This window comes from Battus philenor, unplaced genomic scaffold (genome assembly GCF_028537555.1).
Source record: "Battus philenor isolate CCGP_79_NKW_IND1 unplaced genomic scaffold, ilBatPhil1.0.hap1 SCAF_14, whole genome shotgun sequence".
Classification (NCBI taxonomy): domain Eukaryota; kingdom Metazoa; phylum Arthropoda; class Insecta; order Lepidoptera; family Papilionidae; genus Battus; species Battus philenor.
This window is the reverse complement of record NW_027181676.1, coordinates 9,526,576-9,670,754: the sequence shown is the minus strand read 5'-3', so window position 1 is coordinate 9,670,754 and position 144,179 is coordinate 9,526,576. Positions and strand designations below refer to the sequence as shown.

Below are 144,179 nucleotides of genomic sequence, written 5' to 3'. Positions count from 1 at the left end.
GCTATATTAGGATTATATTTCAAGTGTATGTAATATTGATTGATACGTCGCCATTGCTCGAAATACATGGTGATGAACAGAGCGCCCGACGCTTCAGACCCGGCGACGACTCTAATCTCTTTTGAAACCAACTTGGACCTGAAAACATTTTGTATAAATATTAGCTAAACGAAAGAAATAATTGTAAAAGGAACAGAAAAATTGAATAATGTAAAAATATCACCTTTGTAAAATGCCTAGTACAATTTCTGAGACTTAAAGAGTTTAAGAATAATATTATAAATTAAACTTTTAGTTTAAACTGCGTTCTATAGTTTTGAAATAAAAAAAAATATTCGCATTTTTCACCAGTTATTACTTAAAAAAAAAACACTATCTAACAAAATCCTATTATAGAAATGTTATATAGATCATCTCACAATTTAATTCATTTTTAGATAATTATAATATAGTTATAACATTTAAACTGACAATGGGATATAAGAAGATTAAATATTATTAAAATTATTTAATTAATAGTACATTGTTTTTATATAGCCAAGAGAAACATTTACGTCATTGAATTGTAAATGACAACATTAATAACAGAAATAGTTGTTTTTACACAAAAGCTAAACAAAAGTACGGACACCGGATATATTTATATTTATATTTATATTACATATAAATAGATGCGACACTTTGAAGGTTTTATATCTTCAACTACTGATCGAATTATTTCAATATTCGGAACAACGTAATTATTAGAATCATTTTATACAATTTTAAACTTCGTAAAGTTCAAACATGGAAAGTATTTACTAACTAGCATCCGAAATAATTACTGAAAGTACTTGTTGCCAAATATTCACCAATTTTTAACAAAATTTTTAAGAGACTTAAAATAAAATTGTTAAATTTTTATATTAAATTTCAACACACATTCAGCACATATTTTGTATTATTATTTACATGTATTCCATAAATATAATGTTTGTACTTTTTTTGTGTGTTAAATATTACTTATAAAATAAAGGCTTCAAACAAAATATAATTTTGACTAATATATATACATTTCAGTCATCATTTTATTTATATGGCACTGATGGACTTTTACACCAATATTTTTCCAACTTACTCTTTTTATTTACTTCTCCTCTTTTATCTTTCACAGATTCTTTTAATAAGTTCCTTTTTTCATCCATCACATTTTCTCAAATTCTATGACATACTTTCCTTGCATCGCCTTCCATACTTCTACACATTTCACTGATGCACATAAATTATTTCAAATTAAATTCTATTACTAATTGAACACCTTATAATTAAATTTAAAATCTAAGATTTCATTTCCTTATTTCTATAACACAATTTTATTATCAGTATCATTCTCTTCATGACCTTTTTTGTTAAGTTTTTGCGTACAACCTCCATTATCCTCATCCTTCAAGGAGGCTAAACTACTTACAGTCACCGTTACGAACACGAGCATAGTTAGCACTTTTTAACAGCACTAATCACGTAGCATATTTTACAAGTTAAACTTCGAGGAGGCAATTTTTAGAACTGGACTGAATGCTTTTATTTATGATATTATGAAAAGAGAGGAATACTCACTTAGAGTCTATAACACAGTGAGCAGCTGTGAGTACGAATTTTAAAGTAATTAGAGATCCGCCACAAAACGATTCCCAGTGTATACCGACGTAATGAGGTTTTCTTAACGCAACCTAATAAAACAAAACATAAATAATAAGCAATGGCATTCATTTTTTATTGAAACAACCTTCCCTCGCTCCAAACACCATGTCGCTAAGTTTTACACATTTCTAAGTAAAGTTACCTGTCGAGATGTTACAAGTGAATGCGTTTCACTGATTACTTAAGGTAACAATGTACTCTTACTGTATAACCATGTACTTAGAAATGGTATTACAGAGGAATGCTATATACGCATGATAATATAACAAACAATTATATTACTTCGTTTAAAACAATGTAATCGTAGCCTCGATTTGTTAACACTCGCTGCCTACTTTTTGCCTCTGTCGTAATAACGAATGAATTGATAGACGTATTTTAAATAGTATAAGCGAGTATTATGCATTGGCAAAGCAAGCGTTAACAAACCTGAAAAATCGTAATGACATACAAAAATTATGATTTCTATTTAAAACATTATTACCAAGTAAGTCACGTGTTGAAAAAAATAACTATTATTAAAGATAAGCACATACTTCCCTCTGAGAGAAATGCTTCTGGAGATAAAACTAACTTTATAAGAAATTGAATGTCTTTTGTCATTATCATCGTTATTTTATCCGAAGAATGTCCACTACGTATAGTGCTCTCCTATGAATTTCTAATAAGACCGGAATGCATCGTTGACCTTCGTTGACCTGTATAGGCATATATATATAACATATGGTAACCAAAATAAAAAATCTCGGAATTATTACCTGATATGGTACCAAAGTGTTACTCGCCGCTTTACCTCCAACAATTTTTAGCGAGCAGTAATCATCGATAATCTCATTTTGACGATTTTCCTGCAGCAATTCCTAAAACAGATTTTTTATTAATTCTTATTTGTATCGCTAGTGTTTTTTTTCACAAAATTTTTTCCGCTTTTACTAAACGCAGAGCTGGGAGAGGCCTGGGTTGCCTAGGTTGCCGCTCTTTGTCGCCTTTCTTCTCCCAGCTGCGAGGCACTACAGCGTTTTATAATTATTTACAATTTTTCTTACACAATTTTCTTTTATGGATAAAAACAGCTAAAATTTATACATATTTACTATACAATTTGCAAGTTTTACTCAATTATACATTATTTTATTTCAAGTCGCTGCCCAAGCGCTATACACCGTTAAATGCCTCGAAGTTTAAGACAATGCGCCGGGTCAACTCATCAAAAGATTTTGCTGTAGATTTTTTCTTAAGACGGTCCGGTAAGTTGAACGGAATAGTATAAACTTAGTGCGTGTACTAAGTTGTATCATTCATTATAATTTCAGCCCTATGGCGTCCGCTGCTGACATAAGCGTTTTAAAAGCATCGTTTGGAAAGAGTCTGCAACCAACGCCAACTGCCAAACTTCGCAAGGTCGTCTATCAACCTTTTGGATGAACGCTGCACTTGCTGGTTCGTGGTCTCTACTCCAGCGGCCATCTGGTCTGCACGCCATGTGGCTTGCATACATAAATATCATCCAGAACTACCTAAAGGTCCAATCCATCTTTGTCTGTATGAAAACGTGACAAGCGATGAAATAGCTCTTTTAAAGTTGTTATTGATATGTTATGCTTACAAAACGTACAGTAAAGTAATAAATAAATAAGTTTAGTCCTGTAATTTCTTTATTTACTAGGCCATTCAAAATAGATAAGAGTAATGTTCCAATATTTCTATTCAGAAGAAGTTACTTTGGAGTTTACGATTAAACCTAAACGACAAGCTAATTTATAATATGAATGCTATAAAAAGTTTTAGTTTTGTTCATACGACGTTTGATAAATTGAGGAGTTTTTAAATAAAGAAATTATATTAATTTGAGAACGTGATATTCTGAACTTAAATTGTCTTTTTCAGCTTAAACATTTAGAATAAATTACCCTGGTATTAACAAATTATTTTACTCCTTTGATACTATGAAATCGCTGTACCGCGTCTTTAGTATGTGCGCGGCGAGAGAGGGGGGAGATTACCGGCCTCTACATTCTATTAGTCCGATACACACGAACCTCATGCTTTTTTTTCCCCGCCCCAAATCTGTTGACCTTTCCTAAGACGCGGTACAGCAGTTTCGGTAGCAACATACAAAAGCACAAAGTGCACGAAAGCGAAACGCAAATTATAAACTAATAAACATACAGAGCCACATTTACAACAATGACTCGATATCATCTCTTAGATACTCACAATAAAATTGAAAGTTTCATCAACAGACGAAACTTTTGCTTTTGGCTCAATTTTGCACAAACAAAAAGAGCATGCAATAATATACAGAAATATGTAAAAAAAATTTTTATTCATTAACATATTTTGAAATCACATATCTTATGTACACTATCATGTTTTGAATTCACTTTGGGTATTTAGTTTTAATTTCTATGTTAATACATCTAAACATATGTTTACACTATGAAATTGTCAAGTGCTAGTTTATATAAAAGTCATAAAGTGATAGATTATTGTTTCATTAAATTATAGATTAAATATTTGTTATAATTCTCGATTATAAGTTTAATTTACTTAGAAGCAAGGTAGCAAGAATTTTAAGTTAGGATAGGTCTTAGTCTAAGTTTTTTTATCGTTAACTATTGTATGAGATGACTTAAATAATAAATGATATTTAATTTTTTAAAGAGACGTACGACGACCTTTTTTAATAATATTTAACGAAAACTCCTTATTTCTTCTAGTCTTATTAGTGATAATTACAAATATTTCTGTGAAATTAAAATACTTTTTAAACATATTTTCCATTTCATATCATAAAAAAATCACAAGGCAACAAATCTGAACTCCTTAGTGCCCACTCAATGTCACCCCTTTTCGATATGATTTCTCGGAAAAGTTTTTCGTAAGACCTCCAAGCTGGTATTAGATGAGTGACCAGTAGTCCCTTTCTGCTGGAACAATGTCATGGAGTTGTATTCGTTGAGCTGTTGAAGCGTTCGTTGCTAAAGGTTATTTAAAAAACAAATGTGTATTAGGTCATAGCTCTGCCCTTCCTCGTCCTATTTTTTGGGACTTTATTATTTTATTTACTTTTATATATAATATAAAAACACATTACATTATAAAATCAAAATTACAGTTATAATGTAATTGTGCCAGCGTGGGTTCTATTGCTCCCCACACTAAGCAAGGGCTGTACCGCAGGGGAAGTAGCAGTGACATTCACGGATTAGATTGCACGGTAACATACAAAATAAGATTCATGAATGATAAAAAATAAAAAAGTAAAATAACACTTACACGAAGAGACAATAAATATTTAATTCTGGGTGGAAAATAAGGAAACAAACCCAACTATTATTTTATCGCTTTAAAAGTGTTTTCAGTCTATTGTGTTATAGAGATAATAACTACTTGATAATTTTAAATTATTTTCTAATGTGTACGTATATATTTCAAACTGAGTTCATAACCCAAGGTGGGCTAACTGCAAAAAAGTTATTCATTCTTACTACTGCCGATAGCAATAGTAAACTTTGCCTGATTTGTATAAAGAAAAATTAGTTGTAAACACTATAAAGAGTTGAATGTATCGTTCTTTTTTTCAATTAAAGTATAGTAAAACTGATCCGAAAATCAATGGTTTCAGAAATCATAAGTAACTTTATGATAATAAAGTAAAAAAAATGCCTTTTCAAAATTCGGAATACCACATATTAAAAATAAATATTTTTTTACTATCCGTTCTTGCAGATTTCATACTATATTATATTGTATAAATAATTTTAAACTAAACTTTTATAAGTTAAAATAAATCTTTTGCTATCGATATTAATGTTTCTAAATAGGAGTCGGCGGTGAACGGTCTTCCTATTTTCCTTTATGGCTTTAATCTGCTTTTTAATCCGCTGAATAAACCAGTTAAGGGTTGTACTTCCTCTCATTAAATGAATGTAATCCATCGGTCGACTAGATCAGAGCTTGTTTATACATGCAAATGGATTATGACGGAAATAATCCATCCGGGATTAAATTATTGTACAGCAAATCCAACAACTATAAGGCTTCAAGAGTGTAGTATATGCGACAATGTAAAAGTGCGTGAATTAGTTGTACATTATATAAATGTTTGCATAAACAGTTAAAATTATGTTTTAAGGCTCTCGTGATTCCCTTGTCACAGGTGTTGATGATGAAAAATATTTAGATAAGAATATAAGTGTGCCATTTCCGAAACATAGTTTAAATCGATCTGTATTGAATAAAACATATTCTGACCGGACTAATATTCTATTACATAATTTTGGAATTTGTAATTATTTATTTAGTGTAATACGGATCGGCAAGCGTAGCGGAAAACTTCCATTGACACGTTTGAAGTAAGGCTTTGTTGATATGGTCAGAAAAACAGGTCTTATTGGAGGCTTACGTTCTCCAAGGGACGTTTTACAGCTAAAACGTTGATGCTGATGATTTAGAATGAATTTACTTATACATTTCCGAAAGCAGTGCCATACTATTTCTGAATCCGGTATTATAGTGAACTTGAAAGTGCTGATCAGCTCTTAATGTATGCAAGGGACAGAGAGAAGTAGATAAAGAGCAAGCCGTCTGTTGTCAAATTTCTCGTTTCTTTTATCAAACATTTCGTACCATAATACAAAACTGGAATCAGCAACCCGCCAGCCAAGCGTGGCGATTATATATTCGCATAGAAATCTTTGCCTGCCTTACAATGAGCGTGTATGGGCTGAAACAGCAATTTACTGATAGAGCAGAGAATAAAAAAGGTTTTATACACAAATATTTTTATTTTTATTAAAACGGAAAATACAGGCACTTAAATATAAAGCATGACGTCCAACTGCTAGATCAATATGTCAAATATAGTTAAGAAAAATTAAAATTTGAACCAATTATTACTAATTTAAATTTATTTGGATGTTTTCATGTTTAAAAATCTTTTAAGAGTGTTTTTCATTTTTTCCATTTTAGGCAATTCTAAGTCTAAAAGTAATAAATCAGATAGAATCAATGAAGAGTTTGTTCCTCGTGTTGTCAATGGGTGGCCGGCGAAACTCGGCGACGTTCCCTATCAGGTATAGAGGATAGCTGTAAATTTTACTTTCGATTTCAACAGAGTTTTTATTTATTTATTTATTATTATTTAACCTCGCTTATAACTGTTTACACTTATTGAAGAACATATAACATAATTAGGCGATATACATTCTGTCGCGACACAATCTCTCGTAATCAAAAGAATATTGATTAAAACTAATAATAAATAGAACTATGAAATTCATAACACTAATGTAATTTATTTTAAAATAAAAAATGAAAGCCAAATATAAAGGGAAAAGTAAAATTGTTAAATATTTAAGAGTTTATTTTATCTCAGGTCGCATTCAAGGCTCTAACTTCACATGTTTTTTCACGTTATGTGACGTTTTGTGGAGGCACTATAATTGCACCAGCTAAGATCCTCTCAGCCGCTCATTGCTTCGTTGAAGACCGAAGCGCGTGTGTAAGGTTTTTCACGAATACAGGGTAAGATTTTGTGTAATTTAAACATTATTTTAAAGACAAAAATATTCCGAATATTTAAATGAACAGCCTTGTCTGTAGCCAAGGGCTACAAACCAATATGTTTTGTGACTAGATCGAGAATTTTTTTATGATTCGAAATTCTAAATATCTTTTGAAAAGTCGACATTTACACGCACATTTATGAAAAATTATAAAATATATAAAATAACGTAATTACGTGTAACAGTCATAGCGTTAAATTGTTCGCGTTCGAGTGGCGACGTTGGATGCTATTTTATCTTTGGCGTTAACTGAGGTGACAACCAACAGTGAAATCTACAAAGATTTACTTTATACTTATAACTAATATTACTCATATCATACTAACTTCGCGAAGTAAATGAATGCCCTTCCGTTCTTAGCTGATATCTACTCGGCAAAAGAAATCTTTCCCTTATGGGTATGTATTATGGTTCCAAAGAAAACGTTTTGAATCAAAAAATAAGTGGATAGGTATATTGTATATATCACGTAAATATGAGATTATTCGATACAAAAACACTTTTGATAAAAGACGTTGTTTGTATTTTCAGGCGTGTACGTCATAAAGAGTTGCTTCATAAATACGCGGTTGCTGGTACACTTCGCAATCAGGGAGTGAAACCTTTCAGCGACTCTACTGACGAGGGTCAGTGGAGACAATTGAGAGACGTTTTCTATCCAAAAGTTTTCAAGTTTCCAATAGAGGATATTGCGGTTGTGGTACGTAGTTATTTTATTTGAAATTACTTTAATAATAATATTTATTGTACGTAAAATAGTAAATAAAACATACATTATTTTTTACTGTCTCGGGTCGTGTATTAACGATGCATCAAAAACGATGTAAAACTTTGTATTAACAATAATATAAATAACATCCTTTTGGATGTTATGGTTAGTAAAATTATTTAAATTATTTCTTTCTTAGCACTGTATAATAGATTTCTAGCGTTATTTTTTTCCAAAAAAAGAAACAGGTTAAATAAAGGGAAGTCGGTTACAAATACCGACAATGAGTCCTTACGCCGGAGTCCAGTAGTAAAAAAACGTACGTGTAAAATGCAAAATTTATTGATTACCAATAAACATGCTTGAATACCAATTAACTTTATGATAATGGCTTGATCGATGTAGTAACAAAAGCGGTTCTTACGAATTTTTTATCGCTCATTCTATTTTTTAGTATTTTTAGTTTATTTTGAACAGAATTGTACTAATAGTAAATTTTAAAGTAACGTGCATGACTATTTCTTCCACGATCTACGCGAATTAAGAATTTGGCAGTTTCTCAGTTCTGTGAAATAAATAAGTAACCATCCGAGCCAAGGTTCTTGCATTAACCTTTAAGCACAGATACTGTAAAGAGTTCTAGGGAAACGTTTGTGTTTCTATCAATATTAATTGTATCTGAAATGTTATTGTTAATTGAACAAATTTTACACGTTGTAATCGTAATGTCGTAGTAAAAAATCACCTTCCTTGCTACTATGTCATGTTACGGGGTGTAGTCTTCCAATTAATTATCATGTCTTTCATGACTGTTCTTCTGTGACTGAAATTATATAACTGCAATATTGACCCATTTCACATTTATTATGATTCAGAAGGAGCTTTGTTTTTTGTTATAAGATCTCTTAGAAACATGTTTTATGATAGAACTATGTGCTACGACAGAATATACACTCAAAAGTTATTGGCCAATGGCAAATTCCATTAAGAAATAGACATTATATTTTAGAGTGAATAACTTATTCGTTTAATATATTTGTAGCCCATAGTGCATATAATAAAGTGTCATAAATAAAATTAATATAATTCATGGTAAAAGACATTAGCAATGAATATTTTTTGATTTAATTAAAAAAAAGATTTTTTTTAAATTAATTTCGTTAATTCTTCATTGTGTCTAGTGTTTGATATGGAAATTGTCAGACAGGGATTTTATTTAGTCTGTGATTTTATGGGTGAAAAAAATACTGTTTTTATTCAATTGTTTTTTTCACAAACCTTCTTCGCACCTAAAGCACGCAATAAAAAAAAGTAACCAAATCCGCTTAGGAACACATTTTTGTTTGTCTAACATTATTTTCGTTATACATCGTTTGTCATCAGATGACCAAGACACCGTTCCATTACACTGCCTATGTGAACTACTTGCCGTACGCAAGGCGGTTCGCCGACTACGCAGGATCGTGTCTCGTTTCTGGTTACGGCCGGATAACTAGCACTGGAACGGTAAAAACCTAATCACTTACTAAAATATTTTAACAAATTAATTTATTAGGTAACCAATCTTTTTTTCTGATACAAAATGTACACAATTCCAAAACACTGATTGGAGACAAAATCAAAGTTTTTACGTGTGTGTATTATAATAAAGCACGTATATTTTCAGTAAAAACTTGATTTAAAATAAATTTACGTTATAGGATATCATGTTATTATTAACCTATTACAAGAATAGTTCGTATTATCAACGAAGACATTGGTAACTTCGCGGACCTTTTTGTTCCGCGAAAGCCCGCAGTGCTAATAATAACAACATTAATAAGCCGGTAGATGCGGCGTGTGTGGCCTATAAAGTCGATGGTTGCACGGCCAGACCGATCATCGCGGGAGGCCTATGCCTTACAATAGGCGTAAATCGGCTGACATGAATGATATTAATGACAAAATAGCATCAACCGAAACAACGAAGCCTGAAACGCTATTTTATGCCAGGTGATCGTCGAGCTTTAGTCTGGCAAAATTAAAAATATACTTTCTTATTATAGAATAGTTAATAAGACATATATAATCTTAATTATATCATTTGTAAATAGGAATACTCTGCAATTGTTTAATGGAGTAGTTTAAATAACGGTCTTGCCTACAGATGACCATTTTTAAGGAAATAGTCCACGTAATTTGTACTATTTCCAGGCAAAATCTGATCGGTTACTGTTAGCTCACCTTGTAATAGTTCCTGTTCGTCCATGCAGTATTCAACACCGAAGAAATATGAAACATTTTGTCTGTACGTCTAGTAGAGTTACTGATGTTGGAAAGGTAAGTGATATTTATCGTATATATAATTTAATATAAACACCACAGCAATTGATACCTATTGCAAGCTGAAGCAAACATTTTGAAAGAATCAAATAAGACCTAACGATTATTCAGGAGAGTTTATTGTATTAAATTAATATTCAAACATTACATAAGTTTTTATTCAAGAAAGTTGTCAAATATTGTCAATATTCATTCTATTCCCCTCCTTTTTGACAATTTATGTTATATTAAAATATTTTTACGCTTTATGCTGACCTCTTCCAAGCGGTCCTATTGGAAATCTACAGGAAAGCCTTAAGTCCAATAGTGGACGAACTGCTGCAAACAACACCTAAAAACAAAGGATCCATTTTGTCGTAAATAGGGAAAAGTATAGCATTCGATTGTTATTCCATCCAAGCTTTAGAATTTGGCAGCCTTCCAACCTAGTGGAACAATGTGACGTCTCAAACAGAGGCTCCCAAAGAGACCTGTGAATATGTTAAGGTTATGTAACTAACGCCGCCTATGTTTAATGCATAGAAAGTGTGCATACGAGAACGAGAGAAAAAGATAGTTGCCAATTTGCCATCATAAATTATTTCTTATTTCAAGCTATCCCGGCCAACAAAAACTAAAACAGTGTGCAGACAAACTATTTAATATTTGGCTAGTACCAACTTATATCTTAGCTCTACTCTAAGCTATGTTGAAATTTTAAGCCCAATCATATTAAATGTATTTCAGCAGCACGCGGAACGGTATAAAAGTATTTAAATAGACTAAATTAAAAAACAACTATAACAATGTAACTGTTCCCTTTTGTTTAACAGCATGGTTTCAGGCATGTTTGAAAAAAATTATTAAGGTTTTGTTTATAACATTGCATAATTTACAGGGAGATTCTGGAGGTCCTCTAGTTTGCAAAGGCACCGGTGAACCGCATGAGTCGAGCCGTGGTATTTTAGTAGGAATCGTCAGCGGCCATCGGTATGGTGTCGGATCCTTTTTCACAAGAGTATCGTCCTATCACGGATACATAGAGAGTAACAAATCAAATTGCATTAACAATAAATTATTATTTGTTTACCTAATTATAATGCATGGATTCTTACCATTTTGATTTGGTTTTATTTTCTTTTGCGTAAGACAACAATCCTTTATATGTAAGTAATAAAACAAACATGAATGTAATGTGAATTTTATTAATAATAAATATTTTTAATATCACAAGGGCGTTCAATATGGTCATTGATTGTATATTTGAACACAAATTAATTACTTGTCTACCAGCGGGCGTTTCCTCATGACCATCATTTCATCCTGGGGACGTACAAAGCTGAACAAAGAGATCCATTCCCCATATGTTTTCAACAGAACCCATTGAAAGCAGCTTGTACCCAGGTCGTCTGTCTACAATGTAAGTCGATGTCTTACGATGCGCTTGCCGGTTCTGGTATCCACTCCTGAACCTTACATCCAAGAAATCATCAATTCTGCGCGCTATGTGGGTTCGAAGTGCGACTTTAATATGCACATCCAATGGGCAAGTTCGTAAAATTTTTTTCGCCTTCGGATCTCGTCATTGGTAATAAGATAAAAATATTTATTTATATATTTATTACAAAACCTTTAAAAATCTTGTTATTCTTGATTACGTAATACTTAGTTACAACGAAAAATAATAGTAACAATAAATCTATGTTATTTTAAGTTTTTTCTCACTTTAATTGTGAATGGTCAAGTGTTTGTCAAATAATCTTGAAGTTATATTAGTTTCATAGGTTTTCTGTTTTATGCACGTATGATCTAGATCTTTATTATAAAAATCTGCTGATTTATAACAAACAATCGCCATTGTCCCTATTCTTATTGCATTTATAATTTATGTTAACCGACTGCTATTATCGGATATTGGAAATAATTTATGCTTATACTTAGCTTATTACGCATCGCTTATTCAAGGACGGACAAGTTATATTAGTTAATAGTTATCGATAATAAAAATAGTGAATTTTACTTAATAATAACAATGATAATATAAGTAACCTTTATTAGATACGAAAACATTCACGAGAATGTGCTACAATTGTAAAAGACTAGCAAAATATTAATAATCAAAAAGTTAAAATATGGCATGATAAGTGTATGTCAGTGTAGTGGTCTTAAGACGAGAATTCAGCAAAATAATGTTTAAATGTAAATGTCTCCCAATGAAAGAAATGTTAAATAATATTAATTTCTGCAGGTATGTTGTCTACCAAAAACTAGGCTGATAACACAATATCAGAATCATAACAAGATCAAACACTTACTGTTTACTTCAGAATTAATTGAATTTATTTTTTATGTTTCTCAGTTAAGACAATAACTGATAAGTTTTAATAGCTAGGTTCTAAGGAGGACTATTTTTTTATCTATTTTAGACAATATTATTATGATATTATAAATCCGACATAATCCACAAGGTGGAGAGAGAACCGATGCGGGCCGCTTCCAACCAGTCCTGTTAGAAATCAGCGGACGATGTCCAACACTGGGTCTCCTAGGGTTGAAATGATGATGATGTGTTATGGTGGTGTTTACAAAGGATAGTAAATAGCAAAGCTATAAAGAAAATTAAATAATTTAAAAAAACATTAGGTATGAAACATACTATAAAACTATACAAAGTTGGAGATATGAAAACAATTCGTTAATATTTGAATCGAACAGCCCAAGCAAACACGACTATAAGTTTTAGGCACCGATGCTTCTAGAATTTGCTAGATACAATCGTAACATGGTTTCAGTAAAATGAAGCACTTATCACACATCCAACTAGTTCTTGCCAATGAGACGAGGTGACATCCTATTGCCTCCCAGGAGCCTAGATATACCCAGTAGACTTCTTTTTTTAGGGTTATTTAGTCATGACTATAAACCAAGTTAGCTACGTCAAATGAAAGAAAAAATCAGCAAAATGATGCCGTCGATCACACGGTCTCTTTGCCGACGATTATTTGAAAATTTTCTCACTCGTTTAAAAGAGCGCAAAAAGCGAAATGGAAACATAATAAATTCTAGCAAATAATCTTTCTTGTAAATAAACACATATTAAAATACGTTTTTGTTAATTTTTTTTTAAATGTGAACTAAGTCAGGGCTCACTTATATAACGGCGATTTTTGCCGTTTTTCTAAATTAATAGTTGTCATTATTATTAATTCTCACGTAAATATAGACTAGATAGACTAGCTCGTGGTTGTTTGTTTATTTAACACAGGTGGAAATTTATAGGAAAGGCATATATTAAGGCCTAGGTGAGGACGTCTGCGGATGACGATGATGATACTATGCCTAGACGAAATGCTTATTTTATTAGATGCATCTGTTTAATATTATCAAAACATGACAGTGAATATTGTACAGTTATGTGATTAATTTCGAAATTACTCACTTATAATTCCTAATGTACTAGATCTGACTTGACGCAGACGCCTTCGATGCAACCACGCACGCAGTCAACCTGCCACTCCCAAGTCAAGGGTAACCATTTGCTTGAGAACAAAATTAGGGACACGCTTTGGTTAAGTATTATAGGATAAAGCTTCAAGTATTTCCGAGAAACAGTGCGTGGCAAAAGAATTTTGAGATAGATAATTATCTATAATAGAAACCTACAGTTTATAGCAGCTGTTGGTAGCAAGAAAGCAATAGTAAACATGGTTGTGATACTTTTAAATAAGCCTGATTGAAAAATAATGTATTTTGATGTTAACAATAAAATGTATGTTTGTTTTTGTTACTTAAGTAACTAATCGGTCGTCTATTTGTTCGTCTGAAATACATTTTTCTATAAAAGTTGAGAAAAGTCATTTAAATGCGTTGTATATGATGATGATGATATTTTTAAAGCCACGTAGTACTTCATGATAAACTCTGCCTGAATAAAATTATGAATAAATGAAAAAATGTCCCACATTGATTTATTCGTATTTTATCATTTATAGTGATTACTTGTGTAGACCATAAGAAGAATGCCAGAATACCTAAATTTGTTAGGCACTAGAATAAAATTTTGAAATTCTCGATAATCGAGTTCAAGTTAAAGCTAAAATAGAATATGTGGAAAACAGATTTTAAACTCTTGTCTAAAAAAAACTTTTCAATTTTGTGTCTATGATTGCATATATACAATTGATCTTTATCAAGATTTATATTACGAAACATCGTTTAAATTGTTGATATTTGTACCCGAGAATATTGTAAATATCCTGTCGCAAGCAAAACGGAATACAAACTTCCTATGTTTAGATAATACAAATATTACATGAACTAAAAAAATTTAATTCACAAAGTGTTTATTATTGCAAGAATTTTATCTTGTATTAAATAAATGAATGGTCTTACGAGATAATATAACTTTCACTTTAAATTTTAATTATAATGAAAATAATACAGGATGTTATTAAATGGGGGTAGAATAATTATAAATCACTAAAATGATCGCATTATAAAAAGAAAATCCTAGTATAAGGGAGACGTATTAATGCGTGTATAATTTCGTTAACGGTTTAAATTCTCCCAATCGTACTAATCCGGGGAATGAAAACAACATTTGAAGTAGTAATTATTTTTAAAACATATTTCAATATAAAAAAGTTGTAATTATAACGTAGTTCCTATTGTTATATAATGTACTTTTCGATAAATGTTATTTTTACACAAAATGTAATAAGGTCTCAAATTAAAAACGAAGAAATTGACCTTATTTGCGAAGTAAAATAAAACGAGATATAAGGTAACAATTTATAGGACTGTCTTGTAGTTTAGGATAAAACTGGTTATCCTGTTCACATTACTGCGAGTGTACAGGCGGCGGACGCACTTGGTACGCAACCGGCAAGAATGAAGCACGCATTCACGCTCGGAGTTATAACACGTGAGTACTTCCATACTTTCATATTGTTACGATGTAAACAAAAACGCTATGTTTACCAGGTGCAATGGACCGTTGTATACGGCCTATATTTCGTTGTGATATTTTCATTAGTAAATACATTACTAACGGAACGTTGAATTTACATAACATTTGTAAGTTTTTTTAAAAAAAAACATTATTTGACGAATATTAAAAAAATTACGTAATTTTCATCTTTTCTCGGTATAAACCTGGTCTGTGAACATGTAATTCCATTTTATAAATTACGGCCTACATTTTGATGAAATATTATTATTAATAATAACATTATGTTACTATTGGAATGATGAATTTATATGACAGTTGTTGATTTTTTAAAAACATTTGTGAAGGAATATAGAAAAATTTTAATTTTCATCACTACTGATAGTAATTCCCATATTTAAACTAAGAAATATATTATGGTTTACTAAAATGTATAATACTGTTTACAGTATTTGTCTTACCTAATAAACAAAATATAAATTAAGTTTGTTTGAATTTACAAAAATGATTGATTTTATTTAGTTATAAATAGACATCAGACAATATTTTACCGTGATTTAAAGGTTGAGTTTATTTTTAATATGTGTCTATAATCAATGACAGGAATTTATAGTTTACATTGCCAGTGACACATTTTAATAAAAAAAATCCAAAAGGTTATTTGAGGTAAAATTTTAAAATAGGACCATATTTTTTTAAAAAAAAAAAGAAATCGTGTTAAATAATAATTAATAATTTCGAATATATTTGAAACTTAACAAAATTATGGAAAACTTTTACACTGCACTGGCCATTTTTATTAATGATGACCTATTATAGATACCGTATTACACGAATTTTTTATTAACTTTTAATTTTTAGCAAAAAGTTTAGTATAATTATTGTAGAGCTATTACTTCTACTACTACTCACTTCTACGGTTTTAAAAAAATAGTCAATCGTTTCATAGTTAATTTGAGGTTCAACAATAAATTTCAAGCGCTTTTTGGGTAAATGTTATGACTTGACATTTGTGTATATTATGTTAATATGATTTTTAACAGTAAATCAATAAATTTATGAGCGATTTTTTTCTGTGACCAATTTCCTTATTTGGGAAGGATAAACTTTTTAATATCCCTTTATTTATGAAGATATATTACTATTAATATTTTTAATTAATAATTAATGAATTGAATGTAATTTTATAAATATTGTCTTGTCTTAATGGTCTTGTTTCCGCAACGCTGCGATATTGTTTTAGAAATATCACGAAATATTACTATTATTAGACCAAGAACACATTACAAGTATTTTTCAGTTTAATGTTCGAAATCTTTAATTTTAATTTCATTACTGCAATAAAATGTTATACATATCAAGTAAATATTTAAAAGAATTAGTTAAATTTAGGTAAAATTTCTTTATCTGGTGAAAACTAGTTGTTTTAATTTAACCAGACGTAAAGTTGAATAATGACAATCGAATTTTAATTAAGAATGAAGTAATTTTTTTTAATAATAATACGTAGGCTCTTTTAATAACAATATATATGAATTACATTAGTTTCAGCTTCTACATGTGACGTTATTTATCTGACAAGTTTAATTTACTAAAAAAGAACTGATGAATTAGTTCTACTTACCTCGCAGAGATTTTCTTGAAAAACATGACTATCGTTTCAGCCAATAGGCACCTACTGGAAGGCATAGACCTCCTATAAAGATCTCTGTGTGGTTGGTTATCTCAGTTTAGGTTTATGACACGCAGAGAACGCTGCTGCCCATCCTCTGGAAACTTATTTGTGAACAGATGCAATCTCATATAATTAATGCACAAAGTGGTAATTATATAAATTGGTTTCCCGGAAATTGAACCTGCTGCCTAAAATTGCAAGTCTCAGTCCTTTATCGCTGGGCTACCACCAATAGAATTACAGTCATTTAAAAATTGTTTTTAACTTTTTAGTTTTCATCTCTATTTTTCCTTTTTTTTGACTTAACTGTTTAACACAAAACTTTCAAATTTTACTTAATTTTCAGCATTGTCTCACACTATACACCAGTCCAAAATGTTATTTCTACCTAATTCAGTTCCGTATGTCTAGTCTATTACAGCGTTTTGTTTACCACTAAGTTTTATAGTAATTTGATTTTAAGCGAATAAAGAATTATTAATAATATAATATGTAGCTTTTTGCTACACGTATTCTACTGTCCGTTCGTAATACTGGTTGGTCACAATATCGTTAAATGTATTGATGTAACTTTTTAAAGCTGCGTACATTTTATTCTAAGAACCATGACTGACGATACGATTGTACAAGTGACTCGAATGTCGTAGTCGAGAATGGAATGTGAAACGTGTGTCATTTACGACGGTACTAAACGGCATGCTGTATGGAATGTACACTATTTGTACATAGACGCTACTTTTTTGATTATACCCTTCTGACAACGAAGCTTAAATTTTCAAATAATTCAGAGTTCTAAATTTAAAGCATATTCATGTTAATGAACTCTTGAACAGCTTATGAGACAAAATACATTATTAAATAATACACAAAAATAAAAAATTGCATTCTATTAATCTTAAAAAGCATTAAACAATAATTGCCCGTGTCCCTTTAATTTGTAGTATACGTTTGATCAATGAAACTAAATATAACATCTCTGTCACCGACCGAGGGACTTGACCTTACGAGAGAGACCAATCGCAAAACACAGACCTTGAAAACAGGTTTCTTTTCCGCTGCAAGATGCGACCGAGTAAAAGAAACAAATCGTACTTTACATGTAGCACAAAAGAGGTACTGTTATTCCTGTATTAAATAACTGTTTTTATTCCTAAACCGGGATAAAACGAATAAGTCATTTATTTTATTTCAAACGCTACGTTCATCAGGAACATCTAAAATAAGACATAGGTTTCTGTATGGGTTTCGGTATGGACATTTACAATAGCACCGTTTGAACATTTTAACTTAAATACATTTTTTATACAGTTACCGAACATCACATTACACGCATTTCATACTATCATATTATACATTCGTCCACGGCTGGACAGTTTGCCCAATGTCTTTTATCATATAGAAAATTACTTTTTGCTTTTCCCATCTACGAAAATAATAATGATGCACATTAATAACTATTAACACAGTACTTAAAACACTAACTTCTGATGGCTTACAATCAGTATTATTGTAAACGTATGACAAAAGCCATCCCCAACAGACGATGTACGTATGTATGAGATGATGACTATTTGACAATTAAAAATAAACGCTGTAGTATCTACAGTAAAATTGTACAGCGTGATAAGTTGTACCGTAATCATATATTCTACTAGTACAGTTTACATAATATTGGCCATTAATGATTTCAGTGTTACAACTATGCGGAGCAGAAATTTTGGATGCTTTACCGGAGTGGTATGCTGTAAATCTTATAAATGATGCTAGTTACCAACCAAAACCAATCACAGAGATATTTACCACTCCAGCTGCTTTCACGTCTACAACTTCTAAGTCAACTGCTTCGACAGAAGTAAAAGACACTTCTGAGACAGAAGTGGCGTTAACGACAGCAACTAATGCGGCGCAAACACCAGTGAAAGATGTATCAACAACTGCAAATGATGCTACCCAAAGAGTTGTGCCATTACAACAAATTACTTCCATATCGTCGAGACCCCTAGAAGGAAGAGAACAAAGACAAGTGGTTCAGCCTCCCGAACAACAAATACAAGTATTACTTGCACAACCGCCTCAAAGTCAACTAGGTTCCGAAATTCAACAATTTGGAAACGGTCAAATTCCTCGAATTCAACCATCTCGGCAAATTCAACAGTCTTCTCAGATACAAATTTCTCCTCAAACTCAACTATCTTCACAGGAACAACAATCTCCTCGGATTCAACCGTCTCAAAATACTCAACAGCCTCTACAGACTCAAACATCTCCACAGATTACATCATCTCTACAGAATAGACCGTTTCCTCCAATACAATCATCACCACGGAATCAAACATATCCACAAATTCCACCATCCCTTCAGAATAGGCCATTTCCTCAAATAGAATCATCTCCACAGAATCAAACATCTCCTCAGATTGCACCATCTTTTCAGAATAGACCGTCTCCTCAGTTTCAATCGTCTCTTCAAATGCAACCATTCCCACAAATATTATCCACGCCGCCACGACAGAATCAGCAACAGACAACAGGGTCACCTAATTATTTTCTTATATACCAACAAGCACCGCTATCCGTGCAACAATTTCCAGAATCTGCTTCCCAATTAAGACCAAGCTCCCAAGCACCATTTCAAATAATAACCCAAGAACCTACAACAAAAAGAACAACTCAAGAGGTTACTTCACCTACAACTGTAACTCAACCAACAGTAATTATAAAAGAAATAAAAACCAATTTACCAAATTTTCAAACATCGACAAATCAGAAAATTCCTACTTTATCCTTTACCAAACTAATACCTTGGACCCGCGAGGAACCGCGGTTTGTTACTTCTCCACCTATACTGTTTGGTGGATCATGGCAAGACCCAAGTACTACTCCAGGTGATATATTCTCTAGTCCACCAATCAGCTCGACGATCTCCCCCAACATAATTATAAGTCCAAATACTAATGATACAGGAATAAATGCGAGACCTAATATAATTACATCAAGACATCCAACCCAAGAGGCAAATAAAATTCCATCGCTAACAATACGAGTGTCAGCTCCTAGAGGTTCTATTACAAATATAAATATAAATCCATCAACTACAACTAATAAGCCATCTACACGCAGACCGCAACGCAGAAAAGGGAATAATTATAATGTTTGTGTGGAATCTTGCAAAGGAAAAAGAGAGCCGATATGTGGAGCCCCACTTGCAGTTCTTCCGATCGATCCGAATAAACTAAAAGGTTTTCCTTCGATTTGTCACTTGGCGTGTCATAACTCCTTCAGAAAAAATCGTAAGTATAATATCACTTTTATAATTTACAACACATATTTTCATTGTCCTTGACATGTGGCAAAAATTATATATATATATATATATATATATATATAAACTTTTACGAAAAAATAATATCCGGAATAATGGGAAGTGAGTAGTAAATGCCTTAATGGGATGAGTGTATCAAAATTATGGAAAACACTACTGAAATATAAGTTAATAATAGATGCTTTTTCATGAAAGTTAAATAAAGTTTGTATTGTTAATTAATTAACTTATGGTAACTATATTATATTATGCGCTATGTATAAATGAAGAGTCATTGTAATCTGTTATATTATATATACTGATATATATCGTATTAATATTTTTAATCAATGTATACATAACTTCGATATAAAGTTCGAGAAATAGAGCGTATTTAATAAATGATCTCTATATATAAATAATATCTATTTCAGAGCCTTATGAAAAGATAATGGATGGTCGTTGCAGCAAACTACGCACGCGCATACGTACTTTCGACAAAAATAAGCTTAAAAGGGAAGAACTCAACAAGACACAATACACTGTACTCAGTAATAGCCAAGATACTGTTGTTCAAATAATACCAAATGAAAGGAGCGGTTGATGCCGGTTTTCATAGTTTCAAGAAATACAATTGCTCTTTGACGTTATTGTAAGACAATTATCATCCTATATATTAAACAATATTTCATTGTTTAGGATTAGGTGATAGTATAAGTTTTTTAATCAGTTCATGTAGTAAGTAATGTGTGTAAATATGGAGCGGCATTTTAATGCAACCATTAAAAGGATACAATGTAAAACTTAATTTTTTAGCTGTGGCTGTCAGTGTAGAATTATCAAAGCCTGTTTGTTACGTGTACATAATATGAAATCGGATAAAAACCAGTCCTTGAATAACCACTTTGTAAATATACACTGTGGTGATTAATTAACACTGCTTTTCAATGAATATTACCTTATGGATTTAGACCTGCCATTAAATTCTAGTTATCAGCTTAGATTAAGATAGAATCTTATTTATAGCCGTATCACATGGATTAAGTTTATTTTTATTAGCTTCTTTTATGATAAATCAGCAAATTAGCAAAGTAAACTAATATAAGTGTAATCCTACCCTATATCAATATACACATTTTCAAATTTTGAATCTAAAAAAATATTTAATATTTTTATTTATTTCTGGTAAATGAGTTTTTTAATTAAAGCCTTATTATAATGTAACCTCGCATTATTATGAATTATGATAAATTTTTACTTGAGACATATTTGAACATATTCCATGGCAAACCCAGGTCAAAAAATTAGCTTTTATTTTGTGAAATTAAATAACGCAGTCGTCATAAAATATTAATGAATAAGATATATGGTTAAAAATTTTAAGAAATGGATCAGCACAAAAACAATTACATTCATCGCATGTATACAAATATTTAGTTGAATTTTTGAACTTATGATATGACGATTATTATTTATGCATTGATTCAAATTATTATCTATCATCAGGATAACAGAGACTATTTATGTGCGCCATGAGAATAATGCCAGAAGAGCCTTAGTTGCTAGAAATTACGATCGGATTGAACTTGTTGACACCCTTTAGCTTAAACAAGGTTTAACGCGACCCGATTTGCGAAGATGTACTGTGAAGCAATGATGTACTGTGCTTTTCTAGTCCGATGTTTACTGCATTCGACATTGGAAGTAATCATATTTACTTAATTTAATAGAGTTAAAACATTTTAGGAGATCTAATTTCAAAAGTTTGTTTTTTTGGGAAGATCCATGTTTGAGGTATAATTTTCGTAGAGACAGAGCAAAGAAGGTGCGTTACAACCTCATTTTTCCTTTTGATACCTCGGATTGAGTTTGCTTCATTTGGACTAAATTTCAATAGTTCGTAATGAAATATAACTTTTATTAATCTAATGTGTTCCCACCCCTTCTCTATACCCCTTGATCGATAGACAACGTAAATATTTTTAAAATTTGCGAATAGCACGTCCGACTTACTTAACTGGTTAATGTGAACACGGCTTTCTTATTTACTATGATTTAATTGGTCAGGTAATCTGAGTGACAAAGATAGTTCACTGCGTCTAAAATAGTCTGCCTCTAAACTTATTGATATAAATGTATAAAATCTCAAGTGAGTTTTCGTTTTGTAATTGGATATAAATTTTATGTACTTATTAAATTTTAAGAAACTATTCCGTCCATACATTATATTTTATACTCCGTTTCTAGTAATAAATTGCTATCTTATTACATTGTAACTGATCTATGTAAATAAAGAACATATTTGATAAGTTTTTACTTTCAGTTTTCTATTTTATTTATTTGGTCTTAGTCTCATTCACCACCATTTAAGCAGTAGAACGTCCACAGGTGAACATTAATATTCTCCATAGATTTCCAAAATGATCAGGTAGGATCTGGAAGTGGTTTGCATCCAGTATCAAAAAGGTCGTCTATCCACCTTGTGGCTGAATGTCCCACGACGCGCTTTCTAGTTTTGGTTCCCGAATCTCAAAGTCCTAGATACCAGATGGTAAACAGATGTTCAGCATGCTTTCTGGCCTGCCCACTACCACCTCGACTTGTTAATCTGCTGGGCTGTCAGTTTAATTTTGTTCGACTTCTCAATCCTGATTCCATTATAACCAAAATTAATTGCACGGAACAGGTTAAGCAGCGGAACGTAACACTAGCATCGCAAAGCTGTTTTTTTTTTATTTAATTTTTTTTCTATGTTGGCATTTACATCACCGGGTTTGTCGAAAAGTATAAGATTTAAATTAGAAATCATGTCAGTATTAAATAAGTCAATTAAAATATTATGCCATAAAGCGACAAATTTCGTCAAATAGAATTATTAGATATTACAGATTTACTTAACTTTTTAAAATACTCAAGGATATCGTAGGTAAAAATAAGTTAGACATAGCATTAGAATATTTTATTAACCCAAAATAGTTACGTCCCATTTTATTTTTACTCAAAAATCATAAGAATTTAATTACATTAAAAAGTTAACAATTTTGTACAAATAATAGATCTATTTTTAATATAAAAAATGTTCACAATGATTTTCGTATTTCATTTGGTATTCAAATTGAAATACAGTATTTCCTCTTACTTTCTTACCGTGTTTATTGAATTAAATATTAATGTCAGAGTGAAATCTAATTTACTTCATTAACAAATACTCGGCGACATCACAACATCTAAATTTCATTATTTTAAATGTTGCTATTTCAAAACAGAAAACTGAATGAAACTCGATTGTCATAGATTGAACATAAATTTTTAAAAATAATTTTTTTAATGTTGCTAATTGTGATTTAAAAAACAATATGATACTTGAAACTTGTAGATAATTTCTAAAACATATTGTTGTAATGACTTCTTACTATTTAAAATAAGGATTTTTCGCATAGGAGCCCAATTATTTTAAATGTGTTTGTGTCGTGACGTAATACAATACACGCGTGTCAAAATAGTTATAGAAGTTAATAAATATTGTTTCATTCTAAGTCAATCAGACATCTCATCTAGAATCGCTGCTGGAAGTTGGCCTGCTGTTGTGTGTTGCCGCCTTGTTGTTGTGTGAACATCATCTGCTGTTGTTGGTGGAACTCTTGTTGTCCTCCGCCAGTAGCGTTGTTACCTTGATTTGGACCTAAGCGTTAAAATATTTCATTCAAACCTTCATATTTTAAAATAAATTATTAGCTATGTAGACACACGACTTGTGTTTTTTTTACTTGACTTGTACGGCACTAGGAAATATAGTCCCTTTGTTTTTGATTCATACATTACCGATATCCTTTGTGATTGCCGTTTTTTTTTAGTTGCAGTAATCGCTATAGCTATACTACAAAATATACTATATGTGATATATATATATATATATATATATATGTATATATATATACATATATATATATACATATATATATATATACATATATATATATATACATATATATATATACATATATATATATATATATATATATATATATCACAAGATTTAACGAAAAAAAAATAGCGTTAATTTATGAGACACATATACTGCACTCTGTGCAGATGTATTAATCACTGTTACCACAAATCTTAATTTTTCTAATTTTATCTCCCCATCCTAGAACTGAAATACTGAAAAGCTACCTGTTTTAAAAGAAAAGTAGTTTGTCAAAAAGCAATTTTTTGACGAACTACTTACATAATAAAGTTTTTGGCTACATATTCAAAACATTTACTATATTTATCTTTAACAGGCCATGTTAAAAATATTCCATATAAGTAAGCAAGTGACATCAAATGATAAAACGTGGTTTTTATTTATTTATTTTATTAGGTTAACCACAATCTACTTTATCATTGTCCCTGATTTCTACTTGACGATGATATATGGAACATCATGTAGGTAAAAAACAAATACAAAAAAACTTTATGAAACTATGAGCTTGTGTCTAGATGCGTATGTAATGTGAGTGTAGAAAACAATTCTTAATATACTCAGACGAAAAGAGTGTCAGATCTGGAATACCTAAAAATCTGGAAGCTACAGTGCTTAAAAAACATTGGACTTGCGTAATATTTTGGGTCAAGCATCAGAGCATAAGAAAAAATCTGGTTTAAAATAGACAATACTTGACAACCGTCAAAAATATTAACGAAATTGCTATTTCTATTTATAGTAATAAGATATTACTTCTTTTATATTTCTTACATAATTATAAAAGCTATGTACTTATAAATACTGTTTCTTTTAAATTATAAATAAAGGACATTACCGGCCATCCGCATCCTCTTAGCGTTGTTCGCTCCATGATCATGACTATTAGCCTGCACTTGATTTTGTTGGGTCTGGAATAAAAAACAAATTTGTACTTAAAAATTTCTATCGTGTCGTAAAGCTTAATGTTTTTCTTAATTGAATTGATAAATTTATAAAGCAATAGGACGTAATTCCTCATCTTCATTTTCAACCGATAGACGCCGACTGCAAGGCGTCGCCTCCCCTGTGGCCGCGATGCCCGCTTCCAACGACTTCTTGCAGCCTTGACTAAGTCCATCTATTGGGTACCTACTCACATCAGCTCATGGTCGCCACTTGATAAACTTTCGACCTCAACGGCCTTCGGTTACAAGAACGATGTGCCCTGCCCACTGCCACTTCGACGAACAGTTTTTCGATCTACATCGACGACCTTGGTTATTCTGCGGATCTATCCATTTTAGATTCGATCTCACATCGAAACTCCAAGCATAGCTCTTTTAAGTCCATTGCTTTTAAGTGACTTTGAGCCTTCTTATAAGGCCCACCGTAAGCGATCACATCTAGGATCCGTAAATTATTACTGTCAAAACACACTGACCAAAGTCTTAGACATTGTGCATCGTCTTCGGTCATCGTGCTTAGAGATTTAAAAATGGAAATTGAACTATTCAAAATTATTATTTTGTGTAGACATTGATAAAAATGTATCTTACAAAAAAAATAGCCATCAAATTAAGCGAAATCGGATTATCAGTAAATCAATAATTTAATAATCATTAACTAAAATTAATGCTGTAAATTAAAATAAAAAAATTAATATTTCTGGATTTAATAAAAATAAAATGTTACTTGAGCGCTTTTTAAAAGTAAAACTCCATGAGAAAGCACGTTAATATTTATTTGCAGTTTTTTAAGATCACTACAATCACCTGTCCCTTTCAATCGTTTACAAACGAGCGTTTGAGATAGCGTCATATTAACTTTGCCCAGTGGCATATTATAGTTATGATGTCATCATAGCCCGAGCACTATAGTACAAGCGCTGTACTGTTCGGCAGAAAATCATCACACCTACCTAAAGGTATCTCAAATACTCCTCCAGCTTGTTCATAAAAGTCTATATTATAATAATTCTATCATATATTACTCACATTAGGTTGCTGTTGCTGCTGATTTTGGCGAGCTTTCGAATCGCTCTTGTCTTCCTGATCGTCGTCCGTCAAAAACTCCCGTTTAGGATAAGGAATGGGACAACCGGCAAAGACATCCTTTAAAGAAAAATATAAAAAAAACTTGCCTTTAAAGAAAAAGATAAGACGCAAAAAATGTATGTATTTAGCAGAGACGGAGTACCATACGTTATACCCCGTATGTTTCAACTGATATTTTCTTAGAAACAGTGAAAAAATATATTATATGAAATTAGAACGGTTAAATATACATTGCTGTAATGTTACTCTCTGAGTGACTCGGAGAGTAATAAAGAGGGCTATGCTGGGGGTTTCGGTCTATTCGAAGAATTGCTCATCTGATTGTGGCAGTGGGCGGAGCACATCGCTCGTGCAACCGATGGCCATTGGGGTTGAAAAGTTCTCGAGCGACAACCATGGCGTGGGTAGGTCCCTCACCAGGTGGACTAACGACATAGGTAGAGTCGAGGAATGTCGCTGGATGCAGGCAATACCGATCATCGAGGCGATTTTTGTGGGAGGCCTACGCCTTGCTGTGGATGTTTATCGAATGAAAAGAAGATATTGCTACTGAAACCGTTGTTAAAAGACTTAGTAAAGCGCGGCCAGATGTACATAGATAACATCGATATATCCTAGTCAATTACGTCGATATATCCTAGTATTCGTCAATATCTATAAGTACAAGCTATTTAATAAAAAGTGATGATAGATCTTTACCAACAAAATTTTATATTGGCTAACAAAAAACTAAAACTTTTAATTCAAATACCGTGGTTTCAAATTCCAAATCTAAATATATTTCTAACTTAAGTTACATTAAAATAATTAATTGAAGTTAAGATACAGGGATCAGGCCTAGGGGGCGCCAGGGTTTCATTGCACACGGGCGCTACACGTGCTAGATCCGCCCTTGGCAATTGTTATGTATTCAAGAGGCAATATATCACAGTCCTCCGATTTATTTTTTCATGTAAACATTTACACCTTATATGCAATTTTGTTAAATTATCTTCTTAAGTCTTTTGTGTAGTGTAGATAAAGCCTGTTATTTCATTTTTTTACTTATTATTTATATGTAATGGAATTTTCTGACTTGTACTTATACATTTACTTTAATATTAATTTAATTGATTTATATTTTTTAAACTATTCTTTATGTTAATCAAAGAGCCTATGCCTTAGTGAAAAGATTTTAGTAAAGTGAACAAATTTCTACAAACAAAATATTAGCTAATATTTCACTCACTTGTGTGGGCAAAGGGTCTTCTGTAAAATAAGGGTCCTGCATTGCCTGTTCTGAAGTGATTCTTCTGTTAGGATCCATTAAAAGTAATCTCTGAAGAAGACTGAAAGCTTTACTGTCCGGTTTGATTTTATGCCTGTCCATATATTTACTTAAGGAACAATTCTGGTAACTGAAAAATATTACAGCATAAATTAATATACATAGACACACAAACAATGTAAACTAAAACTAAATGTAAACATCTCTGCCGAATAGCTACACTATAAAAAGAATAGCAGATGAAATATAATCTAATAGTCATATTATTTATTAAGTGCATAATAATAATACATTTATTATTAATTTACAATGAACATTACTAATAAATATTACAGATGTTAATGTGATAATATATATCAGGCGCTAAGACTATTTACAAAGAATTATGTATTAAGTCATGAAGTAAAATGATATAAAATAAATCTTCTTTTAACACAACTACTAGAGATGGCTCTAGCAAAAAGTTTTTTTTTTTGGAGCTCAAACGCCCGGTCAGTCAATAGCCGCCCATACTATCTGGCAGCCTACCAATCAGTAAAAAAAAATCAAAGTAGTAATTTCAAATCATACTTTGATTTGGAATTACTGCTTTATTATATGAAGAGAGTTCATAACCACCACAATTATGAAAAACTAACAATAAACTCAGTGAGGTTTGTAATTTTTTTGAGTTAAATTTATTATATCCATTGAGATTCCCAGATCCTTCGACTTTATTTACTCTAAAGATGTCTGTGCCTTCACCAACCAAAGCTCCATTCAGTTTAGAATACAAAGCTATTTACGCACATTACTTGGCAAAATGGCGTGTATTCAGTAGTGAATCTCCTATGCTAAGGTCCTATATGATATGGCAAAAGTAAGTACCCTTAAATATCTCAGCAGCCTATTTTGAACAAAGTGACTACCAGTGAAACAAAATGTCAAATTAATAAATAAATTTGTGATACAATATTTAAATAAATGAACCAAAAAATATAGTAAACATAACATTCAGTGCATTTAAAAAAAATTAGTTTAGTGAGTATAAAACACACAAATTGTCTTCTCGTTCTGATATTACTTACAGTTATTATATATGTGCTTAGTTTAGTGATGTTTTCACTAATAATTCTTTATCTAATGAAAACGTAACTTATAATGAGATTCTCTCACTATTGTCACTGGTAAAAAATATACAAAATGTACTTACTTTGATCTTTTAAAATCCTTTACTAAAGTGGCATGTTCAGGCATTTTTCTAATGTCTTCCCAATCTTTTTCTTGTGGGAATCCCATAACATTAAATATCCTATCTAATTGATCATGGTGATATGGGTTGCTTGTTTTAATATCTTCTTGACGACAATGAAAGATAGGTTCTGATGTCAGAAGTTCCGCAAATATGCATCCTATTGCCCAAATATCTAAAAAAATTGTCATGTCTTGAGATCACTTAGGTAGTTACTTTAATTATTACTAGAATGTTTTACAATATTCTATGTATTTATTTTTAAAATTATTAATAGCTTCCTAAGATTTTAATTCACAGGTAATGAAGCCTTCAATGATTTTCAACATTAAATCAAAATTCATCAATATTGTACATAGCACTTTGATTTTTTGCCTATAGAGAGATGCTTTGTTATTTTAAAAATATAAATATTAAAATTGTTACCCTATTTATTATTACTTCCCTAGCCAGAATACTATATATTTGACCTTTTATCAGAAAAAAAATCGAAAAATGAGTTCTTGACTTTATTATAAAGTATAATTAATGATTATTTTGTATTTGATTTATTCCACAGAAGAGATTATGGTTTGAAAATTTTAGTAAGAAGTAGACCATATACTGTTGATATGTATTATGGTCTTTTATCAAGTTATTTATCTATAAAATTGTATTACAACACTTTTACCATAAAAGCCTAGTATAAGAATTTGATAAACATAATTTACCAATTGCTTTCGTATAATGTCTGGCACCAAGCAACAACTCTGGTGCTCTGTACCAAAATGTCACAACAACTGGATCTAAATCAGCGAGGGGTTTCAAAGGTGCATTAAATAATCTTGCAAAACCCATATCAGCAATTTTTACCCGACCTCTTTCAGGACCTTCACCCATAACTAGAATATTAGCAGGTTTCTGAAATTTCGCAATACACTTTATTGAGAAATAGTTTGTTAAAGAACAATACACAAAACACACTTTGCTTAAGCATTATTTATGAAAAATATTTTTATTATATTTAGATTGAACACTTAAAAAAACATGAGTAATTACCTAATAAGGAAATAAAGGTATTATCTATTATCTGCCTTTGAAGATTTGCTTTCTGGCAACCTAAAACATCTTTAGTTTTGTTTATTTGCAACTATGCTATCCAATATAATTACACACATTACATTTAATGCATATTTAAATGTTTTAATGTTTATTTATGACACAATAATAAGATTTTAAAATTTGAACAGCTAGATTACATGTTTTTTTCATGAAGTTTCAGTGGTGTTATGAAATACCTCTCATTTAATCACATTTAATAACACCACTGTTTTCCCCTTGAGCCTGCTAGCACTTCCATGGAGGTTTCAGTCCTATTGAGAAAGCTCTAGTGGAAGCACTGTGTCAAATAATTTTAATTAATAATAGTTTTTACTTATTAAAATTATCCTACACAGCCCAGTATATGTACAAATTTAATCTTATGCTTATACATTTTATAAATGTTAATTCTTACCAAATCTCTGTGGAGAACCCAGTTTGAATGTAAGTAATGGATTCCATCCAAAATTTGATAAAGTAAACTTTTCACCATTCCTTTTGGCACCATCACTGATTTCTTATTTGCTTTGGCTGCTCTATGAAATTTAATTATATGCCACAAATCATGTTCGGCATAATCAAATAACAGCCATACTTTACGGTCAGTATGAGAAAGGAAAACCCTGATAAGGTTAATTACATTAGAATGCTTCAATTCTCTAAGCAGCTGTAAAGTTAAGAACATTATAAAATTCAGAAAAATTAAGCTATTTACAAATAAATATACAATAATACACTTTAGTAATCAGCATTGAAGTCTGTGAAACTAACCGCAAAAATTACACTATACATAATATATGTTTAGATAATTGATTGGTAATTGCCTGGCAGGACTGTTTACAGTCTTGTATATTTGAACTATGAGCAACTGCAAGAATATGAAACAGACAATGTTATTGCCTATTAAAAATGAACAACGAACATTTTTGTCTAGTTTCTAACAATGATCTGCTTGTATTCTTTTTGATTATTCTTTCATTCTTCTAGCTGCAATTGCTACTGTGACAGGTATTACTTTTCAATTACATTTTCATATTATTTTCAAGGTATTTTCAGCAAATTAATTTACTACAAAAAACAATAACTAAAGGTTCATGTAAAAAAAATTACTTTAATTTGGCTCGTAATTAAAACTTGGTTGTCAAATGTCCACCGTAATAGCAAATACATAATGCATTTTCCTTGCTAACAACTAAACAATTTAGAGTCTAATAATATTAGGAACTTGAATCACGATAATACTGCTACATGCCAGGATAAATCTTAAATTAAAATGCTGCTTGTAATCAAAAGATATATTAACTTAAACAGATCAAGGGGAATAAGATTGCAAGACTGAGGGGGAGAAATAATAATTAATAAAAGTATAAGACAAGGTGATCTCTTATTGCCAAACCTCATAGCAGCATTATCATTAACCTTGAATATAAATTAGAGAAAATGGAATAGTAAAATAAAAAGATATTCGTAAAATATAGTTATTCCAGTCAACTTGGATTTGCTGAGGATGTAGTAATCTTCACAGATACTCAATAAACTGCGGAAATGGCCAGTTCACTTAGGAAAAATACTACAAAATAAGCCTAGAGTGAAACACTAATAACAAATAAAGAGAGATGTATCCTATTAATAGGAAAAATCATTGACTTTGTCACTAACAAATTGTCTCCTAAAGGTATACTTTAACAGAATCCTTAATCTAGATTAAAAAGGAAGATGTGTAACAATATGAGGAAAAAGTTTAGATTACACAAAATATTTTTACTACCTACAAAGATTATAAATATATGGCAGCTTGTTATCAACCAGTTTGTTATTTACTTAACTAAGTACTTATTCTTAATCATTGTCTGTAAGCTTTATTAATTATCAAATAAATATGTAAGGATAGACTCAATTAACAAAACAAACACTAGAAATTTAGCAAATATAATTGTTCAAATTATGTTATTAGTTTGTTTATAGGATAATAGGGTTTGTGTAATTTCCGATTATTGAAACATTGCCGTGCATGTTTCAATTATCCTTTCCTATTTTATTTTATAATTTGTATTCTGAATAAATTTATGTTCCGTATTAAACTATTACTTTTATTTTTTTTCCAAAGTTTGTGCTTTACACAAAATTCAATTTATTAAGAATAATGAAATTCTTTTCTAAATTTTAATTGGATACTCTGTTCAAAGTCTTTCACAGGTGTACAAATTTATGTTACTATAACACAATCTATCTAAAAATTCTAATAGCTAAGAGATGGAATTAGTATAATAACTTACTGCAATTTCCCGGCAAGCTGACATGGACAGTCCCGTCCCCTCTATCTGCTTTAAAGCATAATCTTTCGTGTCGGAACCGTCTTTTCGTCGAGCCTTATAAACATGACCATAGGTTCCTCTACCAACTTTACATCCCTCAAAATCGAAGAGATCTTCGACTTTAGAACGTTCATTCTGCGTTTTAATTTTAAAATCATAGTCCATCATCACAGGTGCCATAGTTTTATTATTTTGAAAATTATCGCCCATTTTAGTAATGTATATCTGAGTTTAATCTTAAACACTAAATTAAATGTAATATCGATAAACAGATACTTCTTTAGTGCTTATATGATATACATGGTATTTATAGGTATTTAAAAACAAAACAAAAATCGTTAAGTTTACGTTTAGTCAACAAAATCTAACAAACGTTATCAACCATTTGACATTTTGACAATGACTGATTTTTATAACCGCATATAAGTACGTATCTTATGCATATTACTCATAGCATACATCATAAAAAGAAATTACACTGAAAGGAAACTTTTATATTATGTTGTTTGTGATACTATTGTTAGCATTTATTTGACATGAAGTGCATTATTATACTTATTTTACATATAGTACGACAAATTTAATCCTTCTTTAAAAAATTAGAAAATGAACTGCAATGCAGTAGAAGGACAATAAATAATAATGTGTATATGTAATGTATGTAACAGCAATGTTTATAACTAATGACAATAAAGGCTTACGACATAATACTTAAATAGAGTAAAATTCACTTACTTAATTCAAAGAGTAATATGGTTAGGTTTTATATTGCTGACCCATGATTATTAACATCTTAGCTTGCTTACTTAATTGATACCGGAATCAATTAATTCATATAAACTATTTCACGAAACTTCGAAAAACTGACTTTTTTAAAATAAAATTAATTGTTTTCATTCAGCAAAAGAAAGTTGTCTATTGGCCATTAAATGATAAGAGTATTGTCTGTGCACTGGAGTTATTGATCAAGTGTTATTACAGTATGTCGTCGCTTCGTTATTATGTTGGTGCTTATCGTTATGGAATAAAATTCAGAGACGGGATAAAACAAATGTGTGTTAATTTGTGAATTTTTATATCGACTGTTGATGAATACAAATAATAACAATGGAAGATTTTTCAAGCGATAAGCAAAGCAGTTACGATCATGTGGTACAGACATTGGTTCAGACCTTTGGTGAAGTGATGAGTGAAGATGTAATAAGCACAATTGTTGAAAATTTTGACGGAGATTGTAAGTATTAGAATATGAAAACAAAGGTTTTCTATAGATTCGATAATAAATTTTAAAACTGAGATATGTTATGTATGTATGATATGTATTGTTTTGGTGAGTTATTGCGCGCCATTTTTGTATGGACTTGGAAATTGGGTATTGATCGTACCTTGTTGCGCTGTTTGAGTTGCGTCGATTGAGCCTTGCATTATATATTGTCACATCCTATTATGTGCCATATTTTGGGGACAATGGAAATCTTTTTACTGCTTAAATGGATCATTTAGTCACAAAATTAAAACTACAAAATTAATTGCGAAGTAAAATTAGTTTTTAAAAATTGAGAATATACTACAGTATTATTTTGAATTTCATAATTATTTTTTAATATTTTTTTATTTATCCAAGTGGGTGTGTCATTTGAAAAACATATTTTTATTGACACAGATGAAATGTTTAAATACTTCAAAAAGAATGGTAAACAGAAATTATAATTTTCATGCTTACAATTATTAGATCTATTTGGAAATTTCAGGTATGTATTTAAGATAAATGACGCTAAATATCTTTTAGTAGTTTGCACATCAATCTAATAAATATTTATTAGTATATTATTCTGAAACTCATTACCTCATTGTTAAACTTATAACTAATCTAACAATCTAATTATTACTAATAACACATCATTAATAAATTTGTAGCTATTTAATAATAGCATTTTGCTTGGAAGACCATTGTAAATTTTAACCCCATGTTATTGATTGCATTATATTGCGATAAATTTTTGTCCTGTCATGTTGCACAGTCCTTTTTTAACTGACAGTGTCTCACATATTCCTATATTGATCCCTCTCAGGAATTTCAACAGCCTTTCATAGTGAAAAGTGGATTTGTGAGAAGCACATAGATTCCTTAAAGAATGGTTTTAATTTTTTTAAAATTTTGTGTGCTCTTATATTGTATAATCCATAATAATGAACATGTCGCCTTTTTGGATCTTCTAGAATGTATACATAAAATAGTTTTTGCATCTTGGCTACTAAAAATGGTCTAAAAATTGTTTAATCATTACAGTATTTTGACAGCATGTTTTAACTCCAAATAACTTGATCTTGCTCTAACCATTGTAAAATTTGAAAGCTTGGAGTTAATAATAACAAATCATGTTCTAATGTACAAAAATCCTGTATGTAATTTTAAAAAAAAAACTACATACAGGAGATTATGCTGATAAAAATGCTGATTGCAATTTTTTTATTTTGTAATGTATTATTGCATTGTTATGGTACTATTTACATTGAATGGAACGATATGCTGTACTTATAAACATGTGGTCTTACAACTTTGACAATCTTTAAGGACATGTGATAGTGCATATCACATGTCCTCAATGCTAAAACATACTTAAATTTTTTAATTTAAAATGAATTAATGAAAGAACACAATATTTCTGTGAGTTTAGAAGGCAATATGAATCTTGAAATATTGAAAAGATTAATTAAGTTAGGAGATGGCATAAACAATAGTAAAATTGCTATTGTTTATGCCATCTCCTTTTCAAATTATGATTGATAATTTTAAATAATGCTTGGCTTATGGTTTATATTTTCTCAATATAACCTACTGTTCTTTGCCTGCTTTGCAAACTTAATGAACTCTCCCCCCTAACCTTACTTGCAGATGGAATTTTGTCAATTCCATTTTCAGATGCCATACTCAAAAAATCTCTGAAGCTTATAGTTCTAGATATCATAGTAGATATCTCATATACATAAATATAGATTTTAAACCTTTTGCTCAGTGTTACATACACATTTAGTGACAAGATAAATAAAAGGCAATTTTCCCCTAAAAAGGTAATGCTATTTATGGCTTGAAAGTCAAAATTTAATTTTAATGAGAGACTTTCGGTATATACACTATGTAAATCAAGTAAAAGTAAAAATATGAGATATTTAATTAATATTATTTAGTGTTATGGAGTGTTATGATCCTGTTGAATAATATAAGATTATTTATTATACAATTTTTTTTTGACAGTGGATGAATCTGCAAATGCCATTATGAATATGACAAGTGATAACCAAAAAGAGTCGCAATTAAATAATACAGATAATTGTGAAATTAACTCTTGGGATAATAAAAGCAGCAATAACAATAATTTAAGTGTTACAGACAACTGTGAAAATTCATGGAATCATATATCAAAACAGACTCAAAATACAAGAAAAAATAATTATCCACAAGAAAATAAACAACGTAGTAGATCTAATCCATCTCAAATACCAGGAGGAACTATCAATCATTCTTCCACAAGTTATTCAAAAGTATCCCAAAAAAAGATGAAATCTAGATCATTGAGTAGGGTTAATATACCAGAAACAGACTTAAAATTCTGGACAAACCAAATGAAAAAAATAATAATGCACCATAACAAAGGTAGTCGAATATTAATCCTAATGAGAGGTGCTCCTGGAAGTGGAAAAACATATTTAGCAAAACAAATTTTAGAAGTCACTATTGGTAGTTTGATGGCTTACAATACACATATTTTTTCAGCAGATGACTACTTTACCGTAAATGGATATTATTGTTTTGATAAGTCAAGGCTTTCAGAAGCTCATGCAACAACTCAGAAAAAGTCTTCAGCAGCAATGGAAAAAGGAGTAAGTCCTATAATAATAGACAATACTAATATTGAATTATGGGAAATGGAGCCATATTTAAGAGAAGGAGCGAAATTCGGTTATTTAATAGAAATTGTAGAACCTAACACTTCATGGGCTAAAAAGCCAAATCAACTTTGGAGGAAAAATGTACACAGTGTTCCTATACAGTCAATTAAACGAATGCTTGAAAACTATGATAAATGTGTCAATTCACAGTTCTTGCTACATTATTATAGAATAACTTATCCAAATAATATGATTCCTCCTGTTAGAAGAAATATTCCTATTCCGCCTGCACTACTAGAAAACCATAGCATTGTAGCTATCACAAATGTTACAGAAACAGATGAGACACACCAACAAAAAGATAATGATATACCTTTAGACAAAAATTTGTCATGTGAAAATCAGAATGTTATAGCACATGCTTCTGTTCAAACTGCTGTATCCACAGTGAATAATGAAACAAAACCAGATGTTATAAATGACACGGAAAATGAAAATAATAAAGAATATGTACCAGAACAGTTCACGGAAATAGAAAAGCAACTAGAAGAATTTGCCAAGGTTGAAGCTGAATGGGAGAATGGGGAAAATTGGGAAGATAATTCCCTCGAAGCTGCAACCGTTGTTGAAGAAAAAACTATTGATACAAACTCTCCAGTAAATTCCAAACCACAAAGGAAATCCAAAAATTTAGTTATAATTGAAACAAAATCAGAAACAGAAAATTTGTTAATGGAATGTCAAGATTGGACAAAGATTGCTATGTATATGCCACCTTGGGACAGTGACATTAAAGCTGAAGTCGAAACGCCGTTAACTGTGGTGGAAAAAGTGAATAGTAGCACTTGTGTGGAAATTGGTGATACAGATATTTGCAATACAAAAAAAGTTCATAAAGTTATATCCGCTGTTCCAAGAGATATTAATTTGCACTATATGCCCCCTCTTCATGAGGAAAAAGTTCCTGAAAAGCGAATGCTGGACAAAAGTAGTATGACAAATGAACATGTCCTTATGGAAACCCAAAGATGTAAACATGAAGAAAAGCATTTTAAAACTTTTAGACGTTTGTTTAAAAATCTGCCAAAGTCTGATTTGCGAGATGTGTTTGACAGTTGTTGTGGAGATGTTAATTGGGCAGTGAGTATTGTGCTTGATGGCGTGGCTAATAATGAGTTATCTACTTTAGAGATAGAAGACCCATCGGATACCGAAGAGGAAAATCAAGATAAAGAGGAGATTTCTGATCAATGCGATTGTTTAGCAGCTTACAATATCATTCCCGACGTCAATATCGTACAAAGTCCTAAAGTTGATGAAATAACAGAAATCACAGTAAACAGTTTAGCCCCTACACCTAAAAAAATGAAGAAAGAATCAGTTATCTCTGAATCTTCTATTAATTTGAAGAGGCAAATAGAACAAAATGTTGTAATATCAGATGATCATTATTCAGAAAATGTCTTAAAATTTAGAAAACAACGGCGTGGCGAACAGCCTATTCAAACTGTGAACTCTGATAATCAAGTATTAGAAGATGTATTGCCAAGGTCTTCTAAAGACGACGACATTGAAATTAATATGATCATTAACACTGACTTTGTAAATGAGGAGAACAGTGACGAGGCTGATAGCTGTGTAGACTATATTGAAAAAACAGTTAACATTGACTTAGGAAGTCATTTTGTGACTCAACTAGATGAGTATTTTGGGAGAAATAACATGATTTATCCTGGAAATGTCAAACCAATCATTAATATTCCAATTTCTTTGTTAAATGAAATAAACGCTCTTTGGATGGAATCTTTAATGGATCAATTAGAGGATCATTCAAAGCAGACAAAAATAATGATGAAACAAGATGAGGAAATTGCTAGGTTAGTCAAGTTTTTGTTATGGTTTTCGTTTTATTTATAAGACTTGAAACATTTTTTTATTTTTTAGGCAATTAGCTTTGAAGGAATTAGAACTAGCCGAAGCAGGAAAAGAACCAGAAATACCCGATTTTAAGGAGATAATGGACATGGAGTTTGCATTGTCATTATATCAAAAAGATATAGCTGAATGGCGTAACAATGAACCTAACGATTTAGCAGCTAAGCTTAGTCGTGAAAAGTTGTATGATTTGTTCCCAAAAATTTCTCAAGATGTTTTGAGCGAACTACTAATGGCTCATGATAATAATTTTATGACTACTGTAGAGGTATATAAAATTCTATTTCATGCATGTTGATAAATTTATTTATCAATCTATAAATGTTACTTTGCATGACTATAATATTGTTCCATATTAATTTAAGTATTATTTGAAATGAAGAATAAAATTTTTTATGGATGCATTTAACAATTTGTTTATATATTAGCATAACATTGTTTCAGTAAACGTAATTTGGAATTTTTAAACCAATAATCAATATAAATTTAAACTTTGTAGGGACTCTTGATGTCAACGGGACAATCGGAGATATTGGAAAAGGAAAATGGCCTCAACAATTTTATTATGACAAAAGAAATGGAACGTCAAGAGAAACTACTTGAAGAACAGAAAAAAGTAAAAATTTTGATTTTAAACCATCAGTTACATATACTTTATAATACTTCGGGCCTAAGTTAACACACAACAAGTGTATTGCCCTTGATTACATGCATTTTTATATTAGTGAAACATACATACATTCAACAATAAAAACTTTTTTCAGGCTCTATCTGAGGTTGAATGGCCATTGCTGCCGAAAGTTAAAGTAGATATGAAAGAGGTTGAACAGTATCGCAGAGAAGCTGATATGCACATTGCTAAGAGAAATTTGTGAGTATTTTTCAATGATTGTGTAATTTTACTATTCCACATTAAAAAAAATAGGAATCCTGTGCAGTAATCTGAGTTAAAATGAGTTTATTATTTATTTATTTGTTACTCTAAGTATTGGCACAATAAACTGATTTCCGAAACTATGTGACACTGTGCACATTTTGCGTCTGAGTTAGATATAATTTAGCCAATCTAACTCTTCGAGGCACTCCAGTTAACTGAGGGGTTGCCCAGTCGGACGCTATAACTGGAAGACGTAGGTTAGCGGCATTTTCCGCCACATCCAGGCATACCCCGTACAGTTGACTGTCTGTAACACCTTAAGTAAACAGATTATTGTCAAAAAGACCATGACTAGTTTAGACCCCTGTTATTAGATGCAGTCAGGACATCTGGAGCTGGGTTTTTATGAGAGCTTAACATAGGCATTGCCTTCTTAGCATGACAGTATCTCATAATTTATACATAAAACTGCTACTATATTATATACATTACTGGTGCTAAAAGGATGACAACATACAAAAGCGCATGACATGTGTAAACGTATTGTGTTTTTATTCCTATTTATTAATTTTCCTGTATCCTTATAGAATTTATCAAAAGGCTCGCGAATGTGTCACCCGGGGAATGACACATGTTGCGACATACTATTCAGAGGTCGCTGCAATGCACACACGAGGATTTGAAAAAGCTTGCTGTTTAGCTGCAGCATCGCTTATCCAGGTTGGTTTGGGTCTTAAAGATATTTATTTATAAAACATGATTGTGTAGTTAAACGTGTCAAGGACATGTTTTTTTCTTAATGCATCACGAAATGGTTTAACCGGATTCGAAATATACATCTCACGCTTTTATGTTAATATATGCTTTAATATATATCCTGTTATAGTAATGAAATGAAATCGTTACCGCCAAACATTATAATAACTGGTTTTAACACATACAAATCTTTTTTTAATTTGTTTAGATTACAATATTTGAACACGTTATTAAAATTTTTAGACTAGACTATTCATTTACTATTTGTATGTTTCGTATGTATTTTTTATCAGTTTTTAATTATAGGAACACAAATTTCAGGCTTCAGGTGGCTAAAAGCCTCCAACACTATATGGGTATGATATTAGTAATGTATTAGTGGTCTCAGTACGAAAATAACATTAGTTAGTTAAAATATACAGAGATTTCTTTAAAGGCTAAAAAATATATTCTGATCATGTTTTATACTTTTCTTAGATCTATATTGTCTGTAGTAGAAGAAAAAAAATAGTTTAAAAAATTGATGATCAATAAGTCGTGTTAAAATTTACGATGATGTAAAAATAAATTTTGTCTATATCAGGCCCGAATTAGACTTACATTGGAATTTATTTTTATGCCTGTATTTGGTTTTATACCTTATAAGAGCTATAGAATGAAAAGGTGAATTTTTAATTTCACATCCCCTCAACCACCCTTTTGTGAGGAAGTTCGTAAAATTCCTTCTTAGCTGATTTCCCCTCGGCGAAATGATATTTCTACCATAATTTTTTAAATCTCAAAACTTTATATTTTCAGAGATATCGTAATAAATAAGACATAGGTGGATATTTTATAAATAAGTTGAAAAAGTGTTTTCTATCTCATATTATTATTGTAGATTACAAGGTCCTTGACAAGGATTGGCTTATGCAAGAAAAAATGTTTGGAATTACGTTACAATACTATCAAATCAGTAATGTTATCAAATTTGATTGATAAAGACTATTTGATAAAACGAAAGATATAAAAACTACTGATGTTTTGTTATGAAACATATACTATGAACTTTAATGTATATTTATAATGTTAAATTGAAAACATTTACAGGTTAGAAACTTCTACAGGTTATTATTCAATTATTTAATTCCTGCAATATGTCTATACTGTATTCGCCAGAATTAATATATATAGCTCTATTGACTGCACTTTTGTAATTGAGTGAAAGCGACAAATAATTGATTTTAGTGATCAGTAGGAGGGTTATGTAAAGATGCGTTTATATAGGCTTTTTTTCAAAACCTGCACTTAAAATTTATGTTATAGGCATCTAGAAAATAAGCATTATGTAATGATTTGCACGATAGACATATCATTGTCTTCTGTTTCATTTTTTCCTACAAACTAAGTCTAAGTTTAAAATACGCCAAGTTATAAATAAGAACAATCAAAATAAGAGCAAGAGAATACGAGGGCATTGTGTAAACGAGAAACGCCTCCTTAATTCGGTTCGACGAATACAGCAGTGTAAGCGTAAAGGTATAGGCGTTACGCATTGTTTCCTCGAATCGAGGGTTTCGCATGTCGAGTATAATTCCCATTACGACTTTATAGTACTTGACATTTGATATGGCACATAGAACAGTTCAATCCGAATATGTTTTTCCGAAGTGCCAAAACAAGTGTTGTATTCTATATTTAATAGAAATTATAGATTTGAGTTTTCATTAACTGTTTTATTATTTTAAGGTGTTTATTTTTAATTTTCCAGGTGCACTCTGAGAACAGCCCAGATAACGCAACAATAGATTTACACTTTTTACGTGTAAGAGAAGCTAGAGAAAGCGTAGATTTGTTCCTTGATGCCCATATAAAAAAGTTGCAGGAAATCCAACAAACGAGCAATGTTAGGCATCAGACTTTGTACTTTATAACTGGACGCGGTCTACATAGCGGTGGAGTGGCCAGGATTAAACCGGCCGTGAAGCAAAGGTTAAGAGAGAGAGGCATTGAGTAAGTATTGCAACAGTTAAAAATAGTGACAAAAATTAAAGCTAGCTTTCTAATTAAACATAATTATTCCCCTTCATATAATAATTTTGAACCATTAGAATAATTAATTTTCTTTCGACTAAATAAATAAGAACACTTTACGTTCGCTTGCTGACATTACACTAACGCTATTTTTTATTTTGGCGCTTTGTTTCTTTACAGCTTTAAAGAGAGCAACCCTGGCCTGCTCACTGCTAAAATCAATGCTGGTACTAAAATGACGCATCAAGTAGTATAGCATGAGATTGCTATGAGGAGAAATAACGCGCAGTTAGCTCCGACAAACGTTAACGTGATTTCCACGTACATAAATGGGACTTGTTACTATACTTACATACCATCACCTGTACCATCACCTGTACCAACACCTGTACCAACGCCTGTACCAACGCCTGTACCAACACCGCCTTTACCTTCACCTCTTCCAACACCTCCAACACTTTTACCTATACCTGTATCAATGCCTGTGCCAACAGCTGTACCAATGCCTATACCAACACCTGTACCAACTCCTATGCCAATAATTGTTCCAATGGCATCTGTTCGTGTAGAATATGTGTATTATAATAACTTTCAATACTTTTACTTATCGTGCTGGACGATCACGCGATAAATCTTCGCTATTCTATATATATTCTATTTAGTTTTTATATACTTGTATTTGTAAAGATATTGATCTATATTAAAATGTAATTTTGGCTTATGGCGAGTAAAACTGAGCTGCAGTGCTTCTTCAAGATAGACTATTGAGGATGGATATAAGTAACTTATGCATATTTACTATACACCAGTTTTAAGTATTAAGAGGTGTATGTTTTATTTTTTACATTTTTCCAAAACAATTTATAAGCCTATGTAACAGTACTCAAGAGGTTTGATGGAATGAAGTTTTGAATGGTCGTTATTCGACTATTTTTAGTTTTATAAAATTGGAGAATTAAAAATAAATTAAAAGAGAAGTGATAAATTGTCGAATTTACGTGCGAATGCGCACAATTTTCGGTTAAATTTTTTCTGTAAGGAAAAGAAAAAAGAAGACTTGGTCTTTACAGTATAGGATCAATTGAATTGCGATCAAACTCTCTATGTATCAAATTGGTTTATTCACGAGGGGTTTTTGATGAAATTACCTAATTTATCATATTTTGGTAGTGTTAGCAGTAAAATAATTATATAACTTGAATAAATTAATATATAAGTATAATTAATTTTGGTATATAAATCTGTGGCATATAAACGAAATCTTAAAAATGTATCAGTTTGTAAAATTCTAAATTGTAATCTAATATTTGGGCTGCGTATTACGACCATGAGGCGTACAAGGGAATGCGCAGGATGCAGGCCTCTTCCAAATAATCCTTTTGGTAATATAGATGGGTATATTATGCGGCAGTGAGAGTTCTTCGGCTGAAATGATTTACCTGGTATGCCGTAGAATGTCCAAAACAAATGGTTTTATTCTTTTCAGCCGCCCGCTGCAATGCATACGCCTCCCTCAATGATCATCCACCTAGATCCACCACATCCAGCCTAGTGGGGGACTATCCACGCCGTGTCTATTGGCTTAACTGTCACCGTTTACACGAGCAATCTGCCCCGCCCAATGTCACTATAAACGAGCAATTCTTCGATCTACGTTGGTGACCTTGTTTCTTCCACGGATCTCATTTCCGATTCGATCTAGCAGTAAATCTCTGAGCATAGCTCTTTCCATTGCTCTCCGAGCCACCAAAACTAATGGATTTAGTAAAATTTAAAGCAGTTTAAACTATTTTGATATATAAGGACTTTGATCGTAACTCGATGAACGTGAGACTGAATTGCATAGGTACTTTATATTGTACATTACATTTTTATAATCTTAAAAGTATACAAAAAGCGTTGAAGCGCATAAAAAAACTTGTTAACCCTTATATTGTGTATAAGCTTTAAGCGGTAGTGATAGGAATCTGTGCCTATCATATTTCTTTTGACAATTGTTATTATTGATTTGTTTTATGTTAGATATCTTGCCCAAGTTTAGTTTTATACAGTTTGCTCAAATTATGTGTTTGTCTTGTATTTAATATGTTGAAAATTTGTCAATTATCATATCATTTTGTAGATTAGTAATTGGATCATTTATGTTATAATTTTTACATAATTACAGGATAACTCCGACAATAATTGTCATAGTTGCGTTTATATATTTCATTAGATAAATAGTGATTTATTTATGATTTTAACAAAATTTCGTATACAAAACATTGTTGACTATTTTTCTGATTAAACATGATTTATACTGCAGTTTATGTTACAACAAAGTTGAACACAATATTTTTAAAAATTTAATATTTGAAGTAAAATGTGCTAAAATATTTAGTTAATTTAAATATTGAATATACCAAACGAAATCAAAATTGTTTGAATATCAGGTTAAACTGTATTGTAAATATTAAATAGATCATCGTTGACAATATTTTCTATTCCGAAACTGTTAAGCAGAAATGTCTATATTATTAAAATAACCTAAATTTTCGATTTATTTGTAAGTTAACCACTGTACATAGAGATGTTTTCGAATTTAACATATCGTAACACGTGGTCGTTTTACGTCCGATTTAATGAAGTTAGTTTATATGTCTTTTAAACATTTGCATTTTATTAGCGGTACTAAAGTTATGTTCTTTATCTAAATTTTTGTATTTCGTTATGTATTTTATTTACAAAATGTTATCGCTGTAATATTGCTTATATAAATTTAAGCACTAGGGAAATGAAAGTATTAAGTATTTGGTAACAAATTCAATTATTGGATATCATGTTTGGTTATGGGAATTTACTTGATAAGACATTATTGCTGAGTTGAATATTGTTCCACTCGTAACTGACTTTGTGAATGACGGCCTCTGACGCATTTAATGCAATTAATCACAAGTACAAGACTACAATACTCAATTTGTCCCATAATTAATGAAAATGAAAAAAGAAAATACGCTAATATATATTTGTGGCGTAGTGTTGCTTAAAGGGGTATGATGCTAATGTGATGGCTTAATAGTTATAAACATTACGAAAAGGATATATTTACTATTAAACATAACGAATTCGTCGTAGACAAGCCTGAATAGATCAAAGCCAATTCGGTTAATCCTTTGACAAGCACGTTTGGGTGCAGAAAATATAATATACGGCACCCAAATACTGAATCAATTTCGTTCTCAGGCGTAGCTTTGCACGCTGGTTAGTTTATATAGTAGTTTATAATATAATGAAAAGTAGTTTTAGCTTTAGTTACGAATTTGTAGTGACAGTAGTAAATGTGCCACAATAGTAATTAGTTATATGTAGTGCTAAATGTTAGAAACATTTTGGACCTGACACAGCCTTCGTTTGATCTTGTTCGTATATATATATATATATATATATATATATATATATATATATATATATATATATATATATATATATATATATATATATATATATATATATATATATAGTAAATAGATATAGAGAGAGAGGGAGAGAGAATTTTTTGGATTGGAGTACCACTGCTGCTCTAATGGCATTCGCAGATTCCTTGGGTACGAGATGGCAGGGCGTAGAGGGCACTCGGCGTAAGACCTCTTTTATGGTAGAGAAGCTTGAAGGCTCCCTGATCAACCTCGGTTCGGGCGGCTGCTTATTGCTATTTCATCAGTTGGAAGGCTGCCAAGCTGTTAGATCGCTTCGGCGCACGCTCCATTAAGTGATTCCGCTAAGCAGCTGTCAGTTGTCGATAATATCCACTTAGCGTTCCGACAAGGGCGCCGAGAGTGCTCGCAACGCCAAATCTGTTTTCTGAAGTGCATTGAATAATGTGAATGTGGACTTAGCTTTGCCAGGTTTAAAATGTTGTTTATGTAAAAGTTACCAAAATGTAAAATGTATGTATGTATGTAAAAGTTTAATTTTATTATAATGTTTTTTTTTTATGTTGTTGTCGTTTAGATCTTGTAGACCATGTAAAGATATAGTTTTTGTACATACAAACAAAAGTTGAGCACGAACCATTTAAAGGGTACAGTACAAATAGAAACTGAAATTTATTTTAGCAAGAAAAATATACTTTGTGAAGTACATAGCAGTAATGTTGGCAGTTTTGCATCATTCTATCGAATAAAAACAGTTGTTCAAATCTAACTATATCTTCTGGACTTTAATATTTACATTTTTATATTACAACCAAGAAATTATTTTTGTATAAAATTTCTGAACTGTACTGTTGAAATATAAAGTACAATAATTTTTATCTTTCTCTTTTCTCGCCATTTTACAATTAACGTATAATAATTCATATACACGTATTTATAATATATGTCGTATTTTCGATGTTAGAAGTGTTTGTGGCAGTAGATGTAGAAACTATTTACCATTAGTATAAAGCAAAATTAAATTTAGAACAATCAAAAATAAATAAAACGAATATTTTTGTGAATTTAGTATGTATCAGTTTAATTTCTTAGTCTATGTTTTGGGAGAGATTGACTTAAAAGAGAGCTTAAAATCGTTAGTTTTTAGTCCTTTAATAATTTCTAAAATTTATTTAATATTTTTTGAATTTCGGAACTTAGTGTTAAGGCTACTAAACTTTGAGTGTTTTATTGATGTCGATGTTTATGATAGTATAGTCAGTAGTAATAATAGGTGTTGTAATTGCCCTAACCCTTGTGATAACCCTAAAGCGATGTGTGTGGAGTTAACATTTAATATTTATTATGATTCAGTTGACAGCACTTGTGGCAATGGTTTAGCAGTAATATATGTTTAAATCAGAATTCTTTTAACCACTTCTTTAATGCATCATAACATTAATTTACCAGCTTAGTAGTGACCTTGAATTCGAGTTTATTAATTTTTATTTGACATACTAACTTATTATAAAAAGATTATTATTAGGTATTTTTCCTAATTGTGTACTTTAATGTGTAATTTAGTTGTTTCTCTTTGAAATTCACGGTAGCGGTAATACATTTTTTTTTAATTTCCAACCATAGACAAAGATCTTAGAGCAATACAGATCAAAATATGTCGCGTTTTTAAATGGTTCATTAAATGCTTGATATTAGTTACAAAAATCAAAATTAATTTTTAAAATATAAAGCCTTATATTTCCTTTTCGCTTTTCCGTCCAGAGAAGAGTTTAATTATTTAATTATATAAATACCTTCATTAAATAGTTGATAAGATCTGCCATAAATAAATTGATATCAGATTTAAGTACATTTGTTGAATTAAAAAGACATTTCATTAGGAGTCGTCCCGGAAAAGGAATATATTTAAAAGCAACGCACCGTAACTATATCTGCTGGTGGTATTGCAAGTTTTATTTATATGAAATTAAAAATTGAGCGTTACAGACTTTTTAATATTAGATAAGGTCAAATATGTGCTCACAGTTCATATCATAAAACAACATAATATACATAATAACTTTAACATTATTCCGTCTATAAAGTTTTAATTAGGATTGATCGAAATTAAAAAAAAAACTATAAAAGTATGCTTATTAACAATATGGAAATCATTGTCAGTACAACATTTATGTTCAATATTTTGTATTTTGACTAATTGCTCTGATTCTATTTCAGGCGCAATCACTCGTTTTTACATATATTACTTACATATTTTTGTATTTCAAGATGTAAAAATAACTAACAATTCGGTTAAATGGAAAGGTAAAATAGTAACGCCAAACACATATTTTTTAAAATTTATTTATACTAAATTACGGCTTACTAATCTTCACATTTTATTCTCAATTTACAGACTGCAGAGTGCATATACGAAAATAAATTTTGATGTTTTTTATTTAATTCTGATAGTTCTCTTAAATTCAAATTAACATCGAGCCTAATTTCGATTTTAGGCAGTATGTGCGGGTACTTTGTAAACTAAAAAGAACTTCTTTGTTTTGAGAATGATACGCTTATTGTTTCAATTTCTGAAAAGAGCTACACTATAGTTCTTGAAATATTTAAAGCTTGCGATTTTGCTGGCGAGTAAAACCTTTAATGCGATTGTTTTGATTATTGATATAGAAAGATGACTAACTATTTAACATTACAAAATAATTCGATTACTCTATAGATTAGGCTTAGGTTTATGTACATGACATGGCTTTCTAGCTATAGACAATCTGAGAATTATAACTCGAACTTTATTTTCATTTAACTAACTTTTAATTGGGTAGTAAGTAACTTTCAATCTAGTTTATTCACACATATGTAGTGCTTTGCATGAATGTATTCTTCCAAAGATTACATTGTTATGTATGCGTGTTTTTATTATTTGCTTTAATTAGCCTGGAACCAATAAATTAATTCGTAAAAATGCTTCCACGTTATAGACAATATGATTGAAAAGTTAGAACCGAAAGAAAGCGCTGCTTCTAGAATAAGAACTTAATACATGGCTTAATATGATAGTTTAAAGAGATTTAACAAAACCTGCCTTTAATAATATTTAATATTACCTCATGTGAAACGAGTTTATATATTCGTCTTGTCGATGTTGAAAAATTACGTACAATCTTGTTTATAAAACACAAAGTAAACGCTCAAAAATTGTTATTGCATATTTGCTATACAGCTATTTTGGGTGTTATTTAATGTTTTATTACAATTAAGTTAAGATATTGTTAAGTTATAAGATGATTTCAAAACATAAACGTTAAGTGTTCATCTATATAAATGGACTATCTAGAGTTTTAACTTAGGTTGCGGTATAATTTGTCCTATATAAAACAAAGGACATGGTGCTTAGTAGTGTGTGTTATTTTTTGGAAATTTTATTTGTACATAGTCTAAATAGAACTATATGTTTCTATTTCTCGCCGTAATCACTTGAAGAATTTAGGTTATAAGTGAAATGATAGTCTTCTATGTTTATATACGCATTACGAAGTTCAACCAGCCAGTATTATGTTGAAACGGGTCAAATGTATTCATATTTTTGTTTTCGTTTTATTTTTTCAGATATTTTCCAAAAGTAATGTAAAATAATATAGTATCTTCAATGTACATTACTTTTGTATCTATTAAAAATTGTAATGTACACCGAACACAGGGTTACAACTTTAATTTTATCCTCTTATACAATTTACAAATGTAGGTGTAATATTGGTGTTTAGTGTAAAAGTAGAGTCAATTTGATGTCAAATAAAATCTAAATGTATTACGGATTTTTATAATGCACTATCCCCTTGTAATATAGACAAATAAAAGTCAAAGATTCATATAAAAGGTAAGTATATTTGTTATGTTGGAGTATTTTGACGAACTATGATTTCATTAAACGTATGGTAGAACTTATTCAAAAATGGTCAAAAATAAATCACGTAAAGATAATAAAAAAGGCATTTTCCAAATTATGGATTATTACAAAATTAATTAGTCGCTGTCTGTTGTAATTGCCTTACGCATTCCAAAAGAAAGAAATTAGTAACGTAACATTTTTCAGTGTTCTACGGGGATATACATACAGGGTAATCAGAAATTTGGGTAAAAGCCATAAAGCTATAGATTCACCCTTTTAAAGCTTTTCCACCAATAATCGATCACCTGGTTTAAATTCAAATGCCTGGTATTTATTTGTGCATTGATATTTAAAAGAGTAACAAGAATTTTAAAAGTAAAAGTGAAATTAGTAATAATTTTAGTGTAAACTGAAGAAGGTTGCGACCTGGGGAATCATTTTGCTCATATGAAACTTATTGTAATTGACAGTATTGCATAACGAATAGCTGTGTTCAATTTTTTAGAAGTTGTTCATTTTAACGTATCAAGAAAATCGAAAGAATTATCGGTATATATATTAAGAAAGCTATGTAGTCCGCTGTACCTTAGTTTCAAAAGAAAGATACTAGTTTGATATTGGCTGCGCTTATTGCCTTGATATCGAGTCGACGATATGCAAATACTGCTTTGGCGTATTTTAATCTATATATTTTGTCAACCTAGTTAAATAAAGATTGTGATCATATTTACTTCGATGAAATTCCGCTTCTGATTCCGATCCGAAAATCACTATGAAATAGCTGCTTATGACTGCTGTTTTGCTTGTGAAAAGGACCGGAGACCAATTAATACCATGTATGTAGACGTGTAAGAACCAAGGGTATCAGTTGTAAGGGAACAGGAGTTTATGTCGCTTGGACCAAAACAATGTATTAAGAAGATTAATGTTTTTAATTAAAAAGGTGAGCAGGTTCATAAAGGCCACAGTGCAGGAAATAGCAGACTTATGAAGTACTTTCACTTCTGCCATGCACTTGTTTACGATGTATTTCAGGTTAATTTCGACATTACACGATTGGACTAAAAGTATAGCAGTGGTTCAAGGACGGTTAAATTAATAACGCTGAGTAAAAGATAAATGTGGTATTATAAAGGCAGTCCCAGAAATTACAGTACCTTTGAAAGAACGACAAGCAGTTACTAAAGTATATTGTTCCAAGCAAGGTGGTTCTTCCAAATCAATTTCATCCCTTTCAAAGTACTCTCCGTCCGATAAAATGCACTTTTTTCAACACTATTTCCAGTCTTGAAAAAGTCGGAATTTTTTTTTACGGGTATAGCATTCAATATCTTCAATTCGGTTTTTATCTCCTTAATCGTGTCAAAACGGCGTCCCCGCTTTGGCTTTTTGTGTCTGTTGAACAGTCAAAAGTCGCATGAAGCCAAAAAAGGCGAATACGGTGGTTGCGGAACAATGAGTCGAGTTTTTTAATGCTTTTTTTTTTCAAAAGAATGAGTAATATTACACACGACACAAAACGTCCTTCAAAATAGTTTGGGCTGAGCGAAATGATATTCCAACTTTTGACAAATTGACGCTTGGCAGTGTTATAAAATGTGATAGACAGCCTATCAACCTAAGATACAATTATCTGCCTTCCTAATGCCCGGGAGTTACAAATGACAATCTCTCCTTTTTGATATACAGTACACAGTAGTAGCCAGCGGAATTGCGAGTTGAAGGGGCAGAACTGTAGAATTGATGGGCACTGGAGGCTTAAGGTCCTGGAGTGGAAACCACGAACTGGCAAACGCAGTGTAAGATGTGAACTTATAAGACGGACAAACGACTTTGTTGAGGTCGTCGAAAGACCCTGGATGTAGATGCTGGAAAACTTATGCCCAATAGTGAACGTCCTATGGCTGAAGTAATGACGATGATAATTCTTCTAACAAGTGATAATGAATGGAAGATTACTATATCTAACAAAAATAATAGACAATTAGCTTAACTTTTAACGAAAAATGTCATTTTGTTTTAAAATAGAGCAGAAAAAAGAAAACTTAATATTTTCAGTTAAAACTTCAAGCCACAGGTAATAAAAATTAGAATAAGCAAGATAGAATATTTATATACAAAACTAGATAATAAGCAACCAAATATAAATCGAAGATTAAAAAAAATTCGAATCGATATTAAAATTTGAATTATTTTTTACCGATTCGTGACTTTGATTTAAAGATTGATAGTTCTGCGTTTTATTATTCAATTATCCAACACTGAACTCTGTTGATACACGACTTTTTTAACCGTAATAATATAATCGGCCTATAAACTTTTACTTTTTTAGTGCCAATAAACCTTACCTGAAATTTCATAATGCATTATGACTTCGAGGGAAAGTTGATCTGCTGAAGGTGTCATGTACTTTAGTTTGCGACTTAAGACTATATTGTTTTGTTGCAGATTATTCAACAGCTGGTACTGTAAACTAACTGGTTCCAGTAACTGTAAAACATCATATGATTTGATTATTACGTACGTAGTTATCGGACTCCGCCTGATTGTTAAGGATACATTAATTAAATTTGCAAGTTATTCTCTTCCACCTCTGTCTTAAATAATTCAATTATTTTTACTAATAAAAGTTAAGCTAAAATGTTTTTCGTCTCTTGATTGTCTTCATATTTTGACATTCTAAGTAAAATAATTTGTAGAATAATTATTTATTTTTTACTTGTTGCATAAAAAGAAAAAAAAAAACAAAATTTATTTTACATGTTAAATAAAAAAAATATCATTTCAATTAACATACCAAATTATATATTGATGGTTGATCTGTATTTATATTTTTACAACTATGTTCGGCCAAAAAAAGCTGTCAAAAAGTATAATAACGTATTTGAAAACGGCTACTCTTCAGTATTGTAGTCATTTTAATGTTAATGGCATCAAGTTATCACAAACATTAAGACAGTCTAAGCAATATTTGACTAGCACCCAACATAGGTAGATAAATAGCTTTGGGGAGATTCTTCAAATCATTAAATGTGATCAAAATTAATACAATATTTATCTTTAGACAAAAAAACAAAACACAAATCTTTAGACAAAAAATAGAAAAAACCTTAAAAAGTAATCTTTATTTTTGGAACGTGTATTATTCATAGATTATGTTATATAAAGCTGTTACTTTAATATTAAAAGATTTTTAATATGAAGGAAAAGTCGACACTAAGAAACAAGTATTATGAACAACTAGAAACCAGTTACTTGTAGAGTTGGCTTCCTGATTTTAATTTGTTTATGCATGAAGAATAATTTGGAAGGTTTAAATTTACCTACATTAAAAGAACATTCCTATAAAACAACCTATTTATATAACTTCCTGAGAAATGTGTTTAATATTTTGACAAGCCATGAATTAGTATAAATTATAACTAAATGTTTTGATATTATTTAAACGTCATATTAATGTCATAAACAACTTTTTAATATTACTAAAAAAATATTCGCCAATGTTGACATTTCCGAGTAACATAGAGATAGTGTAACATGTTAATCTAATCATCTTTTAAAATATTTGACTGTTTTAATCAAACATTGTAACCACGTCCACTCTTTTTATAATATGGAGTATTAGCATGGGTTTAAGTTTAATATCATCTACGTAATTCTTAAAAATAATGCTGATCAGTTTTTCGAACCATTTCTAAAAATGTAATAATTTTAAATTTAATTAAATATTGTTATAATTCTGTTTCCATTGTTCGGACAGTTTGAATATGCCATAGATATAGTCAATGCATCGTTTTTGTTACACATATATTCTTCCAAGAACATTTTGTAAAAATCACAGAAGTGTAAATATATGTACATCGATGTCCAGCAGAATTTTCAGTTGACTTGCGTAGGCCTCGGGTTTGCTTCCCGGAATACAATTTTGTGTAACTCACACTGTGAATTAATTATGTAGAATTACTACTGCTCACAAAGATGTTTCTAGAGGATGGGCAGCAGCGTCCCTTGCATACTATAACACAATACTGCGATCGCCAATTTACCTACCAAGCGTGGCGATAATGGTATCCCCCCATAGATATCTTTTGGGGTATCTTATGTCTTGCAGAAGCTGCCTAAGGGCTGAAACGAGTACGAGTTTATCTATGTCCGAATGTCCCTTGTGGTTTTCGTCATAACTTAAATTCAAATAAAGATTCATACTAAGAAAAAAATAATAATAGTCTTTAAGCGCTAACTGTAGTAAACCTAACAATTCAGAGAAAAAACAATGTTTTGGGTGTCATTTTACATTATATGGCAGAGCGCCAAATATTTTAGATACAACTGACAAGAAAGAGAATTTGTTGCGTGATGTAATAGGTAACCGCATAACAGTTATCTTACTGTGAATGATTAATTGATCATTTTGAACGAGAAGTACTATTTACAAAAGCTACATTGTCAAAATAGATAAGATAATTTATTAATTATATTAATACAGATAGACTTCGCATATAAAAGTTTTTTTTTTTACCTAAGCCGTGTATTGCTGTAAATTGTGACAGATTTAATGTATGCTAGTCACGATCGCAGTATCTCCTAATTTGTACAAAGCTTTTACAATGACCTGTGTAAATACTTATTAGGATGTGCTCCTTAACAATATAGATGTTGAAACGTTTCAAAACTTTTTATTAATAATCCAAATTGTCACCCGTACGTTCTTGTTTGAAAGAAACCAGTAAATCTCTGAGCAGTTGAGAAGTATCTTATAATAGCTTATGTAGACAAACACACCTGTATATTTAGTGTAATTATCGCCTTTTTGTTTTTGATTCGTTACAAGGATAAGGACAAAATGTAACATACAGGATATAACATTCTTTATAAGATGAACACCTTGCCCGCCATATACTTTTTGAGTATACAAGGCGTATTTAACATCATGTCAAGCATAAAACGTCCACTACGGGACATAGGTGTCGCCTATAGATTTTTAATAAGATCAGTAGGAAGCCTGTATCTTGCGCCTTTCGAAGAGTTCAACAAACGTTGCGCTTTTTGATCTATGGTCTTCACTCCAAAATCTTATCTAGTAAAAACTTTTACCATAGTTCGTAGAAATATTTTCATTTCTTTACTATATTCTTTGGTAACATTTAGTGTTTCTCTTTTTTGCGATATTATCATAAGAATATTATATTCTAAGGGAATAAATGATGTGTTCGTCCTTTTTTCTTACAAAAGGATACTTTCGTACAATTTAATATATGTGTTATCAAAAAAGTTGCGAAACCTTTAAATTTATAGCAAAAAAGTAAGAGACCTTTTTACATTTTTGCCACGTTGTGTTTTGCTCTTGGTTTTTTACTTACAATTATTCCAAAGCTTACAATTACGAGGTTTTTACTTTAATATAATGTTATTTACAAACGTTCCTTATTTATAGATTATGTATACGACTGTCTAGATATCTAAAATAATATTTTTCATTGCAAACTAGGACATACGAGTACAAATAGAAATATTAATAATATAGTAACATATATTTTTTTGCTGAGACTTCGAAGAACAAGGGTTTTAGTTTGAATGTTATTAGTATCGAAAGGCCCTTTTTTTACTTGCTGTTACCGTCAAGTAAGATATAAGTAACAATAACATACATTATTTTTGATATCATTTTAAATCATCTAAAAGAAAAAAGAAAGTTAAAAGAAGTCATATAAATTATGAAAAGTATTGGAAATAACACGTTACCCTAAAATACACCAGCTCTCATATATAATGTAGAGAATGTATTTTTTATGTTGATATTTCTAGAAATATATTTGTATATCTATGTATGCATATGAATCGAGTTTCTTTATCAAAATTAAAAAAAAAACAAGTTTTAAAAACTTAAGATAACTACCGTCAGAAGGGTACGTATAAACGTTTAATGAAGTAATAATTTGATTACACGAACGAATGAAGTGTTTCAAAGAAATGACCGCAAAAATTTGCATTCAAAAACGTCCAATTTTTTTTTTATAGCAACCTTGATATTACTGAATAAACTGTTCGTCCGTACATGTAATAAAATACCAATGTAAAACCGCAGATTGGTGCGGACATTTTTTTATTATATTATCCTTTGTATTGTATAAAGTTCCTGACGATATTTACATATAGTCCAACAAAACTGGTATGCCATGAAATACTTCTGTTTAGGAACATTGTTCTAAGCCCACGCTTGCGAAAGTACCCGACATTCATTTTGTATACTCTATCAAGGCACCGGTTCTTAATATTTATTATATGTTGCAGCAGTTTAAATATCAGATTTAGATTGACTAACAATAACATATTGATATTTATGATCGCCAGTATCTTATTATATCATTTCAATTTTATTTATTTTTACTTTCTTACACATTAAAGTTAAAAGCTGTTACGTGAAAATCTGTAAACCTTTTTTAAAATATAATGTAAGTCACTTTATATTAAATTAGAATATTCGATGACAATGTTTCAAAAGAAAAAAATACACGCATCTCCAACCAAGGATTATTTATTGCTGTTTACAGCAGGTTTATTTAAACCCAAAAAATAAAATTTATTTCGATGTATGAATGTACATAGATTTTTTTTGAAAAATCTATGTACAGATTTTTTTTAATTATCCATCTTTCTCAATAAATATTATAAGCCATGGCTACATGGTGTCATAAATATTTTATTTTTACATCCAAATCAGGAACGAAACGAACCAAAAAGTTTGAAAAAGTGGCAGTAATTAACATTTAATTGATTTGTACAAAGGTTTGTGGCCAAAATGTGTAAGGTCTTTTTATAATGTTACTTATATTCTAGGCAACGTATAAATATTTATCACTTGTTACAGAAATATACAAGTAGACTTATATAACGCGCTAAAAATTTATTTTTATCTTTTAAAAATTATTGGTTTTTAATCAAAATAATAAATTTTTCAGTACATTTACTTTCCCAAATGATTTATCAAGATAGTAATTATTGCCACATACACAAATAATGACGATTCATATAAAAATTCTGTATAGACAATCTCTGTATTTGTTCCTGCGTCATATAATGTTCCGATACTGCACTATTAAAATCACTCCACTTAATTCTAATCGAATTCCTATAAATAATATGTTTTCATAACTAGAATTTCTACAAAGATACGTTAAAGATTTCTTTTTAGTTATTATTAATAACTATAAAACAGTTTAAAAAACCATATGGATTCTTTTTGGATCAACACTGACATTTTAAGTGCTAAATTCTGTACTAAAGGAATAAAACTTTAACCGGCCAGTCTCAAGGTCCACGTGCACGACGGTAACTTCACGTAATAACAAACGGAACAATATTGAATCGAAAGGCTATCACTGACTCACGGGTGTGGGCTCTGTACTAAAGCTCACTTACCTTGACAATGAAAGTAAAGTGGTCAGCGCACTCGGCAGCTGTATAAAAACCAGAGCACTCGTCGTCAAATTATTCAGTTACCACCATAAACAACATCAACATGTTCGCTAAGGTGCGTTCAGCTAAATAGATTTATTACTAATTAAAAATAAATATATATATATTTTTTACTTTTGGACACCGTTATTTTAATGTTATTGTTTAACACTTACTTCGAATACTGTGATACCCAAAGATAATCATTTTTTTACAATAAAAATTACTTTATAAAACCACACAGATATCTGAGATTATAACTTTTGTTAATATTATTTTTTAGGTTGTAGTAGCATTGTGTGCTATAAGCGCGGTTCGCGCTAGCGGACTGTTGGGTGTTGCTCCAGCGGTGTATAGCGGCCACGCAATTGCCGCCCCCGCCGTAGTCAGCAGGACCATCGTTCCTGGGGTCTCATCAGTGTCCTCTTACTCCACTCAAACTGCGCACGCAGCGCCTATCGCCTCTTACGCAGCTGCCCCTGCAATTCACACCTCTTATGCAGCGGCTCCGGCTCTCGCCACCACTTACGCTGCGGCGCCCGCTGTCGTGAGCAGGACCATCACTCCCGCCGTTTCTTCCGTGTCATCCTACTCCACTCAAACCGCACATGGATCTCCCATCGCTACTTATGCCGCTGCTCCTGCTATCTCCACCACATATGCTGCAGCACCCGCTGTAGTTACCAAAACCATCACCCCTGCAGTTTCTTCTGTGTCGTCATATTCTACTCAAACCGCACATGGATCTCCCATCGCGACTTATGCTGCCGCTCCTGCTATCGCCACCACATACGCCGCGGCACCTGCTGTAGTGAGCAAGACCATCACTCCCGCCGTTTCCTCTGTGTCGTCATACTCCACTCAAACCTCACACGGATCTCCCATTGCTGCATACGCAGCGGCTCCGGCAATCGCTTCCACCTACGCTGCAGCTCCGGCTATCGCGACTACTTACGCTGCCGCACCCGCTGTCGTTAGCAGGACCATCACTCCCGCCGTTTCATCCGTGTCGTCGTACTCTACTCACACCTCTCACGGTTCACCCATCGCTACATACGCTGCGGCTCCCGCCATCGCTGCTCCAGCTGTAGCTGCATATGCATCCCGTGCATACGCCGCCCCTGCCTTTGCATCGTATGCTGCGCGTACTGTAGCCGCGCCAGCTTTGGCTGCGTATGCCACCCGCACCTATGCCGCACCCGCGGTTGCTGCCTACGCTGCCCCCGCTGTGGCATCGTACTCCACCCGTACCATCGCCGCGCCAGCAGTTTCGGCTTATGCGACTCGTGCCTACGCCGCACCCGCTGTGGCTGCTTATACGACCCGCACCTACGGCGCACCCGCTGTGGCTGCCTACGGCGCACCCGCTGTAGCATCTTACTCAACCCGAACCATCGCCGCTCCAGCATACTCCTATGCTGCACCCGCTGTAGCATCGTACTCAACCCGAACCATCGCCGCTCCAGCATACTCTTATGCTGCGGCTGCCCCTGTCCTCCGTTCCTCTATCGCGTACTCTGCAGCTCCCGCCGTCTCTCACATCTCATACAGTGGTCATGGTGCTAACTATGGTTGGTAAACTGAATCTGTCTTGTAAACTGTAAATAAACAAAACAAAATAAACAATATTACGTATTAAAATATAAACTCTTTCATTTCATTCCTTTATTAACATGGATACATGATTATGACAGAGAGCGTAAGTAGAACGTGTAAAAAAGATGTAAGAGCGAAGTAACAGAATACAAAAGGCGATATTTTCTCAAAAGCCAGACAGGGTTTTTACAGTTATCTCTAACCATACCTTATATCTTATGGCACTTCTTAATTCGCAATGCTATCATGATTTAAATTATACAGCAGGCCATCCGGCTCTTTACTATGTCTAATAAGCGGTGATAAACTTATAGCAAAGTCAGAAAATCACGAGCTTTTAGACTATTTATAAAAAGAAACACGAACGTGCTAATGACGCTAAAATTAATCGTACGACAAATATTTTTTGGCGATCTTTATTGATCAGAATTTATGTAGAGTTGTAGACTGAATAATTGTACACGTTTATAGGAACTAAGCTACTGACTAAAGATACTCTAGGAATTTCAGTCTATGTTCCAATTTATTCCATTATTTCTCGATATATTTAATTTGACCAATCATCTAAAATGTTTTTAAAAATTATCGACTTACGAGTGAATTGTCAATTTTATTGTTCACCTTGATTACAAAGAAATTAAAAAATGAAACCAGTTGGTTTTTGTCCTTTGATTGCGTTTATAGATGATTTATTTATATATCTAGATGCTCTAAAATTTCTTTATTTTTGAAAGATAGTACTCATTCAAACATAAAGACTGTGCTTCGTCGTATAAGACAAAATGGTTAATTGAACTAAAAGATTTTTTGTTACAAACATTTTCGTCTATATTAATTGTTCTATTTTAGTGAAAATTTTAATTACTGTTTTAATGTGGTTTTTATTATTAATTTAAAGTAATAGTTATGAAATTATGTGTGTTTTAAATTCGAAAGTAAACGTTGTATAATTTATACACTACAAACCAAATATAGTTATTTACAATTAATCAAGGTGATCCAAAATTGGCCAATCGACGAGAACATTGCAGTTACTAATAATCCTTTTAAGAGTACTTATTCGCAAAGTCAAATAAACGTTCTAGAATCTTCTAGATAATTCTTAACGTTGTACTTTAAACAAAAATCTAAGCAAATTGGCTGAAAAAAGATATATTGACATTTGAAATATCACAGATATATCCATAGACGTTTACTAAAACAATTATTTTCACCATCATTTTAAATGATGTCCACCGTCGGACTTAGGTTTACCCCATAGATTTTCAATACGACCGATTGAAAGCGGCCTGCAACCTGCTTCACGGGATAAAAGGGTCGTCGGTACATCTTAACCCCGTGGTCTTCTTTTCAGAACCTCAAAGTCTCTGCGTTCATCTATTCTAGATCTAAAAATATTATATTCTAAAAAGAAACACGTCATTTGAAAACAATTTGTAAATTTTTAAATACTTTCATATAAACATTTTATGTATCATCATAAAAATGAACATTCTGGTGAACTTATTACTGGCAATAACAATAAACATTGAAGATGAATTTTTTACATGTGCTACAAAGATATGAAAAAAAATGTAATCCTTAAAAATTGTATATAAATATAATAATGACTATTAAAAAAAATTCTACATATTTTTCGACGATTAGAACTATGGTTTTGGATTCAGCTTTAGTAGCGTTACTATATTTATGAAGATGATGATGATGATGAAGTAGTTTTAATCTGGGTCACATCACGCTGCCCTCGCTAAAGGGCCTATTGCAGCCTTATGATACTATGCAGAAGCATTAATGGAATTTTTTTCACCACTTCTTCTCTTAATGCCTTTTCAAGTAATAGTAACGTCAGCTTTAAAGTTTCTTCAGCTATCCATTACAGTGCTATTGAAACTGCTGAACCTAAATTTAAGTATGTGCGCGGCGAGAGGGGAAGCTATCAACCGCTCTGTTTCGTCAACTCGCTGTAAACGCTTGCGGCGGTGACACTTATGTTCTTTTTTACTCTGTTCCATCTCAGCGGGTATAGAGTATATTTTTAGTTTATTTTTGTCCTCCTAGGGACATATCGATCTCTATGTATTATTTTTGGCACCGATTATAAATAGTAGCTATATTATAAAAATTATACGAAGCGGGCTTTTGCAGGTCACATATCACGCAGAACGAATGACCGGTGGTGCCTTAAGATTCTGAAGTAGACAACACGAACCGGCAAGCGTAGCGTAAAAGATCCACCCACAGTGTAGACCTTATTGAGGTCGTCAGCTAACGCTCGATGCAGAGCCCTTTCAACTGGTCCTTTTAGGAATCTCTGGACGCTTCTGGACTTCTAACAATGGACACTACGGCTACAATAACTATGATGAACATCTACAAGTAATCAAGACCTGAAATGAAAGTCACTGCCCTTAATTACTAAGTTACTAATAGTTTGTAAAAATATCGCTTAGGTGTGAATGAGTTACATGCACACCCACATAATTATTACTTTCTTGCCATGGCATTATTAAAAAAACAGCGTGTTTCCGTGGTTCTAAAGAATATTGACGCGTTCTTCTTTATACAATAAACATAATATTCTCATATATAATATATTAGGTTATTCAGAGTTTCGCTATCTCTTATCATATCATAGAAACTGGAATAATTTACTTTTGAATATAGTATGATTAACTCATAATTGATTAAAGTAATTTACTTTCATTTAACAAGCTAAAATATTACACAAATTCAGAATAAGACCTTTTCGATCTCGTTTTGACCCTCTTCGTTCAATATTCGTTGACAATGAAAGTAAAATGGACATAGTGTAAAAGTATAAAAACCGGAGTGTTCTTTGCGAAGTTATTCAGTTGCCCCAAGTTCAAGCAACTTCAACATGTTTGCAAAGGTATGTTTACTGCAGTTTTAATTAAAATGTATAAATAATCCTATTGAAATTCACACAGATAAATTATTTGTGGATTTGATTTAAGTTACTGATAAGATTTAATATTTTTTACGATTGTTATAAAAATGATATATAATATTTTTTTCTTGTCTATTAATCAGGTTATCATCACTGTATGCGCAATGAGCGCAGTTCGCGCTAGCGGACTCTTGGGTGTTGCTCCAGCCGTGTATAGCGGCCACGCAATCGCCCCTGCAGTCTCATCCGTGTCTTCTTACTCCACACAAACTGCGCATGCAGCGCCTATCGCTTCTTACGCGGCTGCACCTGCAATCACCACCTCGTATGCCGCGGCTCCTGCTATCGCCACCACTTACGCTGCGGCGCCCGCGGTCGTCGGCAGGACCATCACTCCCGCCGTCTCTTCCGTGTCATCGTACTCCACTCATACTTCACACGCATCCCCGATTTCAACATACGCTGCGGCTCCTGCTATCGCTACCTCATACGCCGCGGCTCCTGTTATCGCCTCTACTTACGCCGCAGCGCCCGCTGTTGTAAGTAGGACCATCACACCTGCAGTTTCTTCCGTGTCGTCGTACTCCACTCAAACCTCACACGGATCTCCCATCGCTGCATATGCTGCGGCTCCCGCAATCGCCGCACCTGCAGTGGCTGCATACGCGTCCCGCGCATACGTCGCTCCCGCAGTGGCGTCTTATGCTACCCGCACTATCGCAGCTCCCGCTGTAAGTGCGTATGCGACCCGTGCTTACTCCGCGCCTGCGATTGCTGCGTACACCGCCCCTGCAGTGGCATCTTACTCCACCCGCACTATCGCCGCGCCCGCTGTTGCTGCATATGCGACCCGTGCTTACGCAGCACCCGCTGTGGCTGCTTACGCAACTCACACCTACGCCGCGCCCGCTGTGGCGTCATATGCGACCCGGACTTATGCTGCACCTGCTGTGACTGCCTACGCCGCTCCCGCTGTGGCATCTTATGCAGCTCGTACCATCGCCGCCCCAGCATACTCCTACGCTGCGGCTGCCCCGGTCCTCCGTTCCTCTATCGCGTACTCTGCGGCACCCGCTGTCTCCCACATCTCTTACAGCGGACATGGTGTTAACTACGGTTGGTAAACTGAATCGATGCATATATACTGTAAATAGTGAAATTGAAAAATAAATAAATGGTAATTAATTGAACTATTGGTTTAATTGTTTTCCAATTTTAAATGACATTTTCTAATGAATTATGAATAGTTTGTATTTTTAATATCACTTATTACGCTTCTCGAGGCATAAGTTTTAAATACTTTGTGATAGACATAAATATAAAACAAGCTAAAATCAGAACATGATGTAATGGCACGCAGTTTACCTTGATTTATAAGTATTAAAAATAAGAGAGAACAATCGATTTAGGTGAGAGGTAATAATAAACAAGTAAAAAATTAAATATTTTAAACGTTTAAATCGTAATGCAGAGATTATTTGATTTACTATCACTTCTACATGTGTATTGACGTCGAAATCCTTAGGATCTTTTGTTAAAGCCATAAGTGTAGAAACCTGGATACTTGGGCTACTTAACGAACTAATTCAAGGATACTATACAAGACCGGAGCATTTCTTTTGCTTGGCTAAACTCAGTTGTCAGGAACATATAAGTAAATTGAGTTATGTATGCTAGACCGCTAAGTTTATACAACACAAAACTTCGAACCTTAGGTGTTGAGTCGATGGATTATGCTTACAATCGCAGCAAATTCGAGCCGGGATGTAGCAAGGGTCGGGTTTAGGTCAAACAATGTTCCACGTACTTCTGTGTCCTATTTGCAAACAACTCCTCCCTCTGCCTATGGAGAATAAAACCGAAATAAGCTATCGCCTAAAACGTTTATATAAACATACATATATACGTTTATATATGAACATATGCATGGGTTAGAAACGTAGTTTACTTTACAAGAATAAGCAATTTATTTATTTAATGTTGTATTATTGTATGTATTCGTCACATATACTTTATTCAAGAATGTCGTTGGCAGCTGTATAAGTTGTTAACTGTGTTACAGTTGTCAACGCTTCTCTTTTAATAGCGACATAATTAAATGATACGTTCGAATGTATTATATAAATATCGAAAAATTAAAACTAGTTAAAAATTGTTTCGCCGCATTTGCAATTAATATTTATTTATATTGTTCAGAACAGATTATAGGCATAAATAGCACATGACTGAAACATATGCACTGGAAACTTTCACAAGATAATGTGTCATTTTACATCAGTCTTTTTCATCAAGTGCATCGTCTCACTGGTAGTGTAAAGAGTTGGTGTCTTATTAAAAGACGTTTGTAACACTTTATCAATTTATTTAACACACGAACAAATTTTTATTAGCGCTTGAGTGCGAGCAAAAAGACGTGCATTCGTCGTAGGACTCTGGGGCGCAATGTGCTCTGCGACCGAGTGAAAGCGGGCAATAGAACAAAGGCGCAAAAGAAATAAAAGAAACAAAAGTAACAAAAGGTCTGCGCCTACGTCACCGGTGCGTGCATGTACCCGCTGCACTAATTCGGCACACTAAGTTCGCCCGTCGGCTACGCGCGCCCACAAAATCTTACACCTATTATTCATTCAGACATCACATCAGTATATATACGACTCCCACAAGTGGATCTAGCCGCTACTTATAAACAATTCTAGTTAAGGAACCTCTTGCGTCAGAAAAGCGAGATAAATACTCGATCTCTCGGATGATGAAAGAACTATTCTCTTCATTATCATTCCATCTGTAGGGCATCCTATGTTGGACATAGGCTACAGCAGACGTGTGTTTAGTGCGCTACGTGGTCTGCCTACTATCACTTCAACTTGCAATAACAATATCAGAAACGACTAGAACAGCTTCGTAGCCAGATCTCAATTCCGTTCACGACGGCGGAATGATGAGAATTTCTATAGCTGGCATAACTATTATTCCAGTAAGCGATAGCGCTGGGGTTTTCTTTATTAATAAAGATTTTTAATAGATATTTGTTTTATATTTTATCGTGCGTTTTAACGTTTGAATGCTTTTAAACCTGAGGTGACAAATGAGTAGTAAATTAACGTGGTAACCCCTTTTGTGAATTGGCGTTTTACTTGTGAATAAATTCATTTTAACCAAATTTATCACAGAAATTAAAATTGCATTTATTTAATGAAAGCTCAACATTTTTTATTTACACAAAACTGTGTTGTATTGTTTTGAGTGTTTTCAAAGAATAAAGATGTTTATTCCGACCTTTCCATATTAATTAGATTTGAATCTCATTTACAAATATTCTTATAAGACGATTTTTTATACAGGGTGATTGGTTAAAGGTGTATGTAAATACTCGTAAGTTTAGTAAGCTAGTGAATGTATAGAAAATTTGTTAGCAAAGTTGTACAGCTTTTACAACTATTTCTAATCATCATGTAGTGATTACATTTAAAATATCAAATGTTTCTATTGGAATGTGACAGGTTAAAAACTTCCGGCAGTATATTTTCTGCAGGGAGAGATACTTAAGAATAATTCATTTTAAAAGGTAGTTAAGTGAATTTTGAAAACGTTTTTTCTTACTTTATTATCAATACATAATTTATCATTTGTGAGACCATTAATTTTGGATATGTTGTAATATTAATAAACACATTCTCCCTATTAAAGCTTTTAGACATGTTTCCAATTACCGTGTATACATAAAACACTGACTTAAATGACACACCCAAAAAATAAACCGAAAGCAAACTGTTCTGTATTTGATTTAATTGGTCTAATCGTTTGCTTTATGAATTGAGCAATTATTTGACATGGGTAGCATCTGTCGCGACCTGATTCTGGTGCTCCGGGCCAATCCCTTCCGTTTCCTACCAATCGTTCCTTTGTTGTCGATCAAAGAATACTTAGCAATTATAAGCATGATTCGAACTTGCTTCCAATATTCACAGAAACTTTAAAACTTATTGACCTAGATAGTAAGTAAATAATTCTCATTAAATTATTCAGACACAAAATTGTATTTATAATAATTTCGAAGTTACAAGATACATTATTTATATAGCGCGTTGATCGGGAAATTAAGAGAAGATAATAGACAATCTTAAAGAATATTCCAACTATTTCAGGACAGAACGGAAATTACAAATCACCTTCGTCACATTGATGAATAGTTTTAAGAAATATTTCGTGGTTACGTTTAATGTTTATAAATTTGTCTCGAACAATTGGAATTTAGACTTTATTTTATTTTATATATTAATTTACCATTATTTATCAAATATTAAAATAAATTTTAAGAAATCTCTTTGTTAAAAGATCTTAAGAAGGTGTCTTTTAAAAACCGGTTGATAAATTTGTAATTAAATTTGATATTAATCATAGTTTACTTTGGCAGAAATGACGTCAATAAGTGAATATGTGCACTACATCGTCTTGAATATTTTTATACTGTTAATTGTATATTTCAAATATGATAACACGATATTTAAAAGATGGTTAAAATCAGTGTAAAATTTACAGTACAAAAGCTACACAAAAATCAATAGTTATAGAAATAATAAATAATTTAGTAAGAAAAAAGCATTTTCTAAATTCGGATTACTATGTATTAAAATGGTTGTTGTTTACTGTCCCTGCAGACATTATACTACCTGAAATTATTAAGGTTTGTCGTATTTTGATAGAAAAATTAATTATTATGTATTTTAGCATGATTAATTCTCTGGCTTTTAATTTAATTTCCTGCTTTTTTAAAGCTCTGATGCATTTTGCTGTCAAATGACCTAAACATTCACCGCTTTGAAGCTGTTACGCCCTAAACAATCACCCTGTATATAAGTCAACTAATAATAATAAGTTTTATATGCTTACTTTTATTGTACATGATGAAATATAACCAAAAATTTTCGTAGCATACTACGTAGTATCTGTAGGTTACGTTGAAAGTTGCCTATTTCTAAAATTCTAGTCACGGGTGTGGCGCGTGGCCTGGATTGAGTCTATTTGTCAGATTTTGTTATTCAAGTCCGAGCATGTATATGTAACGTCTGAGTTGTATTCCAAACATTTTTTATGACATTTACTTTGACACATTAAATTATTACAAACCGTCTTTATACGTGGTCATAGATTTTTAAGTGTAAAGTTTTTAAGTGTGAAAGTATAGGCCAAAACTCGGTGTATTCAGAAATAATAAATAACGTAATAATAATATACCATGAAAACACGTTTTCAATATTCGGATTACTAAATAATCAAATTAATTATTATTCGCTATCTGTTACTATACACTTTGCACTGCTAAAAGTTATTGGCATATCGCATTTCTCAAAAAAATTAAAAACATATATTTCAAAATGATGACTTTATTTAGGGTGAGTGGACGTAGGTGTAAATGTTTTAAAGCTTTTTGCTGATAAATTAACTGTACATTCACCACTTCAAAGCTCTTACATATGTACCCAATTAACCTGTGAATGCGTTTTGTAATTGTCGTAATGTTTCAGTTATTCGAATATATATTACATTAAGAAGTTAACTATATCTTGACTTTAAGCCAAAGAATGTATTTAGAAAGTAACAAAGCAATAAATATCTTATTGAAGTCAATTATCTTTAATAATGATTTCACAATCACCCACGTTTAACCTTTCTTAATTCACATAGCTTTACTAAAACATTACTTCACTTTAATAGAGTGAGCTTGCCGGCAAATTTTCCCTTATCACTCAATTACCTAGTACATATACATTTATATAAAACACTGCACCAAAACAATAACATAAAACTTGTGAATTTAAACAGTAATCTATTTGATAGAACGAATTATATTTACCAATATAATACACATATCACCATAATTAATAAATAGTAATATTTAGTCTAATTTTCACAGTTGACCACGAGGTATATGATTATGACGTAAGAAAACTTGTGTAAAATGTTACCTCTGCATGGTACCATAATACCACATTGCGATCGCAAACTTGAGTGCCAAGCGTGGCGTTAATGATATATTCTCCCAAATTATCTTTGGAGGCGGCCCATGCCTTGATCAAAAAAATGGAAGTATTTATTATTGTATTTTATACATTTGTTTTTCATAGGTTTATCGAGACAATATTTGTAGAAAAACTTTTATAAAGCATTATTTTAAATTTATAGCTATTTTTATCTCTTTCAAATGTTACAAAAGATAGTAATTCTTTATTAGTATGTGCTTAAATTATTTAATCGTTAATTGCTTTTATTAAATTGTTTTATTTTTAAATAAAAAAAAACAGTAAAAATATGATGGGTTCAGTTAATAATAATTGTTAGTTATTTTTTGTTTTATTTTTTTCAAAGTTGAATTATGTCTCGCAACTGAAATGTGTAAATTTTTATAAAGTCTGAAAACTAGTAATCCTATAACACCATCCAAAATAAATCTTTATGAAGAATTCAAGAATTCAGACCGTGTTGAAACCAGAAAATGAGAATAACATTCTCGTGGGCTCATATTTATAGGCAGTCGTGTTGGCAAGTAGTTTTAACCCTTTCACTGCTGTGCAAATTTAAAACGTAACATTGAGTACTTTTACCATTTTTAGACGAAAGTTTGGTTGCCCGAATTTGACAAATCGGACATTGTACCGAAAAATTTACTAACTAATATTAACACTAACGTAGAGATACTAAGTTATAATATTCAATTGTTAAAGAACGATTTACATTTACACTAGTTACTATTACTTACATGACATGTTTTTATTTTTATTTTTTAAAATAACTGTTATACAAGCTTAGATCGCGTTAAGCTAACTAGCACGTAGATTATTTTAAATATACTATCACTTCCTGTGTGATTTGACGTATTCTTTTGCCCCCAACTTTGCACTTGGTCATAAGTTTCTCTAGGTTATCGGCCTGGTAAAATATTCAAAATACTCAAACTTTTCATTTCATACTTTGTATACGTAAGCTAATGATTTCTCAAAAAGTCCCTATCCGCAGAAATGAGGGGAATGAATTTATCACTGGATTAAGAAGATTGTATCTCTGTATCCCGAAGCATGAATACTGTCGATTCTGAATCAGTTAAAATTTTGCACGTCTAATTACCATTTGGTAAAAAAAAACTATGAGATATCTATAGTTAGCAAAGAATGGGTTAAGTAACTAATTTGCAATTTGTTTACAGGCTGCAGTTGCAGTCGGCGCCCTTTCAAAAAATATTTTAGGTCGTAACATGTATGATGCAATAATATACCAGAATTAAGCTGTACAAGTGAAATAGTTATTGCGATTGGTTTGGAGTCAAGGTCTTTCGATATACGAATTATTTTAGCGATCAAATCACTTATTTAGAAATCTATTTTTGCTTTTTTTCTACTAAGTTTTTGAGCGTATTCAGTGCGCTTAGAGATTAGATCCTCGCTAAATCAGTCGAATATCGATTACGCATACGAGTAATGTCGTTTAGTGGCATGTAACCGATGGTTGAGATGAACAACTTTAACTATAAGTCGCATGTTGCGATGTTTCTTTCAGTGTTTATTATTTTTATGATACAAAGATCTCATCAGCTCATCGTGAGAAAAGCCTTTGCCATGCAGTGGATGTTTACACGACGACCATTATGATATATATTAGAGGGACCGGAAAGTAATATCGCTTTGTTAGGTTAAATTCACACAACTACATTTTATCACGTTTTTATTTCTAATCAAAAATATATTTACCTTCGTTATCAACAATCTTTTGCCATTTTGCCATATAGTATACAAGTTTTCAAAGCCGGAGAGATAAAAATCAAATCGGTTTTTCAGTCAAATGTGTCGACTAAAACGACATTACTTTTCGGTACCCCTAATAAATATAAAAACAGAAATTATTACAATAACTAAAAAGGAAAACTATTCCTAGTAGAAGTGTTTAAAAAATGGCATCAAAAGTATGTAGCTTATGTTTAATCGTCTTATTAATCCAATAATAAAAAAACCTTAATTAAATAATAAAAAATATCCGTCAATCTAAATTCAACACTTTCAAGTTATCAACTGTAACCAGTTGGAATATGAAACATAGTATTTTATGATGTTTAGGTCAGTAATTTCTGGTATTAAACATCAAACAAAATTGGTCTCGTTAGCGCTTAACAGATATTTGCCAGTTTATTACATAATATAATTAATAACTTCATTAGGAACTATGACTTTTAATATTTTTAATATTCACGTACGACTATATTTCTTAATAGAACATGTCAAATAAAGGGCTTGGATATGTTGAACAATTATTTCAAATTTCACTCAAAATATATGACCGTACTTGTTACATTTAATGACAAAAAACCGCATTTGATACATATCTTTTATAGCCAAAAGCCAAATAATATAATTACCATTTAATGGAAAAATTAAAAAATACTTTTTTAAGGCAATGAACAAGATGTTAAGAATTTTTTATAGATTCACTCTGATATTGGCAGGGACTATCGTTTGTCAAAAATTGAAAGGCTTTAATCTTTTTGTAATTTTATTTCATGTCATAAAAATACATGTTAACTAATGATCGTAGGATGGGTAATTAAAATCAAGAATATTGTTTTTAACAAATTTGCAAGGATCGTGCAACATGCGTTCCACTGAAAGATATGTCTTTTATTAATTATTATAAACAGAAATCCAGTTCGACGGGCTTTATTTCTAAAACAAGTGTGCTTTACTTCTATTTGAATTAATTCATATAATATATGAGCCTATGAGCACGTAATCCATGTATAGAAGTGGGCTATAGCTGCTTGACATTTGTTAATTCGGACATATAAACTGGGTGGAGAGTCACCATGACATTGTTACAGTTGGAAATGCAGGAGCAGTGTCCTGTATAGTAGTAGCGAAAATAATCTCTCTATTAGTGCATTAAAAACCATTTTGCAATCTCGCAATGTGGTGCAGTGTATTGCACAAAATTACATCGAGGATTCGATACCAGTTTACTGGCGTTGTATAAAAGTGATTGCAATTGCTCAGGTAGTCACTCTGATATCGAGACACATAGACTAAACATGTATACCAAGGTGCGAATTTTACCATTAGTGAATAATTGTAGTATATATTGTGAAGTTTTTTAACAAGTGTTTAATTTGCAGATTATAGTGGTCCTTTGCGTCGCAGGCATCGCGACAGCAGGAAACCTCCTGCATGGAGCTGCTCCTGTCTCGGTTGCTTATGGAGCTGCACCTGCTTTGGCTACGTACGCCGCGGCACCATCGGTGTCATTCCAATCGATTGCGACCCACGCTGCTCCTGCGTACGCGACTTATGCTGCTGCGCCAGTAGTAGCAAAGGCAGTTGCCGCTCCAGCGATTGCTTACTCAGCCGCTCCATCAGTTTCCTATCAAACTGTCGCGGCTCCCGTTGCCCGCCTATCTTACGCGGCTGCTGCTCCCGTCGTCTCTGCAGGCTATGCAGCTGCAGCGCCCATCGTCACTAAAGCGTACGCGGCGCCAGCGTACTCAACCTACACAGGAGGTTCGTCCGTGTCCTACCAAAGTGTTACAAGGCAATCTGCACCAGTGGCTTATGCCGCTTCTGCTCCAGTAATCTCTAGTACGTATGCAGCAGCTGCCCCAGTAGTAGCTCGTACATACGCTGCACCTGCAATTTCAACATACGCGGCACCTGTGGCGTCATATGCTGCCGCTCCTTTGGTTGCTAAAGCAATTGCGCCCGCAGTTTCATACGCAGCAGCCCCTGCTGTTGCTTCTTACGCCGCTCCCGTAATTTCAAGAGCAGTTGCCCCATCTGTTTCTTATACATCGTATGCTGCTAGTCCTTTGATAACTAAGGCCTACGCTGCACCCGTGGCTACATACGCGAGCGCACCCTCTTACTCTTACGCGTCATATGCTGCCCCCGTTGCCACATACGCCGCTGCCCCCGCTTATGCCGCTGCGCCCGCCTACAAGACTTCTTTTGCCTACACCGCACCGGTGGCCTCTTATGGCGCTATCTCTGCTGGTCACGGATGGTAAACAACCAAAGCGCTCGTTAAAATTTTGTAAATCGTATGAAAAAATTGTTTTTGTTATTGTAAATTATTATTAAGTGAGAAATTATAAATAAATTGACTTATCAAGAATAAAACTATCGTTTCACTTTTTATGATTCGCTAAGAGTTAAAGGAACATTACCACGGTTCTATAAATTGCTAAGAATTAATTTGTTTCGTGAGAGGAATAATTCACGGAGACTTATAATTTTTCTGAGACTGTCGTCACCGAATGTAACGATAAAATATTAATAGGTTCCAAATATTATTAAAGTAGCTATTTGGCTATGTTTTAAACATTAGACAACTCGTTTTAAAACAAACATATTTTAATAAATCAAACATATAATCAAACATATTTATATAATAAATTAATAATAAATAAAAGCAAGCAATATCAATATTGATTTAGGCATGTTTTAATGTTATATTATTATTTTAAATTAACGTCGTTGCCTAAAAAACCTTGTAAAACTTATAACTTACCCTTATATACAACTTTGATGTATTATATATTACCTGTGAATACTTGTAATTTTAAACGCCACTCACAATTTTCTTTAAGTTAAAAGATTATTGAAAACAACTAGTAGATACGTTAACTAAATTATTTATTTATTATTATATATCCTTAGAGTATCTTATCAGTAAGTAGTAGGTAAGTTATTAATTGCATACGCTTAAAAATTCTTAAGTTAGATTTTAGCGAAAGTGGTATTTCATTATTTTAGATATTAATATTTAATGAAAATCGTAAAGATTTTCAATTAATAAAAATAATTAAATATAGTTTAACAAAATAAATTTTTTAAAAGTGGACGTATAAATAAGTAGTTTCTTAAAATTTACTGCCATAAGCAGTTCATTTTTGGATATTAAATTGAACCTTATATTGTATTATTTTACATAGGGATTGAATTGTGTTATACTACATAGCAAGGAGTTGTTTGCATCCGTAGTATTTACCACCCTAAATAGGTCCTTCCTTCATATCTATCCTGGGTTGATACTTTTAATTAGCCTAACTCCTATGCTATCACAAGGGGTCTAGAGTAGATAAGTGACTAGCAAATTCGATGTTGCTTACTAAAGGCGTGTAATACAAACGTCGAAATATGAGTAGTTGAACACGGCAACATAGGCCGGAAATATCTGTCGTTATAATAAAACAACATTCTAATCGTCCCACTCATCTCTATTCGCTCGCTTCTGGATTACTTAACGAAGCCAGAAGAACATGGCTTCTTCTTCTGGCTGTTTTACTTAATGATCAAAGAGAAACCACGTACTTTGTATTAAATGGTATGGTTATGTTATGGTTGTTAATGTTAAAAAAAATTAAAATTTTTAAAATTTGTTATAAAGTTATAAAATTACACAAAAACTGAGTAATTTTATGTTATTAGGAAGCATGTTATTCTGTGTAGAATATTGGGACCAATTGTAATTCCGATTAAAATACTTTTACCGTCAAAATTTTTTGAAAAGAAAAATAATTACGTCAATAAACAAAATGAATAAAAAATACCATTAATTAAACACATAGTTCAAACAATATTTTGGGAGTTTCCTCTGTTAGTTATAATCACCAATTAACGATTCAATAGGAGCGCATGAAGTAGATAACGTAAACTATAATATAGTTTCGTAAAATGTTATAAAGTTTAGCTTTTGAATATTGTTTTCGAACACGAAGTATACATACAAAAAATATTTTAAATTTAGGTGAGAAGTTAGGTATCAGTTTCGAAAATAAATAAAACCTAAACAAATATATATTTCTCATATTTTTACATTCCTTTTAAATGAATTACTTTTAAAATTGAATCAACATATATTATATATAAAATTTTAAAAAGTTTAGCGAACGATATTAGAACCAATATTTTTTTTGTGTTCGAAAAGTAATAATTGTGTCAGCACACAAATATTTTAAATAAATTACATCAATTTTCCAGATTTTTTATCCATACTACTATATCTTTTAGCAGACGCATATAAAAACTAAAAGAAAAGTGAAGTGTTTGCTGAGAGAAGAGCGATCATTACGAGCGTTGTCGTACGTGATGTTAATGATCTCTGTGTAATATAATATCGGAGCGTGTATCATTATGATTCAGCCCCGCAAGGGTAGAATTCAATTAGTGAAACTATCATGAGTTATCATTAATTTCGTTGTGAATGATAGAAATAATCTTATGTTTTTTGTAATATTCGTAACTTGAAAAAGTTTTGTAATAATGAGGTAAACTCAAAACAATTATATTTAAAATCATTTTCTAATATTGTTAATACTAAATGAATCAAATCTGAATGAATATATGAAAAACAATGTATTTCAACTAAATCAAAAGCATTATGGGACTTGTTTTAACTTTATCAGAATCTCTAGTTGATAAATTTCCATACATATTGAGAAACGTAGAAAATAGGGATTATATAGAAATAATTTTACGAACTGAAGCTCTGGCGTTCTTGAGTTTGAATGCTAAACAATTATGGATTGAAAAATCATTCCGAGGACTCCTTTCTGTGGCCCAAGCGATCTAAGAGCTCGGTGGCCTTTAAACAATATAACGACCTGAACTGAAATTCCATAGTGAGCCCTCCGGTGGCTTCTGGGCTCAGGCTTCTTAAGCCCAAGGAATCTGTAAATGCCAACAGTGTGGACCCAGATCTAAAATAAAAATCAATATCTTTTAAAATCTTAAAATTATTTTATATAAATGGCAGTTACATATAAATTATATAAAATTAAGGCCAAGGAGAAACCTAATTGTCTGTGAGAGTAGAATAATTCTATGTAATGTCTTTCTCTCGTTGATGACCAAGCTATCAGCTTATGCGTCTATGCAGTGGCGTACCTAGAACTTTTGCCGCCCGGGGCGATCTCAAGTTTGCCGCCCTTTCTATTATAAGTCAATCAAATAGTGGTTTTTATAAATTAATAAATAAATAAATAATCAACACATAAATAAATTATTAAGTTATTTAATCAATATTAATTAATACACAGAGTAATTTTTTTAGACATATTTGTATGCACTCGTAAATAGTATATTAATATAATATCTACTCTTCTAGCTTTCATACTAGAAATATCATGTATAATGCTCTAAAAAATTATATTATTTGTAATTTCTTGTTCTATTGACAATATTGCAAGATTTTGTAATCTTAATTGACTCATTGTAGAACGAAGATAATTTTTTTTCAACTTCAATTTTGAGAAGCTTCTTTCGCAACTGGCGACACTGATTGAAATTGTTAAAAAAATTCTTAACAAAATTACAATGTTGGAAACAGAATTTTTCAACCTATACTGCTGAATAAATTTTAGCAGATCAAGAGGGCCCTTCTCCCCGTTTTTCTAATGTTTTGCCTCTTTTTTAGTGTAGGTGCAGCCATAAAAACCTGGATCCTTTTTCTTTCAATATGGAACTGTTCTTTATCAATGTCAATCAAGTCATTTACTTGACATTCAAATTCTTCATTTAGTAGGTTACACGGTATTATACACGAATATTTTCTTACAAGGCCATGCAACTGATCGAAGCGATCTTTTATTTTCTTTATAATTCCGTCCATAAATGAAAACATTTCTCTTCGTACTTCTTCTTGTAAGGATAGCCCCACGTCCCCACGTCGAATTTTCCCCACTCATATTTTTTCTCCTTCTAACTCGACGCTCAGTCGATATCTCCAACTCTTCACAAACTATTTTGGCTGCTATAACAGCGTTTTGTACTACCGTATCTCTTTGTTCCATGAAATGTGTTTGCAAAGAATTTAGTGGTGGACATTTAACCCTTTTACTTGCAGGTATTTTTGAGCGTCCTTAATTTCCAGAAGGACGGGTTGCCATAAATGAAGGTGACATAGAAAAGAAACAGATTGTATAGAATTGAGTAATATTCCAGCATCTGATCTCATTTTACTATTTTCTTCTTCTAATAATCATAATAATCATTTATTATTCAAGAAAAAAAAAAAATTTGAAATGAATAAGTTGCTTTTTACAACTATAAGTAAATATAAAAAATGCCGCCCCAAGGTAAGTGCCGCCTGGTGCGGACCGCACCCACCGCCCCCCCCTAGGTACGCCACTGCGTCTATGAATCAATTTAACACACTCAAGGTTAATTTCAATTTGGTAATTCCATTTCCAAAGTTCTTGCGTTTTGTTAAGTGTTCTCTAATTGTGTTTAATGAAAAATGAAAACGTTTTCATTAGGTATGTTGAAAACAACGAGTGAGAATATTTCAGGAAAATGTCTGTACAGAAACTGGCTATTTAGGCAGCTACTTTATAAATAATAGTCCGCTTAGTTTTGAATTAATCTTAGAGTTTATTACATAGAACATAATAATGTCTATTCTACAATTCATTTAAAAGCGTATATTTAACAATAGGAAAAAGAAATCTTCATCATCAACAGCATTTCAGCCGTAGTACATCCTCTTTTAGATATATGCCTTACAGATCTAAAATTTTCATGAAGATCGGATGGATGCGGATTGGATTTTGCGTCTACCTTGTAAGCGGACAGCTGACCTACGCTGCGCCAGGTCTTCACCGCTGTTTAGACCTCACGTGGTAACCACACCAGAACCTAAAAGTCCCAGCGGTCATCAGTTTTGCGTATTATGTGTGCCCACAGACACCTTGCTAATTTGCTGCGCTTTCGTTCTTCTACTAATTTTTTCAATCCTGATTTGAACTCGCAGGGAAATCTTGAGCATAGCATCTACATGGCTTGTTGAATGACTGTGAGGTAGTCCGAAGTGACTGACAATGTTTCAGTACCGTACACCGTGCGGCAGAGTTGGATTCGACGATTGACTTTTTTCTCTGGACTTAGTTTGAATTTCAAAAGAGGAATAAAACCACGACCACGCGTGAGTTTTAAGCTTGCAATTAAGAAAGAAAGTTTATCGTGGTTTATTTTTTAATTCATTATTATAAGGATTATCAGACTTCATAAATATGATATTGTATGTATAAAAATGTGATGTTTAGCTAATTACAAGCTTTCTTACATAAGTTTACCAAACATGACAATAATTAGTAATGTTAAGTGAATTTTTTTTGGCTTATGTTACGTCTAACCGCAAAATTACTCGCGGTGAATAAGTTCATATTTAAGTTAGACGAAAGTTCATTAAATATCTTTACATGTTAATATAATTAGTTTTAACAAATATAAGATGTAACACAAAAGGAAATCTCAACCCAAATTGATTTGTATTGAGTCTTTTTCTGGATAATAGTTAGTCTATAATATAAGAGCAGTCGATATTACTATTGATAATGCAAGCTAAATAACGTAACATGTTTACATAACGTGACGTCCGCAATACAATGACAGTATGCGATACTTTTGACAGGGTATGTGATCTAGTGTCAAAAAGTTTTGCAACAAAATGCCTTAATTTAAGGTGTATGTTGTGATATATTAAAACGATTCATTATTATTATTATTTTCTCCCCAAACAAAAATTCTGTGAATGTAATGCGAAGTACATAAATTATTGCGACTTAAATTAAAATGTTTTTGTTTTGAACCGTTGAGTTAAAAATTATGACTTTAATTATTTACTTAAATAATTAAATATAACATAGTGATGTCAGATTTAAAATTTAAATAGGTTGATAAAATAAAATATATGCGTATGTATAATACTAAAATTATAATTTTTATTGATAATTGATTTTTGCAAAGCTTACTAAACAATTTTTGAAACTTTACAAAGACTGGTGTGTTAATTAGCTTTAATACACGCGAGTGGAGAGTCAACATGACATTGTTTCATTCACACTGACGCATAAGCTTAGGAACAAAAATGATGCACGGAATAATAGCTCTTGTGTATTGGCTAATAATAACATTTTGGTACTGCAGATACACATAGGAGGTATTGCATAAATTCAGTTCGGAGATCGATACCTGTTTGTTCACAAATGTATAAAAGTGCTTGCAAGATCTTTTGTAGTCGCACTCTCATCAAAACACGTAGTCCAAACATGTATTCCAAGGTACGATTAAACAATTTTCATTAAAATTGAATATATGTATATATGCAATTTTTTTCTTTACAATACATAGCATTTCACAATACATCTCGATATTTAGTAATTTCCATAAATCATCCTTTTGACTTCGCATAGCTATGTAGGAGGCTATAAGAGAGCCAGATATTTTCCGTCGTTATTGGAATACATTTTTAGCACGATATTTCGTAGACAGCGGCACTCGTAGACAGTAATATTATAACCATAACTTATGATTGTGAGTAGTTTTTGTATTGTTTAATTAAAGTACAAAATTCACATCGTTCATTACTATTCATTATTATTTCAGCCTCCACTGTTGCATTTAGATCTTTCTAGTAGATTTTTATAAGATAATTATAAGACGAAACTTTGCGTACTTTGTTTACATTTAATCTAATATTTTTTATTTCCAGATTATTGTACTTCTGTGTGCAGCTGGTATTGCTGCTGCTGGTAACCTATTGCACGGCGCACCGTACAGCAGAGCCCCCGCTGTATCTCATGCTTCTTTCGCATCAAACACTGTACCTGTTGCTGCGTATAACTCTCCGGCTCTGTCACCATATGCAGCTTCTCCTGTTGTTTCCAAGACCTTCACATCGCCAGTCTCTTACCAGTCATATTCAACTTACTCTTCTCCGGCCGTCTCTGCTTACTCTGCACCAATTGTAGCGAAAGCTGTAGCTTATTCAGCTCCAGCAGTGTCATATTCTTTTAATTCTGGACCTTTGTCATATGCTAGACCATCTCCTATTGCTGTTAAGGCGTCGCCAGCTTATGAAACGCCGACGATTTCTTCTTATCATTCTGCACCATATTTAGTAAAGAGTCTCCTACTCTATCTTACTCTACCGTAGCTGCTCATGCACCATTTTCAACATATGCCGTTTCTTCTCCTCAGGCTCACCTGCATTGAAGACAAGAAATTACTCAGCTGAACCTGCTATTTCACACGTGTCTTATTCCGGCTTGGGTACTACCTATAATTGGTAAATGACTCCTAAAGTGTTATTTCAAGTTGTTTATGGTTGAAAGTTTGATTGTGTAAATAATTTATGATTAAATCTTTAAGTAAATTGGAAATAAAAATTTAATTAAACTATTTATTGCTATTTTAATTTGAATTTGAACTGGAGGATTATTATTTAAAAATTTATATGATGGATGGAAATAAGGAAGATATTGTCTACTTGTCAACGTGGCGATACTTGTCAACTTTATCGGTTCCTATCCCAGATTTTTAAAATGAAATGCAGATAGCTTTATACTATTAGAATAACAACAACAGATTTATTAACTGAATAGTGAAAGCATAAATTGTATTTGTAAAAATCGTAAAATGTTATAACGCGACGGAGACGTTGAACTTTGTACGGCTTCAACACATATCTGTAGATGACACAGAAGTTTATGGGAAAATGCGCTCGGATTGCAATGAAAAGGTAGGGAAAATTTTATAGGGAACATAATTTCTGCCGAAATCTTGGGAATTTTAAAGAGTTCCTAATTTAAAAGTACGGTAGCATACAATCGCTAGGCTCATTATGGATTAAAAATATTTTATCTTAGAGGATTTTAACCTTCATTTCCTACTTTATTTTGTAATTTATTATTCTTTGGACCAATATATAATTACACTAATGGCATTGTATTAAAATAGTTAAATCAAAATTCAGTACAATTTTCAGTTTGAATTATTACTTTAGGTAGGAAAATTAAATAAATTATTGCGTTACAAAGTTATGTACTCTGGCTGCCATGCTATATAAATTCTACGATCAATTAAATATGTATTATATTAAATGTACACAATATTACAAAAAGTCGATGTGGAATGGAATAGAAATACATAAAGTTAGTTTGATAAGTATAGAGCGCATTGTTCTGCACATAAAACAAAGCGACGGTGAGTAACGTGACGTCCGCAACAAACGTATTTTTATTGTTTTTCTTTATTTAAAAGACGCACAATGCTTAGATTTTATGATTTTTTTAACTTATAATTATAAAGATACAATAGTTTACATGTCAATTATGAATAATTAAGAATTATATCTCACAACGACACGTATACTAATATCGAAAAATCGAGTTGATTGTGTTATGAAATTTGAATTTTTCGGCCGCAAGATCATATTGCATTGGTGTAAAATCGCTAGATTTTATACTTTATTATTTATTAACGTGGGTATTAATTTACAATTTTTAGTTAAATCCTAGGCAGCTAAAAGACGTTTTCAATGGAAATTTTTGTATGATATTGCTAAGATAGTAATTAAGCACATAGCCCGCATAGAATTTAAATAGACAATTTAAAATACAATGAATTCTTTTTTTCTACGTAAAAACGTAGCCAAGAAGCTACAGGAATCACTAGTTTATCTTTTCTGTCTGATTAAGAACAATTATTATGACATAACGTATAAAGAACAAATTTTCGAAGCATTATTCGTATTCGCCGTCGTAGTCTTTAAGTTCATAGATACCCTGTAAGGCCTCCACCAAAGATATGAATGGAGGGACATACCGTTATCGCCACGCTTGGCAAGCAAGGTAGCGATCGCAATGTGATATTTTTGTACACAGAGGACGCTGCGGCCCATCCTCTGGAAACTTGTTTATGAGCAGTGGCAATCCAATATAATTAATGTACAATGTGTGAATTATATACGATTGTATTCTGGGCATCGAACCCGCGAAATACGTTCGCAAGTCTCAATCCTCTACCGCTGGGCTACCACTGATCTTATACATTAATAACATAAAAATACCCATTGATTTTCCTAATTATTATAGTATATAACAAAGTTTGTAATCCAATCCTCTTCTATATATATATATATATATATTGTGCTTATATTTATATATATATATATATAAGCACAATAAAAAAATATGCATATATATTAAAAAAAAAAAGTTTTATTTTCTTTCGTGGTCACCGTTAAGAAAGATTCGTTCAGAAATATTCCGCAGGTTAAGAGGACAGGGCGCAGATGGCGCTTAGCCTAATACTCGTTTTAGTTAGCGAAGCCCGAGGACTCCCTTACGGAGTTTAGGCATCTTTACTAGTTTGTTACCGGATTGAGAAAAACTATTACAATTAGTATAATAAGTAAAAGTAATTATAATAAATAACGAAATGTTGATAAATTTTATAATAAAGTTAATTTATTCTGGCTGCTTCCTTCTGGCCCTTTTGGAAATCTTAGAGGTCCGTATTCAATAGTGAACTTCCTACGGCTGAAATAATGATGATAGTAATAACACGTTGTAGATTTGTATGTTTAGATCATTATGTTCCACAAATCTTTTTTTGTTTTGTTATGGAGAAAGTGGGAGACCGCGGAACATTTTTAGTCTCGACTTCATTAAACAAGTCTCCTCTCCTGTGATATTGTACCAGGTAATTAGCTTTGCGGGCATCATGCGGATTTTTGGATGACACATTCATAGATATTACGTTTTTGAACAAGTTGCTTTCTTAATAATTTCTCCACAGCTTTTATCGACAAGTATTCATTATTCCTAAGATGTTAATTTATTTAAATGATCGATACAAAGTTTTTATCTTTATTTTATATTTTAATTGATTTCGTTTACTATGAATTTTCATATAGTTCCTTTAAAAACATTTTCCGATATTGCGAGAAAAAAGAATGATGAAAAAATGGAGCAGATATAAATCCGCGCAGTTTGTTCTATAATATTGAATTCATAACAAGAACGAGCTTTATGCTTTACAATAGGTTTTAGTTGAATTGTGCATATTCGATGATGTTTTTGAAATTAATCACTTTAATAAACCATGGGAGGCATATTAAGCCACAGGCCTGGAAAGGAACTAATTTATGTTTATTAATTATTCTTTATTGTACACGCTAGAAAACATATAAATAGCTTCATAATACTAAACAAAAAACTACAATGGGCGGTCTTGTCACACGAGGCAATATCTTCCAGACAACCATAGTATGGATTTCCATACACACTATTTAGTGAAAGTATAAATAATGCGTAGTTAACGTACAAAACATACATCTAAACAGACATACACATATATGTATATAGCACATGTACTTATAATAAATAGAGTATAGTACATATTACGGCATTAATAATTTTATAAGTACAATATAATAATAAACGAAAACATCAAACTGATTTGAATCGCACTTACTTCAGAAGGAATAAAGAAATAGGGAAAGAAATAGAAATGAATTAAAGGATAAATAATCATAGGTCTAGTAGATAGTTCTTAACCATTTCCTCAAAATAGGGCGTCTTATATTAAGCTGAAAATAATTCCACAATCGATGAAGGTAATAAAAAAGGTATTAATATTATGGTAAAAAATATATTTACACTGTAACAAAATTAAGTTTACAAATGTAGTACAAAGATTAACCTATAAGTAAGAAAAAAACATTAAAGTTTGAAAAACAATTTTTTGACACATGGTGTTACATTACTCTGACATTTAATAATTATTTTTTTTTACTTCAAAGATCACATTTACCATGACATTGTTACATTTGGACCGATGACAATTACCGCGACAGATTAAATAAGGCAAGCCATAATGCATCTTATGTGAGAGGTGTAACTATCATTTTCCATCTGCTTACTCGCTTAAAATGTAGTTCGAAGATCTGATACCAGTTTTTTAATGGCGTATAAAAGTTGTAGTGCGTACTCCTGAATTCATTCAGTCATCTGTACTCATCGTCTCAACATGTATACCAAGGTACAGTATACGCTATATTTGTGTGACAACAAGTACGTCATAATTACAACAATTAGGGCCATAGCCGTTAAAAATTTTAACAATTCAAAATCTAATATTTACTTTCCGAAAAATACACACTGTGTCATAATATGGAAAGACATTGATTGGTAGACAATTTGTAGACAAACTTCTCGCCTTATTTTTTTTTTTGCTCCAAAAATATCTACGTTACTTTTATGTTTACTACACCATTTAATCAAACATTGATATTATACATTTGAAATTTCGTTGGAATATTTCTATCGCTGAGTTAAGGTCAGCTAAGAAAGAATTTTACGATATTCCAGGTTCAGGGGGCGATCATTGAGTTTGCAAAGCAGGGGATTGATAGTTCTTGTATATAGAATATTTTTTTTATAGCAATACCATCATAATTTTAATGTATTATGTTGATGAAATAATGTGTACATACTTCAATGGGCAATGCATATCATTACATGTGAACACGAGAGTTTTATGTTTTGGGATTTTAATATGTTTCTTTGGTTACAGGTGTTAGCAGTTCTGTTCGTCGCCGGGGTCGCGTCAGCTGGCAACTTACTGAATGCCGCTCCTTTGACCTATAGTGCAGCTCCCGCTGTATCACACGTGTCGTATACTTCACACGCAGCGCCGGTTGCCACTTATGCCGCTCCAGCAATCGCATCATACTCGGCTCCTGTGATCGCCAAGCCCTTTGCAGCTGTCACCACATATAATTCAGCACCTTTGTCTTACGCTAAGAGTTACTCCGCTCCCATTTACTCTTCTTCTTACGCGTCTCCAGTTATATCTAATTACCACTCTTCCCCTATTGTCGCAAAGACAATCACCCCTGCGCTCTCCTATTCTTCTGTAGCTGGTCATGCAACACCTTTGACAGCTTATGCAGCTGCCCCTACTTATTCCTCATACGCAGGTTCTCCTATCGTCAAGACTGGCATAACATACTCAGCTGCACCAGCGGTTTCTCATGTTTCATACAGCGGAATCGGCGCCAGTTACGGATGGTAGAAAATTAAAAATAAACGTTTATTATTATTTATAAAAAGTATGTTCGATGAATGTATAAATTATAATTCCATATTTAAAATAAACACAGACCGTAAATAAAACAAAACTCTTTTCTTTATGCCTTGTTCGGTGTGCAGATTTTAATATTTTGACATATCTGTTCATCAATTTGAGATTGCATGCTAATTAATTTTGCTCTTAAATATATAGTTATATATAAGTATATATATATATATATATATATATGTATATATATATACATACATACATTTATATATATATATATATATATATACACATGCATACACAGACATAAAATAATAAAATAAAATATATAATTATATAATATTTTTTTATTCCTCAAGCACTTCGGCCATATTGCACGGATAAGCTTGCAATATACAAAACAAATAATAAAAATAAAATAATCATTTGTTCATATTATTATCTACATAAAACCATTTATATTAAAAACTTGTGTGCTTTATGGAAAGATTGCAAGAAGAGGACAATTTGATAGTAAATAAAATCAGATTGAATGTCCCTGTATCTTTCATCTTAAAGTTACTTTGGTTCTTAATACGCTCTGATCTGGGAAGAGCCCACAACACAACAAACTCAGACGGGTTTTTTTGGTAATATATTTTATTAACAGTAGTAGAGCAATGCATACCCAAGTGTTACTATTCCTTAAAAACTTTTGACACTAATAGAGTTTTTACAAGTTTTTGTTTAAGGGCCATATATTTATAACAATATAATCCAGATATAGAAGACGAAGAGGGAATGCATTAAAATACACTATACAGTTACCTACAAAACAAAACTTACGGAACACTTCTTATTTCTTCAGAAGTTTGAAGAAGCGAAATAAAGTTTAATGCAATTCTGCATTGATAACCATTTTCGGCTTATTCGCACCCATACAAACATTTCGTTCTGAGTAAAGTTAGCGTATGAAAGCAATTTGTTAACTTTTAGTTAATATTCTTAAAAAAATCAATATGTAATAAGTTATATTGATCGACAAATTTAAATATGTATACAATTTTTATTAAATATGTTTTAATACTTTCCAATTTTTACACATTTTTATAGCAAAAAAAAAAAAACCAAAGCAGAAAAACTATTGGACTAAATGACAGCGATATTTTAATACAAAACGATTGTTATTTTCTAAGAACGATTGTGTTTCTTTCTGTGTTAGTGTCAGCGTGTTTATTCGTTTGTCCATTGGAAAACGCTCTCAGATATCTGAACAAAGGTGTTGTCTGCTGGCTCCATGTTTCATTGCATTATATAGTTAAAGAAACTGGAAAGTAATATGTAATATTATTAAGAATTAGCAATTGGCATACCTTACAAACTTTTTTAGCTAAATATTTATGTAAACATCGAGAGAACCTAAAATATCTGGGCTTTGTTTAATATTTAATATGTTTATTCATATTATATTAAAGCAAACTATATTCCAAATGAGGAATTGGCCGCATGCCTTTCCTATTATATATATATATATATATATATATATATATATATATGTATATACATAGATATGTATATATATATATATATACATGTATATATATATATATATATATATATATATATATATATATTAAGTATAATATTATTACCAAGATTTTAACTGTTATGTCCACAATCTACGCCATAAAAAATACTCCGTCTTTTTATTTTCTCTGGATACAAATAAACAAATTGAATCGGTTAAATGTTTTGGATTCAATTAGGTTAAGTTGTGAGGTTCTATAATCATGAATGTGCTTTATCAAGCAAATTCTTTAATATCGATTCCAAATAATAATGATAATATACATTAATTTCCGAAAATTCAAAATTAAAATAAAATTTATTTCTTAACGAAATTCTACATGAGGCATAGCCTGTCTCGTAGAGTGCATTAAGTTGAAATAAAAATTTGGACCAGTGTCCAGTATTAGACAATACTGAAAATATTTAATAACCTGATAATTAATGAGCAAATCCTATGATGCTAACTCGTGCATATATTAGATTTGTAGCGTTCTGAATGTTAGTACAGAAGGATGGATGGAGGGAGGCTATATTTCAAAAAGTTTTTGAATTTTTGATTCGAACATAACTTTTTTTTAATTTGTTTCATTTTCTTCGACAAATACATTAATGTATTTTTATGTTATCTGAACTTAAATTAAAATAACTAACTTTAACTTTCTACGGAGGAACTGTGAACCGCCTGTAATCGTCTTAACTTTAGCATTCATTCCATATAATATCTTCGTTTGTCATTGAGAGTTGTGAGTCATCAAAAATTAAAATAAAATAAAATAGATATACCGGTTTATTAGCAATATGAATATTTAATATTTAATAAAGGTAATTATTATTATTTATGATTGTATGATAACGTCAGACTTTTCTTAAGATTTTGTCGTCTTACATCAAAATACAAAAAAGCATATTAGTTTAATCGAAATATGCACTTTTTTTCAAGACGTTCTTCTATCAATTTTGGAGAACACAATTGATTCCCAAGTCCAAAAAATTCTTGCTTTATCCTTATTGAGTTATTTTCTTGTAAAAAGTTATCCAAATTCCATAAAGACGTTATTTTGGTTGTAGCCAACTTTGTAGATTATAATAGGGCGCGGCTCTTTTAATCTAGCAACTTTCTAGCAAGTATGAAGTCGGAAGATGCCCTGAAGGAGCAGTGAGTAAGAGCAATCGTTAAGCCTCATTATATTATCATTATTTGTAATTGTTAATAATATATGCCCATGCCATTTGTCTGGTCAGGTCTTATAAATGTGTAGCAGATGGTACTTACCAGGCCTTATAATATCAAGTAGACCTTGGCCGATTCCCTTTAATAAATATTTGGTATAGTCATATAGGATACGTTTTTTATTACGAGATGATACGATGCAAAACTTGTTATTGTGTCAGTTGACGTGCTTTTATAAATTTTTGTGGCATCTGCTTTACAAATGAATTAAGAACTTTTGGTCATATCTAAGGATGCCGGTAAATCTGATATGTTTTGAGCCTGTATATTTCCACTTGATTATGTGAATAGTTTTTACAGTTTATATTGTCGGTGCAACTTTTGCTCAAAATTAACACAACATTTTATTCTACCATAGTGGCAAACAGAAAGACGCGAGACAAACAGAAATGAAGTAACGCAAGAACATATGAATAACTATTTTAAACAAAAAAAGAACGATAAGCAGGCTTTAATTTGTAAAAACATTTTTCAGTTTCGGAAAACTAGTGCATTATAGAGCTTTAATTTACGTAACTCAAAGACAAAGAGGATATTTATATAAAAATATTAAATTAATAGCCATTTTGTTACAGACGTGGCACAAGTCTTGAACGAATAGCATTGTTCCTAATAACTCTCATGGAAATCCACGGGGGAGACTATCTAGTAGTGGACGTCCTACGGCTGAAATAATGATGAAGATATATATAAAACTTAAAGAAAAGAAAAGAATGAAATTACTTTTGATAATTTATTGCATTAAAACAATTTTATTTTACATTTTGCATTCAGTAAGGTTTAATAAATAGAAAGATGCTTTGGTTTTTCACCATCCGTAGTTGACACCAAGTCCGGTGTAGGCAACGTGTGAAACAGCTGGCGCTGCTGAGTATGTCACGGCGGTCTTCACAGCGGGAACGGCTGAGTATGATGCATAGGCAGGAGATGCGGCGTATGTAGCTACTGCGGGGCTCGCAATAGTTTTCGTTACGTATGCAGCCGGAGAAGAGTACACGGCGGGAGAGTATGTCTTCGTGATAAGGGGAGTAGCAGAGTACGTTTTAGCTACTATTGGGTTGGCGGCGTACACAGGAGATGCATGTGCTACTGAAGAGTATACAGCAGGTGCAATAGTTTTAGTTACCACAGGGGCAGCGTAAGTCTTTGCTACTATAGGTGAGATACCTGAGTGGGAAGAAATTGTCTGGTATGAAACAGGAGAGATGGATTTTGTTATAACAGGAGATCCGTAAGTGGCAATTGCGGGCGATGCAATTGTGTTTGAATAAAGAGTTGGAGCGGAATGAGAAATAGTTTGGTAGGAGACTGATGGTGCTAGAGACTTCGCAATAACAGGGGCAGAGGCGTATGTAGTCACAGCAGGCGCCGCAGCGTAAGTGATGGGTGCAGAATGGGAGGAGTATGATACAGAAGAAACCGCAGGAGCAGAACTATAGGCGACTGGAGCGGCATGCAGCAGGTTACCAGCAGCGGCGATGCCTGCAGCGCACAAGAAGATGACGACCTAAAGCAAAACAATAATATTTATATACAAGTTTAAAACATAACCATGAAGAGAATTAAAATAGTTTTGCTGTACCTTGGTGTACATGTTGGTATGTTGGATGGCGTTGATGAAATATAATTTTTTAAGCACATGCGAATGCTTTTATATCATCGCAGAGAAACTGGTCTCGTGCCGCAATAACTGAGAGCAATTTATGAAGCGCCTCAAGCGCTTTTGTTTCAATGTCAAGGCGATCCTCCGCCCAAAACATCGCTTCAATTGAACGTGACTCATAACTTTAAGGTATTAATATATATAAATAATTTTATATATAATACCAATAACAAGGAAATCCTGTTCAACGGAAATCGGAAAACGATCTTCGGATAAGTTGTAACGAAGTAATAATTATTATATTCACTATATTTACTTATCTGTTTTCTTACAGATTAATATGAATAAATATTGTAAAACAAAATATGTTTTGGAAGAAGATGATTAACAGGTGTAAAATATTGTGTGACAGTCATAATCTTTATTGCAAAAAATATCGAGAATAATGTTTTTTCTGACCGCGTTTTTCGTTTTTTATCATTTTGAGACTTATTCGTATCACACTGTTTTTATACGTTTTTTGCATGTATATTTTTTTTGTTTTTAATATTTTAATCCTGATAATTATGACAAGTAGTCATAATTGGTAATGTGTTATTGCTTATTTGTTGCTCAAATAAAAATATTGTTACACTGCTTTTCTAGAGCTAAGGTTATGTGTAAGTATTGTTTGTTGCCGGGCTAAACAGGGCTAGCCCAGGTTGTTTCAAGTGCTGTTGGACAGCGAATTTTAATACCGTACCCAGGTGCACGGACACTTTTCTGTTCCCGTCATTTTAAAGTACATAAAATAGGTAATTACGTTGATAACTTTAAAGTCGGACTTTATTGTCAATTTTGATTCAAGAGAGTTCATTCAAGAGTAATTTCAAGAAGTATAAAATCTTATTTTTGTTTCATTATCTGCAAAGTATTTTTTATTTTAAAAGTATGATAAACGTTGTATACGTATAAAATAAATAAAATGTAATATCAATAGTGCAAACGAAATGTTATTGTATATTTAATTGTCCACAAAACGTTTCCCTTTATATAAACATAACTACTTAGAGAAATTGTAAACTTATACTTTAAATTTTGTTTTATTTAGTACAAATAGTAAAAAATATACATAATGTATTATTTATAAAACCCAGTTCAGTTACAATGTGCAATGCAGACTATGACTAACATAAATTTATTACATCAAATATAATTCAATAAAAAAATATTCCATCGACAAGTTCGGGTCTCTTGGACTCATGAATCGCAACGCTAAACGCGCAATGACGAACAGGTCAAGCCGACATTTACTGTTTCATTAAATCACTGTCTTAAGCACAAATCTAAGCGAGCTTGAAGGCCTCCTCATCCGGTGGAATAAATACGAGAGAATAAATAATAAATAGAGATCTTTGTGTTTAGTTATTATAAAGAGATAAAGGTTTAGGACCTTCAGCCTTAAATTTGTTGAAGATATAATGCCATCAAATAAATAGAAACGATAAAACATGTACGTGTATACATCTAAGTTATTTTTGTTGAGAAATCGTAGTCGGTCGTTAACTAACGATTGTCTTATTTTATTTTACGTTGAAAAAATACTTCTGTGTTCTCACTCTTGGAAATGGATAATTTATGTCGTATATACATCGGCTGAGAACCTCACGACGTTCCTCCTTCGTCGCTCAAAAATGTTTTCAGACACTTGCAGCCCCGATAGGGACGGTCTACCCCAAAACCGTCATCCGCTGCATTTGCGGTGACCTCACTTAGTCGCAGAAATTAGGAAGGGAGGCGCCTAGTAATACTGTCACTCCTCTTCCACGACCACTTCATTTTTACTGAGGAATAGACTGACGCTACCTCTTTTGATGTGCACCATCTCGATACAGTAGGCACGTTGAACCCACTTACTAGAGAAGTAGGGCTGCCTTAAATTTCAAGCCTGCCACGAAGGTGTCACTTATATTCGTCACCGTGGGTGACTAGGCCACCTCTACTGGACTTTTCCACTACTACAAGGTGGGACCCAGTTTTGGGGGACTTTAGGGGATGTCGGATGTCCAAGTAAGGGTTTCAATGACATTATTATTCTTTTTCAAAAATATAAACCAAAAAACGATATAAAAATTAGCTTAATTAAGATAAAATTAACCTAATTATACAGAGTTAATTAAATTAGTTTGCGCAATAATAGTAAAGATTAGTGGGTTAGCTTAGTCACGCTGTAAATTTAACATGTATGTAAATTTTGCCCTTCATCTCAGAGTAAACTTCCGCTATTAATAGTACATGATAAGTGGATCCTTTGATCCGGATTATTAATTAAGATTTGCGTTTAGTTTCATTAACTTAAACGATTATAATTATATTACTACATATAAGTTTTGTTGATAATATTTATTTATAAGAATTACAACAAATGTTAATTTGTAGATTATACTAAAGTTATTCAATATTATTTTTAACTGTAGTTTTAGTTTAGTTGGCAAATAAGATCAATTGTCATCACAAAATATTTTATTCAATAAAATAATAGACACTTTTGTCATTCGAATTTGTATGTTTTGTTAATAATTGTCAAGTTTACGTATGACGAATTTCTTTACGGTCGTTTTTTACACGTATGATGGAAATATTTTTCAAAATTTGTAATAAATATTATATTGCAAATGCTCTGTTTATTTTTATAGATTGGAGGCAACTTAAGATTTGCGTTGTAGCATAATTATAGATTTAACTCATAAAAATATTGGTCGTATGATATTCGTTGCGGTCTCAAAAAGTAACAAATTCACGATAGACTTCAGTAAACTTTTGGTAAAGAGGCTCCATCGCGTGCTCTTATTTAGTACTGGTTTAACGAGTTCAAGCCTAGTTGTACTAACCTCATTAATGATTGACGTAAGGAAAGTCTTTTAACAGCGATTATTGAAGCTAACGAAGTTATGCGGTGCTTGGTAGAGTCTGACAAGAGAGTTACCAGTTTGCTAAAAGCTTAGGCATTTTGAAGCTTTTTGTTAGATGGATACATCCTGTTTTTAACGATGGCTGGCGTATTGGTTGTTGCTGTAAAAATTATATTGAAATTCGATAGTGGTGCATCAAATGGTGCCAAAAATTTTTTCTTCTTAATCCTTGTGACTATTTTCACACATGTTTTTTTCTGAGAATTGTTGAATTGTTACAAAAATGTAGAGAGTTGGCGTCGTTCTATGGTTGGACACAAGCTGTAACAGCTAAATAATAAACTAGTATTTATTTGCATGTTGACAAGGAATAAAAAAACATAGAAAAGGTAAGGAACAACGTCCTCGCTGCAGAATCCTCCTTCTTCAGGACATTGCACCATCGCTTTTGGCTAAACAAATAACGTAGTATTTGATTATAGAACGTCTTAAATTGCACACAACGGTTTAACATGATGCGTCGGTGTATGATCAAATTGATTCTTAGTTTACTTTTTTGGTTTTCTAACAGCGTTCAATGTCTCGTAAATAAAAAAAATCTAGGTTATTTATTCCGCCAATAAAACCAATTAAATAAAAAAAATGTCAAGCATAGAATTTGTTTATTATTTTATATAGGTTCATGTTGTTTACCATTTATTTCCATACCCACTTACGTAGCCGTATCCACTACCGCTATTACTATATCCGTGTCCATTTAATTCATATCCGTTAGCACCTTGGCCTCCGTAATTTATTGCTGAACCTCCATGACTGTACTGCGAAGAGTAGTACACTTGAGGGGCAGTATGTACATTATATTGGGACACGGTAGAAATAGCTGGTTTGGAAAACGCAACGCTTGCTCCGAGATTGTCATAACCATGAGAATTAGATCCATAGCTGCCACTATTAAGACCAGACACGTACGCTACGTTAGTACCGTGTCCGAAATTACCACCGTGTCCTAAGCCTGAACCGTGACTTATGCTTGCGCTGTATCCATGGCCAGAATTGTATCCTAGACCAGAGGAGTATCCGTGAGCGGATCCGCCGTGGAGGTTTCCCCCACGCACCAGACCGAATAGGCACATAATCATTACGAACTGTAACAAATATAAATATATATTATGCATACAAATTCATTATTAATGTTTAAATATTATATCATTAACGAACGTTTTAATATCAAGTCGCAAATTATTAAAAAAATTTAGATTTTTAAAATAACATTTTTTAAAGATATAATGGATTGTATGGCAGAAATCGTCGTTTGCGACAAAATTGCACTTTGTAAATAATCGCGCCTATATCAATGTGTAATAAAGAGTAAATAAATAGATAGATCAGTAAAGAGGATAAGAAAATTTAATGAGATCTCACCTTAATTGCCATTGTTGCACGTTTTCGCTTCTAATAATGTAATGTTCTTCTGAGCGAAAATTTTTGTTTATATACGTAAATGTTACAAATGAGATAATAACCTTGTTTTTGAAAGACGCATGATGAAAATCAGCGGTTATCAGAAATGTTTAGCAACATTTATAATGGTAATTTGTTTGTGTGTTTTAAATATTATTTTTAAGAACTTTCCTTATATTTATTTCCATACTTAAGTAGTCAAGTGCAAGTCACATTAGTGTATACAGATTTGTTTTTATTTTTATTGGTGACCATAGATAAATAAGAGAAAGAAGGTACAATATACTCAAAATGATATTTTAGAATATCGAAAGTATTTTTTTTAATTGGTTGAGTGACAATTCTTTAAATAAATAAAATCATTTCATATTACATACATTACTCATACATATAAAGATATATGTATATGATAAATATTACATTACAGATTTTTGTTATTAATTACTAACTACTAATCAATTTAAATAGCAAAAGATAAGCTATCTTTTATGGAGACGTACAAACATTCTTTACTTTTTTTTAAATTAAAATTTATAGTAGATGGTGTACGCTTTGGTAAATCTTTGTATATAATGGGAACTATCTTAGACTACCTTGACCTACTTTACCGGAACGTCGATTTAAAATAATAGCTCAGCGTGTGAGGTGAGTAAAAAACGAAGATTCGAAAATGGTGCATTCCATTTTAGTTCTCAGGGTCAACAACGCATTCACTTTGCGATTTTGTTTTCAAGATGCGATGACATAAGCATGGAGCAATCCTTACCTTTCTTTTAAATTGTACGCATATGCTGTACAACGATATACCTAAAAGACGTAAATACGTGTATACGTATTTAGATAGAAGCGGATTAGAATTAAACTCGTTTTAATTTAGTAAATTATAGCCCTAAAGTTTTACTGTTACATATTTTAGTTAAAATAGTAAATCTACTAAATGTACTAAACGTTAATATACTAAAAGAATAACTGAAATAAATCTAATTGCGTCAAAGATTATAATAAAATTTCAAGTTTAATTTTTGCAAACTAATATTAGCAATAAGCCTACCAGCCTACATGCTAGCCCAGCGATAGACAGAGACATGCGATTTTAGATCGCGGCTTCGATTACCGGGATACAATCTTTATATAGATTACATTTTGTTCCTTTATAATAATGGACTGACACTACTACCAAGCAAATTTACATAGGGTGGGCACAAGCTTCATTTGCATACCATAATACCACATCGAGATCGCCAACCCATCTGCCAAGCTTGGAGATTGTAGTATATCCCCCCTCTATTATCTTCGAGGGAAGTCTATGCAGCGTTGCAGTGGGTGTCAAAGGACGGAAGCAAAAAAGTATACGTATTAAAAATACGACTGACATATCTACATGTTCCTTTTATATTCGAAGAAGTAAAAAAGGTCGTTTTATTGTACTTGTTATTTCACTTTCACTTATATTCTTCAAAGATCATTTAGCGGTAGAGTATTGTAAAGTTTGGGTATAATTTTTGTTAGTCAAAAAGTTTTAAAAGAAAATTTTAGATAATTTTTTTTACCCTTTATCGGTGACTGAACTATTATATGTATAACTTTCATGCATAAAATTCAAGGACATCTTGCAGCATATCAGATTTAGTGCGATACGTCTTTGCAACGATTATATATTTTTCCTGGTAAACTGGTCTCTAGAAAAGGTCGAGTAAATAGGCTTCCACGAAAACCTTCATAAACCCTGACGAACTTTTTCTGTAATGTCAACCCAAGTTTAAAGTTTGCACCAATGCATTTCTTTACTTTCCTAAATTATTTTAGGTTAAAGTCCTCTTTTTCAAATGAATTGGTACTTTAAAACCCATAAACAAATCCTTTTTTTTGGCACAAAAAAATTACCAATGTACATACGTTGCGAAACGTAAGAGAGTAGGCTTGACATTAGTTTCTCATCAATCATCAAAATCGAGTTTTTTAACAGTACAGTAATGATACTTTCTACAACCACATTTGTGACTCTTATAACAAATAAACGGTATACGTAACATAAATAAAACAATATCCTGAAAGTGTCAAATAATTATAAGTTATGTTATTTGAAGTCATTATATGATGTTGTTCGAAGACATAGTTGATTCCTAGTTTTTATTTATAAACCAGTTTATAAATTGATTGTATAAATATAAAGTCGTCGGATTTCTCGTGTTATTATAGTAAAGTTAAATAATATATATTTTTCTATCCATTTCTATATTTTTTTATTTAATTTATCAAATAAATATTATTCTTGCACCAAATCTATTTTTGCATTTCTGGTCTTTATCCTTTTTATTTTTAAAAGTAATAACAAGTAGTAATAACAAACGTATCATTCTTTATTAACTTAGTGTAATTAGTTAGCATGGCCACTCTTTCATTATCTGTAATCGTTAAGAGCTATATCCTTATTTGTTTACGAAACAACGGAGTTTCGTCATATTACAAACACCAAGGCACAGCCGGCGTGGCGTCAGTCTTTACAGACAGTGAAAATGTCTGGACTGGAGTACGTTGTGCTTCATAATCGCTTCATAAGCACTTCAAAACCATAAATAGGTTTATAAACCATAAATATATGGGTGTTTGTGCGAACATTATAGAGATATACATTCGCACAAAGACCCATACACATGAGATTCTTATAATTATCACACTCATACGAAACCGCTTTTGTATCCTTGACCTGCTTTATTTTCTAGACTTATTTCACAACATAACATGTTGTTCCATAGTATGGAGAGTCATATGGTATAAAAGGATCAATATTTACACTATAACAGATCTCTAAAAATATATTTTACAGCATCGTTCATACATGTTAATTAGTTATAGATATAAACATTTTTAAAAGGTACATTTATAACTCATTTGCCAGCAAAAAGCTTTAATGGTTTTTTACCTCGACCTGTATAAAGTGATCACTGTAAAATATGTTACTTTCATTTATTTTTTCTATTGAAATGCGGCAGGTCAATAACTTCTGGCATTATAAATAAAACAGGAAAAATTGGTAAACAATTGCACCCACAAAGTCTACACCTTACGCATTAAAACGTTTTTGATAAATTTAAATAGAAAGAACGCGTCAAAATCTAGAACTGAATATGGGAAAATAAAAAGTAATCGACACATAATTTTCTGCTGCCGCCCGATACACTCGATTCGCTAAACAATAATTAAACTTAATATCTAGTGAACTGAATGCTTTTCTTACTATATTATCATTATGTCCTTTTATTATTTCTGACTCATTCTATTTTTCGACAGAGTGTACCTTACATTAATTTACAACAAATGCAACTTCTTCAAAGTTACACACGCTTTTTTTACAACTGTTACCAATCTACCCGTGTTATAAGTATGTCATAAAGTAAAATATCGTGCAACCGATAGCCGTTGGGGCCAAACGGTTCTAAAGTGCGGACTATGAGCTGGTAATCGCGGCGGGGGTACGCTACCCATTACTTGGACCGCCGACATTTATTAAGGTTGCTGATAGCGCAATACCGATCATCGCGGCATAGGAGGCCTATGTCTTGCAGTGGGTGTATATCGGCTGAAAATAGAAAGAAGAAGAACAAAGTTGTGGAGATCTCTATGTAGCGTAACCCTGACGAGATTTAACACGCACTCTAATGAGGACACATATGCACATATTCACACACGACTTGTTAAATTCTAATAATCGTAAGGTAAGACCAAATATGTAAAGAAAAATAACAATATGGTAAATTGATTGACCTCGAGTATTATCATTATGTTTCAACAGTTTAATGTATAATTTACGATTAGAATAATATTTAAGTGTTAAAGATACTGTACAAAAAGTTTCAATCTAGATTTTACTTTCACGACCACAATGTTTCTCAGTTTTGATGAGAAGAATGTTATTTGGAGCGAAAATTTTTGGGTAAGCATTTCTTTATACGCTTATACTTATAACATTCATACCTACTAAATAATTGTATTATTTGGTAATGATTTTAACTGTAACGAAAAATAAGTGATTAATTTTAAAACAATGAGCTATTTTTCATTTATTATCGGTAGCATTCGTTCACATAGCCGTTGTAAAAAAAACATTACTATATGTACAAAAACTATGACTTTGAAATATGTAAAAACTTAATTCTGAATACAAATTTTAATCCAAAAATTCTTTATTCAACTTAGGCTGTATTACGTTGAACTTGATGTCCTCAAATATTGACGACATGATGTCTACCACAATGTCCGGGAAATAAATGTCTCAATCCTGGATGTGTTGGGGCCACATATTTGAAAAAAAAAACATATAAAATATATTATATTCTATAATTAACTAAGGTAAACACATCGTTCCTTATATTTGTCATCTTGTATGACATCTTTTACAATGGTTTATAAATTGTACAAGAATTGCTACACAGCACACAAAGTGTTTTAAAAGTATAATTATTTGTATAATAATGAAAATTTTAGAAAACATAATTAAATTATCCATGGAGTGCTAAGATATCTACCGTAAATTAAAGTTACAAAGGTTTAATATCTTTGTTTAATTTCCCATTACCAAAAGATTACGAAAACGTATTAAAACCTCTAGGTGATTAAAGCTGTCGTAAATTTATTCGTATGTTATTATTGTAAGGTTTGCTTTTATATTTATTTATTATATTTTTAATTATTAACGATACTTTTGTGGTTAAGTTTTCTACGAAAAATCACCACAGGGCTGTTTGACTGACAACAATAGTTACAAATCAATATAAAGTCAATTTGCGTTACATTTTATCGATAGAAAAATAGAAAAAACACAACTGTCAAAATGTTTTTATCGCTGTGTCGGAGCACAAAACCTTAATGATTCTTTCCCGAAATCTTTTCAGATAGGTCTGAAAGTAATCGGTAAGATTTGATTACAGTTCATAAATATATATTTCTGTATACTATTGCAACACTTAAACAACCTTTTTTTTATTTTCCTTCATATTTTAAAGATAGATTATACTACTACTTCAACTCGTGCTGTTACTTCACTTTTTTTTAATTAAATAAGTTATCAGAAAATTTTATTGAAATGTTCTTAATCATATGGGTGAAATTAAATACTTTTTATATGATTGATATTTATTTATTGTATATGATGTCATTCATGATTTACCATTTATTGCCATAGCCACCGTAGCCGTGTCCATAACCTCCGATACCTCCGTACCCGCTATAACCATGGCTGCTGTAAGCAACGGCTGGACTATAAGCTCCATGGGCACCATATCCAGAGGAGTACGATACAACTGGTGTCGAATAAGTATTTACAGATACAGTAGAAATAGCGGGTCTGGAGTATCCGGCACTCGCACCGCTATAACCGCTGTAACCGGCGTAACCGCTATATCCATGGGATCCGTAACCGCTGTTGTATCCGACACCAGTGGCGTAACCCAGACTAGATCCGTGTCCAAGACTAGAACCGTATCCAAGACCGGCTCCGTGGCCTATGCTTGTAGCGTATCCTAGCCCTGATCCAGCTGCATATCCTAAACCAGTAGAGTGTCCTAATCCTGATGAGTAACCGAGTGCAGACCCACTGTAGAGGTTGCCAGCACGAGCCAAGCCGAACAGGCACAAAACTACTGCAAGCTATAACAAAAAAAATATACAATGATTATCGAATTAAAATAAGAAATAAACAGCTAAAATTTTTTGATGTTAGGTCTGAAATTTATGAGATATTCACAAGGAATTATCTGCATAAATACGTCAATAAAATTGCACATAAGATGCCAAGTTTTCACATCTCAAAAAGTACAAAATAATTTAAAGAAATTAAAAATATTCTCTCTCGGAGTTGTAATGTCCAAAAAGAGCCATGAAACCCAAGTATGAAGTACACACAATTTTCGGCGTAGCAAAAGTGGAGCACTGATATAAATCGTTTCTTTATGTTGGGACTTATTGTTAGAATAGTCTTGGACGTTTGCCAGCCCAACTTATTTTGTAACTCTAAGCCTAAAAATACATTTTCGGAATTCAAGTGTTAATGGACCCGTAAGGTTAGCAAATTTGTTTATTAAAATACTTTGAAAAGTGAACTTACTTTAATGGCCATTGTTGTATATTCTTTAACTTGGAAGAGTGGAATGATTTTAGGAGCAAATTTTTTTGTTTATATACGCTAATGTCGGAAATGTAATAACCTTGTTCTTGCAAGGCTCATGATTTTTAAAGCAACTGTAGAGAGATAATGGGTTTAGCAATAGGCGTTCTGCATTTAATTTAAATTGCACCTCTCGAGCGAATCGCTGGTGAAGGTTTTGTAGAAAATTGAACAGATTGCCGAATAAATTGCATTACTAATGAATTTAAATGTATGGTTGTTCGTAAGGTTTCACAAAGCAGAATTAAAGGATTTTATTTAACAAAAGGAAGCAAAGTGAGAAAAGTTTGAAAGATTGATAAGGAAAAGTTCCAGTGTGGTGGTCACATAGCAAGCAGAACAGATAGCTGCTGGAGCTTTAAAATTCTGGAGTGGACACCGAATACAGGTAAGAACAGCGTTGGAAGACATTAGGAGCCGCTTCCAACCGGTCCTATTGGAAATCAACAAGGAAAGCATATATTCCTAGGTCTGATAATGATGATGAAATAAAAGTTAAAATACTTTTCTTCTGGCGCTGACAAAATGTGATCATGGTAACATTGTAGGAAATGATATTCTTAGACTTTAAAATTAGAGTCATCCTTTGCGAAGAAGTCATTTAACTAATACTATCTGATTCTTTATCGACTTTAAAAAAAGATAACACTACGTTTTTTTTATCAAATTTAATTTTTTACAACAAAATTATAAAACTTTGCCTAGATACAAGACATCCGAACCACGAAAGATCCATACTATGACCGAGAAAATTGCACACTTCGTAATGTTGTTCTAAACTAGAATTTTAACCAAACTGTGAGGGGCAAAAAGAACCAACATATTTCTATCAGTTTGAAATTAAATCCAAGTTCTGTAAATTACGCTACTAGTGTAAATGTTTATAAAGGCTTCCACCACAAAAACAACCACAACAATAATAATTGTATGCAAACTTTACAAAAAATGAACTAGAGGCCGAACTCGGAGATTTAACATGTAAATATATTTATTTAATATCTTATATAATACCGATTATATATACTACACCACAGACAAAAGTCAATAAAATTAATGAAGCTGTTGTAATGCTTTTGAGTGTCACTACCTTTTGTAGAAAATCCTCATCGTCTTGGTCCATAGACGTCCACTGCCAGGCATAAGCCTACCCTAGAGATATCTTGAAGGGATATACAGCTGGCAGGCAGTTTAGCGATCGAAATGCGGTATTATGGTACGTAGAGGACGCTGCTGCCCATCCTCTGGAAACTTCTTGTCGAGCAGAGGCAATCCTATATATTATGATTAATGCTAATGAGTAAGACGACAGAAAAGAGGACAAAAAGATGTCATCAGCGTCGTCGCCTACTGATAATTTTTTAATTTTGTTGTTAATTTACTTATGGGTTTTTAAAGATTGCTCGATACGTCGTGGTATAGGAAGTGTGGGCGTGTGACCGTGTTAGTATGAAGACATTAATATTTTCAGTGTGTTAAGCTAATCTTTTGTTAGCGAGACAGAAAGAAAATATTTCATCTTCATTTATTTTCATTATATCGGCCACGACATGACCACGGATCGGCAAGCGCAGCGTATCACATCCACGTATAAAGTGGTCAGATGACCTTGTTATGGTTATCGGAAGAAGCTGGATTACAGAATGTTTTCAACGGAGGCTAATATCCAGCTATGAACAACTATGGCTGAAACTATGTAGATATTAATAAGGACGAAACAATCTCATTTTCCATCTATAAACACTTTCTACAATTTTTTAATAAAGAACACAGAATACATTGCCCTTGCTTATTTACGCCCGTTTTTTTAAAAGAAGTACATCTAAATTCGTCTTAAACGTCGAATTATATGAATAAAAGAGAATTTTTCCCTTGAGTATGAAATTTGAATACATTTTAAGTATTCTCCGTTCCAAAAAAAATTCGTACACTTTCGATACCTCAGGGACTTACCATCGAAATTTGAAATTTTTTTTTCATTTTTACAATACTAAAATTGAGTGTCGGATTATTTATCCATCTATATCCAGGCTAATTCAGTTAAAACAAAATTATTGTATTTATACGGATGTAAAAGCTTCGAAATAAATAGACTTATTATGAAATTACATTATATTTCTCTCACTGGGAGACAGACTTGGTGATTAAAATTTCGTACGATTTTTCAGATATTTTAAAGATTTTCTACCTACTACCTAATTTATATATTATGCTCCTTTGTCTGACGCATTCTTGGTTTATAGCAGTTGGACAGTCACCGGTAGAGGTCTTTGAGAAGATTGCGAAGAACTTAAGTCTTTATACATAAATTAAACATTTAGCAATTTAAGAGCCGAAACCTTTCTGAAGTCTTTCCACAAGGTGAACAGATGACCTTGTTAAGATCATTAGTAGATTCTGGATGCAGGCCGCTTCCTACGGGTTCTATTGGAAATCTATAGAGTAGGTCAATGTTAAATTAAATTCCTGCCGCTGAAATGATGGTGATGATGAATCTATCCGTGTTAACGATGAAATCTTGCCTGTTTATTAACGAAATATAAAGTATTTTTTAATTGTTTTTTTTTTGATACAGCAATCTGCCAATAAATCCATTAACATCGTAATAAATTACTACAGCGATGTGCTTTCATCGTCACGGCAATCAATTTATTTTAATTAATACACGCGTTATCCCGCAATATTCCTTAATAAATAGAAAAAATCATCGGAGCGCTTAATCTGTCGTCTCTAACAATGTGTTATTAAATCAACGGGAGCGGCAATTATGGAGGCAATTTATTAAAACAATGAATGACACTTGCCTTCGAGCCAAATAATATATAAAAGCGGGAAAAAGGTTGCTGATCGCTTATTGTGTTTATCACGACAAACATGTTTTTGTTTAGGATAATAAATAGCTTTACAACTAATATAGACCTACAAAGGAGGAGGAGGGCTTTTTAAGTACTAACAAAGCATGCGAATAAATCGATCTACTACTGCATAAATAATATTCCAAGATCTAAAAAAAAACAATTTGAGTTACTTTTGGGCTTTTCAAAGATCAGGGCTCCTTCTGTATCCTCATACCTTTGTGTTGAAGGACACTATTATAAGGAAGAGCTCAAACTAAGCTTAATTTCTATTAAATAAGGCGCTTCTGGCATTTTTCTTGTGACGAACGCAGGTGATCACTGTAAATGATCCAACGAAGATAATATTATGCGAAAATGAGTGCAAATTTTCAACAAGGTACACTTTATTATGTGTAAAAAAAGGATTAAACGTGGTAACAAAAATGCGAATAAAAAATATTGTAGCAATGATTTGGATAGACCTTAATTATAAAATTATATGTTCATATATGATAGGCCTTATAAAAACGCTTAAGTTCATCCAGAAAGCAATGGCTATGCCAGGAATTCGGTATAAAATTAAATAAAAAGTGAGGAGATTCGTAGAAAAACGAAGGAAACCGAGGTAGCTCCAAGAATTGCTCGTTTAAAGAGGCGGTAAGCGAGGCATGTCGCTCGTGCAACCGATTACTGTTGGTACCAAAAGGGTTTCAAGTGAGGTAGACGCGAAAGACTCGATCTTGTCGATCTTTGCAGGCGGTCAATGCCTTGCAGAGGACATCTATTGGCTGAAAAGAAGTTGTTCATATATTACCTTAAACTTTTTTTAATGTTATATGATTTTATAAAATATGCATCAAATGCTCAAAACGCTGTTAGTTTTGAGTCAAGACATACAATCTGTGAATTCTTATAGAACGGACTTTTCTAAATGTCATGAGTCTTGGAATCTACTTTGCTAAGACCGGAAACGTATGATGACTATCACACACTAACTGGCATTTACAATATAATGAATAATAAGCGACTGGTAGATGAAATAAATTGCAATTTAATCATACAGTTACTAACCAGTGCGTGTTAAAATACAAGGAGATTTATTTAATGATTTGAATAAAAATACTAGTATTCGTTCTGCAAAGACGGAAAACTCAAATAATTTAATTATGAAGATATTTATTAAATAAAAAATGATTAGTACTATCAAATAATTTGACAAAAATAATTAGTAATATATTATTTTTTATTTAATAATATTAATGACAATATTGTTATTAAACTAGAATATATTTATCGGGTGCACAATCTGACTAGTTTATATCAAACTAATCCCTCCGGTAATCTCTTCTGGTATTGTACACATTATGTACGTAAGTGGTCATTGTAAATGATTCTATGTGAATAGTGTTATGTGTAAATAAATATATATACATTAACTAGAGGAACGTTTATAAGCAATAATCACAGCATTAGTTATACCTAAGGATTGTATCAAGTTTGTTTATCAGATTTCTACTATTTAGCTACATTTTTAGGAAACTTATTTTGTTAAATATTATAACAGTTGAATCTTTTTATGTTCTTGTAGAATAATAGCTTCTTACAAACGGTGTCACAGATTATCCTTGTTTGACCTGTCTAGTTAGATATTTATGACTTGTGATTTCTTTATACTAGTTTATATATAATGTATATAATATAAAAATAATATGTATATAATATGAAATGAAAGCTTATTGAGGATTTATTTAAATATAAACATTTCATTATCTCGTGGCAAGGTAAAAAAATAAGTAAAGTTTTTGTGGCATTTAAAATTTTATTCGCGTTGTATCACAATAAATATACAAAAATAAAGGGTCAATAAAACTAAATTGTCACGACGGTGTTATGGTGATCACCAGCCGTGGCCACCTAGGCTGCCGTATGATAGAGCAGGTGCCGCAGATATTACAGATTTTAGTACAGGAGCAGCGGAATATGTTGCCACGGGAGCGGCTGCAGCGTATGAGGCAATCGGAGCAGAGTAGGAGGCATAAGTAGCAACGGGAGCAGCAGCTGCGTAAGTGGCGACTGGAGCTGCGTATGATGCAACTGGAGCTGCAGCGTATGATGCAACAGGAGCTGCAGCGTATGAAGCTACTGGAGCGGCGGCGTACGTTGCAATAGGAGCTTTAGCTATCACTGGCGTACCGTGTGATGTGTGAGTGGAGTACGATGAGATCGTAGACACGGCGGGCGCGACAGCTTTCACGACGGGTGCCGAGTATGCTACAGGTGCCGAGTAGGACACCGATGGTGCTGCGTATGAAACTGCAGGAGCAGCATATGATATAGCAGGAGCGGCATAGCTCTTCACTACACTCACACTTGGGGCGGCGTACGATGCGTAGCTAGCAACTGGGGCAGCGGCATAAGATGCGTAGCTTGCAATTGGTGCTGCGGCGTATGACGCACCGTATAAGTTGCCAGCTCGAGCGGTAGCGATAACGCATAGAAGTATGACGAACTGCAAGAAAATTAATAACATATATTAAAATGTAAAATAATACTATAAATATTTCCAATAAGACCATTAGGATTCCGATCGTAACAAGGTAATCTTTCCCCTGTGTGTGTAGATGTGCTACATTGTGCTAGTCGGACCGTGGTCTCGATTTCAGAATCTTAAAGCCCAAGCAGCCAACAGTTTCGCACGCTGTTTGACCCTGCCCTGGCTCTTAAATTTAATAATTTGCTAGGCTATGTCGTTAACTTTCGATCATCTCGTTATCTCCTCATCAATCTAATATTAATTCGCTTGCAAATGATAATAAATACTCCTTCATTTGAAATTTATTGCAACGTCAGTTGAATCTCACAGTAAATTTTATATTTATTTACATATTTTTTCATAAGTTATTAGAAATTCAGATTAAATATTTTGTAGTTATAACAGAAAAGTGTAGTTGACAATTTAAGTAAAAACTAATTTTGAAATATTACACGTAAATCCATACTATATTTCTCAGACATGTAAAAAGAAAAAAAATCACATTTCAGAATAAAAGGAAATGCAAGAAAAGTTTCAAAATGGATCCCTACAAGATGAAATAGGAAAGTTTTGTACATTCTGCAAATCTATTTTTGTTTTAAATTCTTTACGAATTTTTTTCATACGATTTATTTAATAAATATCTTTTACAATGTTTAAAAATGACACGAATATTGTATTTCGTACCTTGGCTGCCATTTTGCTTTAGGTATTAGAGCCACGACAAGTGATACGGTTTAAGTAAACGTCCGCTCTTATATACCACTTCTATCTTTACCCCCGTGCGTTGACGCCAAATCTCCTCTGTAATGAATTTTGCAGTAACCACTTTAGGACCCTGTCACGGATGTCAACTAGACCCATTAAATTTAACATTCTAGTATTGAAACTTTTAAACATGAGCTTGTGCGTATCTAATTTACGTATTACATAGTACAACTTGTTTCAAAATATGTCACGGTTTGTTCAAAAATGATAATTGAGTTGTTACAGTTGATTCCTGCGTTGACTTGTATAAATTTTTTAATTATTAAAATATCAATAAAATGTGAAAAGTGACATCTTGATCGGGGATGCTATAGATATAGTATAAACATCACAAAATAATAAAATTCCCTTGTATATGTAGAGCTAAATATAAAATTAGTATCACCCGAAGCATACTTGGATAAATAAGAATTTTGACGTTAATGTGCGTTAAGAGAATTTTTTTAAATTATAGAATGAAAAAGAAGAAAAATTATATTCAGGTTTCGTAAAGATTATTATTCTAGTTTACACTTTTAATTAAGAACAAGATAATACTTTAAGTATAACAACACAGTAAAACTTTTAATATTAATGATAATTTCTTTTTAATACACGTTATTTTTTATTTGAGTACGTCAAAACATTTAAGTTAAAGTTATCTTACCCTGAGACAAAAAATCAATTTTTTTCAATTTATTTGGAAATTTTATGCTTTAAAATAAGATAACATAAATTAAAAAAACCTGTCAAATAGAATCATAATAACAATTACGATCATCTGCGAATAATTTTGTAACTACATATTTGATAATTATTGAGAGGCACATTTAGGTAAATCTTAAATAACAATTTTCACAATAATGTAATAGGGATCTAAAATTTGTCTTAAGTTAAACGATATTATGGATCGAAGTTACTGTATACTTACAAAACTCAAGAATAATTTAAACTTTTCAAATTATGTTGACATTGCTTTCGTCTACGACGCAACTCAATTTCTTTTCAAATGCTTCTAATTACAATGCTCAAGGTTTTAAAGATTATTTTTTTAGTAGCTATGTATATATGCTTTTTCTTGATCAAATACAGAAAACATACTTTTTATAGACTAATAATAAGCAATAATACGTTTGTGTATGATTATATTAAATGTAACTATAGGTTAACTTGAAATATTTTAAGAATATAAAATGAGTCCGTTCTTTTCAAAATAAAAATTTAAACAAGTCGTATAAAGAGCACCTCAAATTAGACCCGACTGTTCAATAATGTCAATCAATTTAATTCTAGAAAACCATCGAATCGGAAGTCCAAAAACTTCTCGAGTTACAGTAAAAACCAGTCCAGTCCTCGCCCCCAATAACCCATAAAATCGTCCAAGTGACGATGGGAGCACCAAAGCTCTTAGCTCTCAATTCAATTCGATGAAGAATCGATTTCAAAGGAACCCCTTTGCTTAGTTACTCTAAAGAAGCCTTTTTTGTTTCGACGAACACCTTTCGTGTGATATCCTTCTGCTGCCAGGCCACTACGGAATTATGCTGGACACCTATAACTTCACGGTATTTTTATACACCCTGAATCAAATCTACAGAAATGCTTTGGAAAAATACCGTAGTTTTAAAGGCGTTGGCCAAGTACTTCAACTTTGATAGTATATGTATTTTGTGAACAACCTGTACCATCGATACTTTGGCATGATAAGCAGCTACTCAGTCGTTTCCTCGAGCTGAAAAATTACTTCACAGAAGACTGACTGTCTTCTGTCTTATTCAAAGTTCGAAAGAAGTGGTCCTTATATTAAACCTTGTGGAACACTACTCGAAATTCTCTTCTGTATAGGCTGGAAATCGAGAGGTAATCGCCAATCATTTTATCGATGGTATTTTTACAACAAATGTTACCTTCCAGATTTCTTAAGTCGATATCATAAGCGTTCATTTCGATATCTACTAACTTTATTAGGAATTGAATTTATTGGAACCACATTAAAATACGCCCAGTTTACTTTCTAATAGACCCTGGAGCGAGTTGTTTGCTCCGAAATATTATTCATACATTCGAATTGGGTTAGACTGACGCAAATCGTGTAATTCCTGACTATTTCTCCTTTCAACTAACCAAAGATAATGTTCGTGTTATTTTAATATATGCAATGTTCATAAACGTATTAAGTATGTTATTCTATCTGTTATGATTAGGCTAAAGGTAATTCATCATACTAGTACTTATTTAGAGATCAACTAATAAGTTTTAAACATAAAACATTTGTATTATGATAGTAATATAATCTATTTTTTTTTAACATTTGATATCTGTCAGAAGGCAAAACTGAAATTTTTTAAGAAACCTTAATTGAGAACCCCATTTGATTTGTTAGAAACGTTGTTTTACAAATCCGTATACAATATCAGTTTAAAAGTTTCGTAATGTTAATACAATTGTGTTTCTAAGGTCCATACATAAAGGTCCAGACATGGTTTAGCTATTCAACTTTTGCGACACACGCGGACAGGTCAGTCGTGCGGTTTAAAAACGTGCTTTTCTAGGGCTGCCTACTTTGGTTTTGCAACAAAGTCGAATTATGAATAACGCATAGTTGCGTATTCAAGTATAAATTTTAATGGTTGTACTAAAGAAGTATTAGACCAAAATGGACACATAAATTATTCAATTTTATGTTATATCCTCTTGCGTTCGAACTTTTGTACAGAAATCTTAAAATATTTTATAAATATCTTGGTCTGTATCTAGAACAAACTTATATATAGATATAATAATAATTTGTAAATTTTAATGTGGACTTGTTTTTTATATTAGTAGTCACTCGAAATAAAGCTTGAGAAATTGACATTGATATAGATATAAAGACAGCAGGCATTTTCTTGACATTACAAATTTGTTAGTTACCTTTTTGATAAATCAAAATGTATACTTTTGTTTGTATATATAAAACATATAAAAGATAACATTTTTTTGTAGCTTTATCATTAAAAATGCGAATGTTAATATACTAGTTGTAGTATAGGTAAAAAAATTGGGAACTATTCTTTATGCATTTTTCTTTCTTTATTCATTTATATTTATTACTTTATAAATAAAAATGTAATTTGTCAACCCTATAAAATGTAGTGCATACAAGTTTAAGAAGAATACATGTTAGAAATAGAGGCAATGATAAAAGAGAAACTTCGTATATGACAAAAGGCGAACGAACGAAATATTTGTGCAGGTTATTGTCAATGTTAAGCAATTTATTTTCTTAATTTTTGTGTATTTATTTTTACGTTAATTTTTTAACAAAGAAAAGGGGTCTCTTTTACTGGCTGCCGTATATCAGACTACTGTTGGTCTCTATTATATATATAACCTTTATAGATTTTACAGCTTCGGTCAAGTCAGGGTCTGCTGATCCGGAATTCGTAGTAATTCAACGTGTACAATCCTTCCCGTGTTTGCGCGCTCTCAGCGTAACGTCTATTGTCTTGTGTAATAATAGATTATGCGATGTTTGCTCGGTCGTCGTGGAGAGGCATGAACCTGTTTACTCACAATTGTCATATCGAGATCTGCGTTCAGAGAGTTGTTGAGAGGTTTTTTGTTATAAGAAGCCAGATGTTTCTTCGTAACCTGATATCGCATAAAATTAATAAATCAATGCTAATATTAGCTTAGCTTCTTAACTTCGTAATGATTTAAAAAAAAAATTAATAAAATATAATATTTAATAAAAACGATTTAGTGTATAAATAGTTCGTAAAAATAAGATTATGTAGTTATCCGAAAGAACATTATAACTGTTATAATAAATATAATCTATAAGATATATGCCTTCTACAATGTCACGTCCGGTCTTTACTTGTACACGGATGTGAAGCCCGGATCTTTAATAAATATCGAATTACCGTTTTATAATCGATTAGCAAGTAACAAATGAAAGAAATCTTATGATAGTTCTACCAGAAATGCAAGCTTTTGTAGACCATCAAATAGCACGAATTTGTATAGTTAGATAATTTATTTAAATACTACCAAAAAGACCTTCAGTTACTTAGAATAAAGGGTAAAGTGGTTAGAAAAAGAACATAGGATCTGGTGGCAGATATTTTCTGGCCGAGTAACACCAGGGCATAAATTTTATCTCGCTAAAGATAAAAATAATTTTAAAGTGCTAACTGACGAACTTGGACGGAAAACGACTTATAAAATGGTATAATCCCCCTTTCACTGCACATTTATGGCCATTTTAGTAGCTTTGACTTACGAACCCAGACAGCAATACCAAGGGTACCAATATTATTAGATATGTTTACCATATACACAAAAAACAAAAAAAAACGTCTTCAATTAAAAAAATAAACTATTCAATTAATTTATGAACAACAAAATTAAAATTAATCACTGTCTGATAAGTCCATAGTCCATAGTAGCTGTTATCGTAAGTCGGCTTTGTTTAACAAAAAAATAGTCCAATATTTGCTGAACAGCTTTTTTTAACGTAAAATAAATTTCCTTGTAGCAATTGATATTCGTATTTACCGCCTGGGACACTTTAAAACTCCTTTCGCTGTCAGGATCGTTTTTTAAAAAAATCTCCACAGCTTCGTCAATCAAATACATCGCTTTGGAAATTTGTTTGAAGGTTAAATTTTGTTTTTTGGAGATTTCTATTGAACGGTCACTGTCATATTCTTCATTAGCAAATTGCAATTCCAGTTGCAATAGTTCTTCATTAAAGAATTCTTGGTTGTGCGAGGTAAGCAATTCATTTATGTCGGTCTCCTCCATACCTTCAAAATTAGACGCTCTAGCTAAATAAGAAATTTCATGACGAACAGCTGGTGTACCATCAACTTCTGCAGCGCTTCGGTGAACACATTCAGGCCATATTTTGCGCCAAACACATATGGCTTTCATAATGTTGATATTTTCCAAAACTCTTGTCCGTCAGTCTCACTTAAAAGAAGTTTAAATGTTTGTCGAAGGTAATAACTTTTAATAGTCGATATTACTCTCCGTTTCATCGGTTGATTTACTAGTGTCGTATTAGGCGGCGAAAAACCAAATTTCACGTTTTCTGCCAACTCATCAACGTAAACTGGGTGGCCAGGAGCATTGTCTATTCGGACTAGAGCCTTGAAGTTTAAGTTTTTCTTGTTGCAATAAGCTTTAATTTTTAGAATAGCACAAGTTGAATCTCAGTTTGGAAACAACGATGGCATCATCCATGTTTTTTTGTTTGCTCGCCAGTGGACAGAAAGCAGATTCTTTGAACTTTTTAATAGCTCTTAATGAGATATATATAAGAGCAGAATCTTTAATAGCTCTTAGATTTTCTGATTGATAAGTGAGAAATCGTATAAAATTTGAAATCACCACTTGCATTACCACCAAGAAGAAGAGTCAGTCTATCCTTGCTAGCTTTAAATCCTGGCGCAGATTTTTCCGTTTTAGATATGAAAGTTCTGTTAGGTAGACATTCCCAAAATAACACACTCTCGTCAACATTAAAGATTTGTTTCGAATCATAGCCACCTTCATAAATTAATGCTTTTAGCTCTCTCGGGTAGCGTTCTGCAGCAGCAGCAGTATATCAGCGCTAGCTGCTTCATCTTTTTTTTTGCTTTCATGCTGTGCAGATTTGCTCGAACTTTGAATCTCTCTTACCAGCCCTGACTAGTTTCAAATGTTTCATTCTTACTATCATTACCATTATCGTAGGATACTGCGCCACTTGATTTTCAATCCAAATAGAAAGCAAGGACTCCATTTTGATCATCAAAGCACTTCTTGTACGGGTCATCGTTTTAGCATCTAACGATGTTGCAGATTTTGCAGCCCCCCTTATTTTATACCCTCTTCTCCTTTCTCTCCCTCATAAAATCGTCGCTGATAGTTTTTTTTTAATTTTTTTAATTCTACCAGCAGCGCCTTTCCCCTCATTTGGCTAAAAAAATTACAAGTGTAAAAAAATAACTCTGCTAATAAATAAATTGGAAAAATATTAACCTTTTTTGTAACCAGAAACAACACGTTAAAATTTATGTAATATTATTTTTTATTCTCTTTTTAAAAAAGCACAACACAACGTAATTGAAACTGAACTCTAAAATTAGCAAAACAAAATTAAAATAAAATTATTTTAAAATTGCGTTGATTTTTAGTTAGAAAGGGAATCCCCGAGTTTAGATGGCATGGCGCAATTAGACACAAAAATGTTGCCAACTTTAAAAAAATAGAAAATTTAAAAAAAAAAATTAAAGACTCGAATCCAAAACAACGCAACCTCGAAAATATAACGACGCACAGTGAAAATTAGTACTAATTAAGCAGCGACACAACTTTGAAAAAAACGCAAAACGATACCACGCAAAGCGAGGTATTGATGAAGACAAAATAACATTTTTAAGATATATTTAAACTAATAAATATCATTATCATACGTTAATTGTGAATTGAAAATCTTTTCACGTTCTTTGAACGTGTTACAAAATTATGCGTCTGAATAAACGCTCTTCATGCTTATTACATGAATTACGCAATTAAAATAATTAAACCAGACGTCATTAGTGCCTCAAGTAGTGAATGTCATATGCGATTGCTGTGGACGATTAGACCATGTCATTGCGGTTGTAATAGATTTGAGTTATGATTAATCGTGAGAAAAGTTTTTAAGAACTGCGTGTTTTTGTACTTTAACGAAAAAGAAATGAATAAATAATAATGATTGTAACAAGTGTTAACATAAGACATAATAAGACGTTCCTTTATTTCGTGCTAGTATTAGCAGTTATTAGTTATGGGAGATTAGTAGCAGTTTAGATAGTATTATTTTTCGTACACATCCAGTCACATGAGTAACTTAGAAAATTGATTTGTATTTCTTAACAGGTAGCTAAATAGCTGCAGTAAAAGTTCGATCCAACTGACTTCCTCTACAACGCTAAGGTAACGTTTATTTTCGGGACATGATATAAAAATCACACTTTACGAGTTTGGTCACGCATAAGGGGAACACTATTTATACAATATATATATATATATATATAGATCTCTCTCTTTTAGTATCACTGACTGTTTATTGTGAATTATTCTTACTCAATCCATGAACCATCTTTCACTATTTTTGGAACTAGTTTTTATCTGACGTAAATTCTCATGTTTTTATTTTTATTTTATAAGAACAAGAGGGCGAAAATACGGGCGAATAACTTTACAAACATGCTAAAATATTTGCAAGTTTTTAATATTGCAAAAGGCATGCTGCTTTACAGTTACCATTGACAGAGACAGAGAACATTGACAATTTGCGTTAAATCATGGTATATTTATTAATTATTAAATTGTTGAATGAGGAAAGTTCACTCAAATATTGTAAATAATGTGCTAACTATCGAGCAACAGGTTCTGTAATTTATTTTCTCATAAACTTATTCGAACTATGTTAAAGTGTTGATTGACATTTATTTTCATTTTAGAAAATAAGCTTGTTCCAGTAAATTGATATAAATAATGGAAGTTAAACTAATTGTAATTTCTTTAACAACTAGTTTCGTAATTTATCATGGTCATGCTAATCAATATGAAGGATAATTGACAGAAGCATTGGGTAAATATGTACATGTGTTTGATTTTATGAAGATTCAATGAGAACAAAAATTATAAAATTATAAATGTTATACACAATAGCCGCATAGCAATAGATTTGTTACGGTTATTAAATGAATGCGTTTATATGAATTTTAGTTGTTATATCTATCTTGAACCATTCAATTCAACGTTTTATTTTTTCCATATAAAAATTAACAATGAAACATGGAAATCAGTATGCAACCTTAAATTCAATTTCAACCTTTGACATATTGGGTATTAAGTGCTGTAATTTCCTTTTTTATAAACGCTCCGACTTGGACGACTATAATATCTTTTCCAGTTAATTCACCTTCTTGTGTCATTGGGTTGTTTAATGATATTAATACGTCTGAGGAATCAAGTAAGGATATGGTCTTGTACAGTCAAGTCAACTACTATATTAAATAAAATATTTATATTATGCGGAACAAAGGAGATATTATTATTCCAACGAATTAATATATATTTTTTAAATATTGTCATAATTAAAATTCAAAAATTTTAACTACGATATTTCTAAAAACTGAATATATTTACATATATTAGTTTTAATACTACAATTTTTTTTTAGATCCTGACTCAAATTAAAGTTTGGAATGTTTTGTTATAAGATCTGTATTGTTGTAAAAGTTTAAGGTCTATTAATTCATTTCCTTAATTAATTTCCTTTTCTTAACGATGTAATAAAAATAAATTTCTGAAATTTTTAACAAAATCACAAATTGCGTGGTATTATTTTGGATAATGAGTGTCTATAGTTGTAGTTTAAGTTCAGTATATTATTTTTTCTTTCCAATTTCATCATATGCATTATTCTAGCCCTAGGACATTGGACATCGGACTTCTATTCCTGGACAAAGGCTTCTTTCATGTATTTTTCATAGAACCTGTATTCCATAGAATCAGTATGCATCCTTTTTCGGACGATATTAACAAGATCGTTTGTCTACATTATAAGTGAGCGTCCTACGCTATGTTTATCGGGTCGTAGTTTTCACTGTAGAACCTTTAGACCTCAGCGGCTATCTGTTCTGAGCGGTATGTGCTCTTTTTAAACTAAGGATAAAAATGTTATATTTTAAAGGATAGATAATTATATATTTATTTTTATATTATTATCCAAGATTTAATTCAAACATAAAATAATTACATTACAAAATTTATAAATCAAATACATTATTAGTTGCTTAAAATAAGTTATTAGTTAACTGGCTGAGATATTATTTGCTTGCTCAGTAATTGTAACAGCGCCTTCTGTCATTAAAATGTACTGCTTTGAGTCATAAACATGGAACCGGTCTGTACGAATATCAATTGATAAATCCTATGTGACGATTGCATAAGCATTCTTTGATCTTACAAAACGCCCATTGCACGTGCAACTTCTACTTGTTACTGAACCGTTTTGAATTAGCATCACTGTTACTTCATGCGTGGGTGTCTTGTATTGTTCATTGTCAGACAAATTTATCTTACTTTTGATTTAGATAACACATTCATAATAACGTAATTTATGTATGCTATTCATTGACACATCATTTTGGTAATGTTCAGAAAAAAAAACTGTATGTAATAGCTAACGACGAGAAGTTGATTTCTTCTTTGTATAATAAAACGTGGCGTAAGATTAGAGAATAAATATTCTTTGCTAGGCAGGAAAATATTGTTCATACCTATTACGTGAATCATAATTATATATAAATCTAGTTTGAATTCCGTATTTTTCTCGAAGATGTTTCTTATATGTTACATGTCTTCTTTTTTATTCTTTGTGTTTGGTAAATAGGTATTTTGTTATTATTTATCTTTCGCAAGATCAGTATAAGAACAATCAGTATAACTGTGGTATTTTTAATCTAGCAAGACGTATACCAGACTATTTAGATCACACACTATCATAATAATCTTTTACACTATTTATGGAGTGATGAATATGGTGTAACATAAAACATGAGCTTGACGGTTAGTTTATTACAGTTAACTACTATACAATCAAGATTTAATTTTTTTTTCTGAAAGGTGAAGTTATAATTTTGAAAACACTCGCGAAGTGCTCTAAAATGAAGAGTTAGTTATATATTAAGTGAGAAATAGATTAGTAAGGACGGTAACACTAAGATTTTTTAATTCCGTAGGGTCATATAAAGCTTAAATACCTGTTGTATAAAGTCATCAGACTATCACAATATTTATTCGCGATTTTTAAAATGATGAAGATCTTGAATGCGAGTTGTTTAAAATACACTTTTGTTTTCTGCTATATCAACAATCGAGAACGATATATTTAATATTCTGATATTTAATTAAAGTATTTTTTACTTTTCACAACGGTATAAATTCATTGTTAATCAATATTTTGTTGACATTTAATTAAATTGCACGTATGATGAATTGTCAACGTTATTAATAGAGAGCGATATGACGTTAAAATAACGAGCCGATTATATCTTTCATAGGTAACAGGCGCAAGGTTGATAAAGCAATGAAAGTTTAATGCGACGGGAACCTTCGGCGGCGCATCAATAAAACATGCGATGGTAAGTGGCAGCCCGTGTCGAACCACTACGCGCAATCTCAGCGTTTTCAGCGTAAAATTTCTTTAACGCTTTATATTAATTAACAGTTAAAAATAACGCTTATCTATTATAACAGATATTCTCAAAGTTAAACCGTTTAAACATTATTGTGAATTGTGATGTACAACAATATAAATACCGTTAGCAAAAACGAAACATGTGTACCTAAGACTCGACCGAGTTAGCCAATCTTTCTATTACACAAAATTTTCAAAAAGAATCTAGATTAAAAAAGTGGTCAAAGGACAAACGAACCCTGTTAAGGGTTTCTATACTTTAAATGACTTCCTAGAAAATAGCACACATTGGACATGATGTGTTCGACTGTAGAAAAAAAGAAAAAAAAAATTGCCTGTTCTCAAGTCTGTGGTATTTAATCCAAACAGGTCTCATTCAGTCTGACTCTCAACCTGGTGATCAATTCAAATTGATGTCAACAAGAGATGTAACCCATGGTATTTTGAATGAATTATATTTGAATTTATTTAAGATGATTGTAATTGTAAAGAATATCATACTTCATAATACAAAAAAAAAATTGTAAACCTAGTTTATGATAAGTATAAAGAAAAATAAAACTATCTGGAATAGTATAAAAACAATTCCACATCTAACTATATTAAAAAATAATTTAACTGTATACTTGTCTTTAGGATAGTATTTATTAATTTTTGAGCTAATTATATATATGAAGACTCCATCAGCGTTTAACTCTGATTTAATTAAATAACTACATATTAATAATTATTTTAATTTATGAAAGGGTTATTTACAACTGGTCAAACGTCAATTATTTCACCTGAATTTTAAATCACAGTTAGGAAAAATGGCCAATCGATTTTGTTAATCATGACACGAATTTTGAGTTGTACGGATGGTATAATCGATAGGAATGGACCAGTTTAATATAGCCTCTATGTTAAAATTTACTCCACAATAAATAAACCTGTGGTGTTAAATCGCACGATCGAAGTAGCTAATTAACAGGCGAATGTCGTGGAATTTGGTTTGTAATAAATTCATCGGTTCAGAGACATGTGGTAACGTCATTTTGAAACATGTTAGTGACATCCGGGTTTGTTCAAAAAATATTGCAGAAAATCCATTACTATTATTTTTTAATTCTAATAGTTTAAGTACTATTTTTAAAAAGCATCATGTCACCAACTCTGACCTGTTTAATTTTATTACATATTTCGGTGCTAATTATAAACATCCAATAAAACATAGTTTGAGAGAATTTTCTTATATTCGAATAATAGAGTAACCACGTCTTCAGTGGTTATTGAGACAAATTTTTTTTGTGCTGACTGACAATGCTTCATTTCTGTCCACTAACAAACAACTTACTATTTTTTACTATCCACTTAATTAATAGTGAGCACATGTGCAAGTCTTGAGAAGAATGCTAGATGAGCCAAATGTTACAAAAATAGTTCTCCTATAATAACGAATATAATTATGTTACAAAAATATTTTTAGCTTTACAGTTCGTTTTCAAAAGAACCTTTTCAAGTCATGTCCTAATTTTCATTAATGTTTAGTGAAAGTAGCCTTCCATTTGTTAAATGAAAAAGGTCGGTCGTATGACTGCTAATATGGTATCATTATTTTGTTCTGTTAAACAAAATCGAGTTTGTTTATTGTATATGAAGGTCGATCGAGGACATTACGTTGTATCAGCTATCTAAATCCTACCTTTTTATGAACATTGATTATTCATTGATTTAGAGTCTTTTCTCTGTAATTCTCCGGTCGATAACATTTATTATTCGAACAGTTAGTAGACCCATCTTGATGTAAATTAGAAATGTAAAATATCCTATATTGAATAAAGATTTTTAGAATATAATTTGAATGAAAATAGTTTAACTTTCGCAACTTTCAAAATCCCATTTTATATGTTAAGCATATAAGCTTAATTTTATTTAACTTTTGATTATACATGTGACACAACGAAATGATTTATGTCGCTTACGTGATACAGAGCAACACTTGTTACATATAATAATAAGGTACTACTATACTTTAAAAGTACAGAATCATCAAAAACTATTAAAACCAAGCTCAAGCTTCTTTAACACTTTCCAGTGATATAATGACACTGAAATAGCTGTATACGCTGTTTCAGTATAATTATACATTATAACCTCAGGAATACGCGCGGCGTGACGGGGAGGAAGCATCAGTCACTCTGTTCCATCAGACCGCAATCAACGCTTGTGGCAGTAGCTCTCTAGTTTCTTTTTTCAAATCTTACCTTGACAAACTATGCAAAGGTGCTGTAAAGCGTTTTCAGTAGCACTATATTAAAATGATTATGTTTAAATAAATTATGATGGTGAGAATGAATTGGTTACATCAGCCACCTAGCGGTGGTATTTACTGCCGAGTGAATTCTTCAGCATTTAGACGATATTAGGACTTTGCCATATCAAGCCCAGAGAGGGAAAAGGACCAAAAAGCAAGCAATATTTTTCAACGACAGAGGAAAATACTTTTCAAACAATACTGTGTGGCAGTAGAAAAATTTCGCTGAGGTACTACATCTGATAAAAGAGATTTTCGACTCATATATTTAAAAATTTTAATTATGGAAGACCAGGCAGGCCACAGCATGCAGAACAGACGGCCGCTGGGGTCTGTTGTATGTTTCTGAAGTTGAAACCACTGGCTGAAAAGAGCAGAGTATCAAGTCTACCCATAAGACGGACAGACGGTCCTACTGAATATCTATGTCTAATAGCGGATGTTATACAGCTGAAATTATGATGATGATTGTGATTTGCATTTTAAGGATTGAATAATATGAAAAGAAAATCTGAATCAGAGATTTATTATTGCGAGCACTCAAATAAATATTATATCAAAAACAACAAAATAAATAACTCGATTGCGTTTAATATTTGATTTCCATTGGTTTTCGTTCAATACCATAACGAGTGTTCGTCTTAATTGAATTTATTAGGATATACGTACAGACTTAATACATTCCCATGAATTCAGTTTAAGGCATTACCTATGAATATTACTCATAACTTCTAAGGTAAAACTTGTAAATATTCTATTAAAAATTATACATTTTATTAATACTCACTCCAAAAATCAGAGTACGTAAAAAGTAGTTTTTTCTCATAAACGGATACTATGTCCAAACAAGAGTACGATTTTACTTTTTATGTCTTTACTTTGGTTAAAATATTCATATTTTATGAGTTGCTCTGTATATTTTTTTAAAGGAAGTAAACAAAATAATATTGAAATTTTCTGAATTACAGACAATAATTCCTAAGGGGATCACACAGCTTTAAGCTCGCAGGCTTACGATTTAGGTCACGGCCGTATTAAGTCTGAGTAAATCATTATTATATAGTAACAATTGAACCAATTTGTTATGGTAATAATCAAAAAATAACATCTATTCCACGTGCCTATCCATCTAATTAATAAGTGTACAAATTATTTTAAAATAAAAATCATCATTTTAACTATAAAACGTACACTACGGGATATTGACTTTCATAGATTTTAAATTGGATCGGTTGAAAGTTGTCAGCACTCGGCGTTTTACGACTAATTTAACAAGGTCATCTGTCCACCAAGTGGGAAGACGTTCTACGACGCGCTTGGTGGACCCTTAGGGCCTCAGCGTCAATTTTTTCTGCGCGTTAAGGGGCCTGTTCACTGCCACTTCAATTTGCCAATCCGCCGGGCAGTGTTGATTACTTTCGTTAGTCCAGAATAAAAGTAACATAGCTTTGATAATACAAATTTTGTTTTCTTGATTGATTTTTCTGTAACGTGAGTAAAAAACTTTATTATAATATAGGCATACTCCAGATTTTGGTGATCCTTCTTGTGAAACATTTTATGTCTATTATTGCCATTATTTCGTCTTTCGACTGTTGTTTAAGCCATGTATTTCGTTTTCCGCTAAGCGAAACTAATTTAGTGTTTTGTGTCGTAGATCTTTTGCATCTATCTTATGCATCTAAGAGTTACTTGCTTTAAAAATTCTTGAGAATATTTATTCTTGTACCTTTAGCATACTACTATTTTCGACTTTGATGTCACAGAAAAGGTGTCTCTTTAATATCCACATGTTCTTCTTCTTTTTGGCCGTTAGACTCCCCTGCAAGGCATAAGCCTTCATCAAAGTTAGCCACAAGGACCAGTCTTGCATTATCTGTATCCAGCGCCTTCCCTTGACTTTAGCTATGTCATCGGTTTACCTAATGGAGTGCACACCCCCGCCGCAGTCTTGCTCTCTCCCACTTCCCCACGAGGTACGAGGAGGCAGTGGTTGTGGCGTTGAGGAAGCCAGATAAGAAAGACTACGCACACCCGAAGTCCTACAGGCACATCGGACTCTTGCCCATTCTGGACAAGATCTTGGAAAAGTTGATCGGTGAAGAATCATCGGTGGTACATTGCGCTTTTTATCAGTCGCCACCAATACAGCTTTATGCCGCAGAGGTGTACCGAGGACTCCCTGTACGTCCTGGTCCAGCATCTGCGAACTCGGTTGAAGGAGAAGGAGAAGGAGATCACAATGTTTATACCATTGGAGCCTTCGGTAACGCCTGGTGGCCTGCTATAGGGCGCAGACTAACAGAGATTCGCTGACCCGTGAATCTGCGGCACTTTGTCGATAGCTACTTTAGCGATCGCAAGGTGTCCGTATGGAACACGGGGGCAGAGTGGACCAGAGAGATCACGAAGGGGTGCATACAGGGATCCGTAGACGGGCCAACATTCTGAACCCTCCTCATCAACCCCCTTTTGGAGGAGGTGGGGAAGACCGAGACACACTGCCAGGCGTTTGCAGATGTCACCGTGCTGGTCTTCTAGGAGCAGAAGGCACAGGATAAGGCCAACGAAGTTCTCGCCCATGTACATAGGTGGGGAGTCAGAAACAAACTTAGGTTTGCCCCTCACAAAACAAAGGTGATGTTGCTCACCAAAAAGTTGAAGTACGACAACCCACTTCTGAGTACGCTCGGCCTGGCCAGGGAGATCCGGATACTAGGCCTCACAATAGATGATAGGCTAACGTTTAATAGCCATGTAATAAACGTGGAAGGCCCAGGACCTCTATCGTTAGCTGTGCCGGGCCGCTAAGGTATATTAGGGTCTGTACTCGGAGGTGATCAGAACGATGTATCTGGCGGTGCTCGAGCCGAATATTTTATATGCAGCGAGTGTATGGGCGCCTGCTGCAAGGAAGCTGCTTGTACGCAGGCAGTTGGGCGCGGTCCAGAGGGGCTTCGCTCAGAAAATCACGAGTACTCACAGAACGGCGTCCCTGCACTCGGCCCTCATCCTTACCGGGCTGCTTCCTTTTAAATGCTTATATTATTTTTGGAGATGCTATAGGACTTGATTTCGTAATAAATAGCTCATTTATAATACATTATTATTTAACTAACGTTTTCGTGAAACGGGTGACGTTGGTCACAAAGTTGCTAATATTTTTGACAAAGCAAAATCGTCTACTGAAATCTGATAAGATTACTAAATTTAAAAGATATTTCTCCACGGTTGATTTAACTTTTTCAGAGCACAAATTATTTAATAATAATATTTATGTATTCGTTCACTTATAATTAGGTGGATTATTAAGTGAACCGAACCGTAAAAATTAATGTAACAGAGAGCTGGAAGTGGAAACGAATAATTGAGTTTATTTTTTCCAATAAAACAAACGAGATACATTATTCAATGTCTAGTTATTTGTTTCATTGATTTATGCACAAAACAATATCGTGAATATTCATGAATTTAACATGATTAATTGAGCGTGAACAATCTTCGCTTGAATATAAACTCGTAAACAAGATTTACTCGAAGTCTTTTGAATATACATTGTTGATTAGATGCACGATGAGAAATAGATTATTCCTTAATTGTTACTGAATGTATATGTGATATTATGGTAATATATATACTATATTTTAATTTATACTCATAACTTTTCTACTGAACCTTCATCATCATCACCATCATTTCTGTCCGTAGGATGTTCACAGCTGGTAATAGGTCGTTCTTTCTAGCGGAAAGTTGGTAGCGGCCTGCATCAAGCGCCTTTCAATGACTTTAATAAGTTGTCTGTCCACCTTGGACGCCTGACGCTGTGCTTGCAGGTCTGTGATCTCCACTATAGTACCTTCAAGCCCCAGAGTCCCTGTCTTGCGCTACATGGCCTGTTCACTGTCAATTAAACTTGCCAATCTGGGAGACTATGTTGGTTAATGATCTTACTGGGTTAAATATATTTAGAACAGATGTAAAAGTCATGCTTTTAAAATTAAAACGTATTTAAATGTACTGGGAGTGTGACGATATCAGTAGCAATTATCAAGTAGTCTAACAACTGGTAAACAGTGACAGGGTAATACTAAATGATGGTATAGGTTTGGCTTCGAGCCTAACGTTTGTCACGCTTCTGCCAATACCAGGCCGTTGTGTTGCCGATTAACTAAACTAATTGCAACTTGTCTCGAAGGCTTTTGGGTGTTCGCCAAAAATTTTTGACTTGATAAGACCGCAACATTACATTGGTATATTTTTGTCTCAACTGAGTAAGCTAGGCGTGTTCCTGATTTAAACATTTTAAAGGCTAATGTTTTAAAAATATAATAAAAGGCTCCTTATATGTTTAATGATATAAACACTGCGATTTCCTTCAACCGAGTTTGCAGATGCTGGATCAGGACGTACAGGGAGTCCTCGGTACACCATTGTGGCATAAAGCCGTATTGGTGGTGACTGATAAAAGGCTCAGTGTACCACCGATGATTCTACATATTAACATTTGATGTCTAAATTTTTGATTTGATTAAATGTGAATAAAGAGTAATACAGCTAAGTTTGTTCAGCACATTTTTAAGAATTTTTCTGTAATTATCATTATCTTTGTATGTCATAAGCTACCTTACGACAGTAAAACGTTGACTCCTACTTCGGACCTTATTTGCAAGCTCGAGACTTGTTTACAAGATTGAATTAGGAATAAAGTGATCTGTAGACGTACGAAAGTTACCGACATGTGTCAGCGGATAGGCAAGCAGAAGTGGCAATGGGTAGACAACATAGGTTGCAGAATAGATAGTCCAGTGAACCTTAAAATTCTGAACAGGAGTTCACGAACTGGCAAGCGATGTAGGACATTCACCCATAGGGTGGGTGTGCAGATAACGTTTGTAAAGTCTTCGGAAGCTGCTGGAAATAGGCCGCTTCCAATCTGTCTTTTTGAAAATCTATGTAGAGATCTATTTGGTGATCTATGTGGTCCAGCAGTGGGTATTCTACGGTTGAAATCATGATGATGATAATAATGTCATAAGTTTTATTTAAAGTTTGTTTACTGATGCTATGATTAAGATGCATTTAATTTGTACAAAAATATTTAAGTGCTTTTCCGTCTTTTATTTTTCAGACGGCGACGAAAACAAGGAAACTAATCTTTTTTATGAAGGTAACGATTATTAATGGTTTAATTTTTTTTAATTATGGAGACCTGAGTTTTATTCTATTGTTTGGCTTTACATCTACGTATGTACTTGATTATATTGTAACTTGTTGAGGGGACATTCAGATAGTGACTAATGCAAAACGATGGGTGTTATTAATTGAACTTATTAATGATTGTAAAATAATTCTCTTTTCGCCTAGAGTAACGCCCAAGCCTTCTTGGCGAGAATTCAATCTTTTACCCCCTCTTCCCCCACTTTCGAGATGCTGACAAATAACCATAAATTTAAAAAATTCTGTTTCATCATTTTAAATATAGAGATATTACGATTATTTAGTTACTATTTAGCAGATGTTATTTAGCAAAATATCTAAAAGTTTTTGTGAATACTTTACCATGCTCATATCTAATAAATTAAATTGAAAGGTTTAATGTTCTCTCATTAGCCGATTTGACGCCCGGAATGTAATGTTTGTGGTCTAATGTTGTAACAACACCGGGCGTAGTATTGCGTACTCTATTTGCAATGTATATCTATGTTATAATATCGCCAAAAAATGTGCTCTGATTCTCACTGGAAAGACCCTGTATAACCTTCACTACTACGTGTAGCCGTGTAAATGTTATTTGCGTGTTAATTTTTTCACAAAAGTCTTTGAGATAGTACGTAAATGTTTGATTAGTAATATTAAACGTATCTATAATTAATAATTAATTGTAATTTCTGTAATTTTATTGTATTGTATTTTCTGTTTTCTGAGGATGAATGAGCAGCAGCGTCCTCTGTGTACCACAATACCACACTGCAATCACTAACCCGACTGCCAAGTATGGCAATTGTGATAAATTCGATATTGAAATCGTTAAAGAAGTTAGTTTTCTTTGCTGTCTGCATGTATGGGCTGAAGACGATGATGATGTACTTGCTCATCACGATATCTTTGTAACCATAAGGCTTAAAGACTTTGTAGGAAATTTAGTCCTACTATGAATGTTTAGTCATATTTAAGTTAGCTATGAACAGATTTTATGAAATTTCATTACAATGAGGGTTGTGGAGATAAAAATGTGTTTTCTGATAAAAGTTCGTATAGGTGTAAAACTTAACCAGATTTTTTTGCTTTTATAACCATTTTTGTAAATTTCTATGAATGAATTTAACAAAATAAAACCCACAAAAGGAGCCCGGACCACTCAAAGCGCGAGAGACATATTTGACGATGTTTTACTACTCACTTAGAAGGACGCAGACCACTATAATGCATTTTATACCGTACTGCCTCCAACAAGGTATTAGAAACGATAATTTATAGTTTTAAGCGATTAGTGGCAATTTTAAATAGACATATCAAAATATAAATTATCGTCAGCAAACATCGGTTAATATCTATAGATTTTGCCAAGTGCTAAGATAACTGTTTGAGTTTGTTGTGGGACCCTCTCAGATCAACCAGATCTTTTCAGGTCAGTTTTACGTTGAGGAATGATGTCATAAAGATGTTTAATTGATATTAGTTTCAATTAAATTGTCACTCTGGCTCTCTTCTCTTGATGATGATGACAATTATAACAGATTGAAAAGTTAAAACAATGCGAAGAAGAAATAAAAGAAATTAAGAAGTTTATATTTGGTGCGAGCTGATACTGAACAAACAGTCAATCCAGTGAGAAGGCGTGAACCGTATGACGCTATGAAACTTCTTTACTATTTTACGGTGCTGCCGACTGTTCTAGTCTAAACCTAATTAATTTTTCTGACTTTGTTGGAGCATATTAATATTTAAATATCACTGGCACGATTATATTATTAATAGAGTAATAAAATATACGAGCACATAAGAAATATAAAAGCGGAATTACTTTCCACTAGGCTTCGAAAGTTTCAATACTTTTTTTAAAAAAAAAAGTTAATCCGATATAAAGGCAGTGGATAGTGAAAGAGCCTATATGTTTGATTCGAATTAGTACAAACTATTATTTATTAATACAATAAAACGGTAACATGAATATTTTATTAGTTATCCTAAATGAAATATTATTAATGGCTTATCCTAAAAAATATTCCGGCTTGAAGTCCCTTGAGATAAAATATTTCAGGTAAATGTACTGATAAAATGTATTACAGCTTTTAGGGATTTGGTAACGAAGACTGACGTAAATTAATTATCACTTACCTCTCCACCAGAAATCAATTATTAATGATAAACCTAAAGTAGTTATGCTTTTGTTACAATTAATTAATTATAATAAAAATTACTTACGTATTTTTTAGGCAACGATTATTTTAACTTATATAAAAAGTAAAGAATCAACGACCAGCAACGTGAGTTTGGTAACTGTGGTGATTAAAACGGTATGTAAATTTTGAATTGAAAACAAAAAAAAGCTAATTGTTCTAATCGTAACTGCACGTCAAAAACTGTTATTAATTGTGTCTTTTGTATTGTTTGTATAAAATAGAAATATTTCATACTTATAGTAAATAAACATAAACATCGTTTTTGCATTGATAAATCATTAAAAACCTTAAAGACAAAACAGGTATATACCTTTTCGTAATACATCGTCTTCGGTTAGACTTATATTATTCGAGTTATATGATGGCCATTTTTTAAGTAAAAATAGCATCATCTTTAATAAATAGTCAAAAAGATTTATTATATTCCGAAAAGTTTACGAATAATTTAATGCAAAGATATTTGAGAAACACTACGAGGTATTGAGAAAATATAACGGTCATAAATAAAGAAAATTTATTAATAGTTTCCCTTTGCTTTCTGTTAAGAAATAAACCTGATACGATTTATTTTGTTATAAAGCAAATTTTTATAACAAAACTTCTTAATAGGATATTCGATTTTGGAAAGCAGAAATTTTTTTATCGATTTTTATCCGATAAATTTTTGACACTTTAATAACTATGACAATAATTGACTGGAAGAAATAAAAAAAATATGCTAATGTAGATATGCACATCAAATTTGGGAATCGATTACGTCTGGTTTTGACGGTCCATTAGTCGCCTCAGCGTCTGTTCTCCGGGGGCTCCCGATTCAACGCTGCGTTTAAGTATGCTAAGTATTCGTGGTGTGTCAAGGACGATTACTTCAATTTCTTTATCGCAAACCCTGAGAAGTCAAAGAATTTAATAGGCAGGACGAAAAATAATGTACCGTGAAACTTACAATAGAACACAAAGGAATTTCGATTATAATGAAAATCAGATATAATTTTATATTAAAATTCCTGTCACATATTGGAATTATTTAACTGCTTATATTTTGTGCTGAAATAAGTTTCGCCTGAGGAAAATAAATTAAAATATACCTCTTTGTTGTGGCATTATACATGAACTAAAATAATATTAATAACGAACTGTACATTATTTCAAAGTTAAGTATATTTTTAATAAAATCTGAATAGAGATGAAATATTTATTCTGACTTTTGAATTCATATGCATTAACTAATGCTTCTGTATCTCTCATGAATTTGGTAAAAGAAACGTTCATATATTTTTTTTACATTATAAAACAAATCATAGGCGAAAAAAGAGGTACAAACATATGTTTTATAGTTAATGGTGATTCTGCGAGACAACCATTGAAATATTAAATGCTTACCAAGAAAAGATAAAAAAAGATATTTATGGGGCAATACTCGTATACTGTATTCGCCAAACTTGGCAGTCGAGGTGGCGATCGCAGTGTGGTATATCATACGAAGGAGAAGACGCTGATGCCCATCCTCTGGACTCCCACTTGTTGGTAAGCAGTGGCAATCTTATATAATTAATGCACAATGTGTGAATTATCGATTTTATTGCGGGAATCAAACCCACGACCTACGATCGCAAGTCTCAGTCTTTTGCTGCTGGGCTACCACTGCTACGCATACACACGCAATTTAAAAAAGAAAACTTTTTTTATTTCGAGAAGGCTTATTTATAAAAAAAGGTTAAAATTGTCACATAAACTATCTTTTAACAAAAAATGAAAAGAAGCGTCAAATCATCTTATAATACAAAGTGTAATGTAAGTTGCTACAAAAACATCGTCTGTAGAGGTTTTTGAAATAAGACATTCCATTCATTTCAATTGCGGATCTTTTACATCCCTCATCTTTAAACTCTCGCGGTAAACTCAGCACGGCCGTCTCTGCAATTAAAAAAGTATGGTAATTAACGGACGTAAATACGGCTCGTATCGTACATTTCAGTTATTTTCAAAGCATTCTGTCTTACGGTATTTTAAAGAAAAAAGCTGTACGGACTATTTATAACCTAAGAGCTTAAAATTCCCAGAGAGCTGTTATTAAAGATATTAGTATTCTAACGATTGCTATTATTTATGCGCCATAATTTAAAATCTTTTATGAAAAATAGTGAATCGCGATAAATATAACTACACTACTAAATTCGTAGAGATAGAGTAGAGTTATCGTAGAGTCAATGCATAGGTGGAATTTTCTTTTATATATCTAGATTTATCTAACCTTATCTAAGCGGACAGTAAAACAGTATGAAATGATATGAAATGTTTTACACGTTTAGAATTATAGTATTAGTAATATTAATATTTAATGAAATGAAAGCGTTATTACAAATATGGTGTTGACGCTGAATGCAAAACTTTTCCATCCAGTTTATTTTAAATCTATGAGCTAGGCTTATGTCCAATGGTAGACGTCCTATCGCTGAAATGAATTCGTTCGTTCGATTTCGTATTATTATCTCAACTATACATCATTAGTGAATTATTCCTTTTTATTTAATAAGAAAAATAATTAAATCATGGTTTGTCAACCTTTACAATCTTTACGAAAAAAAAAATATTCCAACGATTCCGAATTTTTTATGTCAGTTCTAAGTCTATCTATCCATGCTTGGTTAAAATGTTTTTTCATGTAAAAAGTGGTATTTAATAACGCGACACCTTGGCTCTTGGACTTGTTACCTCTTTCAAGAAAATCTTCTGTTTTCACTTATGCCCCCTACTGCCCTCGTAAACTTTGAATTAAATGAAAACAATAGTCATTGATGGAAATTGTAACAAAATTATAAATTAAAAATTAAGGACATGAAACCAACGTAATGAAGATAAAGTCGATGATGATTATTAAGGAAAAGAATCATTTAATAATGTATATATAACAATGTTAAATAAAAGATAATTTATAAATACCTCGATACGAAATGAAAGTATCTATACTTTGAAGTAGCATTTCAAAATCTTTAACGTAGTTTACTCTGAACTCATTACGCGTCTCGTACCGTTCGTTCTTGTCTTATCTTACAATAAGACGATTTCCAGAGCACAATCTCACTTGTAATAATAAAACAGATAAGAGAACGCTTTTCTCCTTCACGTATTTCTAAATAATTTCTTTCACAAGAGATTTAATACATTCCGTACTGCCTAGATTAAATGATAAATCATTACTTATGAATAAATCATAATGATTTATTCATACGTAATAATTTTTAAGGTTTCATTACGTTATATTTAATTTTTTTTAAAATAAAATGTTTATAAATAATATTATTCTTAATAAAATATATTAATACTGAAAAATAATAAATGTTTATTAATAATAATAATTGTTTATAAATAATAATTATTATTTATAATTTAATAATTAATTATGAAACATATTAATCATTAAAAAATAAATAAAATTTTAATTAAATAAATATTTATAAATAAATTGATTAATTTATTTGGGAAATACGAACGTGATTATTTTTTATGGAGACTGGTCTTTTATTTTATCTTTATATTTATATATTTATAAACTAAATGTTCCATTCTTCTCATTGTACAGTAATGTAAAAACTTAACAAAGATATTTAGTATAATTTACAATAACAAAATATTTATCTTTTACTATTGTTAATATAATAAAATGTACCTGTATAGCTTATGGTGACGGGCACAAATGAATGTATTGATTTTAAAATGTGATGATAATTTTGCTTTATTATGAACACAAGTGTTACTGAGGCCCGGATATCAGACGAGTTTGCAACACGCCAACCTCCAATCTCCATAACATAGCTTTGGCATCAAATTCGAGGTCATCTGAACGTATGTCAAGGCACCACAGTGATGTGGGAATTAAATCTGCTCACATTATAGCGTGAGGGGAGCTCCAGCCTTACCTTTGCCAAAGTTATTGAGGCATTAGGCCAGCGCTTTTAAATCTCCGATGCCAAAAGCATTATTATTAGCAGTCGTCAAAAGAATTCCTGTGTTTTAGAAAGGAGTGATATGTCAAAAAAGGGCCCCCATGGACTTTATTTACATATGTTAAACAATAACTTAATAACTTTTTAAACTTACTATTGCATTAATTAATACATGTTCTATCATTTGGTAGATATTCAGTAAATAACATACATTTATTGTATGTATAATATATATATATATATATATATATATATATTGGCATGTATCTTAAAATTGCAGGCCCCAATTAGATCCTCGATGTATAGGGATTTTAATTTTGGAGTAGCAGTTAATAATGCATCTTATTGAAATTACTGACGTACTAACTATTCCTAATAATGTAGAAACAGGGTATTTAAAAACCGAACTGTCAGATCATAACAACGATATTGACATATTTAACTTTAAAAAAAGTATTATGGTTTTGTACATAAAGAAATTATTGCATTTTCTTACAGAGGTATATATTAATTTACTTTTTACATAAAAGAATACCCATACGTTATTAAGTTATCCTTTACACCTTTTTTAAAAAGACTGATCAAGTAAATAAACTAAAATTTTGGAGTTCGGCAGGAAAAGTAGTTCATTGCGGTGTTGCATTACAATTTATTGTTACCAGGGTGACATTTTTATGTTCTTCTATCATTTCTTATTATTAATTTGGTGACATTAATATGCAATTACCTCATAAGCTCTATATGAACATAATATACTGTTTAAAATCTGTGTATTTCTCGTAACATGCAGTTAATGTACAAATGTGTTTTAAATAAATCAATTAATCAAACGCAAAATCCTTTTCTATTTTCGGGCATGAAATCTTTACTAATCGCACAAATGTGGCAGTACTATATTTAAGCAGTTAGCCATTTTATATTTCAACTAATAACACACCTCTGTTCTGTAACAGAGCTGTACGGGTTGTAATTATTCACAAAGGACTCGCGCAGATTGTTGAATGTCACTTTTCATAGTAATTTTTAATCTTAGTATATGAAATAGCATATTTTTTCTTATCATTTTAGAGCGATAGTTTATTACTTGCTATTGCAAAACATATTTGCACTGACTTTATTCTTTGAAATATATTGGATTCTTCTCATAAATGCGCGCCCGTTTGATATCAAGATGACTAAGAATCTTAACGCATTGAAAACAAAGGTTCGAGTGTGCGAGAATATATTATAATAATTTTCACAACAACTATTTTTGTAAACTACATATTTTTTATATATACTCTACGATAATTCTCCATAATTGTAAACATGTTTATATTACATTCTTATTAAAATATGTTACGTTTTTTTCAATTGCGCTTATTAAGTTCATCACTCATTAATTTATCTTTGCCAAATGGTAAACTAGTAGAGCAACCTTTCCGCGTAATATATGACTAAGTATTCAATATAAGAAATGTATGAATAAACAGTTAATGGAATAGATTATTACATTCATTTTATTAATTTTTACGCATTAAATTTACAGGGTTGGTAAAGTTAGTGCGTTAAAATAACACTCAAGCATTCATAAGGGAGCCGAATTAAAAATTAGATCTAGACTTTTTAATTCAAGAGACATCATTTTAAAAAAATATTTTGTATATTGCCTAGCGTGGATTTTAGTGAATATTTTTTTTGTTTGATAGGTCAAATTTAATATTCAATTGGATTTAAAAATCTTTAAAACTTATTTGGAGTAAGATTCGGATAGTACAGTACAGTGATGAAATATAACTCCATGTAACTCGTAAGATGCTTATTTTTCCGATTCCAAATAATCCGGCGGTGATTTGATAAATACACAAAAAAGACGCTACGAGTAGCATCCTCGTTTTGCTTACAAAAGAGACGAATTTGTGTACATATTAATCATGCATTGATATATGAAAAATAAATTCACTGTCGAAATAAGTCGAAACTAAGATATCTTTGCAATTATAATCAGATTATTAATAGACATCAGAAACATAGCCATGTATATAAGCATAACACTAGCTTGCTATGCCTTTCTCTGCTTAATAAAATTTAGAAACTCTTTTGTGGGCAACTGTGTACGGTATAACGATACACTAAGTACGTTAAATAAAATCTTGTATTGTTAAGGTAATCCAGAAATTTTTAAGTTAAAAAAAACTTGAAAATGAATCGCTACATAACTAAAATATTATATTGTAAATGTGTTCACGAAAAAAAAAAACCAGCCGAGTTTATTGAGTTCTTCTCAAACTTCCTACACAGCTTTAAGGTGAATGGTAACTTTATAAGGGAGTTCGATCTGATTGTTCTCACGATAAACGCAAGTTGTTTCATCTTATAGATGTTCTCTGCAAGGTATAGCCTCTTCCAAAGATATCTATTGGAGATATACCACAATCGCCACATTTGGCAGGCGATCGCAGTGTGGTATGATATGCAGGAGACGCGACCCATCCTCTGGATATTTGTTAGAGAGCAGCAGCAATTTTGTATAATGAATGCACACAGTGTGAATTATATACGATTGTAACCTGGAAATCGAACCCGCGACCTGCGAATGACGACCTCATACGCAAGTGACCACTGTAAATGATCCTATGTTTATAAAATTATAAATGAACTATCACGTAATCATGATTTCTGAACTTAATGTATTATTTATCTAGTTTTCTAAGGATGAAATGTAGCATTATGTTGCTATTTTTCGTAAGCACGTTAATTGCCACATGTCATGTTAATACGGCATCTGTTATTGCGCTTGGACGGACTTGAGCGTATCACCTTGAGCTAAATATGAGTTTAATAGCTTTCTATATATAGCAAGGGCTTATTCATGGTGTGTGTAATAATAGTTCTACGATTTACTGTTCAAAATATCTTTATTTAAATCTTAATCGCCGTGATATTTAGAAGCAAGAAAACCTTGCCACTATGTCTGGATACTCCGCAATGAAATGAAAATAACATTGCATAATTTTTAGCACGCACGTAAATCACCAGGCGTTGGTTATTTCCATCAGAGGCCGTTTAAGTTTTACCGCGAAGTATATTTGTTGTAACATAGAAATACATACGCAATTCTTGATCCCAATTTCAAGAGTTTAAGCTTTATCTTCTGAATTATTATTACGCCAAAACAAAAATTAAACATGTTTTGTTAATTTTCATAAACTTGATTTCCACTTAAGTACTCATTGAGGTACTCATCATAAAATCTCCGGAACCTTAAGATTTAGAAACTTGAAATTTGGTAATAATATTTCTTTACCAAGGTTGTGAATGCGTTTGCTATAGCTCTTATATGTATAAAACATGACAAGAATATTTGTTATGGCATGGTAAAAACTAACAAGAATTTATTTTATGAAATTACTCATACAAAATGCAGTTTATGTATATGGCAATGGAATATATCAATGTTGTTTCAGTGGTCGTCTTTTAGTGGTTTAAAAATCAAAACCACAAGTTTCCGCACAAAACATTAAATTACAATTGCGTTGGATGGTCCTTCTTTCGATATCGATGTTTGGTATCGGTAACATATAATAGTAACAGATCATGATGAAATTTTTCACTTAATTCAAAAAACTTTTTTAATTTTATGAGCGCTGGGGAGATTGCAATTAGGTTTATTTATAATAAGGATATCTTATATGAGCTAGTATGTCTTGTATTAGGTAGTAACATTTTTTTTTCGGAGTTGACCTGCAGAAGAACCAAGGTCATCGACGTAGCTCAAACAATTGCTCATCTGAAGCGTTAGTGGGGAGAGCACATGGATCGTGCAACCTATTGCTGTTGGGACTAAAGGGATATCGAGTACCGATCAAGAGCCGGTAGCCGCGGCGTGGGTAGGCCCGCAATAGCGATCTTTGGCGAAGGCACATGTCTTGCAATTAGCAACTAACGACAGAAAAGAAAAGAAAAGAAAAGAAGAACAATTTTTTACTTCATTGCTACCAAAACTGCTGTACCACGCTTTAAGTATGAGTCTGGCGGGGTGAGGTTCGCGGAAAACAGAGCAAGTTCGCAGTGGACTAACGCGGTATAATTATTTCAGTAGCACTGTAGTATACATTGACTTATACAAATCATCCAAAAAATTTCATTTTGCTATATGGTTTATTTCATCAAAGAACTAAGGGAGACTATGAAACGCAAAAAAAATTTGGAGCTTGATAGTGTTAAAAAGCAATCAGAATATATGTAGAAGTAACGTTTTCGTTTCCTTTCATAGACATCAATACAAATTTAAGTGATACGTTGTTTATGGTTACTTTATATGGTAAGAGACAATATATAACCGGTGCCAGATCAAACTGTTGCCATAATGAATCCTGTAAGAAATTAGGCCAATAAATTTTATTTAACCAAGTAGATCTACGCATTTGTTTTACCGCTGACTTGGGCAATTCATAAAATTATTAATTAAAGCACCCACATGAGCTCACAGTTCTAACCCCTGCGAGCATTGAAGGCAATTTCGCGAAATTGCTTCATTGTACAGAGGCAAACAAAAATTAGCAATCATTAATTAAAGCGATACATACAAAGGCGAACAAGTCGGCCCTCTTTGTTACAAACTTTAACAGAAAAGGGAGAACCCGAATTTCACGTTTTTCCACTTGAATTATGATTCGAATAAACTTTGTATTGCACGAACGTTTCATTTCCTTTCATTTTCAATTATAAGTTAAACAGGAGATAAAGTTTAGATCAAGTCGAATTTTGAAGTACGTAATTGTGTCAATTATGTACTTATTATTTCTTTCTTTTTTTTAAAAAACTTTCTGATTTATTCGAATTCGAACAGGTTCTATCCATAAATTAAATTTAACAACGATTTAATATCTTATACTTTTAATATGATATTCTATGACTGAGATAAAATAACAAATGAAATATATATCATAACATATTTACTATTATTGCCGCAATGTTATTAAAGCTTTCTGTTTTCTTTGTTGTAATTTATGCATCTTGTGGGTTTTTTTGGACGTCACCTCTAAATATGTTGACATTTCTATTATGTTTTATAAAAATTATACACACAAATATTAACAGAGCTAATATTTCGAATATAAGAAAAAAATAAGAGTTAATTTGAAAGTGTTATAATCATCATCTTTATATTTTGAAATAAACATTTGTCTGGCTTTAAAACATTTTTTGTCCGTACGTATTTGTTATGTTGTTTCGATCTAAATAATTAATTTTTCACGGTTTAAAAGTTTTTAGTGCAACGCGTATGCATCTTTTATAAGTGTCGATGTTTCGTTGTGGATGGTAAAATAAAACGCACTGCCTTTCACTCCGCTCAAGGATGATGTTATTCATTATAGTAACCTTGAATTCTTTTTTGAAATGTTGGAAAATACCTGGAATAAGAGATGAACGCAGTTAACTAAGTGTATAGTGTGCCATGCATTTCGGTGGCTAAAACGTTATATTTTTTTGCGCTATTTAACTTATAATATGCGGTCTTTAACGTAATCATATTTTGTTTTGTAAACTGTCTTTACTACGTATGAATGTCCACGTGTGACTTGAAATTTTCGTACGCACCCGAAGTTCGAAGACAATGACCTCTTGGTCACGTTTGAAAATGATTTAACAATAGTGTTACGTATAAGTATCGGCTGCTAGTAACAGTGCATTGTAATGTATAGGGTATCAAATAAAGTACGAGTACGTACTCCATAAGAGTGCCCAAAGTGTTTACTTCCTATTATTTCGCAAGTACTAATCAATTCAATTCCTGAAGATCCGATATTTCTCGTCGTGTTAATTACTCTTATATGTACGTATACCTAAACAATAAACAATGTAAAGTTTTGAAATTTGAATCTTGTACTTTACCACTCAATTAATATCTTGATTTTACCTTTGCTTGCTGATGGGTGCCGACCTTTATAGCTTTTGCAGATTGGTGCCTTGATGTAAAATAAAACATTCCGATTCATCGTTGTTTTATCTAGTATAATTGTTTAATATATTAGAAAAGCAGAAAATTAAAAAAAAAACTTTCAACATTCTGCCTGGAACGTGAGTATACTTGTGGAATTTGAACAGAGGAATTAAATTCCCAAGCGAGCCAATGAATTGAAGCTTAATAAATCATTGCAAAATTGCAAACCTTTTTCTATTACGAAAATAAATGCCGCAATCAGGCCCGCTGCAGGAAACTCATTCGGTTGTTTGCGACTCGAGCTCGCGCGCCAACAGTTCAGTCTCGAGTGGGTTCCAATTAATCTTTATCTGGGGAACACACCTACATAATTCTTTAAACTTTGCTCGCCTGACGTAATTTTAGGCCTAGTTAAAACATTGCTATTTTGTATTCAATCGGAAAATAGTAACAGCAAGTTACTGAATGTGTAATTGTAAATTGAAATGTCTAACGAGTATTTCATCATTTATACTGCTTCCATATCTGTGAACGAAATAAATCAGTTTTTTAGTTTTATGAACTGCACGATTGCCATTAACATAAACTATAACCTGTTGTATGTTTGCAAAAACAATGAATTGTATTCTTCGTTCAGGAAGGAAGTCATATTTTTTTACGCTTGAGAACAGAATTAATCTTTTGTGACGTAAACAAAAAGAAGATTTACAGACTTTTATGTAAGTTTTTATAGCTTCGTGTTTACTAGCCGTACACCTTCATGAGCTTATATTTAATTCCGGTGACCTCAGGTTGGTGACATCAAAACGGACGTGTCGATGGACGTTTCTCTTTCCACTTCCTCGTATCGATCGCTCGTGATTCCCATGCGCTCATAAAGCACTGGAAGTACGTAATCACCGGATAATCTCTATTCACATGTGCTAGAAACACGATATTAACAACAAAGATATAATCCATTAAGCTTGTTATGTGAAAACACCGCTTATGTCATTACACTTGGATTATGAATATTTTTTTTTTTTATGTTAGCTAAAAGTTTAATTAAATTTCTAATGCACTAGCCATCTTTTGTGTTTTATCTCTTGTATTTAATCACAAAGAGAACGAGAACCTAACGAACCATTTGGTATTTAATTGTTATTTTCAAATTGATCATGCCCATACCTTAATATGGGACAAATTGGTTTTAGTCACATACATTTTAACACTCAGTATAAGTGTTTTTATACTACGTAGATTAAGCAAATGGATTTTTAATTGCATTCTCCACAAGCATAGACACTTTTTGTAATTAAATTAGTGAATTCATGTCTTAGTTAAAATGACTTTATTGGACAAGTGTTATGTGAATTAAACAACATTGCTGACTTAAGACTGTTGCTTACAAAGATGGTAATGTTTATTTGTAAGCAATTTGGTTTTAAGTTTAAATAAAAAAGGCTAAGTAAATAGGTATTTCCATTATGATAAATTTTGATTTTTTGTATACGAACAAGTTAAAGCGACGATATCTGTTAAGAAAATTATGACTTTTTGCTTGTCAACGTAATTACTCTTTACGTATTTATTTAATCCTCTTAAGTAAATCGCATAAAACTTGTTGACATTTAGAGTAAATTTTTATCTAAATATTTTGAATAACAAGGCATTAAAGTTTTTTACCCAATTAGTTGTTATCATATTTAGCTCGAAGTTATTGACTTGGGGCTAATAGTCAAAGTAGACAAGTAAAGAAAGGTTAATCGTCGAATTCAACTCTGTTACGCAGCCTTCGAAAAACTAGGATACCTTTTCTCGTCTCATATCCCTTAGTACTGAAAGATAAAAGTCCTATGTGTGTTACAGGTGATGACTATTATAATTAGATACAGGAATATACCCTCTTACTGCAGGCGGCATTGTTTCATAGTCGCCAACGAGCCATGGAGGCTTTGCTCGGGATTTCTTTCAGAAGTTGAATCAGGAATAAGGAAGTCCATCAAGAAAAGTTACTAACTTAGCTCAGAAAATTGGCAAGTTCAAGTTGTATGCAGGTAGCTTCTAGCTAGAAATAAGAAATAATATGGTTGAGGCCTATGTTTACCATATGGACGTCTTTTGGCTGAAGTAATAATATTTTGCAAAATGTGCTTTATCAATAAATATGTACGACGAAAATTTATCTGTGAATACGCTCGCTTGCTTTGTTTTCAAAAAGCTTCATTTCATTTTTTTGACGAATCTCATGGTATTTTTTATATAAATTCAGCGCCATTTGACAACTGGTACTGATCAGGTTTGTTTAAACTTACAAAACTGACTATTGCAAATACATGCATAAATGTATGACTAGACAGTTTTACTTGTAGGGCCATTTCGTAATATAAATGGGTATGTTGGATACAACATATATCAATTATACTTATATATCTGGATCTGTTATACAGTCGTGGGATATGTGTTAGAGCTATATTTGATTTCATGATTTATTATGCGTGCGTCGTAAAGTTCATGTGATTGGTACGACGGCTGTTACGTAATAGATAAATGAACATTACTTGGAGATCATGACGTGCATTGAAATGTATTGACCATATACACAGGGCATTAATACTCTTACTCTGACTTAAATATTAACTTCCCTATTTAGTTCAATTTATGAGCTATTGGTAGCACAGCGACAGACAATTGAGATTTACGATCGTAGGTCGATGGTTCGATACCTGGGAAACAATCTTTTATAATTCACACTTTGTGAATTAATTATATGAGGTTGTCACTGCTCACTTACAAGTTTACAGAGGATGTGTAGCAGCGTCCTCTGCATACCATATTACCACACTACGGTCGCAAACGCGACTGCAATGGCGATTATGTTATATCCCCCCATATATTTTTGAGAACGGTATCTGCCTTACAGTAGGCTTTTATGGGCTGAAACGACGACGGTGACCACGGTATTTAGTTCCTACTCTACAAGGGAATAGAAGACTGGAACAGTAACGTAACAATTTGATAATTAAAGACTATTTTATAAAATAGAACTCCAAAAAGCCAAAAACATTGGCATTATGAATACACAGTCAAAATAAAAATGCCATTGATATGCTGTAAATTTTGAATAATTTCAGCAAATACTGTAACACAATTTCAATAAAAACCGAAGTTACTATATTTCAATAAAAATATATAAGTGTATACGTGTATAAATATATACGTATATAATCCGTTTACTCCTCCGTAAAAATGCTAAAAAATTATTAAATTTAATGAATATAGCAGATTAGAGTCGATCATGTCAATCAACAAATCAGTAAAATCTAATACAAACACAAATCATGTACCAGGGTAATATTATGAATTGAAATATAAGCTTTATTATGTCAACTGACAAAATATGAAATGGTCTGAAAATTAAACGATCGTTTTACATGCAGGCAAAAGGGAAAACGACAGGCACATGTCAGACCATACACGTGGTTTGTGGTTATGCAAATGACGCAATACCACTTGACATGAGAGTTAGACTCTGTACCCTATCTTAATTATATAAATAATGCCTCTAGTCACTTTGTAAAGAATTAATTCATTAAATGAAATCGTTTATTTGTTAAATCTGCGTTACATTCATGTTACAGTTGTTAATTTTACAGTCTTCTCAAATTCTAACCTCACTTCACGTGTAATGTACATCAAATAATAATTAAAATACAATACAATATAATATACAATAAACAGAAATTTACAAAAAAATTCGATGGTAAGAATTTAATACAATGCCAATTATACTATTGTTATATTGCATCAGCCGTATTATATTCATTACATTAGCTTCATTGCATTAAATTTAATGCAGATTTAAGAAATTATCAATTGTAAGACATCAGAGAGAGTATCTTTTTCTTCTTTGCCGTTTTTTTTTTAATTTTTATAGACTGTCAGTCTTATAAGGCCTTTACTTCTTGGAATTAATGACAAGCTCTTTCAATACTATTTACGGCTTTCCTCAGGGCAATCGTAATGAAGAGGCCAGTTACTGAATCAACTTGACCAGACCAGCAGGTAGATAATCATCCACAAGGCCTTTAACTGCCTGCTTTTTCTTCTACCAGTTGTTTACTGAAGTTCACTGTTTGTCTGTTGGCTATATTTGGCTGAAATTGGGACTCGCTGGTAACATATTGCATACACCACATTTGAAAGAAGGAAACGAAAATGTTAATAAAAGTGTCTTATACTTCGTTAGCGTTCAAGAGATTTGAGGCATAAGATAATACATTTAAGTCTTGTTTTTTTTGAGGGTTACGTCATTCATTCAATACAAAAAGTTGCATTTGCTCTTAGATAATTCTATATTGTTATACTATATATAATCTGTATATATTTCTAGAATACAGTAAACGAATAGATTCGATACTAATATTTGCGAACCGAACAAATATTTGTCCGATACACGAATAACACTTATTGAAGCTATGGGCGGGGCAAAATCTGGGATGTTAAATTTATGTACGTATTCAATGTATGTATTACAGAAATATACACAGAAATCAGATAATAACATTGAACGCTTATTAAAAATATTAATAAAAAAATTGGATATCTTAAATGCTATCTACGGTATTCCGTCTATTTTATTACTCCATACCGACAAAGTATTATAACGTCGTACTTCCATTTAGATGTTGCAAGACTTGGGCATGGTTGAGTGTTCTCAAATACACGCGTTTTATCTATTTACAAATCTAGTTCGCCGCGACTAGACTCCGAGCGAAAGGTCAGTCTAGCCCGTCTGTAAGCGTTGGGTAAGCAGCCGCTGTTCAGTTCAGATAGGGATACAGAATACGAATGTGGTTATTATGAAACCTTTTAGTTATACAATTTGAACTAATGCAGTGTGAAGGATTCCTTTTGTTCTTTCAGCTTATTGCATTATGTTACATTAACAAGTTTGGTAAGGTAACAAAGAAGTCAGTCAGTATTCATAGAATACTTTAAAAATGGGTGACATGTATACCAGTGGATGTACTCTTTAGTTACAAGTACTTTTATTCTCCGATGATTAGGAATATCATATTAATTACTGAAAGTGAAAACTTCTAAAGACATTTCTAACATAAGAGAAGAAAATGGTTATCAACTTTTATGGAAAGTCGTATCGTTTCTAAGATGACTACAGATCCTAAAATCTATCACTTAGCTAACTTTGCTAAAACATCTATATTTTATGATATATATGGGTCATACAACAGTGTGGCATCATTTCTCACTTCAGGCTTTTTTGGTAAACTCACAGTCATTCCATGAGCCATCGCTGCATGAACCAGCCGCTGCGTCTTGGTATGGATATCGTAGACCGGCAGATAAAAGGTAGAATGTTAGGATGTAGGCCGGTTTCAACTAGTCCTATTGGAAATATAAACGGGAGGTAATAATTTCAGCTGTGGATGCCCTACAGCTGTAATTATTATGATAATCATTGTTGTATAATATGCACATAAAAAATTATCTGACGAATTTACGTTATTAACTTATAAGCAATAGTCGTGAATTGATTCTAGTTCATTGAGTTCTTCGTATGTTTATTATCTTTAACGTAATCGTTAGTTCATTCATAAACTGGAATGTACCGATGTAGCTGACAGATGAACGTTACCTGACCTCTCGGCATTTGAGGTTATTGACTCGGCTTTATATAAAGGCGAGATCTACTCATCCTTTCTGTTTTACGAGCGTAATGTTACGTGTTCATGGATGTACGAAAAGGCAACTCGTATTATTTTGACTAGATTTCGAATTTTAGTTAACCTTCAATGCTTTATATTTAATATTTTTAAATTAATACGTTAACTGCAGCAACATTTAAAAGAAAAATTTCAGCTTTTTGTTTTAGTAAAGTCAATTTTTTATTTTTTATTACAACATTCAATTAAATTTTATATACGAAGCAAATATTTATAAATAACTTAGACGTGAATAGATATGTTTAAAAGTAATCGCTTCTACAACAGGGTTAAACATCGTAGTGGTGATTGTACAAAGCGAATCTCATACAATATCTTTTAGTTCTATTAATTAAAGAGAATAAGTAATTTAGATCCGAGATTTGAGACTATTACTTTTTATTAATAATTATCTAGCATGTTTCGCTTTGGTAATAACTTAATAATGTATATACCAATGAATCGAAGTAATATAAATAAACCAGGGTTCATACTTTTCCATCCTTAATTTTATTTGTTAGAGTAGACGTCATTATTACTATCATTATCACGTAAGACGGCCGTTGCTCGACATAGGACTCCTTAAATTTCCGATAGACTTTTTCTGATAATCTTATCACGGTAATCTATCGATTTTTATGGGTATGATTAGGATCTTAAAGCCACGGGGTCCATCAATTCCGTGTTCTATGTGGCCTGCCCACTGCTATTTCAATTTACCAATTATTGATTTTTAAAAACCATTGTTATATCCAAGTACAGAGCTTTTTTAGATTTTACAGTAAATTTAATGTAACTAATAATAAAACAAAATAAATGCCATATCAAACTATTAGTGAAGTATTATTATTTCTTTACTATTACGTCACGAGTGATGCTATAATCCGACTGTATTATATTTGTGTAGGTTTACACGATCGGGTCATTAGTCTATTAGTTCAAGGTGAGTTTTACTCGTCTTTATACAGAAGTAATTATGCGTATGTAATAATATCGGCTAGCGGTCGTCGACCGGTACGAGAGATGTAATTAAAAACTGCTGTAACAGGTTTTAGATTTTTGTTGTATATGTTCGAAATTATTTTGTGACAAACGCGTCAAATGCACTTGGCATGTTATTAACAGTTTGCGGGTTCGTTAATAATCGTGTTGAATAATAATCCATGATCATCATTCATCACCGTTTCAGTTATAGGATTCAGATTCAAATCTTATGCTTCACATAAGCCATTCCAATTGGACTTTTTTGTGCAGGACGTTTCCTACTAGTCGTATGGAAAATCTGTGGCTGAAACTATTATTATTTCTCATTTTACTAGAATAATCTATTATTATTAATTCATTCCAATAGACTATATCTATTTATACGTGAATAACCCATTTTAATTGATATTTAATTTGATATCTTTTGATGTTATGATTGTCTCAATGTTCCAAACATAATAATAAAATATGCTTATTTTATCTAAATGGTGTAAAGCTATTAGTTTGCGAATAGTGGAAGTCCTAAGATTGAAGAAGCCGCAAAACCAGGATATATAACTATCACAACTGAATCATTCCAGTCATAGATTATTCAGCATTTTAGTCGAAAAATTTTCCACACGTATTGTAAGCTACAGTGGCTAATATTTCGAGAATCAAATCTGAATCATTTAAGCTTAAATCATGAAGACTACCACTACTCTATGATAGATTGGATTCTCGACAAGAATCACAAGAGGCCTTTCGACACGACACGTATGAATATTCAAATAATGTGTGAAAACTTGAGATGCGAAGGTTAAGAGTGTTTCTTATTCAAGAAAACGGTTTGCATTTTATATGTGACGTTTTGAGTACGTGTTTTATGATGTATTAACTAAGAATTTGTTATTATGACTGACTGTTACATGCTTGAATTAGATATGAGTTTTTGAAAAATAACAGGTTTATTGTTACCACCATTTCAGCCGTAGGATGAACACTGCTGAACATGGCCTCACCAAAGATTTCATATAGAACACGTTGAATGCGGCTAGCAGACGGCTTATTCCGATGACCTTAACAAAGTCATTAGTCTACATTATGGATGGAAGTCTTATCTTTACTTGCCGGTTTGTAGTCTCCACTCTAGAACTTTAAATCCTGAGCGACCATCTGTTCTGCACTCTTTGTGACCTGCTCATTATCACATGAAATTACCAAACAGTTGGTATGTCGATTACTGTCGTTCGTCAACAAATCTCTGAATTCGGTCTCGTACAGAAATTTCGAGTACCCTATGGTTCGTTAAGCGAGTGTAGGCCCGAAATGAGAGACTACGTTTGAGTATATTATGTCATCACTGGAAACACACATTGGTTATAGATTTTGTTCTTAAACCTCTGAGGGATATTAGACGCGAAGATTTTTCGTAGTTTCTCGAACATTACCCAGCTTAGTAGGACTTTTATGCGAAATATATTATACGTGTTTTCGACAAAACGTAACCGTTAACTGCATCATTAAAATTCTGGATCAAGGTAACAATTATTGTTACCATTATTCTGATTGCATAATTAACTACTCACTTGTATGTAAATTACGAAAGAATTTGAACTTTTAAATGTTTGTTGATCGTGTAAGTGACCTTTTTGTGCGAGAGGTAATAAGGTTTAATGTTGTCTTATCTGTTTTAAGGATTACGATCATTTTGTATTTAAATGTAGCACATTGCAACACGTACAATGCAATTCGAATTAAGTCGCGATAGTCAAATACAGAGCGTTTAACTTCGATTGTATATTTCGGTTGAAAAAGAAATTAAGCGTTGCGATAATCGCCTTAACGTGAACTTTTGGACAGCTTTATTGTTACTTTTGCACATACTTTCGAAAATGATATAATGACGTTTTTTTAAAGTAATTCAATTTATGCGATTTAAATTTTATTTAATTTAAAATTTAGGGAAAAATTATCATACGTTATTAAAATAATGTTTATTAATCTTTTATAAAGAATAGTATCATTGTACCTAAAACCGCTTAAAAGCAAATTCATACACTTAAACATTACAATACGTATTACGTCACGTTATAAAAAAAATTGAGACGGTTCGTACAATAACATATTATATTGGCTTGTTCTGTGGCACTTTTCTTTAAAAAACAAAAAAAAAAACAGAATAAAAGAACACATTAACCTTAATATTCAGGTGAAAAAGGTTCAGATTTATATTTAAAAAAAAAGAATATTTCATAGATCACTGAAAGATAATTGTGACTAAGAGATGGTCCGCTTTTGTAATATTTTTCACACAGATAATGCGAGCTAATATATTAGAATTGTGGTTTTGTTTATAATCAAATTGTATTTAGTACAGCAACATTATAAATTTTAATTAAAAAAGTATACGCAACTAAAGTTTTACAAAACACGACAGGTGAGAAAATAAAAGTAATTTAAAGAGGATGGGTTGCAGGATCCTCTGCGTACCACACTGCGATCGCCAACCCGCCTGCCAAGCGTGGCGATTATGGTATATCTCACCATATATATTATTAAAGGCGACCTCTGCCTTGCAGTGGATATCTATGGGCTAAAACAACGACGATGATGACGACATTAAGTTCTTACTCTATTGTTACAAGGGAATGTAAGACTGGGGCAATAACATAACTGAATAAACATATTAATCATTATAATTACACAGTGGAAATGAAAACTGTAAGATAATAGGTACTTTACCTACTATATTTCAATTAACCGTTACGTGTATAAGCAATTTTTTCCTCCGTAAAGAGAATCTTTCTTTTGGGGTGAGTGGTCTATGGTCACAGACATACACAAACAGAGTTAAAAATCAAATATCTTATTAACTCGTACATATTTGCACATTTATAAATAAAAAGACGAACTTAGTCGGGATACTTTAAAAAGGTTTCGTAATTGTTGTACTATATCTTTAATTGAATCCATTGTATTCTATTGTACCACTCTGCAATTAATGAATGATTCTTACTCAGATCTGTTAATTATAATTTTATTCATACACGAGATATACATCTATAGGTATTTTTTATTTCCAAAAAAGTGTTATAATTTTTATCTATACAATCACAAACTCAGTGATTTTTGTATCGTATAGTATATATAAACGACATAGGGCAGTTTGTAACTATTTAGATGTTAATAATAATACCCTAATTTGTTAGGATTGTAAGTATTATCTTTTATTATATCAGTTAAAACAAAATCGAATTTAGAGAAAAAGTTAAATCAAAATCTACTCTGCATATAGGTCTTCAAAATGCGCTGAGATATTAATTTTTCACGGAGCTGTCAAGCCTTATGAATGCCTCTCGTCTTGCAGCCTAACGCTATACTAGTAGTCCATTTACAATAAGCTGATTCAGATCTATTTCAAGGTGTCGCAACGTATTATATTATCAGAAGGCCGTCGCGAAATGTTAACCGGTCAAGAATGACTCGCCGATGGATCGTTACATCTGGATTGCATAATAAAGTTACTTGTTTGCACTCGTCGAGATATCGCTCAGTGCAGGCTTTTACATTCGATCTCACAATTTTTTTTCTTGTTTTAGGGTTTCATGATAAACATGATCATCTAGCCGTAGCGTTCTGGAGGAAGGCCTCAACCAAAAATATCTGCTGGAAGCGGCCTAAATCCAGCTTTTTCCAAAAGCCTTAACGAGTTTGTCCACCTTGTGGATTGACTTTGTACACTGCGCTAGCCGGACTGTGGTCTACTTTCTGTTAACGTGCCAGCAGCCATCCTGCTTGTAAGTTAAAGTTCTGCCAATCTCCAGGCTTATGTCGGTTATTTATTATTAAATAGCTGTAATAGTTAAATCAATGCTTCCTTGCAATATTTGATTAAAATTTGTGAGATAAGTTCACTGTAAAATAAGGTCATGATCGAATGAATTTTAATGTTTCCGTTATTACTTTATAAAAGTCATAAGTCAGTACGAAGTTAAAA

The 144,179-nt window shown here is 32.1% G+C and overlaps 9 protein-coding genes across 11 annotated transcripts in view; 6 read left to right on the top strand and 3 right to left on the bottom strand.

Moving 5' to 3' along the window:
* The window catches only part of LOC137918544 (trypsin 5G1-like), a 4,068-nt gene extending 905 nt beyond the window's left edge, over positions 1 to 3,163 (bottom strand). Inside the window, exons 1-4 of the mRNA XM_068761365.1 lie at positions 3,095 to 3,163; positions 2,439 to 2,540; positions 1,597 to 1,709; positions 1 to 138 (exon numbers count right to left, since the gene is read on the bottom strand). The exon at positions 1 to 138 is cut by the window's left edge and continues 25 nt beyond it. Coding sequence (XP_068617466.1) covers positions 1 to 138; positions 1,597 to 1,709; positions 2,439 to 2,540; positions 3,095 to 3,163 — 422 coding nt within the window. The remainder of the gene's footprint in view (positions 139 to 1,596; positions 1,710 to 2,438; positions 2,541 to 3,094) is intronic.
* Positions 3,164 to 6,394: 3,231 nt separating this feature from the next.
* On the top strand, positions 6,395 to 11,383 carry LOC137918543 (trypsin-like). Its single transcript, XM_068761364.1, has 7 exons — positions 6,395 to 6,449; positions 6,655 to 6,758; positions 7,061 to 7,209; positions 7,782 to 7,950; positions 9,343 to 9,465; positions 10,153 to 10,278; positions 11,159 to 11,383. The coding sequence occupies exons 1-7, from the start codon at positions 6,395 to 6,397 to the stop codon at positions 11,381 to 11,383; spliced, it is 951 nt and encodes a 316-aa protein (XP_068617465.1).
* Positions 11,384 to 15,142: 3,759 nt separating this feature from the next.
* LOC137933844 (mediator of RNA polymerase II transcription subunit 15-like) lies at positions 15,143 to 21,258 on the top strand. The gene is made up of 3 exons (XM_068777911.1): positions 15,143 to 15,184; positions 18,575 to 20,173; positions 20,619 to 21,258. The coding sequence occupies exons 1-3, from the start codon at positions 15,151 to 15,153 to the stop codon at positions 20,786 to 20,788; spliced, it is 1,803 nt and encodes a 600-aa protein (XP_068634012.1). The 5' UTR covers positions 15,143 to 15,150; the 3' UTR covers positions 20,789 to 21,258.
* A 1,889-nt stretch (positions 21,259 to 23,147) lies between these two features.
* Cdk8 (cyclin-dependent kinase 8) lies at positions 23,148 to 32,465 on the bottom strand. 3 transcript variants are annotated; one of them, XM_068761200.1, is made up of 8 exons: positions 32,039 to 32,465; positions 30,178 to 30,429; positions 29,393 to 29,582; positions 28,644 to 28,857; positions 27,413 to 27,581; positions 26,125 to 26,241; positions 24,987 to 25,059; positions 23,148 to 23,866 (listed from the first exon to the last, which is right to left on the bottom strand). In XM_068761200.1, the coding sequence occupies exons 1-8, from the start codon at positions 32,285 to 32,287 to the stop codon at positions 23,739 to 23,741; spliced, it is 1,392 nt and encodes a 463-aa protein (XP_068617301.1). In that variant the 5' UTR covers positions 32,288 to 32,465; the 3' UTR covers positions 23,148 to 23,738. The 3 variants fall into 3 exon arrangements, with proteins under 3 accessions (XP_068617301.1, XP_068617302.1, XP_068617303.1); XM_068761201.1 differs by having other exon boundaries at positions 23,148 to 23,854; XM_068761202.1 differs by lacking the exon at positions 32,039 to 32,465 and adding an exon at positions 30,534 to 30,855.
* A 596-nt stretch (positions 32,466 to 33,061) lies between these two features.
* On the top strand, positions 33,062 to 43,065 carry LOC137918401 (NEDD4-binding protein 2). Its single transcript, XM_068761199.1, has 8 exons — positions 33,062 to 33,311; positions 35,334 to 37,845; positions 37,913 to 38,171; positions 38,403 to 38,519; positions 38,668 to 38,774; positions 39,368 to 39,500; positions 41,287 to 41,528; positions 41,730 to 43,065. Exons 1-8 carry the CDS (start codon positions 33,185 to 33,187, stop codon positions 41,803 to 41,805), a joined length of 3,573 nt encoding a protein of 1,190 aa, XP_068617300.1. The 5' UTR covers positions 33,062 to 33,184; the 3' UTR covers positions 41,806 to 43,065.
* A 13,265-nt stretch (positions 43,066 to 56,330) lies between these two features.
* Positions 56,331 to 61,948, top strand: LOC137918542 (ice-structuring glycoprotein-like). Its single transcript, XM_068761362.1, has 4 exons — positions 56,331 to 56,376; positions 56,584 to 57,875; positions 60,741 to 60,786; positions 60,948 to 61,948. The coding sequence occupies exons 1-4, from the start codon at positions 56,365 to 56,367 to the stop codon at positions 61,926 to 61,928; spliced, it is 2,331 nt and encodes a 776-aa protein (XP_068617463.1). The 5' UTR covers positions 56,331 to 56,364; the 3' UTR covers positions 61,929 to 61,948.
* Positions 61,949 to 69,874: 7,926 nt separating this feature from the next.
* On the top strand, positions 69,875 to 77,772 carry LOC137918541 (calphotin-like). The gene is made up of 4 exons (XM_068761361.1): positions 69,875 to 69,886; positions 69,959 to 70,839; positions 72,002 to 72,167; positions 77,329 to 77,772. Exons 1-4 carry the CDS (start codon positions 69,875 to 69,877, stop codon positions 77,770 to 77,772), a joined length of 1,503 nt encoding a protein of 500 aa, XP_068617462.1.
* Positions 77,773 to 82,178: 4,406 nt separating this feature from the next.
* Positions 82,179 to 82,697, top strand: LOC137918540 (pupal cuticle protein C1B-like). Its single transcript, XM_068761360.1, has one exon. The coding sequence runs from the start codon at positions 82,179 to 82,181 to the stop codon at positions 82,695 to 82,697; it is 519 nt and encodes a 172-aa protein (XP_068617461.1).
* A 3,557-nt stretch (positions 82,698 to 86,254) lies between these two features.
* On the bottom strand, positions 86,255 to 103,695 carry LOC137918538 (fibroin heavy chain-like). Its single transcript, XM_068761359.1, has 8 exons — positions 103,655 to 103,695; positions 102,340 to 102,943; positions 97,541 to 97,569; positions 96,605 to 97,083; positions 92,204 to 92,228; positions 90,693 to 91,121; positions 87,065 to 87,130; positions 86,255 to 86,989 (listed from the first exon to the last, which is right to left on the bottom strand). Exons 1-8 carry the CDS (start codon positions 103,664 to 103,666, stop codon positions 86,291 to 86,293), a joined length of 2,343 nt encoding a protein of 780 aa, XP_068617460.1. The 5' UTR covers positions 103,667 to 103,695; the 3' UTR covers positions 86,255 to 86,290.
* Between the last annotated feature and the right edge of the window lie 40,484 nt (positions 103,696 to 144,179).

What these genes read in the sequence shown, in the direction of transcription:
- LOC137918543 (XM_068761364.1), top strand. Translation starts at nt 6,395, where the DNA reads ATGAGCGTGTATGGGCTGAAACAGCAATTTACTGATAGAGCAGAGAAT. An exon ending in TAGAGCAGAGAATAAAAAAG is followed by an intron (nt 6,450 to 6,654) that starts GTTTTATACACA and finishes TTTCCATTTTAG; the next exon opens with GCAATTCTAAGTCTAAAAGT. An exon ending in TAGAGGATATTGCGGTTGTG is followed by an intron (nt 7,951 to 9,342) that starts GTACGTAGTTAT and finishes GTTTGTCATCAG; the next exon opens with ATGACCAAGACACCGTTCCA.
- LOC137933844 (XM_068777911.1), top strand. Translation starts at nt 15,151, where the DNA reads ATGAAGCACGCATTCACGCTCGGAGTTATAACAC. An exon ending in CACGCTCGGAGTTATAACAC is followed by an intron (nt 15,185 to 18,574) that starts GTGAGTACTTCC and finishes TAATGATTTCAG; the next exon opens with TGTTACAACTATGCGGAGCA. An exon ending in TAACTCCTTCAGAAAAAATC is followed by an intron (nt 20,174 to 20,618) that starts GTAAGTATAATA and finishes TATCTATTTCAG; the next exon opens with AGCCTTATGAAAAGATAATG.
- Cdk8 (XM_068761200.1), bottom strand. Translation starts at nt 32,287, where the DNA reads ATGGGCGATAATTTTCAAAATAATAAAACTATGGCACCTGTGATGATG. An exon ending in AAGGATTTTAAAAGATCAAA is followed by an intron (nt 27,582 to 28,643) that starts GTAAGTACATTT and finishes AATATTTTTCAG; the next exon opens with TTACCAGAATTGTTCCTTAA. An exon ending in AAGACCCTTTGCCCACACAA is followed by an intron (nt 26,242 to 27,412) that starts GTGAGTGAAATA and finishes TTTTCTTTAAAG; the next exon opens with GATGTCTTTGCCGGTTGTCC.
- LOC137918401 (XM_068761199.1), top strand. Translation starts at nt 33,185, where the DNA reads ATGGAAGATTTTTCAAGCGATAAGCAAAGCAGTTACGATCATGTGGTA. An exon ending in ATTTTATGACTACTGTAGAG is followed by an intron (nt 38,172 to 38,402) that starts GTATATAAAATT and finishes TAAACTTTGTAG; the next exon opens with GGACTCTTGATGTCAACGGG. An exon ending in CACATTGCTAAGAGAAATTT is followed by an intron (nt 38,775 to 39,367) that starts GTGAGTATTTTT and finishes GTATCCTTATAG; the next exon opens with AATTTATCAAAAGGCTCGCG.
- LOC137918542 (XM_068761362.1), top strand. An exon ending in CATGGTGCTAACTATGGTTG is followed by an intron (nt 57,876 to 60,740) that starts GTAAACTGAATC and finishes TTCTTTGCGAAG; the next exon opens with TTATTCAGTTGCCCCAAGTT. An exon ending in ACTTCAACATGTTTGCAAAG is followed by an intron (nt 60,787 to 60,947) that starts GTATGTTTACTG and finishes TCTATTAATCAG; the next exon opens with GTTATCATCACTGTATGCGC.
- LOC137918541 (XM_068761361.1), top strand. An exon ending in ATCTCTGCTGGTCACGGATG is followed by an intron (nt 70,840 to 72,001) that starts GTAAACAACCAA and finishes ACGGCAACATAG; the next exon opens with GCCGGAAATATCTGTCGTTA. An exon ending in ACTTTGTATTAAATGGTATG is followed by an intron (nt 72,168 to 77,328) that starts GTTATGTTATGG and finishes TTTTATTTCCAG; the next exon opens with ATTATTGTACTTCTGTGTGC.
- LOC137918540 (XM_068761360.1), top strand. Translation starts at nt 82,179, where the DNA reads ATGTTTCTTTGGTTACAGGTGTTAGCAGTTCTGTTCGTCGCCGGGGTC.
- LOC137918538 (XM_068761359.1), bottom strand. An exon ending in CGGCAGCCTAGGTGGCCACG is followed by an intron (nt 97,570 to 102,339) that starts GCTGGTGATCAC and finishes CACTCTTCCAAG; the next exon opens with TTAAAGAATATACAACAATG. An exon ending in ATACCAACATGTACACCAAG is followed by an intron (nt 86,990 to 87,064) that starts GTACAGCAAAAC and finishes GTTTTGCTTTAG; the next exon opens with GTCGTCATCTTCTTGTGCGC.